General features: G+C 45.2%; 6 protein-coding genes across 6 annotated transcripts in view; 3 read left to right on the top strand and 3 right to left on the bottom strand.

Annotated features, from left to right (window-relative positions):
• Positions 1-1,892: 1,892 nt before the first annotated feature.
• On the bottom strand, positions 1,893-10,923 carry ZC2HC1C (zinc finger C2HC-type containing 1C). Its single transcript, XM_052647133.1, has 3 exons — positions 10,837-10,923; positions 8,697-10,044; positions 1,893-2,361 (listed from the first exon to the last, which is right to left on the bottom strand). The coding sequence occupies exons 2-3, from the start codon at positions 10,023-10,025 to the stop codon at positions 2,098-2,100; spliced, it is 1,593 nt and encodes a 530-aa protein (XP_052503093.1). The 5' UTR covers positions 10,026-10,044; positions 10,837-10,923; the 3' UTR covers positions 1,893-2,097.
• Positions 10,924-11,161: 238 nt separating this feature from the next.
• On the top strand, positions 11,162-21,668 carry ACYP1 (acylphosphatase 1). Its single transcript, XM_052647110.1, has 3 exons — positions 11,162-11,370; positions 16,496-16,593; positions 21,323-21,668. The coding sequence occupies exons 1-3, from the start codon at positions 11,205-11,207 to the stop codon at positions 21,536-21,538; spliced, it is 480 nt and encodes a 159-aa protein (XP_052503070.1). The 5' UTR covers positions 11,162-11,204; the 3' UTR covers positions 21,539-21,668.
• A 7,169-nt stretch (positions 21,669-28,837) lies between these two features.
• Positions 28,838-54,691, top strand: MLH3 (mutL homolog 3). The gene is made up of 12 exons (XM_052647388.1): positions 28,838-28,877; positions 28,981-29,067; positions 37,500-37,585; positions 38,322-38,426; positions 39,831-39,903; positions 43,989-44,060; positions 45,432-45,543; positions 46,531-46,690; positions 50,769-50,792; positions 50,895-50,973; positions 53,121-53,272; positions 54,292-54,691. The coding sequence occupies exons 1-12, from the start codon at positions 28,838-28,840 to the stop codon at positions 54,487-54,489; spliced, it is 1,188 nt and encodes a 395-aa protein (XP_052503348.1). The 3' UTR covers positions 54,490-54,691.
• Positions 54,692-63,897: 9,206 nt separating this feature from the next.
• EIF2B2 (eukaryotic translation initiation factor 2B subunit beta) lies at positions 63,898-70,390 on the bottom strand. Its single transcript, XM_052646718.1, has 8 exons — positions 70,176-70,390; positions 69,951-70,071; positions 69,642-69,790; positions 68,565-68,728; positions 67,852-67,947; positions 66,803-66,940; positions 65,720-65,786; positions 63,898-64,445 (listed from the first exon to the last, which is right to left on the bottom strand). The coding sequence occupies exons 1-8, from the start codon at positions 70,336-70,338 to the stop codon at positions 64,288-64,290; spliced, it is 1,056 nt and encodes a 351-aa protein (XP_052502678.1). The 5' UTR covers positions 70,339-70,390; the 3' UTR covers positions 63,898-64,287.
• Positions 70,391-91,151: 20,761 nt separating this feature from the next.
• On the bottom strand, positions 91,152-92,435 carry LOC128054482 (bifunctional phosphoribosylaminoimidazole carboxylase/phosphoribosylaminoimidazole succinocarboxamide synthetase). The gene has a single exon (XM_052647109.1). It carries the CDS (start codon positions 92,427-92,429, stop codon positions 91,152-91,154), a length of 1,278 nt encoding a protein of 425 aa, XP_052503069.1. The 5' UTR covers positions 92,430-92,435.
• Positions 92,436-115,182: 22,747 nt separating this feature from the next.
• The window catches only part of PGF (placental growth factor), a 13,033-nt gene continuing 6,319 nt past the window's right edge, over positions 115,183-121,896 (top strand). The window contains exons 1-3 of the mRNA XM_052646936.1: positions 115,183-115,559; positions 116,784-116,826; positions 121,123-121,319. Of these exons, the coding sequence (XP_052502896.1) occupies positions 115,494-115,559; positions 116,784-116,826; positions 121,123-121,319 (306 nt within the window). The 5' untranslated portion in view covers positions 115,183-115,493. The remainder of the gene's footprint in view (positions 115,560-116,783; positions 116,827-121,122; positions 121,320-121,896) is intronic.

Below are 121,896 nucleotides of genomic sequence, written 5' to 3'. Positions count from 1 at the left end.
TAGGGCATTGACTATTGTTTATTTCTCTAGCAGCATAAGAAAGCACTCCCCACACACACATTTGTTCTCCCTGGAGGCCCCTGGCTTGTGACCTTATAACATCATCCAGGGGTTCTGACCAGACAGACAAGGCAAATAAGTGAAGCATGCCAGGCGGGTGGTGTTCTCTGTGCTCCACCCCGTCTGGAAGGAGCAACTGGTTCCGAACCCCACTCAGTGCTGAGTAGAGCTGCAGGCCCAGGGTTTCCAGAACTTCCAGTTTTTCAAAAGATGCTCCATATCACCATTTTTAAAGGTCAGATTATACTTTTAATGCTATGTCAGTCAAAACATACCTGTGAAGCAAAGCAGTCCACAGGCTACCCCTTCGTGACCTTGGCTACCACTCATTCTCATCATCTATTGCTTTCACTATCAAGTGTGAAACTTAAAAGTGGGTACCTCGTTAAACTTGCTGGGGAACTGTATATATTGGGTTACATATCTGATGTTTCTCTGTGAGGTTTCTTTAAATGACCAACCAGAGGTGCCATTATGTTATACCTCTTTTTCTTTGTAACAGGAAAAGCATAAAGCAATATATGCTGTTTTTTAAAATATATATGATTTTGTTTTCAGCCTAGTGTCCAGCAGCTTCACAGCTAAAGCCTTAAAGACGGGCATGACAAATTGGTCTGATCTGTTGGCCCAGCCACTCGGTAGAAGCTGCAGAGGAAATGGAGCAAGAGTGAGTGGCCATCTGTAGTTAGTAAATATGGTTCTGTGGTCTGCACAGTCCCCTTTGCCCGGGTCAGCTTCGTTGACTTTTCTCCAGTATCTTAAACTAACAATTTGAGTAATGCTCTCAGGACAGTAATCTTAACTAGTATTTCAGATCTGTTGTGCTCACCTGATTCTACCTGAACTGATTATTTCCCCCATCAGACACTGTCGTATCACTTCTCCTGTTTGACAAGTCTGAAAGTGAAGTCGCTCAGTCGTGTCCAACTCTTTGCGACCCCATGGACTGTAGTCTACCAGGCTCCTCCATCCATGGGATTTTCCAGGCAAGAATACTGGAGTGGGGTGCCATTTCTTTCTCCATTGACAAGTCTAGGACTCACTCATTTTATGATTTAATTTTAAATTCCCCAAACCTATTTTTTCAGTGCCTAATTATGAAAGTTACTTGCAGTAGGCACGATTCTGCTGAGAAAATTTTAGATCTGCCATTTTTTCCTTCAAAGTTTACTTTCCAGAAGAGAAGTTTACTGTGATATAATCAGTACAGACATGTGACACTGAAATGTCCCAGCTTGCTTGGAGGGTACATTTTGCTGCGTCATTTTAAAAGTCATCAAACCAAACTGATTTGAAAGCAGAGTGCTAGCAACAGCTGAAATTAAAGTTGCTTCCTTCCTTTTTTTTTTTTGACATATGAAATCCATTAGAAAAGAACAACTACAGAGACATAGTGTGCTTTCTCCCACCCCTACCCTGTAAAGTAGATAAAGATGAGGTTCCCTTTATGACACAGTACCACATGGGGAGGGTTTAGGACATACTGGCGCCCCAACCTTACATGCTTGGATTGACTTTCTGCCAGGATCATGTACCAGGGAGGTCATTTGCCTTACAGCAGAAGTGTATTTTTTATAAGAGAGACCATGCATGATCCTGTGACACCAGTGAGCCAACTTCTTACAAGAACGAGAAGAGTTAACCAGAACCACAGACATACGTGCAGAGGCAGCGGCAAGAAGGCACAACAAATGCAGGCCCTTAACTAGCACAAACCATAATCAGGCTTGCGAGAAGAGAGCTTTAATGCAGCCTGCTCACTGCTCTTAAGCTTCTTCACCCATCAGTTCTCAGAGCAATTACATCAGGCACATCCGCCAGAGGTGGTGATTTAGTGGGAAGCTGAGGCATCCTTTTGCATCTTGCTGCTTAGCAATGGGTCTTTCTTTCTTCACTGATCTCAGCTCTGCAGGCAGATCTGGGATATGTAAAAGTGTTAGTTCTTTCTGCTCTGCATCAAATGACTCTGTTCCTACTTACTGCTCAAGAGAAGCAGAAGCCTTCTGGACCATCAGGGAGGTTTCCACTGTTGTCTGCTCAACTGTAGTGCTTTCTTGGAGGCGGAGGACGGTTCTTGATGGTCTTACACTTGGGGATGTGCCGCTCTGCCACCTTGGGAGCAAAGTGGCGGCTACAGTGAGGGCATTGAATATAGTCTGGATTTTCTACAGGCAGGATGGGAGGCAGGTCTGAGGGGTTTCCACCTTTGGCAATCACCTGCTGGAACTCTCGAGCCTGACGGAGAGTACGGATGAAGGATTCATGCTTCTGTCTCCAGTTGCTCTTCCGAGGAGGTTCAGCCTGTAAGTTGAAGAAAGACTGATCATTTAACTTGGTGTCTAGGTCATCCCCTTCCTGAGTCTCCGTTAGAATGACAGTAAGGAAGTTAAAAGGGTGTTAATACACAAGGTCAAAGAGAACAGGAAAGGAGCAACAATGATAACTGACTTGCCAGAGTGGAGACACTTAAACCTAAGGGCCTGCAAAGGCGGATATCACTGAGAGGCAAGCCGGTTTTCCCTGAGAGGCTTAATGCTTGGAAATACAGGTAGTGGAAAGGGGAGGCACAGGGCTGGGAACAGGTCGGCTCGGATGGCTCCTCTCCACCTTGCATGTCCGAGTGCCCAGTACTTCCAACACCCTCTCTGGAGAAACTGAACCAGACAGGTTTCAGACTCAGGATATCCAGGCATAATGGAGAACAGGGTTAATCTAGGAGCTGAAATGGGATGAAGGGCAAGTTGTACATGATATATTGTGTCCCCCACCATCCTCCAGAGTACCAGGCACACTGGCACCCTCCTAGGAGACAAGAGTTCTCTGGATGCATCAGGCAGTTGAGAGAAGTTGAAATGATGACTCTGAGCAACCCCACTTAAAAGGCTCACTGTTTGATAACCCTAATACGAAAGCCCTCAGTCAACAAGCCCCACTTAAGCTTAAACATGAATGGACAGACAAGGATCACTATATATTTAAGTAAAGCTCTGACTTTAAACTTTCCTGACTTCAGACTACACTACAAAGCTACAGTCATCAAGCCAGTATGGTACTGGCAGAAAAACAGAAATTTAGATCAATGGGACAAGATAGAAAGCCCAGATATAAACCCATGCACCTATGGGCACCTTATTTTTGACAAAGGATGCAAGAATATACAATGGAGAAAAGACAGTCTTGTCAGTAAGTGGTGCTGGGAAAACAAGACAGCTACATGTAACAGAATGAAATTAGAATACTTCCTACCACCATACACAAAGATAAACTCAAAACGAATTAAAGATCTAAACGTAGCAGAAACTAAAACTCAGAGAAAAAATAAGCAGAATACAGTGACATAAATCACAGCAAGATCCTCTATGACCCACCTAGAGTAATGGAAATAAACAAAGGAGATCTAGTTAAACTTAAAAGCTTTTGCACAGCAAAGGAAGCTATAAACAAGATGAAAAGATAATCCCTCAGAATGGAAAAAAATAGTTATAAATGAAGCAACTGACAAAGGATTAATCTCCAAAATATACAAGCAGCTCAGGCAGCTTAATATTAGAAAAATAAACAACTCAATCAAAAATGGGTAGAAGACCTAAACAGACATTTCTCCAAAGATATAACAAATGGCTAATAAACACATGAAAATTTGCTCAACATTGCTTCTTTTTAGACAAATGCAAATCAAAACTACAATATATCACTTCACACTGGTCAGAATGCTCTATCTCTGTTCTGTGTTCAGTCATATCCAACTCTGCAACCCCATTAACTGTAGCCTGCCAGGCTCCTCTGTCCATGGGATTTTCCAGGAAAGAATACTGAAGTGGATTGCCATTTCCTCCTCCAGGGGATCTTTCCCACCCACAGACTGAATGCATGTCTCCTGCATTGGCAGGCATATTCTTTACCACTGAGCTACCTGGAAAGCCAGAATGGCCATCATCAAAAAAATCTACAAACAATAAATGCTACAGGAGGTTTGCAGAAAAGGGAATCCTCTTATACTGTTGGTGGGAATGTAAATTGATATAGCCACTATGGAGCAGTATGGAGATTTCTTTAAAAACTAGGAATAAAATTACCATATGACCCAATAATCCCACTACTGGGCATATACCCTGAGAAAACCACAATTCTAAAAGACATGTATCCTAGTGTTCATTGCAGCACTATTTACAATGGCCAGGACATCTAGGCCAAGAAGCAACCTAGATGTCCATCAACAGATGAATGGATAAAGAAATTGTGGTACATACATACAATGGAATATTTCTCTGCCATAAAAAGGAACAAATTTTGACTCAGTTATAGTGAGGTAGATGAACCCAGAGCCTGTTATACAGAATGAAGTAACTCAGAAAAACAAATATTGCGTATTAACACATATATATGGAATCTAGAAAAATAGTACTGATGAACCTATCTGTAGGACAGCAGCAGAGACACAGACACAGTGAACAGACTTGTGGGCACAGCAGGGGTAGGAGAGGGTGGGACAAATGAGAGCGCAGCACTGACCCATCTGTAGACAGAGAGCCAGTGGGAGCTGCTGTAGGGTGCCGTGAGCTCAGCCAGGCGCTCCCTGACAACCTGGCACGGGTGGGGTGAGCCGGGGGGTGCAGGCACGGTGCAAGAGGCAGGCCATGGCTGACTCACGCCTGTGTGTGGCAGGAACCACAACACTGCAAAGCAGTTATCCTCCAAGTAAAGTTTATTTAAAAATCATAATATCAACAAGTATTAGAAGAGATTTTGTCTATGAAATGAGAATATATATATATTATGAAAAAGTAATGAGAAAACCAGAAGTAACTATTATAAATTAATGCTGTGGTAGCTAAAAAACAGAACTGTTGTAAATAATGTCAGAAAAATTACTCAGAATGGGAAAAAAGAATTAAGATGGAAAGCAGAAAACATCAGAAAATTAGAAAGCCAATCCAGAAAATCCAACACCAACCAATAGGAGTTCCAAAAAACAGGACAAGGTGGAAATTATTAAACAAATAAGACACTAAAGATTCCTAGAAATAAAGGTCCCTACCCTTGAGATTGAAATGGCCTATGCACTACCCAACACAATCACTGTAGAATTTCAGATTAAAGAGAGAATCCTATAAGCTTTAATAAACAGAAAAAATATATAGATTTCATATAATGGAGAAGGAAACAAAACAGCACCAGATTTCTCAACAGTAACACTAGATGCTGAAAGCTAGTGGGAAACTATCATAAAAGTTCTAACAAAATAATTTTCCATCTAGAATTCTCTATCTGGCCAATTCATCAGTCAAAAATAAGACTGTAAGATAGATATTTTCATTCATCCCATGACAAAAAAACATGCCCCCATTCACCTTTTTTAATAAGCTTCTCCAAAGCAAGGAGTCAAGCAAGAAAAAGGAAGACTCAAGATGCTAGGAACAGAAGAGAAGCAAAGAAAAGGTCCCAGACAACAGGTCTGCACCAGGCCTCGAGGAGAGCCAGTCTGAACTGGAGCAGGAAGAAAACAATGGGAGGAAGGTTTCAGAATAAAAAAGTCAAACGGATAGACTATGAGTAGTGTTTTGGCAGTTACAAAAACATTAACAGGTGTCTGACCTGGGAGGATCATTTAGGGAGGGAAAAACATTTGAGATCGGTATGTAGGAAACCAAGCAAATTAAAACATGAGTCAATTATTAACTCTGGGTACATGTGGGCAGGGGCAGATTCTGTTCCCTGAGCAGTGAACAAAATTTATGTGATTATTATCACATAAATAGCTGACTACTGGTTTAACCCAAAATTGGGATTTCACGACAATGGAAGGACAGAAGTGGGAGGAGAGGGGATATGAACCCACAGTGTCCATAAGTGGAGGTGAACAGATCTTGTCCCAAACTGATAAATCAAGAAAATAAGTATATTATTTAGAAATATACATACCAGAAGAGTCATCTATCAGAACTGCCTGTGGGGGATAGCTGAAAGGCAAGAGAGGGATGAGGCAGAAGACTCTTGATCTGCACTACAGGTCACTTAGTAATACATGATTTTTTAAATTTATTCAACCATCTGATGAAAATAATATTAAAAACAAGGGGAAAAAAGGCAAGTAGCTATTGGTGATGAATATAGGAAGTGATGTTATCAAAGGGAAAGGAAGGATCCATCAAGTGAGTCTTACTGAAAGAGACAAGGTAAGAGAATCAGTGTTAGAGATGGTATAAGTTCCTCAACCATATGATACTTACACTTTAACTCTTCATTGTATTGAAGTTCATTCAATTAACACTTATGAATCACAAAGCACAAAGATGTAGCCTCTTACACTCAAATGCACAATGTACAGTAGAGACCAGAAGTATGAGTCTATCGGAAATTATGTGAATATTAAAGGAGAGAAGAAAAATCACCCATTCTTCTGAGTACACAGAAGGAATGACAGACACAAACCATTCAGCTTGCAAAGGCACAAAGCTTTGGAGTAAGACTCAGGACAGTCCGAGGAGGGGAGTGCATCTCAATCCAGATACTTTCTGCCTTCCTATCCTCAACGCAACATGTTTCCTCAAACAAGTTTCCACAAAGCCAGGGCATCTGATCTCAGAAATCCAGTTGTTTTGCTTCATTGCTATGGTATTTGGGAATTTAAGAAATACAAGATTCTTTTTGGCTCTGGCCAGAAATGAACCACTGTAGTGGGACAGAGAACTCCCCGGTGGATTATTGGGTTGACCAGAAAGAAAACAAGAAAGAACAGGAACCTGTGATCATATCATTATCTGCAAGAGCAAAATGTTGACTTCTCATTGGCAACAGGATTTCAGGGAGATCATTGATAAACATAGAAACCACTTTCTTGTAGTCATTTCCCATACTAAAAGAAATAACTCTAACAGCAAAAAAACATCTCTTAACAGCCATCACATAAATGTGAGTTTTTAAAGGCCCCACAAATACACACATAAACTATAAAGTGCTAATGGACAAGAAATGCTAGCACAGCAGTGGGGAGGGTTGGAAGGAAATGAAAATAAAATAATGCTTTCATAGTTTAGAGACAGGGCTTTGAGATCATGTGGTCTAGGCTTTCCCACATTTTGGTTATTTGCATACCACTTTCACCTTATCCTCCTTACTATTTTTCTTTAAAGTCAATATTCCTAGAAATCAAGGGCTTATTATGGTTTACTTTCCTAATACACATTAAAATTACTAAAATAAAAAGTGTTTGTCAGCATGCCATACTTTGAGAAACACTTATTTACAATCCCGGTGGTATAACCTTGACAAGGTATAACCAGACAATCTTCTCCCGATCTGACTGTCCACATGTGCTTATGAAGTTCTCCCAAACATATGGAAGTGTCTTGAAGTCACTTTTTACAACCTAGTTTTTCTGCAACTAGGAATGTTCTCCAAAAATAAAGTCCTCTATCCCAGAAAAAAAATCACTCCTAGGCATATATCTGAAGAAAACCATAATTCAAAAAGATACACACGCCCCGATGTTCACAGCAGTACTACTTAGAATAGCCAGGACATGGAAGCAACCTAAATGTCCAGCAACAGAGGGGTGGATAAAGATGCGGTCCATATACACAATGGAATATTGCTCAGCCATAAAAAAAGAATAAAATAATGCCATCTGTAGCAATATGGATGGACCTAGAGACTGTCATACTGAACGAAGAGAAAGTCACATATCATATGATACCACTTATATGTGGAAAAAAAATTTTTTTAATGGTACAAATGTGCTTGTTTGCAGAACAGAAATAAGAGTCACAGATGTAGGGAACAAACTTGTGGTTGCCAAGGAGGAGTTGGGGGGGGGTATAAATTGGAAGATTGAGATTGAGATATACAGACTACTATGTATAAAACAGATAACTAATAAGGACCTGCTGTATAGCACAGGGAACTCAATACTCTGCAATGACCTATATGGGGAAAGAATCTAAAAAAGAGTTATATATGTATAGATATAGAGATATCTATACCTATATATGACTGATTCACTTTGCTGTACACCTGAAACTAATACAACATTGTAAATCAACTATACTCCAATAAAAATTATTAAAAAAATAAAGTCCTCCACCTTTAAGTTGTTTACACTCTAAATGGGGAGAAAAAGAATTCCAAACTTAATCGTGTGTTTCATCTATTTACTAAGAGTTCCAGGAGTGGTAACAAGTCCTAATTTGGGGTGATGGTAGAATATATTATAAAGAATGAGGAATTTTGTCAGGGTAGTGAAATGCTTCATATTTTTTTTTCATTCTCTTAAATTTTCTACAGTAAGTGTTTATTACTTATACAATCAAAATGACATATTTCTAAAGTCTAGATTTTGGAGTCATTCTGACCCAGATTTATATGCTGCCATTTAAAGCTGTTTGTGATCTTAAGCAGCTTAACCTGAGACTTGATTATTGAACTGATAAGATAATGAAATCTTCACAGGGCTGTAGTGAGGAACATATGAAAACCTCCCATCACTGTGACTGGCACACAGTAGTAATCAATAAATCAAATGTGAATTTGTTCTCCCTGTAAGACACATGAAATCTTTCTAAAGAAAACGGATGAGGACATAACAGGCTCTTAAAAGTGATCCCCACTCAATGGCAAATCCATAAGGCCCTTGTTACCTTGACTGAAGCTGGACCCTTCCAGTTCAAGTACTGCTCTAGTTCTGTGCCCTTGGCCCGGGCCCTGGAGGAGTCAAACACTTTCCTCTTGGAACCCTGCATCCTGCGGCAGATGCTGGAGTGTCTCTCCAGCCTGAGCAAGAGAAACTTTCGGCCGCAGTGGCTGCACTCGCCCAGTTCTGGCTCTTCAGTGGAACAGCTGGAGCCTGAGGAGTCTGGTGCCCTGGATGAACTAGAATTGCGTGTGTATCTCTGCAAAGCGCTGAGCGGTGCTTCTGTAGCTTGAGAAAACTTCTCCTTCAATGGCCTTGAGACTCGGTCTCGGATTTTATTATTGCTTGCCACCAGTCTTTCCCTTTTGAGCTTCTGAATTCTATAATTAGAGAACTGGAATGGACTAGAATTCTCTCGAGATTGTCCCCAAGTTTCATCTTCTCCTGTGTCTCTGTTGAAGACCTCCTCAGACCTGAGTGCTGGAGAGAAGATAGGTTTGTATGTGGTGATGCTATTATCTTTAACTCTCCTCTGGGAGAGCACCATTCTCTGAAGCTCTCTTTTTTCATTTTCCTCAGCCTGTTCTTTTCCCTTCTGGATCCTTCTGAGTTCCTCCTCCGTCTTCTTCAGCTTTTCCCTCAGAAGAGTCTCTTTTCTGCGGATTTCCTCCCCTAAGCTCTCCCCTGCAGCTTCTAGTCTTTGGATTTGCATCCACTCCGTCCTGTTGGCATTTGCCATGACCCTTTCCTCCTGAGTGGCAGCAACTGGACCAACCATCGATGAATTCACCCAGTTCCCCGAACCAAAGCTACTGTACGAATACTTTCTTGGCTCAGGGATTCTTGGAGAGGCGTTCCGGTCTCCATCAGTGCCAGCCTCACCTGTACTATGGGACTTCCGATGAAACACAGGTTTCAGAGGGTATGCTCGGTCAACCCCCACTCGCTTCTTTGTCAAGGGGATGAATTCTTGGTCATTTGTTTTGGGATACCGGGACTGAGGGTCTGATGTGTAAAACAAACCCTTGGCTTGGCCCTGGGGATTGCTCCTTGAATCGTGCTGGCTCATTCCAGCACAGTGGGGATATGAACAGCTCTGGGCTTTTGTGCAGGTGTTCCACTTGGGGTGAGTGTAGAGATTATCCAGCATCAGTTCTTGGTTACTCAAAAGCTTCTGCTGGAAATTGTTCCTTGGGTGCCCTGTAGAGGACCGCTGGGAAGAGTCACCTTTTCCATAGGGGTCTTGCTTAGCTGAATGGAGCTCTGGAGCATCCCTTTTATTATGTGGGAGCATAACGCCCATAGGCAGAGGCAACACCAACTGGAGACCAGCCATTCAGAGCCTGGACTGAAGCCTAGGGGAGATTTAAACCAGACACATGTGAGGAGTTTGTCTGAGGTTTACCTCCACTGTTAAAGTATAACTGTTTCTACATCTGCCTACCCACAATTCCCCTTAGACTTTTTAGGGACGCTGGTGCTGGGTCCACCAGAGCTTTCATTCAATAAGCATTTGGTGAATGCTTACTGTGTTCTGTGGGTGCTTATTAGGTTCTGAGGATAGAAAAAGGAGTGTGATACAGGTGTTCCTGCCACCTACCTTTCCTTTATATCACTACCAGCCTCTGCCATACACAGTGACGCTTCCTCATACACAATAATACACTCCACAGCAGATGGAAAGAGCTATTGGATTGAAAGTCAGTTTTTAGGCCTGTGACACAGGACAAGCAGCTTCCCCTCGCTGGGAATTCGCCCAGAGTTACAGGACTGGAATTTAGGGGCCGTTGGACTGTGAGTCCAGCCCCATCATTTTATAGGCGAGAAAACTGCAGCCCATTGGTAAGTGACCGGCACAAAAACTCTCGGGGCTTCCCTCCTGCTGGAACCGTGCTTGATCCTAAAGAGCACAGAGTCGGCTCAAGGCATACAGCAGGTGGCTGGCTGCCAAACCCTCACGCAAGGACCACACGATCCGGCCACCGCGGGTTTAGATCGGAACGCGGAAGTTGCGTTCTGTCCTGGACGGACACCCGGGACGTCCCCGACTTGTGACTCCGCTTCGGAGGCAAGGCCTCGGCTCTTCAGTCCTTCGGGCCTTGGGAGATCGATGCGCTGACCCCATGCCTTCCCGCCCTTCCGCGTACCTGAGGCTCTTTTGGAGGCGGCTCCCGCTTAGGGGAAGCCGCAGGACTCAGGCTTCCTCACCACACGCCCTCCAGCAGCCGCCGGCCGCGCAGGCGCTCTCAGAGGGCAGCTGTTATTTCCGTTGCCTGGAGACGGGGGCACGTGCGCGCGCCCACCCCCGCCCCGCCGCGAATTCCGCGGGGCGTGCGCAAGCGCAGTCCGCGCACCCGGGGCCGCTGGGGCTGCGGGCGCGGTCCAGCAGGGTCACTAGACTCGGTGTCCCGCCAACTCTGCAGCTCAGTCCAGCCCTGCCCTTGGGGAACGTGGGTAGGGGGTGGGAGAGGCTCTTCTGGGGCTCCATCAAAGAGCTTGTACTTTTCTCAGAGCGATGCTCTCCGATCCTGGGGTGTGCCCTTCTCTGGCAGAAAAAGGAGCGCCTAGATGCGCCCTCAGGTCATTCTGCCGCAAGATTCCGGTGTCTGCCCTCCTCTTAGCGGGAGTGGGCATGCTGATCGCCTTTCTCGGCACGCTCGGCTGCTTGGTACCGGCCCCAGGTACGACTGTCGACTCTGTCCATGCTTTTCCTCGCACATAGTTTGGAGCTTGCGTCAGATTTTAGCAACTCCGCTAGCTTTTGCTACGCAGTCTCTTCCCGGGGAGGTTTTTGTAGCCAATCTCATTATTTTGATATAATATTTTCCTTTCATGTGGTAACTTTGGCCCTGTCTTCTTAGGGCCCAAGAATGACTCAGACAAGTGTAATGATAATGAAGTTAACCACTAGATCCAAAATACTCAGTATAACCTGGTTTCAACCCTAAAGATATCCCATAACTTGTTAACATCAGAAGAGAGTTTATTTGTCTTCATACTTCAGTTCATTTGTGCAAGCTGTTTGAAACAGGCAGCTTACTCTTTTTCCCTTGTAACTACTTAAAAAGATTCATGCCCATGGAAAATAATATAGACAGCAGTGGTCGGTATTACTACTTCAACATGTCATATTGCAGCTTTTACATGTTATAAAGAAATTCCTTGGCGGTGCTCCAAAGCAGTGTTTTGATGCCCTGTTTTCCCTTCTACTTGTCTCTCAACTGCCCTCTCTGTGTATGCATTTCCAGAGGTTTGTCACTCTTTTCAAGGTCCCAATTATCTCAGCATGGGGCTTGCCTGTCATCAACTCCCAAAGCTCCCCTCTAGCCTAGCAGAATTTCCCAGGGTGCCTCCTTCCATCTTGACTCCTTTCCATCTTGTTTCTGAGGAAAAAAAAATCTTTGTCTTTCCTTGAGTTCTCTTGACTTAGTCCCTTTCAGTACCTTCCAGGAATTGACTCACCATACCCATCCATCTTGCTAACTTCAAGTTGTATCCATCCACACACTCTGGTTTTAAAATATGCTTAGCTTTTCTTTACAAAAAAAAAAAACTTCCTTTCCCTTGACCTCACCTCTCACCTTAGGGTCCCAGTCCTTTCTCCTCTTCTCCGCAAGATTTCTTAATAGAAAGCTTTACATTAGCTGCCCTCACTTCTTTGACTCTCCCTCATTGTCCAGTCCATTGTGGTCTGGTTTCCCCGTCTCTGCTTTGAACTGGCCGGTCTACCAGTGACCTTCCAATGACCCTAAAGACAAAAGCTGCTATTTCTTCAACCTACTCTTTGACATTATTGATTTTTTCTCTCTGTTGGAACTCTCTTCTCACTTCTCTGCTTCTCTGTGCCTTCTTGGTTTCTTTTTTCATGTCCTTGTTCCATCTTCTTTCATATTCTTGCATTTATGTCTTTTCCTCACTTGCCTCCCAAATGTAGTTGTTCTCCAAAGCCTGCTTATTTCTCATATAAATGCAGTTTCAGACATTCTCTTCCTTAATGATTTCAACCAAATGCTGGAATTTCAGTTCTCACCTATGTTTCAGTGGCATCTAGCTTAGTTCTCCCCCTTAGTAACAGACTCAAGTTTCCAAATGCCCACGTAGCACATGCACATGAATGTTCCTCAGGTATCTCAAAGTCAATAAGACAGAAAACACAGTTGTGATTACCTCCCTATTTCCCAAGCCACTTCTCCAGTGTTCCCTCTCATGCTGAAACCTCAGTCTTCTTCCACTCCCCCCTATTTGTCACCCCTTCTAACGGGTCAGCAGGCTCTGTTGAATTTATTCTGCAGTGTCTCATATATGTCCCTTCCTTTTCATTTCTCCTACGCTAGGTGAGTTTCTTCTTCACTTCTCACTGGGACGGCACCACTCTCCTAACTGCTATACATCTGCTTCTTTTGGCTGTTCTGAGTCTTCATTGTGGTGTGTAGGAGCTTCTCTAGTTATTATGTGTGTTTTAGTTTCCTGACTGGGGATTGAATGTGCATTGAAAGGTTAACCAGTGGACCCCTGGGAAAGTCCCTATCCTAAATCCTAAATACATCTGAACCTGTCATTCTCCTACCCAATGGCTTCTTCTTTACCTACAGGATAAAGCTGAAACATGCCTTGCCTCCCCAGAGTCAATCCTAGCTGTGTTTTAGGGCTACCTGGAAGGCAGTTTTTCTGGAGGTTAAGGCCTGGGTATCAATCTTGTGTAAACTTTCCCCCAAAGTCCTAATGTACAGCCAGGGTTGATATATAGCCAGTAGTATATCAGTAGTATATACTCAGTAATATACACTCAGGGTCCAGCCACATCTGACTACTCATACTCTCTTACCTCAGTGGCCTTCCTCCAACTCCATGTGCTGGAAAGTAGTAGAACATAGCATTCAGTACAGAGTAGGCTCTGTACTCAGACTGCTTGGAACTAAATCCCAGCTCCATCACTTACTCTTTGTGATTGTGTAACCTTGGGTAATATGCCATTTCCTCCAAGAACGCTTTCCCAGTCTTGCCAGCCAGAAGGAATCGCTCTGCTCCTTTGTGCTCTCATAATATTTTTTTGTCACAGGGCTGGCTCGTGATGAACTCTCAATGGATGTTCATGGAACTGAATTTGCATGTTGTGTATTGCATTGTCATCATTTGCATGCATATTTGTCCCTTATGTGAAATAAAAAAGCTCTTTAAGGACAAAGATTATATACCATCCATCTTTGTATATCCTACAGTGTGTATACATGTAGGTACTAAATAGCTTGATGCTACAGAGAAACTAGGTTTCTTTAAAATAAATTTTAAAGAAATAACATCAGCCAGTTACTCTGTTCAGCATTATTTTCAAATATTGCCTAGCATGACAATTCAATCCAGTTTCCAACCTCACTGCCACCCCCATACCAGCACTGAGGTCATATGACTCTCCAGGATCTGGACCCTCTCTTTGTAGTGGGGAACTAATGGAATAATGAATCTCCATGGCCTGCAAATCCATCTCACCTTGCCAAGTGTGCCAACCTGGGATACATATGGAGTCTTAAATGGAGGGATGTAAGGTACACAGCACTCCAAACGGCAACAGTAAGCACCACAGTTTACCTTCATTCACATTCTTTACATATATATATAATTTTTGTTTGTTTGTTTGTTTTTGACTGCGCTAGGTCTTCATTGCTGTGCTCAGGCTTTCTCTAGTTGTGGCAAGTGAGGGCTACTGTCTGTTGCAGTGCAAGGGCTTCTCATTGAAGTGGCCTCCCTTGTCACAGAGCACAGGCTCTAGGCACTTGACCTTCAGCAGTTACAGCACGTAGGCTCAGTAGTTGTGGCTCTCAGGCTCTAGAGCATGGACTCAGTAGTTGTGGCACATGGAGTTGGTTGCTCTGAGGCACGTGAGATCTTCCTGGACCAGGGATCAAACCCAAGTCCCCTGTGCTGGCAAGCACAGTCTTATCCACTGTCCCACCAAGGAAGCCCCATATGCATTCTTAATCATAGGATATCTGGATATAAATGCCTGCAAGGTGACCTTTGGGCTTCCCTTGTGGCTCAGACAGTAAAAAGTCTGCCTCCAATGCAGGAGTCCTGGGTTCGACCCTGGGTGGGGAAGATCCCCTGGAGAAGGAAATGACAACCTACTCCAGTATTCTTGCCTGGAGAATTCCATGGGCAGAGGATCCTGGTGGGCTACAGTCCATGGGGTCACAAACAGTCAGACATGACTGAGTGACTGATACACATGAGATGACCCTACTTTTAACAATCAACACCCACAGCTCCCCTAGACAGTTCCCTTCTCCCTAAAGAAATTCATGCAACTTGGTCACTTGGCTTGCTGCTGCTGCTAAGTCGTGTCAGTCATGTCCGACTCTGTGCAACCCCATAGACAGCAGCCCTGGGACTCTCCAGGCGAGAACACTGGAGTGGGTTGCCAGTTCCTTCTCCAGTGCATGAAAGTGAAAAGTGAAAGTGAAGTCACTCAGTCCTGTCTGACTCTTAGCGACCCCATGGACTGTAGCCCACCAGGCTCCTCCGTCCATGGGATTCTCCAGGCAAGGGTACTGGAGTGGGTTGCCATTGCCTTCTCTGGGTCACTTGGCTTAGGTTGACTGATTCAGTTGTGATTCTGGAGCCCTGGGTTATTTTGTTTGTGTTTGTGATTGGTTGCTTTAGATAAGCATTGTTTAGAGTTTTCTTAGTAAGGTAGACTTACTTAGTAAGGTAGACTCTGGTGGGCAGCTTCCAGAATCACAGTGGGAGAAATAACCTTGTGTGTGACCTCCTATACTCTTGTCGCTGCTGCTACCAATTCCAAACTTAGGCATGACCCAGAATTGGAGGAGAACTGAGGAAAAGGGCAGAAAAAATTTATGATTTTTCTGTTTTGTTCATGATGTTTAGTGTTTGCCGTCTGTCTCTGTCTCCAGAATTTAAGCTCCTCCAATCCAGGGATCCTTTCTTTTCCTTAACGCGTGTCAAGGACCTAGAACTGTGCCTGGCACAGAGGCTCTCAGTAATTATTTACAGAATGATTGGATTTATCTCAAGTGTTTCTTCGTCTTCGTCCTTCTCCCCAGGAGAAACTTAAAAAAAAAAAAAGTGAGGTGCGCTTAGTGACCAAGGTAGGATGAGAACTCGGTCTGTAGACTCGTGGCCGAGACCCTGGACAGATCCTCCCCAAGCCCCAGGCTCGGGCGCTCCTAGACACGCGCCTCCCGAAATCCCACCCTCTAGGCGGGCTCTGGGCCGAGCGTACCGTGCGTGATTGGCCGGTGCTGGTGATGGACAGGAGAGGCGGCGAAGGAGGAGCTGCCTTCTAAGCTTCCGGGCGCGGCGGTTACGCGGCTGAGGGGTGACTGTTGGCCTGGTGGTCTGCCGGGTAGTCCCTAACGCTTGAGAGGACGACAAGGAGGTTGAGCCTGGGACAGGGACCCGGGGCGTGCCTGTGAGTTCGATTAGGCATAAAATTTACTAGGAGGAGGTACTGGCGGCGTGGAAGGCAGGTCTGTGGGAAGAGGGAAGGATGGAGAGGGAGCGGGACCGGGGATGGGTGTAGGGAGGTAATTGGATAAGCAGGTAGTTGCCCCAAAAGAGGCCTCTGTGGGCAATCGCGACCCGAAGCTCCCTTGCAGATGTCTTCCTGTTACTTCAGACACCCGCCCTTACACGTATCCGAAGTACCGGCACCTTAAGGTCAGGGAGAGGTCGCAGTGGTTAAGGATGTAGGGGTTATGGGTGTAATGACCCTTTCTGCCTAATGATTGGGGGCCCTGGAATAGGATAATGAGTCCTTTACTTTTCTGCTCTCCTGGTCTCTGACAGGTTTGAGCATGAGCATGGCAGAAGGGGATACCCTGATATCAGTGGATTATGAAATTTTTGGAAAGGTGCAAGGAGTGTTTTTCCGCAAGTACACTCAGGTATGTGGCCCTACCTACGTTATCAGCATGGAAACAAGAGACATATTCCCGAAAAATATGCTTTGGAGAAGCTGGCTCTTTGGTAGCTGAATGGCAAAGAGGTGGTTTGTGGAAGAATAGGTATGAAAATGTTTTGCAATGGGTAAACCACAACGCAAATGGAAGCTTTTCTCTGTGTGTGTGTGCATGCTCAGTCGTGTCCGACTCTGCAGCTCCATGGACTATATAGCCCGTCAGGCTCTTCCGTCCATGGGATTTTCCCAGCCAGAATACTAGAGTGGGTTGGCATTTCCTCCTCCAGGGGATCTTCTCCACCCAGGTCTCTTGCATTGGCAGGTGGATTCTTTTACCACTGAGTCACCTGGGAATGCCTACTGGAAGCTTTGTCTGCTGTTATTATTGGTCTAACAGTGGTATTGAGTACCAACACACATATGGATGAGCTTCTCTTTTACAAAGAGAAAGGGCTTTCCCAGTTCTCCCTATTGGGGCATCATCAAAACAAATCACAATTCTTACAGGAAAGTTAACACTGATCAAAGAGATGACATTTAAATAACTATGTAATTTATGTAACTACTTCATTTGTAGCTGTTGCATTTTCTTCAGACCTTTTATCCTCTTGAACCCTCTCCCATTCCCCTACTTAATTCCTTAATTCTGCTCATTTTAGGTTTTAAAGAACAAGTACCTTTTCCAGGGGAGGCCTTCCCAGGTGGTTCAGTGGTAAAGAATCTCCTGCCAATGCAAGAGACGTGGGTTCTATCTATCTCTAGGTCAGAAAGATCCCTTGGGGATCCCTTGGAGAAGGAAATGGCAACCCACTCCAATATTCTTGTCAGGGAAATGCCATGGACAGAGGAGCCTGGAGGGCTACAGTCCAAGGTGTCACAAAGAGTCAGACACGACTTGGGGACTAAGCAACAACACTTTTTCCAGGTGAAGCTTTTCTAATGAAAATACTTTATTCATTCTGGGGTAAGTAATAGTAACACTGAACATGGAGCCTGGTATTACTATGACATATCAGTAATTGAGGGGATGAACAGACTATTGACAGCCTCTGCCTTCACTTCACTCAGTTCAGTTCAGTTCAGTTCCGTTCAGTCACTCAGTCATGTCTGACTCTTTGCCACCCCATGAATCACAGCATGCCAGGCCTCCCTGTCCATCACCAACTCCCGGAGTTCACTCAGATTCCCGTTCATCGAGTCAATGATGCCATCCAGTCATCTCATCCTCTGTTGTCAACTTCTCCTCCTGCCCCCAATCCCTCCCAGCATCAGAGTCTTTTCCAATGAGTCAATTCTTCACATGAGATGGCCAAAGTATTGGCGTTTCAGCTTTAGCATCAGTCCTTCCAAAGAACACCCAGGACTGATCTCGTTTAGAATGGACTGGTTGGATCTCCGTGCAGTCCAAGGGACTCTCAAGAGTCTTCTCCAACACCACAGTTCAAAAGCATCAATTCTTCAGCGCTCAGCTTTCTTCACAGTCCAACTCTCTCATCCATATATGACCACTGGAAAAACCATAGCCTTGACTAGATGGACCTTTGTTGGCAAAGTAATGTCTCTGCTTTTGAATATGCTATCTAGATTGGTCATAACTTTCCTTCCAAGGAGTAAGCGTCTTTTTTTAAATTTCATGGCTGCAATCACCATCTGCAGTGATTTTGGAGCCCCCAAAAATAAAGTCTGACACTGTTTCCAATGTTTCCCCATCTATTTCCCATGAAGTGATGGGACCAGATGCCATGATGTTTGTTTTCTGAATGTTGAGCTTTAAGCCAACTTTCTCACTCTCCTCTTTCACTTTCATCAATGTTCTCTAATGACAAAGATGAAATCTTAGTTTGCCTTCTGTCTTCTATAGGGGAATATCAGGCTATTGCCTTCCCAGTGTATCTCCAACCCCAAAGATAATGAGTTAAGACTGCAGAACTTGCCAAAGCCGCTTTAAAGTTCAAACCTGAATCTTTAAAATGTGAATGTTAACTGCCACTACCTCTTTTTCCAATGATTTGCAAATCAGTTCCCCCTGTTCCCTGCTCATATATGAAGTGCCTGTTGGAAGAAAAGAATTACTGAAAGTCATAGCAAGAGCTATGTTCCAGATAGCTTTGCCTCCAGTTATGTAGGGTAGGCTTCCGTGATAGCTCAGTTGGTAAAGAATCCACCTGCAATGCAGGAAACTCCGGTTTGATTCTTGGGTTGGGAAGATCCCCTGGAAAAGAGATAGGCTACCCAGTTGAGCATTTTTGGGCTTCCCTTGTGTCTCAGCTGGTAAAGAATTCACCTGCAATGCAGGAGACCTGGGTTCGATCCCTGGGTTAGGAAGATCCCCTAGAGAAGGGAAAGGCTACCCACTCCAGTATTCTGGCCTGGAGAATTCTCCAGTCCTGGAGAATTCCATGGACTATATAGTCCATGGAGTCACAAAGAGTCAGACGCAACTGAGCAACTTTCACTTTCATGTAGGGCAAGTTCCTGTGGCTTAATAAATGGATTAAAAATTAATGAAGATTAATTAAAGTTGTTGAGGGAAAAGGAGCAGATGGCAGGAGAGCCCATCGTTATAGCACCTCCGAACCCTCAGTGTAAAAAGAGATAAAAGAATACAGAAAAACAATTTTTAAATATTTATTTGGCTGTGGTGGGTCTTTTAGTTGTGGCTAACAGGATCTTCGTTGAGTCCTGCAGATCTTTTGTTGTTGAGCAACGACTCCCTAGTTGGGGTTTGGGAGGTCATGTGTCTTAGTCGCTCTGGGGCATGTAGGAAATTAGTTCCCCTACCAAGGATCAAACCCGCATTGCAAGGCAGATTCTTAACCACTGTACCACCAGAGAAGTTTCTTTATCTCCGTTTTATTTATTAACTCCTGCTGTAATCTTTATTATTTCCCTTTTTTGCTTGATTTGAGTTCAGTTTGCTCCTCTCTTTCTAGTTTCTTAATGTGGAAGGTCTAGGTTATTGGTTTGAGGATAACCTTTTTTTAGATTGAGACTAGAATTGGTGATTATAATCCTTAAAATGTTTCCAGATGACTGTTCAAGAGGAAATATGGTTATGAGGGAGAATCAGCTTTTTGGAATTTTCTTAGGAGAGAACACTACTTGCTTGTTTAGATATATAGTCAAAGCTGAACATGACTCAGCAATATTGTGTTACCATTTAAAAATAACAGAATCCAGTGCCCAGATAAAACCCATAGGAAATCCCCATTCTCAACACCTGTCAAAGTTAGGAGTGTTTTGTTTACTCTCAGGAGTTCAGATAAATCACTCTGCAGTTAAAAATGTATTGAACTATTATAACCTCCTGCTCAAAGCCTCAACACAATCATTCTTATAGCAAGTTACCATATAAGGTAACTACGAACTAGACACGGCCCACTCCCCTGGGTTAATATGAAGTAGGAGAGGGTGCAGTTGTTGCACAAAGTCAGTGGGATATGGAGTCTTATTCAAATCCATTTTCTGTATTCTTTTTTAATGCTTCAGTCTGCAACCCTTAATCATGCTGTAGATATCTCTTATTTTTCTTCATTCCTTAATTTCCTCCCTATCCTTTAAACTGTTATTTGACCAAAGTCTCTTTTGTTCATTATGCAAACATGTCTTTGCTTTGAACATAACTGATTTGATGAATACTTCAGTTCCTCATCAAACATACTTTTGCTCTGCATAACATTTTCTTTGGCCAACTCCAGCAATTTCCCATATTTACTAGATCACTAGTCCAGCATTTGGACATGCAGTCATGTTAACTCCCATTTTCTTTTGTAATCCAACTCCTTCTATTTAGATAGAATGTAACAAGCAATAACTTTTATAAATCCTTAGTTGGAAATTTTACAAAAATAAAATTGCCCCTGAAACATTACTGCTTTCCCCCAATTTTCAGTTATTTCACAGTTAATGCTTTATAGGAAAGAACAATAAAACGTCTCAGAAAAGAGCGGTTACAATGATTAGATGTTTTTCCTAAGCTTATTCAGCATTAAAGGCCTTGTGATTATTTAGACAGAAGAAAGTCAAGTGAAAACAATAGTTAACGTGGTCTTATGAAATGTAGGTGTTTAGAGGCTGATCACCAGCAACTTTTTCCTTCTGTCAGAGGATGAGAGAAAGTGGGCTTTGAATGCAAGGTAAAGACCTTGGATTAGACAGTTTCTCTACAGTGAAAACAATGGAATGATTTGCCCAGGAAATTGTGAAATATTCCCTAATGATCTTTAAAGATATAATGGACACTTAATCATCTGGGTTTGTTTAGGTATGGTCTTGGCTAAAGAGAAACAGAAGGATCAGATAACTTTATGCTTTTTTCTATTTAATATATTCATTAGATTCTTGATTAGGAGAAGGAAAATGAACAAGATATAGTCCAGTATCCTAACAACAATCAGCCTTAGAGAATCATTTTGAAAACATCTGATTTGGTCTTAAATCTTTAGTACTTAATCAAATTGACTAAAACAGTGAAAATTTCTGGTGCCTGGGTTTTATAGGGTAGAAGAAAGAAATGGAGTCAAGTGGTCAACACTTCATGTTAAGATCAGCAGTGAGATTCTCCTTGCTGTAGTTCTGTTTTGACTGTGCTGGACAATATCAAATTAGTTTCAGTGGCTTGCTTGTAGGCCAAGGTTCTGGCAAGAGATTGTCGTCTCGCTTTGTTTTGTTCAGTCTCACTGGATTTCTCTTTCTTGTCTTTTTCTTTCCCTTAGGCTGAGGGTAAAAAGCTTGGATTAGTAGGCTGGGTCCAGAACACTGACCAGGGCACAGTGCAAGGACGATTGCAAGGGCCTACCTCCAAAGTACGTCATATGCAGGAATGGCTTGAGACAAAAGGAAGTCCCAAGTCACACATCGACAGGGCAAGCTTCCACAACGAGAAGGTCATCGTAAAGCTGGACTACGCAGACTTCCAAATTGTGAAATAATGGTCTGCATTTAAATTTTCCAAGATACTTAGCGGTTTTGTTTTTTATTGTTAATAGAGATAGAACTATTCTGTGTTCAGTATTAGAATTTGTCAATAAGTTATTTTAGCATCGTTACTTGATAGTTACTGTGTATTATATGTGTGATGAAAGAATTACAACTATATGCAATTCTAATCAATAAAAACAGAACTTTCTGTGTAAGATAACTTATTTTCTTTTTGATGAACTTCATTTTGGGCAAAATAAGAGGCATTTACTCTGTGAACATCTTTGGGAAGAGAATTTGGAGGTAACTTAAGGAAGTCTGAAAGAAAAAGCAGTTACTTTTCATCATTTCTTTTTAATAGTTTCCATGAAATTTTCTTCAGGAAATTGTACCTAATAAGAACAAAAATCCTGGGACTCCCCTGGTGTCCAGTGGCTAAGACTGTGAGCTCTCAATGCTGGGGCCCTGGGTTTGATCCCTGGTTGGGGAACTAGATCCCACATGCCACAACTAAGACTAAGACAACTTGTGCAGCCAAATAAATAAATAAATATTTTTTAAAGAGAACAAAAATCCTAAAGTTCCATTTGTTAACTGTTCAAATGATATCTGGGTTTCCCTGTTGGCTCGATAGTAAAGAACCCACCTACCAATGCAGGAAACCCTAGGTTGGGAAGATCCCCTGGAGGGGGAAAAGGCAACACACTCCAGTATTCTTGCCTGGAGAATCTCAAGGACAGAGGAGCCTGGTGGGTTATTACAGTTCATGGAGTTGCAAAGAGACATGACTGAGCACAGCACATACACAAATGATATCTTGGACTAATTATTTTACGTGTTCTGGAGTTTCTACTGTCATTTCTGTCCTCCAGGTAAGGAATTCACATAAACTGATGCTATGTGTTAAATTATGTTACCCCCTCACCCCTGTCAAATTCACATGTTGAAGTCCTCTCAGTACCTCAGTATGCGACTACATTTGAGAGAGGGACTTTATAAAGGTAATTAAGGTTAAATGGGGTCATTAGGGTTGGCCCTAATCCAATACACCCTAGTGTCCCTATAAGAAGAGGAAATTTAGACACAGGTGTGTGTGTGCACAGAGGAAAGAACTTGTGAAGATAGAGGAAGAAGATAGCAATTTACCAGTCAAGGAAAGAGGCCTTATCATCATTCATCATTTCAACACTTTGACTTTCAGATTTCTAGCCTCCAGAACTGGGACAAGATACATTTCTATTGTTTAAGCTGTCTAGTCTGGTATTTTGTTATGGCAGCTTTAGCAAACTAATTCAGTTCAGTTCAGTTCAGTCGCTCAGTCGTGTCTGACTCTTTGCGAACCCATGAATCAGCATGCCAGGCCTCCCTGTCCATCACCAACTCCCGGAGTTTACGTCCATCGAGTCAGTGATGCCATCAAGCCATCTCATCCTCTGTCGTCCCCTTCTTCTCCTGCCCCCAGTCCTCCCAGCATCAGAGTCTTTTCCAATGAGTCAACTCTTCACATGAGGTGGCCAAAGTTACTGGAGTTTCATCTTCAGCATCATTCCTTCCAAAGAAATCCCAGAAATCTTCAGAATGGACTGGTTGGATCTCCTTGCAGTCCAAGGGACTCTCAAGAGTCTTCTCCAACACCACAGTTCAAAAGCATCAATTCTTCGGCGCTCAGCTTTCTTCACAGTCCAACTCTCTCATCCATACATGACCACTGGAAAAACCATAGCCTTGACTAGATGGACCTTTGTTGGCAAAGTAATGTCTCTGCTTTTGAATATGCTATCTAGATTGGTCATAACTTTCCTTCCAAGGAGTAAGCGTCCTTTAATTTCATGGCTGCAGTCACCACCTGCAGTGATTTTGGAGCCCCCCAAAATAAAGCCTGATACCTGTTTCCAACGTTTCCCCATCTATTTCCCATGAAGTGATGGAACCAGATGCCATGATCTTCGTTTTCTGAATGTTGAGCTTTAAGCCAACTTTCTCACTCTCCTCTTTCACTTTCATCAAGAGGCTTTTTAGTTCCTCTTTACTTTCTGCCATAAGGATGGTGTCATCTGCATATCTGAGGTTATTGATATTTCTCCCAGCAGTCTTGATTCCAGCTTGTGCTTCTTCCACAGCGTTTCTCATGATGTACTCTGCATATAAGTTAAATAAGCAGGGTGACAATATACAGCCTTGACGTACTCCTTTTCCTATTTGGAACCAGTCTGTTGTTCCATGTCCAGTTCTAACTGTTGCTTCCTGACCTGCATATAGGTTTCTCAAGAGGCAGGTCAGGTGGTCTGGTATGCCCATCTCTTTCAGAATTTTCCACAGTTTATTGTGATCCACACAGTCAAAGGCTTTGGCATAGTCAATCAAGCAGAAATAGATGTTTTTCTGGAACTCTCTTGCTTTTTCCATGATCCAGCAGATGTCGGCAATTTGATCTCTGGTTCCTCTGCCTTTTCTAAAACCAGCTTGAACATCTGGAAGTTCATGGTTCACGTATTGCTGAAGCCTGGCTTGGAGAATTTTGAACATTACTAGTGTGTGGGATGAGTGCAATTGTGCGGTAGTTTGAGCATTATTTGGCATTGCCTTTCTTTGGGATTGGAATGAACTATTTCAAGCAGTAAGCATTTTCCTTCATCAGACTTAGATTATCTATCTCCTGATTTGGTTTTGTCAGCCATTAAAAAAGTATATATCAAATGCCTACTGGGTTTGACACGTTGGTCATAAATTCCAATCTTTAAAAATACAAGGTTTTGGACTTCCTTGGTGAGCCAGAGGTTGGAAGTCCACTTGCTAGTGCAGGGGACACAGGTTTGATCCCTGCTCCAGGAAGATCTCACCTCTCACAGCCCAACCACTGAGCCCTCACTCTAGAGCCTGTGCTCCACACCAAGAGAAGCCACCACAATAAGAAGCCTGTGCACCTCAAACTAGAGAGTACCCCCAACTCACTGCAACTAGAGAAAGCCAGCACAGCAAAAAATAAATACAAATTTTTTTAAATAAAAATACCCAATGAAAACAAGGCTAAGAAACAACTGAAGGTTGGTCATCAATTTCCAAAACACTTAATCACACAGTAATGCTGTGTAAATGACCAGTAATGCTGAAGAAACTGCAGTTGAACGGTTCTGTGAAGACCTACAAGACCTTTTAGAACTAACACCCCAAAAAGATGTCCTTTTCATTATAGGGGACTGGAATGCAAAAGTAGGAAGTCAAGAAACACCTGGAGTAACAGGCAAGTTTGGCCTTGGAAAACGGAATGAAGCAGGGCAAAGGCCAATAGAGTTTTGCCAAGAGAACGCACTGGTCATAGCAAACACCCTCCCAACAACATAAAAGAAGACTCTACACATGGACATCACCAGATGGCCAACAGCAAAATCAGATTGATTATATTGTTTGCAGCCAAAGATGGAGAAGCTCTATACAGTCAGCAAAAACAAGACAAGGAGCTGACAGTGGCTCAGATCATGAACTCCTTAATGTCAAATTCAGACTTGAATTGAAGAAAGTGGGGAAAACTACTAGACCATTCAGTTCAGTTCAGTTCAGTTCAGTCGCTCAGTCGTGTCTGACTCTTTGCAACCCCATGAATCACAGCATGCCAGGCCTTCCTGTCCATCACCAACTCCCAGAGTTCACTCAAACTCAGGTCCGTCAAGTCAGTGATGCCATCCGGCCATCTCATCCTCTGTTGTCCCCTTCTCCTTCTGCCCCCAATCCCTCCCAGCATCAGAGTCTTTCCAATGAGTCAATTCTTCACATGAGGTGGACAAAGTATTGGAATTTCAGCTTTAGCATCAGTCCTTCCAAAGAACATCCAGGACTGATCTCCTTCAGAATGGACTGGTTGGATCTCCTTGCAGTCCAAGGGACTCTCAGAAGTCTTCTCCACAGAAGTTCAAAAGCATCAATTTGAACTTCTTCACCACAGTTCAAAAGCATCAATTCTTCGGTGCTCACCTTTCTTCACAGTCCGACTCTCACATCCATACATGACCTCTGGAAAAACCATAACCTTGACTAGATGGACCTTTGTTGGCAAAGTATTATCTCTGCTTTTGAATATGCTATCTAGGTTGGTCCATTCAGGTATGACCTAAATCAAATCCCTTACAATTATACAGCGGAAGGGACAAATAGATTTAAGGGACTAGATCTGATAGACAGAGTGCCTGAAGAACTATTTACGGAGGTTCGTGATACTGTACAGGAGACAGCGATCAAGACCATCCCCAAGAAAAAGAAACGCAAAAAAGCAAAATGGCTGTCTGAGGAGGCCTTACAAATAGCTGTGAAAAGAAGAGAAGCAAAAAGCAAAGGAGAAAAGGAAAGATATATTCATTTGAATGCAGAGTTTCAAAGAATAGCAAGGAGAGATAAGAAAGCCTTCCTGAGCGATCAGTGCAAAGAAATAGAGGAAAACAAAAGAATGGGAAAGACTAGAGATCTCTTCAAGAAAATTGCAGATACCAAGGGAACTTTTCATGCAAAGATGGGCTCAATAAAGGACAGAAATGTTATGGACCTAGCAGAAGCAGAAGATATTAAGAAGAGGTGGCAAGAATACACAGAACTATACAAAAAAATCTTCACGACCCAGATAATCACTATGGTGTGATCACTCACCTAAAGCCAGACATCCAGGAATATGAAGTCAAGTGGGCCTTAGGAAGCATCACTACAAACAAAGCCAGTGGAGATGATGGAATTCCAGTTGAGCTATTTCAACTCCTAAAAGATGATGCTGTGAAAGTGCTGCACTCAATATGCCAGCAAATTTGGAAAACTCAGCAGTGGCCACAGGACCAGAAAAGGTCAGTTTTCATTCCAATCCCAAAGAAAGGCAATGCCAAAGAATGCTCAAACTACAATACAATTGTACTCATCTCACACGCTAGTAAAGTAATGCTCAAAATTCTCCAAGCCAGGCTTCAGCAATACATGAATAGTGAACTTCCAGATGTTTAAGCTGGTTTTAGAAAAGGCAGAGGAACCAGAGATCAAATTGCCAACATCTGCTGGATCATAGAAAAAGCAAGAGAGTTCCAGAAAAACATCTATTTCTGCTTTACTGATTATGTCAAAGCCTTTGACTGTGTGGGTCACAATAAACTGTGGAAAATTCTGAAAGAGATGAGAATACCAGACCACCTGACCTGCCTCTTGAGAAACCTATGTGCAGGTCAGGAATCAACAGTTAGAACTGGACCTGGAACAACAGACTAGTTCCAAATAGGAAAAGGAGTACGTCAAGGCTGTATATTGTCCCCCCTGCTTATTTAAGCAGGAAAGGCTTTCTTAAAGAGGAAGGCTTTCTTATTTCTCCTTGCTATTCTTTGAAGCTCTGTGTTCCAATGAGTTTATCTTTCCTTTTCTCCATGATGTATATGCAGAGTACATCATGAGAAACGCTGGGCTGGAGGAAGCACAAACTGGAATCAAGATTGCTGGGAGAAATATCAATAACCTCAGATATGCAGGTGACACCACCCTTATCACAGAAAGTGAAGAACTAAAGAGCCTCTTGATGAAAGTGAAAGAGAAGAGTGAAAAAGTTGGCTTAAAGCTCAACATTCAGAAAACGAAGGTCATGAAATCCGGTCCCATCACTTCTTGGCAAATTGATGGGGAAACAGTGGAAACAGTGTCAGACTTTATTTTTTGGGGCTCCAAAGTCACTGCAGATGGTACTGCAGCCATGAAATTAAAAGATGCTTACTCCTTGGAAGAAAAGTTATGACCAACCTAGATAGTATATTCAAAAGCAGAGACATTACTTTGCCGACTAAAGTCCGTCTAGTCAAGGCTATGGTTTTTCCAGTAGTCATGTATGGATGTGAGAGTTGGACTGTGAAAGAAGCTGAGCGCCGAAGAATTGATGCGTTTGAACTGTGGTGTTGGAGAAGACTCTTGAGAGTCCCTTGGACTGCAAGGAGATCCAACCAGTCCATTCTGAAGGAGATCAGCCCTGGGATTTCTTTGGAAGGAATGATGCTAAAGCTGAAACTCCAGTAATTTTGGCCACCTCATGTGAAGAGTTGACTCACTGGAAAATTCTCTGATGCTGGGAGGGATTGGGGGCAGGAGGAGAAGGGGACGACAGAGGATGAGATGGCTGGATGGCATCACTGACTTGATGAACGGGAATCTGAGTGAACTCCGGGAGTTGGTGATGGACAGGGAGGCCTGGTGTGCTGCGATTCATGGGGTCGTACAGAGTCGGACACGACTGAGCGACTGAAGTGAACTGACAGCATATTCAAAAGCAGAGACATTGCCAGCAAAGATCCATCTAGTCAAGGCTGTGGTTTTTCCAGTAGTCATATATGGATGTGAGAGTTGGACTATAAAGAAAGCTGAACACCGAAGAACTGATGCTTTTGAACTATGGTGTTGCAGAAGACTCTTGAGAGTCCCTTGGATTGCAAGGAGATCCAACCAGTCCATCTTAAAGGAGATCAGCCTTGGGTGTTCATTGGAAGGACTGATGTTGAAGCTGAAACTCCAATACTTTGGCCCCCTGATGCGAAGAGCTGACTCATTCGAAAAGACCCTGATGCTGGGAAAGATTGAGTGCAGGAGGAGAAGGGGATGACAGAGGATGAATGGCATCACTGACTCAATGGACATGAATTTGGGTAGATTCCGGGAGTTGGTGATGGACAGGGAGGCCTGGCGTGCTGTGGTTCATGGGGTTGCAAAGAGTTGGACACGACTGAACTGAACTAATGTCACAATGCCCTTAGAGGTCCACTCTCATTCCATTAGAAAAATACCAAAAAAAAGTCAGTGAAGAGAGTCTTCTTGTTTTCACCTATAAATTAAGAATAGAGCTATATAGATTCTTCATCTTTTCCAGCTTTGAAATAACTATAATTTTTAAGATGGAAAGCTCTCGATTAATATTTGAGTGCCTAACATAAGCCAGGCACTATTCTTGCCATGGGGATACAGCAGCAAATAAAAATAGATAAATATCCACATTCTAGTGAGCAGACAGATGATAAGCAAATAAAATACCGTGGTTAGTCATGCCTCTTTGCAACCCCATGGACTGCAGCCCCTCAGGCTCCTCTGTCTATGGGATTTTCCAGGCAAGGATACTGGAGTAGGTTGCCATGTCCTCCTCCAGGGGCTCTTCCCTACCCAGGGATCAAACCTTCATCTCCTGAATTGGCAAGTGAATTGTTTACTACTGCAGCACCTAGGAAGCCTCTGTTGAATTAAATGGTAGTACGCACACAACAGAAATGAGAAAAGGGAAAAACGAGTAAAAATTGCTAGAAACAGCTTTTCAAGCCATGATAAAACGGGATAAAGACTGGAAACTTCGGGGTACCAGTAAGAAGAGACCTGGGGACACAGGTTTCCAAGCCGGCGACAGCTGGCGCGCATGCGCATCGGGGTGTCACGGACTGACTGCGTCCTCCGCGCGGCGCCTCAGAAGCGCATGCTCGCGGGCTCGCGCGTGCACAAGCCTCACGTGTACGAGCCTCACCAGCCAACGAGCGCGTGCCCAGCGGCCGAGGCGGTTGGTATCAGGGGGTTGGGGAGGTACGATTCCAGGTAACTTGGGGTGAAAGCACGAGACCAGAGGACGATTCTGGGAGCTCGTCTACCACTCGAAGCGCCCTGGCGACCGCTGCGGGCCAGCCTTACGGACCCGCCGCGCGAGGGGCCTAGGACGTCTTCCGGCCTACCTTCGGCCGGGCGCCCGAACCTGCGCGGGCCGGGCCGGGGTTTCCGGTTGCCAGCTGGGAGGGCGCGGGGGTGGAGCTTGACTCTTACGGCCGCGGCGGGTGGGGTGGGGTGCTTGGCGGACACGACCCTGCTCTTCCTGCAAGCTTTCTCAGCTCTGAACCCGGATCAAATCGTCCCACTTGTCACAGGATCCCCGAAAGCCCCGTAATCAGGAAATCGGAAATCGTTGAGTTTTGGGTACCAGTAGGAATAGATACCAAACCTTGACCTCTCATTTTTTGCCGGCTGCAAAGTACATTATCTTAGAAACCATCAGATCTGCAATTACAGCTCTGATTTTCCCCAAGTTTGATAAACAAGCCTTACCACTCGTGAGACGGTCCAGCCCATGCTACTCTCAGCTATGAAAGGAGGGGACCTTTCATTGAACTGTCATTTTTAGCTGCAAGAAAAAGTCTCGTTTAAAGATCCCCTTGCCATCATTATTATTGCTAAGGTAGTTTGGAGCCATCTGTAAAGACCAAAAGAGTATTATTACAAAATAATAAGTCATAAGTAGTAATAGGTAAGGGCCTTCTGAAAACTTAGTAATACATGTACAAGATTTAAAAATCAAATGATAAAGGCTTAAAAGGGAAAGGAATTTTCCTGCCGTACCCTTCCCCATTATTAGTCTCTTTCCCCTGAGATAACTATATTTAACCAATGGTAATTATTATAATAATTATCGCTCTTTGATATAATTTGATTTCATTTCCTCCTCTTCCTTCACCCTAATTAGTACAGTGTCTTAACACTTCATTGTAATTTTTTTCTAAAAGTCATGGTTATAGTGCAATGGATAAATGTTATGAAACTAGCTTGGACATTTTTTTCATGAATGATTTCTAGCTAATGTTTCTTAGCGGAAATTAGGCATCTGTTTTTGGTGAAGTGACTGGCAGTTTGAACACTTTAGGGGTCAACTTCAAGTGTGATGATGATTTCACTTAGGGCATTTGGGATTTAGGAGCAGTAAAAATTATGAAATTATGAATGCTGTTTTGGATATTAAATCTGCTGTGCCAAATCTGAGCTGTTTGATCTTCCTAGAGATCAGAAGTATAATTTTTGTTTTGTTAATAAGAGATTTCATTTATCTCAAATATTTCTTTATAATGCTTGAGAGAAATGGTTGATGCTGTGTAACTCTGAAGCTTTAATTGTGTGTGTGTGTGTGTTTTGTTTTCCTCCCATAGGCAATTATTTCCAGTCAGAAAAGGGAACCACTGCCTGGCATTCTCACCAGCTTTCTACCTGCCATGATCAAATGCTTGTCAGCTGAAGTACAAGCTAAATTGCGTTCTGGTTTGGCTGTATGCTCCTTAGGCCAATGTGTTGAGGAGCTTGCCCTCAACAGTATTGATGCTGAAGCAAAATGTGTGGCTGTCAGGGTGAACATGGAAACCTTCCAAGTTCAAGTGATAGACAATGGATTTGGGATGGGGAGTGATGATGTAGACAAGGTGGGAAATCGTTATTTCACCAGTAAATGCAGCTCCGTACAAGACTTGGAGAACCCAAGGTTTTATGGTTTCCGGGGGGAGGCGTTGGCCAGTATAGCAGATATGGCCAGTGCTGTGGAAATTTCATCCAAGAAAAACAAGTCAATGAAAACATTTGTGAAACTGTTTCAGAATGGGAGAGCCCTGAAAGCTTGTGAAGCTGCCTTAACTCGACCAAGTACCGGGACAACAGTCACTGTATATAATCTGTTTTATCAATTACCTGTTAGGAGGAAATGCATGGATCCTAGACTGGAGTTTGAGAAGGTTAGGCAGAGGATAGAAGCTCTGTCACTCATGCACCCTTCCATTTCTTTCTCTTTGAGAAATGATGTTTCTGGTTCCATGGTTCTTCAACTCCCTAAAACCAAAGACATATGTTCCCGATTTTGTCAAATTTATGGACTGGGTAAGTCCCAAAAGTTAAGAGAAATAAATTTTAAATATAAGGAGTTTGAGCTTACTGGCTTTATCAGCTCTGAAGCTCATTATAATAAGAATATGCAGTTTTTGTTTGTGAACAAGAGGTTAGTTTTAAGGACAAAGTTGCATAAACTCATTGACTTTTTATTAAGGAAAGAAAGTATTATATGCAAACCAAAGAGTGGTTCTGCCAGTAGGCAAATGAATTCAAGTCCTCGGCCTAGGTCTAACCCGGAACTCCATGGGATCTATGTAATCAATGTGCAGTGCCAGTTCTGTGAGTATGACGTGTGCCTGGAGCCAGCAAAAACCCTGATTGAGTTTCAGAACTGGGATACTCTTTTGGTTTGCGTTCAGGAAGGAGTAAAAATGTTTTTAAAGAAAGAAAAATTATTTGTGGAATTATCAAGTGAAGACATTAAGGAATTTAGTGAAGATAATGATTTTAGTTTATTTAGTGCCAGTCTTCAGAAGCAAGTGTCCTCTGATGAGAAGTGTGGCCAGGTCAGTTTCCAAGAAGCATGTAATAATATTTTGGATTCCTATGAGATGTTCAATTTGCAGTCAAAAGCTGTGAAAAGAAAAGCTCCTGTAGAAAACATAAGCACACAAAATTCTAGGGATTCGGAAGCTATCAGAAAAAAGACAAATGATTCATTTTTGTACACTTACAAATCCGATGGGCCAGCCCATTGTAAAATGGCAGAGTCATCTTTGCAAAATGAAGACAGTGCTTGCTCACAGTCAAGGAACTTAGAACAAGAGACAGCTGGAGCATCAGAATCAGGAGAAAATAAGAAACATAAAAAATCTTGCTTGGAACGTAACTCTTCAGAAAATCCATGTGGAACCAGTTCAGAAATGTGTGGAAGCCCTTTTCAGACATTATATCACTTTGAGGGGAGTGGAAAAGATCTAGAAATACAAAAAGTAAGTACTACTGTTAATAGCATGGCTGCCAACATCTTGGGAAATAACAGAATTCAGAATCAACCAGAGAGATATAAAGATGCTACTGAAATGAAATGCCAGCCTCTGTCTTTTGAGACAGCATTATCAGGAGAACCTAGTGCTCAGAGAGAGGAAGAGAAAAGAAAAAAACCTAGTACTTGTGGAAGAATAAATGTTTTTCGTTATGGACAAGTTAAATTATGTTCCACTGGCTTCATAACTCATGTGGTACAGAGTGAGCAAACTAAATCAACTGAAACAGAACATTTATTTAAAAGTTACGCTCCACCTGGTCCTGTGAGTGCCAAAGAAACATTTAGAAATAGAACACACCATTCAGTTGAGATTCTAAACAGCAAAGATTTAACCAGCACTTTAAGTAAAGAATTTGCTCAACTGCCCAACAAAAGTCTGTGCAGCACAGATCGAAGTTATGAGCTAGAGAACAAACATACAGCAGCTTATAAAAATTTTGCTATTTTTCAGGAAAGTAGTAAAAAATCACACACAGATGGCTTATTACTCGACACATCCTCTTTCTCTTGGGGTAGACATGTTTCAGATGGTAGTAAGAAAACAGACAAGTTGATTGGTCCTGCCAAACCCATACCTCATAAGAAGCTAAGCTTAAGTTCACATCTAGGATCTTTAGAGAAGTTTAAGAGGCAATATGGGAAGGTTAAAAATCCTCTGAATACTGAAGTGGAGGAAAATAATACCTTAGAAATCACTACCAATCTCAGTCCTCAAGTTGAAGCTGACATTCCATGGAAAGACAAAAACCACTTAGACAACTCTGACATCTGTGAAATCACTACTATGAAATGTAATGATTCCAATAGTAGTTGTCAACCAGTAAATCACATGTTTTCTTCAGAAAAGTTTCCATTCTCCAAGGAAGATCATTGTTTGGAACAACAGATGCTTTGCTTAACAGAAAGCACTGTAATTCTACAGGAGTTACCTCATTTTAACAGTAAATTTTTGGATGTTGAGAAGTCACCTGAATCACTAGCCTCTAAATTATCCAGATTGAAGGATTCCGAAAGAGAGACTCAAAGGATGGATGTAAGTCATTTTGATGAATTGCCACAATTAGATTCCAGTAGGAAAGATGGTGACTTGTCCAGTGGGTTAACCCTAGATTCTTGTAAGTTATTTAAAAATGAGCATAAAAAAACAGAAAGTGACAACATCCCAATGTCAGACTCTGTCACACAAAGTAATCTCTTCAGTAAAGACAGTGAAACATATTCTAACAACAATACCACTGAGAAGATACCAGGAAATCCTTTGGTACTGCCCTGTGACCATGCTACAGTTATCAGTAAGGATTCAGATGTTCTTATAGCTTCAAAACAACAGATTGGAAGTCCTTTCTCTATGAGTAGAATGTTAATTAGTCGCGTGGAAGATTCCACAGCTGACCAAAATGGAACTTGTTTTCAGAGTGAGGAATCCATAGCCATAGCAAGAACTTGTTCTGAAAATGAAGGGTCCAACATATGTTCTTTGGATTGGCAGCAGCATTTTGATGTAACTCTGGGAAGAATGGTTTACATCAACAAACTAACAGGACTTAGCACATTCACTGCTCCTACTGAGGATGTTCGGGCTGCTTGTACTAAAGACCTGACAACTATGGCTGTGGATGTGCTACTGGAGAATGGTAAGTATATGGCATTCACTGGCATGAATGCTTTTGAAGGTGGAAATAATGGCTGAGGAGTAAGATATTATTCAAAGAGATTTTATCAGCAGATAGAACATTTTGAAGTTTAATTATGTGTTTTATTACATATGAAAACTCTAGGTTCAATATTATTTAAACATAAAATTACAATGAAAGAATGATATAGAATGGAAGTGCAAGTATATTTATCTATGGGTGTATGTGTGTACAAGAGGATGAGACAGTGTTTAATGAAAATGGTGCTATTGATAGTTGAGAAGAGCTACAGTGTTTCCCTGGGGACTTCCCTCGTAGCTCAGCTGGTAAAGAATCTGCCTGCAATGCAGGAGACCCCAGTTCGATTCCTGGGTTCGGAAGATCCTCTGGAGAAGGGATAGGCTACCCACTCGGTATTCCTGGGCTTCCCTTGTGGCTCAGCTGGTAAAGAATCTGCCCGCAATGCAGGAGACCTGGGTTTGATCCCTGGGTTGGGAAGATCTCCTGGAGAAGGGAAATGTTACCCGCTCCAATATTCTGGCCAGAGAATTCCATGCACAGTCCATGGGGTCTCAAAGAGTTGGACACGACTGAGTGACTTTCACTTCACAGTGTTTCCCTTCCCACTTTGCCCTCTCTCCCAAACACGCAACTCTAAGAAGTTTGTCTTTAAAAGCACCTGCAATGCCAGTGTGGTATTTTTCTGGAAGTTGTTCTCTGCACCTCTCCCAGGTAAAGGACTAGAATGATTCTTGTAGTCATCCTAGATTTCCCAGTAAAATCTATGGCTCAGTACAGTCGTATATTTATAAACTTTAAAAAAAAAAAAAAAAGGACCATAAATTTTTTGGAATGTAGGTTGTGTGTATTTTTATAATCATACTTTTCAAATGTACTTTATTATAATGTATATGCTAATAATCTTGGTCTGTATAAGTGGCCGTTATTCAGAAAAACAATAATGTGGCTTTTAGATCAGACCACAAGGCCACATCAGAGCCTAGGCTAGGACTCTGAGTTCCCAGGTCTCAGTCAACATTAAAAGTGACATTGTTTTGGCAGCATGTTGAGAGCCAGATGTTGGGAGATGGTAAAACTGATTTCCATCTGGCAGTAATCTTGGTTTTGCATCAGAAGGGCAAACATTAAATGTTCATCTGTATTAAGTCTTGAATGTTGCAAAAGAATGTAAATTGTATGAAGGTAGTTCCAAATTAACTTATCATTTCTCCCTAGGATAAATATCTCTAGCAGGAGGCTCTGATTCATTTAAGGTTAAAGAAGACTTTTATTTTTCAGTGGTTTCCAGTTTTTTTCCCTTGTGAAAAAAAGTAATCATTGTAGTAACTTTCGAAGTATTAAATAGAGAAAAACCCTTTTCTTAATACTGCTCCTGAGACTATCACGTGGCTCTTAAAGACTCGTGTTTTTCAGCGTATGTAGTTTTGTGTCCTGATTTATACTGAATGCTAATCAAAGGTAAATCTAAGGCCCTGGCACCTCATCTTTCTGAAATACAGTTGCTTCTGATATGGTGACAAAAAATAACTGGATATTATTAAACTGAGATGGTTGTTTCTAAAACAAAAGGGGGGAATCTTGGCTGGCCATACTGAACATGAACATCTGTTCCTGTTAAATAAATCTACATGTCTAAAATGCTTCAACCTACTTAATTTCTGGATTAGCATGTCATGTAGTGAACCTTTGAGAGTCATGTTAAGTCAGAGATTCATAATGAAAAACTAAGTATTTGGGATCTAGGAGCTAATTCGAAGAAAAATGGCTTCTAAGCACCCTCCATACAGAGGTGGGGTGAGGGTTGGCTGCTGCTGCTGCTGCTGCTGCTAAGTCGCTTCAGTCATGTCCGACTCTGTGCGACCCTATAGATGGCAGCCCACCAGGCTCCCCCGTCCCTGGGATTCTCCAGGCAAGAACACTGGAGTGGGTTGCCGTTTCCTTCTCCAATGCATGAGAGTGAAAAGCGAAAGTGAAGTTGCTCAGTCTACCATTCTGTGAATGGCTGGTGTGTAGCAGGACATTTAGGACATGGTTGAGCCTCATGTAAAAGGTTACATGAGATGAACTGTTAAGAGGTAGATTTAACTGCACAGAAGAAAGGCTCTACAAAGGTAATTTTAAGGAGTGGTTGTCAGGTCTCCAGCCCTGGTAGTTATTTTTCTTTAAAATGTCTTCAACTCTGTCCTTTCTATTGACAATGACACAACTTTATTTCACCTCACACTTTTATTATTCTTAGTTAATCTCTCTCCATTTTTTTGTCCAACAGATTTGTCTTTTTGAAATAATAGTTTCATCATGTTTTACTCCTGTTTGAAACTATCAAATTCGACATTGTCTCTAAAACTCAAATCTGATCATTCTCAGAGAGGAGGGCAGAATTTGGGTGACATCTTACTGGACATTGGAATTTAAACTGAAAACTTTTCATTCATTCATCTCTTTATTTATTCACTCATTTGTGATCCACACCATGCTTGGAGCTGCTGCATTGCATATTGACTGGCTTTGCTTTCAGTGGTCCACAGACTATTAGGGAGGACAACCATCCAAACATATTACTAGGATGAGGTAAATGTTATAATAGACACATACGTATTGTGAAAAAGAGTATGTCCATTGGGGATCTTTTCTAGGTCTTCATTCTGTCTGGTATAGATGGGTAATAGAACTAAGCACTAGGGCAGATTCCTAAATTAGCAGAATAATTTCATTTAAAAAACTGCTGACTCAATCTAGTGTTTACTAGTCTGCCTTATGTCTTAATTCATTTTGTACAGAAAGAGATTTTATGAAACTATTATTTTAATAGTGTATATTTTGAGTTCAAATGTCTAGTTTTTTTCTTTTTTATATTTAGGATCTCAGTACAGGTGTCATCCCTTTAGAAGCGACCTTGTTCTTCCTTTCCTTCCTAGAGCTTGGGAAGAGAGGACTGTGATGAGACAGAATAACAGAGGTAGGGGCATTAGCAGAGATTGCCAGAACACCTAGTACATACTGTGCCACCCAGCTCAAGGAAAACAAAGCAGGGCTGTGTTGTTGAGCTTGATCAGTGCCAGCTGTGCCTTCCTGGAACCAGGAATTCCCTGTGGTCCTGTTTCACAGCAGAACTAAGTTAATTCAGTGCATGCATTTAGATCAGAAATTACTTTTCCAGACGAGGTCAGTGCTGGTTGATTAGGCACAGTCTGTGGTGTCTTGTGATTGAGAAAAATGTTTCTTATTTTTAAAGATTGGCGTTGACTCCATATTGCAGTAGTTTTATATAAGCAAAATTCTTATCTTCAAAAAAAACCCCTGCATTTATCATTTTACTTTTCGTTGTCTCTGAAAATAGATAAGGTATATTTTTACATAAAAAAGTGGGGCTACTAATTTGAACCAGTTTCTTGTGGACTTATATTCTGAAATATCTCTTGAAAATAGTTTATAGAAAAAGCTATAATGCCAGAAGAACAGTTGTCAACCCTAGTGTAAGAAATAACAGATAAAAACAATTTAGAGATACAGCCAACACTTCACATGTGCAGAATATGGGAACACGGTGTCTGATCTTTGGTCTTGAGGCCGCACCGCACCAAGCGTGAGACACCACGCACCCTCTTCCCTGAGGCTCTTGATGCCAACTTTACTTGTCCCCTTTTGCTCTAGCTATTGGGGACGATGCCTTTGGTCCTGAATCGCTTCAGTCTTTGTTCTCAGAATGGGACAATCCAATATTTGCCCGTTATCCAGAGGTAGGTCTGCAGCATTTATTCTTTGCATGTTATTTTAAAATTTGAATTTCATTTAAATTGGGGGTGGGCATGAATGACTATATTGATTTGTAATTATGAAGGGAAAGTGAGCATGTTTCCAAATAATGTATTTGGAAATTAATATTTAATGTAGAGAGGAAGAATCAGAATTCATAGCAGTTTGGAAGCTTGGTCACTTTGGATGATACTTTAGACCTGTGTCATCAGTGTGTGAATAGTGAATGTGTTTACCGCTCTCAGAAACCCTGACTTGCAGCTTTGGCCAAGTATTTAGGGTGATGGTAATAAAAACTGTTGTCATTAGACAAAGCAGTGACTCTTCTGCTCTGGACCTGAATCTTCTGAGCATGCATCCTCCTCAGTGGGTGATCACACAGGCGCTCTGTGTGTTGCAATGAGGGTGGAGAGTGGATGAGCATTTGTTACTAATTCATCGGTTAAGATGTCTTTAAGGACATGCTTATGAAGCACAGGCAAATTGTTATTCTGAAAGAATTGGGTTTTTGTCAGTAATTTTGTATATAAACAAAAATTATTATTCAAGAGTAAAAATTCATAGAGCCCTTTGAATTTTTATAAGTTCCCTGAATTCAACCCACCTCTAATAGGTTCTGTGAAAATGAATGTTATTAAAGCACTTTGAGATCTTTGGTAAAACAGTTCTGCAGACATAAAAGATTACAACGTAAATGACATTTGTTCTGGGTTTTTCTAGGTTGCTGTTGACGTAAGCAGCGGCCAAGCTGAGAGCCTAGCAGTTAAAATTCACAACATCTTGTATCCTTATCGTTTCACCAAAGAAATGATTCATTCAATGCAGGTAAAATGTTGCCTTTGAAATCTCATTTATATATTATATATATATATATATATATATATATATAGCCTAAGCTAGGCTAACTCATGTGAAATTGGATTTACTTAATGCTATAGACCACCCTGATCAAGGCACATGTGTTCTTTTTAATCTTACTGAAACTTTTATCATCAGAAGAAAAAGCAAAGGACTAATTATAATTGCTGTTGTTCAGTTGCTAAGTCATGTTCGACTCTGCAACCCCATGGACTACAGCATGCCAGGCTTCCCTGTCCTTTACTGTGTCATAGAGTTTGCCGAAACTCATGTCCCTTGAGTCGGTGATCCCATCAATTACAAAAAAAAAAGTATTCTTAGTGGGGTGAGCAAGTTCGGAGTGATGAATTATGGATTCAGGCACACAGTTTCAAGGATTATATATTGATTTTCTATACTGACAATAATTTATAAGTCAACTAAGTAATGTGGTTGACATATATTTGGGCTTTCTGGTGGCTCAGACAGTAAACAATCTGCCTGCAATGCAGGAGACCTGGGTTTCATCCCTGGGTTTGGAGGATTCTCTGGAGAAGGGAATAGCAACCCACTCCAATATTCATGCCTGGAGAATTCCATGGACAGAGGAGCCTGGTGGGCTACAATCCATAGGTTGCAAAGTTGGACATAACTGAGCAACTAACACTTACTTAAGTAATGTAGAGACATTGTCCTTAAATGTGCAATGATGCCCCTTTTTAAATGGCCCTCTATTGTATGAGGCTACAAATGACATGGCTTAGGAGATCCCAGATTGAGAAGTTAACACAAGGGACCCTTCTTCTAGTTTGCCCTCTCTCTACACCACTCAGGCTGTCCTCATCTTCTTATTTTCAGTATGGAAACGAATTAGAAGCTGAGACCAATCTAGGTAGAGGGGAGCTACCAAGGTCTGCAGCCACTAGTGGCTGTTAACTTACTGCCTTAATGTACCAGCTCCTACAAAAATGGTTTCCACTTTTTGTATACATTTTTTGCATACATTTTGCAAATTTTTTTCAGCTCTATTTGTTAGCAGTCTCTGGTCATATTAATAATTCTCTGGTCACATTACCTGTTATTAAGAGTCCTTCTGTTGGGAACATTTCAAGTCTACTCTGAAGTTTTATTAACACAACCCTATGAGTTGCTTCAGTCTGTCCCCTTGTAGTCTTTCCTTTTGTCTTCTAGTTGCTCTACATGTCTATTCTTTATCCTTCCTAATGATGAACCTTGAACTCCTGCAGGTTCATCCGCACCTCTCCTTAGTCTTAGATATGAATGTTATAATGCAAACAACTTTAAATTAAGTGCGATTTTGTCTCTCTCTATGTAGATAAGCCATTGTTAACTTATATTTAGTACTGTTCCACTTACTTGAATGTATGGCAGGTTCTCCAGCAAGTGGATAACAAGTTTATTGCCTGTTTAATGAGCACTAAGACTGAAGAGAATGGTGAGGCAGGTAAGAATGGGGTTAGTCTTAGTGACCAGCTGGTCTTCTGACAGTCTCCTTTTAGGGTTATTTTTTATACATGATACAGTTTCAGTGATTTGGCCAGATTAGGGAAAACCAATCTAAATTATGAAAATATATCATGAAACAATAGTTTTAAAGTACATGTAGTTTTATGTACATACACATAGACGTGTGTATATATATATATACATGTTAAATTATTAAGAATGGTTACCTTGGGAGTGAGAATAGAAATGGGCAAAGGGGAAATTTCATCTTTTACTCTTTAAAATATTTTATATTCTCTAAATTTTTAATAATGTTTTAATACAATTGCTTTATAATAATCGAAAGTTTATATGATGAACTCTGTTAGGTTTATGAAGAGTTAACATATAATCTCTTGGTGACCTGCTTTAATAAAACAATAATTTGTAAATAAAAACATTAACTCATTCAACAGATATTGATTGAGTACCTACTGCATGTGAGGGACTCTGCTAGAGGTACAATGGTGGGACACAATCTACATGCAAGAGGAACAGATAGTTACACACACATTAACATTTTAACTCTAGTGTTATGGAGGAGAGAAACAAGATGCTGTGAGAACCTGTATTAGGAGATTTGATTTAGTGAGGAGGTCAGAGAAGGTTCTGTTGGTAAAGAGAGATCTGAAGTATAAGTTAACTAGGGAAAGAAGTGGGGGAGAAGTATTCTGGGCAGAGGGAATAACATGCAATTCGTGCTTCCCTCTCCTTCAGTGAGAGGAGGCAGGGCAAGCCCTTCCTTGTGTGAGAGCAAGGAGAGGGGCTAGATACGTAGGTCACAGCCAGATCTTAAAGGCCATTTACAGGTGTTGTCTCCATCCCAGTTCCAATAGGAAACAGTTGAAGGCTTTTTGCTTTATTTTTTATTGTTTGTTTCCACAGTGGCGTGTGTCACATCACATTCGCTTTTTTTTCCCCAGCTGTGCTGGGTTTTCATTGCCGTGAACAGACTTTTCTTGTTGGGACTCGCAGGGTTAGTTGCCCCATGGCATGTGGGATCTTATTCCCCGACCAGGGATCGAACCCCTGTCCCCTGTATTGGCAGGTGGATTCTTAACCACTGGGCCACCAGGGAAGTCCCCACATTTGCATTTTGAAAACATTGCTCTGGCTATAGTGTGGAGTGTGGAGCAGGTGTGGAGGCGGAGACCTGGTAGCTGCAGAGAGAGTGTTAGGAGGACGTTGCAGTATCTAAGAAATGATGAGGAGGTAGCCTGGAGAGAAAGATATTTAGGAGATGAGTCAGTAGACTCGGTGATGGATTGGACATAGGGAAGGGATATCAAAGAAGACTCCTGGTTTTCTGACCTCTGTAGCTGGATGACGCTACAGGACCAGGCTGAAGAAGAAGCAGGCAAGGAGGGTGAAAATCGTGAGTTTGGTCTGAAATACCTTTGGAATGTTCAAGAATGTATCAGGAATGTGGTTGGATAGTACACCTCTAGCAGAGACTCCAAAATCTGTGACATGGAAGAGAGACTAGGGAGGGTGAAAGCTTTTTTTTTTTTTTTTTTAAACTGGGAGCGCTTTGAGCTATTTACAAGGAATGCTAGATCCTGTCAGGTTCTGGAAAAGGCCTGAGTGCCTGAGAGTCCTGAGCACCCCTGCAGGAGTTAGCATCTGATAGGTAGGCCTGCAGGAGAGAGCTTCTGAAGTTTGAAAGTGGTTCATTCTCTTTGCTTTTCAAAATGTTCTCTTTTGTTACAGTATAAATTTATTTGATAAATATCATCATAGATCATAGGGGTAAAGTAACCAAAAATTATAATTATCATAAATGTAGAATTAGTAAATGTCAAAATCTAGTAGTCTATTTCTAGAAAGTAAATAGATTTTTTTTTCTAAATATTTGATTACCTGAAATTCTTTGTTGTTTAATACCAAAATCTTTACAGTGGCACCTGAGATGGGTATAGCCACCAAATCTCCAGATATTTAAATGTCTCTTGCAATTGCAGGTTGTTACTATGTTGATTGACTTCCATCAAGGAGTATGTATTAGATTTAAAAAAATTTTTTAAGTCAAAATGAGTTTTTATTGCTCATGAATACCAAAAGCAACCTATTCCTATAATTGTCTTAATTTTATTTTAATATTTTCACTAATCTTTGTAATGGACATAGAATTGTTTTAAATTATAGTGAAATTAATGCCATATAATGGCATTTTTATTGCATGTTTTTGCCTATAATTATGATACTCTAAAGAATAAGGGTTCACTCATTTATTCTGTAAATATTTATTGAGTACCTGTGATGTGCTTGGTGCTGTTGTACATGCTGGGAATATAACACAAAAATCCTGTCCTTATGAAGCTTCTATTCTGTTTAAATATCAAAACCATAGCTCTGACACGAGTAAATTACTTTTCGTATATTCTGCTTCATTCAAGGAGTGGAAAATGTCATGAACATTTGGTAGACTGGAAGTCTTCCCTCCAGAGTAAGGTGCAGGATTGATTTCTTAGAGTTCTTGACTTTTGGTAATTTACACTGGTTGTAGTTTTGAGTTTGAGGTTACTCCCTCATAATTTATTATTTATTCCATTGTTTTGCCCAATACAGGATGTTCAGTATTCATCACAACCAGCGGCAATTCCTCCTATCCTCAAAGGAGCTTAAAATTCAGCATTTGGGGGCCTGTTATGTGGTGGAAAATGCTGTCAGAAAAATTACATAATCTTTTTTTTTTTAAGTCTGAAGCTCTTATGCCATGAATTTCATGGTGTCATAGAAACAGTTTTTTTTATCTTATTAGTAGAAACAGGAAAACAGACATCATCTCGTTTGATCAAATTCAAGAGGAGAACTCTTATTTCAGTATAATCAGGAACAATAAGTGTCAGCCCTTTGGCTAAAAGTAATAAAATTACAAGGTAAAATGATGTACTAATGTCATCGAGATCAGTCCTCCTGTCAGTGAGAAAAGGATTTCCCTGTAGGTTTGGCTTTGGGGTCAGGACAATCTGTTTCCTCTGTTGCACTTGAGAGTGTAAAGCCTAGCTACTTAAAAATCAAGGTCAGTAAATGACATCACATGGGAGTTTGCTAGATTTGCCCAATCTCATGTCCCATTCCTAACCTACTGAATCAGAATCTGTCTCTTAGTAAGATCCCCAGGTGACTTGTCTACTCTTCAAAGTTTGTGAAGCCTGAGTCTAAAGCAAGGCACACTGTGACCTGGGGGCCAGATCCAGACCGTGGTTTCTGTAACATCCAGGGTGATAAGAATGGTTTTTTGTTTTTTTTTTAATTTACATGTAGTTAATTTATGGTGTTAACATTAGTTTCAGGGGTACTACATTTTTAACTAGTTGAAAAAAAGCACAGGAAGAGTTATATTTTTTAACACATTAAAATTATATGAAATGCTATGGCCGATTCATGTTGATGTATGGCAGAGGCCATCACAATATTGTAAAGTAATTATCCTCCAATTAAAATAAATAAATTTTAAAAAATTCTATGAGGTTAATATTTCAGTGTCTATAACATTTATTGCATCACAGCTACAACATTCACAGATCGTCTATGGCCACGTTGGTTCAGAATGAATATTTGAATAGTTGTGTCAGAAACCACGTGTCCCAAAAGCCTAAAATATTTACTGTCTAGCCTTTCACAGAAGAGAAATTGCTGACCTCTGATCTAAAGTGTAGTAGAATTACACTCTTCATAGGTTCTGGAGTAGCTTGCAAATCAAGGTCAGCTGATTAAAAAATATGTAGTTTAATGATCCTTCATTGTATCAAATTTGAATTAAAAGAGCAAAGTCAGTGTTTAAACATTAAATTCACACATATTTTAGAAATGAAATACTAAAGAACCAAAGAGTTTCTCATCAGAGATACATTTGTTTTAGTTTTTCCCATAATACTTGTTAGGAAATAAAAGCAGCAGTTGTTACTACATAGTTTGTATGCTTCTCTTATGCTCACGTTGTTAAATAGTTTGGATTAACCTTTCCTCCCTCAACACAACATGATTATTTTAATCCTGACCTGAGAATTTGAAACCCAGTGGTGCTTGCTGGTCTTCTAGGTGGAAACCTGCTAGTCTTGGTGGACCAGCACGCTGCCCACGAGCGCGTCCGACTGGAGCAGCTGATCATTGGTAAGGATCTGCTGAGGCCCAGGAAAGATTCGAGACTCCCCAGCAGAATTAATGGACCTGAAAGAGTTTGCCTAATGGTGACTGTGGTGAAAAAGACGAATTGTACGTTTAAAAAAAAAAGAAAAAAAAAGCTATAAAAAAATGAAGCTGAAGCCTGTTGGAGTGGCTTTTACAATTGAGAATGTAGTAGTTCACTTTACTAAATCAAACCTGTGGATCTTACTTACATGGTCAAAGGCATATTTGCCATATACTTAACCATCAGCCCTAAAAATTAGGCTACTTTATTACGGCATTCAACACAAAGATATGCCCCTCCACATGCCAATGTGATTGTGGTTTATCTTCACAGTTCATTACGCAGAGACCAGCAGCAGCTCAGAAGGCCCAATATATTTTGTTTCTATTTTAAAATTTAATTTGTTTTTGAATAGGTAGTATAATTGAACAGGTTCCAGTCTGAAAGGTACACAAAGGGAATAAAATAAGGTTTCTTTTCTACCCTTGTCCTTCATCGCACCTAGTTTCTCTCCCCAGAGGCAACCTGCATCACTAATTTGTTACGTATTCTTCCAAAGTCAATATGTGCTTTTTAATTTTTGCTACCCATTTTTCTCATCATGAGGCTTTGTGTCCCCAGGATGATGTAAAATACCCAGGAAATTGTTACTCCTGTGGTCAAGTAATAAAAAAACCAAATGGGTGAAGACTCGGGAGGTATTTCATGGACTAGAATGGCAATGATGTCACTTTTCACTTTTCCTTAGAAAATGAAGACGTAAGAGCTGGGAAAGATACAGTAAAAGCAGTGTTAGAAAAACTCACTTGCTATAGGCCCTGGACCATTTGAGAATAGTAGTAATTCTCAGCAGGGTCTGGGCAGTCCTTCTGGAGGAAGGGAGGCGCCTTGAGCCTTGGGTTGTGTGTGCTGTGCTGCGCTTAGTCGCTCAGTCGTGTCCAACTCTTTTCAACCCTATGGACTGTAGCTTGCCAGGCTCCTTTAACCATGAGATTCTCCAGGCAAGAATACTAGAGTGGGTTGCCATGCCCTCCTCCAGGGGATCTTCCCCAATATTAGTCAACCTCTGTTATTGAAACCACATTTGTTGACTGCCTACCGGATCACTTGCATTGTTCATCTGAATGTAAGATTTAAGTCTTATATTTCTTATTTAAGAAAATACTGCTAAAATGAGTAGACAAACTAGATATTTACTAGTTTGACTTTAATAATGGAAATTCAGAGCCTAAAACCGATCACTGAACATGCTGCTAAGCACTATAATAATCCCATGACTGTATCTTCATTTTTATCTGAATCTGGAAGACTTCAACTTCTTGCTCTTAACCTATTCATCTTTCTCCCAATAGATTCCTATGAGAAACAACAGCCACAAGGCTTTGGTCGAAAAAAATTACTGTCTTCCATCGTAAGTCCTCCACTAGAGATAACAGTGACAGAGGAACAAAGGAGACTCTTACGGTTAGTACCACCATGAGGATGTGATGTAGCTAAGGTGCACCCTCACAATAATCCTGTGAGGTATAGACGTGACTATTGTTCCTTTTCTCAGATGAGGTTTACATGACTTGTTCAAGGTCATAGCAAATATTAAGTGATGGAGCAGGCACTCAGAGGCAGGTTGTCTGACTCCAAATGCTGTTCTTTCCACTATATCACAGCTGTTGAGTAAAGGATACAGTTTCCCTGATAATTCTTTCCAGAAGTTGGCTTAGAGTACTCTTACCATTCCTTGGAACAGCCAGTATTTATGTTGTGCTGTTTCTCAAAGTGAAGTTACTGCAGTAATTGCTTCTATTCTGCTTTGCCTTGGTGCATTCTAGATTCTTAGTTTTCATCACCACAATCGTACTGGGAAGAAAGTGAAACCCCAGGCCCCAAGGAAGGGGCAAATCATATAATGAGTCATAAGGTAGGGTGTTTTCCTACTTTGGGGCGGCATAGATTATTGGAAATGAAAAAGAGAGGATTGTCTCTAAATTTATTTAATATGGGGAATATGAGACTGCCAATAAATTTTTTTCTCTGGGGCATAATTTATATTAGAGGCAGATCCATTTGTTTACATCCCGTTAATCAGAACTTCTCAGTTCCTGGGGCTGTTAATTACCTCCCTGCTTTAGTGCTGATTCAAAACATTCTCAGCCCTTTTATTTGTGCCAAACTTCTTTAAGTGCCAGCAAGGAGTAGTTAGCAATCCCTCAGCAGAGAATAAAAATTCAGGAATAAGACACAGAAGCAAATTGATTCAGTGGAAAAGAGGGGAAAAAATAAAGGTTACTATAATTCAAAAAGGAAATTTGATAATAAAATCCCAAACAACCACACATGTGAGGAAAGCAGTGCAAGTTTTAAAGCTCATGGCAGCTTTTGAGAAACTATCAAGTATTTGGAGCCAGTACTGAAATGTGAATGAAGCGGCTGTTTTACACTTGAGGTTCTCTTTAGGTGTTGCCACAAAAATCTGGAAGATCTGGGCCTTGGAATTGTATTTCCAGACACCAGTGATTCACTGGTCCTCATAGGAAAAGTACCACTCTGTTTTGTAGAAAGAGAAGCCAATGAACTTCGAAGAGGAAGATCTCCTGTGACCAAGGGCATTGTGGAGGTAAGACACAGCTGCAGATGCTGAGAAAACTGCTGCTTGCTAATAACCTCCTCCTTTGTTTAGAAATTCTCTATATTCATCTTTTATTCAACAAGCATTTATGAAATACCTGCTGTCTGCCAGGTTCCAGAGATTCAAAGATGAATTAGCTCAAGGTGAGGAAGGGTATTTAAATTATACTGCAGTGAAATTTGGCCAGCAGAGGCATGTTCAAAAGTGTTATGGCAATACAGAATATTTACTGTGCCCAGGAGAGTGGAGGTCAAGGAAACTGTCAAAAGAAAAGCCTTTTTTTATTTGTTTTAGGAAAAGTCTTGTAGAACAGTGGGAGCCTGCCAAGTATAGAAGAGTGGAGGTCATTCTAGACAGATATCAGAGACTTGAAGCAGATCCTGTGTTTAAGGAGCTACCAATACACATGGTTTGTATTAAGATATGCACAGGATAGTGGTGGGCCTAGATGAGCCTAGATAGGTGGTCAAGGCCAACTTATCAAGGAATTTAGCATATTCAGCTAAATAGTTTGCATTTTATCCTGTAGGTAGCCAGTGAAGAAGAGTAAAGTATACTTTAGCATTGCACTTTAAATACTTAATTTTTTTTAAAACAATCATGATTTATTTTGTATTTGTTGTCTTTTCTTTCTTGTTTTCTATTAAAGTTTCCTTTATTTCTCGTTTTCCCCTCTCCTGGTTTAGAAGGGGAATTTTAACTTGCATACGTAACTCAGTTTAACAGTAATTTGTTCTTCTGTTCTCTTCCTAAGCTGTACATAAAATCACCACCTTTTATCTTCCAGCCCCCTTCTCCCACCTGTCCTTTTTTCATGGTGTCCTTTTTTTATTCATTGTGATTTCTTTTTTTTTTTTTATACTGTCACCCTGCTTATTTATTTTTATTTTTATTTTTTTTCAAGTGTTACTTTCTTTTTTTTTTCTTTTTCTTTCATTGTGATTTCTTAATTGCTTCTTTAGCTCTTTCAGTTTGGAACACAAGCAAATCCACATCAACTCAGTCTATCATTTTTTCCAGATACCCGAATTACTGTAGTAACATCTGAAAACAAAAGGTAGAAGATAGATTTGGTGGATGAACTGTGGGATAGGTGGATATAGGAGAGATTTGAGGTGGAGAGCAGCTGAGGGGTTAGTGCCCTGGTGCCCGTAAGACAGGATGAAGCTTGGACTTCAGCCAGTAGCAATGGGAATGGGAAAGAGAGACATATATGGAACATAATCTGGAAGGCAGCATCGAGAGGACCTGGTGATTAAGAGAATGTAAAAGAGAAAGAGGAGAAAAGATAGGTAATGATTCTGAGGGTTCTCACTTGGTTGACTGGAGGAATGGTGCTTTTGACAGAAAGAGGAAATGGAGGAGGAGAGTACCCTTGGCTGAGAAGTTAGACCATGAGCCTTCAGATGAAGATGTGCAGTGGATAGACAGGCCAGATCCAGCACTTGGGAAATAATTCGGGCTGCAGGATCTGTTTGGGAGTTTACAGGTTAGAGTGATATGGCCCTTGAACAGCATGGGTTTGAACTGTGCAGGTCCACAGATACACAAATTCTTTTAGAAAAATACACCCTACCCTACTGCAGGATCTGCGGTTGGTTGAGTTCCCAGATGTGGAGGTGCGTCTATGGAGGGCTGACTGTAAGGTGATACAAGGATTTTTTCCCGTGAAGGGAGCTGGTGCTCCTAACTCCTGCATTGTTCAACTCCTGTGATGCTCAACTGTTTATATTTTGATACTATCAAAAGCTGGAAAAGCATCTAAAGGACACGAGATTGTTCCAGGAGAATATGAAGTAGAAAAAGAGAGCAAAGTGCGGGGCCTGTGGAACACCAGCATTCAGGGTGTATACGTTTTGGCAGCAGTCTGGAATGCTAGTGCTAAAAAGAAGAGCCCGTAAAGGATGACTGAAAATATTTGGTGAGAGAAGGAGGAGGAAAACCAGGGAAAAGTAATATTGCCACCCACTGCCAAGAGAAGTTTTCAGCAAGAAGGGAATGGTCAACGGTGGCCAGAGAGTAAGGCCTGAGGGTTGGATTTGGCTTCGGGGGACACTGCCTGCCTTGAGGAACCCGTTCTTAAGGGTGGGCAGGAGTGAGCGGAGGGGGAGCTATGGAGGCCGCTCTGCTGAGGACTCTGGCTACGCACAGAAGAGATGGGGCAACAGCAGAAGGTGAGGGGTGTCCGGAAGTACGGGGCAGGACGCCCGTGGAGGAAAGATTTTTGTTTCTTGTTGGACAGGAGAGACTTGAGCAGGTGTGTCAGCTAAGCGTGAGAAGACATTTGAGAGGCCAGCTGATGGGCCAGCTGTGGGATCACCTTGACTTGAGCCTTCCCAGAATCGCCCTTTGATCAGACCACCTCTGCCCGGCTTTCGGCAGGGGCCCCTTTCTCCCTCCACAGCTTATTTTCTCCAAGGCTTCTCTTCCAAACTGTCTTAAATCCAAGAGATAGGATCTGCTCGAATCTTTTATTGTAATTCAATCCTTAAGTATTTAACGAGAAAATTATAATAAAAACTTTCCCTAAAGTGACTTCAAAGACGACTGGTAAGAAGTTTACCTCAAACTGAAACAGGGCTTATGGTTTCAGCAAATCTTGATTATGTTAAGTCAGGCTGATCAGGAGAGATTTTGTTGATTCTGAAAGAAGCTGGAAAAGTTCTGGCATCTTGAAGAAGAGGTAGTTACTTGGATCCTAGCAGTTGAAAGATCAAACTAAAACATCTTTCTATAATGTTCTACCCTCCAGCTTAATGAATGTGCCTTTTAAATATTATTCAAATTATCTAGCATTAATTGAATATGAAATATGAAATAAATATGAATAAATATGAAATAAACAGAGAGTAAGATCCATTTCCCCTTCCCCAGGCTTACAGACTAATATTTTACAACTCCCAGATAGATAAGCAAAAGAGAGAATAGCAAAGAAGTTAGGATTTGATCTGTAACCACACTAAATTTTGTTAGTGGGTCAGGTATAATGAGACATCCATTTAGGTTTGTTTGGGAAAATGCATGGCTTTTAAAAAATACATAATATCTACCCTCCTAGTTCTTGGTAACTGCTCATTTATAAGTATGGTGTCCTAGTGTCTAAATGAGAGATGCAAGAGAATTTTCTGAGTCTGGTTTAAAAAGAATCTATCATGTTATAATCTTGGGAAGCTAATTTTTTTTTTCGCTGTACCACTTGGCTTGTGGGGTCCTATTTCCCCAACCAGGGATTGAACCCAGGCCCCAGCAGTGAAAGCACTGAGTCCTAACCACTGGACCACCAGAGGATTCCCAGGAAGCTAATTTATACATTTCTAGGAGTAAAGAAATCCTATGTTTTCTTATAAAGAAATTATTAAATGTGCCATATCGCAAAACAGTTTTTAACCTTCAGAGGTTAAACAAATTAGTAACATGAAATAGTGTCTGCTTTAAATTTCTTTAGTCCTTCCATAAACATAAACATCTGCAGGGATATTCTTACTGCAAAGGCTACCCTAGGGGCAGAGATATGCAAAGGAGAAGAAATTTCCCAGCAAAATGCCTCAAAGAGTAAGCTTTTTGACCTGTAGGGACTTATTGCACACAAAAAAAATGCCTGTGAGAACTAACTACTTGTGTTTCTGATATCGAAGCACGTGTTACACTGAGTGCGCAGTTGTGTGGGTGACTGTTGTGTATTCTGTTTATGTGCCATATTAAACGTGTTCTAGCCAAGGTAATAAATGCAAACAGACAACCTCATAGTGAGAAAGCTCCCTGATATTGAGTCAAGTCATTAGGCTGCCAGTTACATATCCTCATGAGTTGATGAGCTATCTCTGGAGAAAGCTTCAGTGGCTAAATATGTTCTCTACTCAGTAAGAGTTCTTTCAGTTGTCTTGGTATTTCATGTTCAAAGTGCCTTACAACAAATACATTATTTGTATCTAAGTGCTGTATTGCCGGAGCTCTTTTCTTCAAGAGACATATTTTTAAAGAAGGAAATTGGGATATTTTGTAAACTATCAAAGGGCAGTTATAACATAGCAACAGATTCATGTCTGTTATCCTTTTCTCTTTGTAGGAGTTTATTCGAGAACAAGTGGAGGTAAGCTTTACTCTTATTTTGGGGTTCTACACAGAGGCACCGCACACAGAAGGCTCCACTGTTACACTGGCTTTCCCATTAATAGATGTGTTTATGCATTAGCTACTCCAGACCACAGGAGGCATCCAAGGGACTTTACCACTGACCATCCAGAAGGTGTTGGCATCCCAAGCCTGCCACGGTAAGACTCTCAGCACGCCAGCTGTTGAGTGCCTTTGCATGCTCAGCACTGGCAGGGTTCAACAGTTATGAAAGAAGTAGAAGGCACGATTATCTTCTGCCTCTTGAAAGGTACAACTTAGATCAAGAAACAATACATTTAAAATGAACCCTAGAAAATTATTTTTAAAAAGCAAAATTTGTTGTTGTTGTTGATTAGTCACTAAATCATGTCCAACTCTTTGTGACCCTGTGGACTATAGCCCGCCAGGCTCCTCTGTCCATGGGATTTCCCAGGCAAGAATACCAGAGTGGGTTTCCATTTCCTTCTCCAGGGGATCTTCCTGACTGAGGGGTTAAACCTACATCTCCTGCATTGACAGGCAGATTCTTTACTACTGAGCCACCAGGGAAGCCCACAGAGCAAAATACCAACATATATAGTGGACCATAATGCAGGCTGACTTATATGAGTAGAGGAGTAACTGGCTCCTAGAGGAGATGCATTTTGAGTCAAGTTTTGAATGAGCTGAAGGACATGGATTCAGAGGAAGGGAAGGTTTATTACAGGGGAGAAAATAGCCTGTGCAGAGATCATCCAAAGGCAGAAACAAATCGGTTATATGAGGAGCAGCAAAGAATACCAGGAAATTAGGCTGGTGAGAAAGCATAGAATCCTAGAAGGTCACAACAAAACCATTAGACCTTATACAGAAGGCAAGAATCATTGAGGGTTCTTGAGTAGGGTAATATAATAAAATAGAGAAAATGGTGTTGGAGGAACTTACTTTAGGGATCATGAATCCCCTGCAACTCTCATTTGACCTCAGTGGGGTCTCCACTCCAGACACCGTCTCCCTCCATTTGATCTCCCCCCAGCACCCCATCAACCTTCCCCTCTCTTCACTTCCTATCTTTTCTGGCCTTATAACCTCAGTCCCTCATTAGTTTGTCTCCTGCAAACACCATAGATCCCTTCCCCGCTTTATCCTATCTTTACTCCTCATATCTACTCCATCCCCAATTTGATCATCTCTACCTGCAAAGTGTATCTTCAGTGTGTCTAATGCGATCTGCTTCCACTGCCGCCTCCCCTCCCAGGACTCAAGGATTCTTCCCCTGTGGAGTCCTCTGACTCAGTCTTCCCATATCTATCCTGGTTTCCCTTCAAGCCATTCTTCCCACAACACCCAGAGGAGTCTCCTTGAAACATAGCTCTGAGAGTGTCATTCTTCTTAAAAAGGCATGACAGTAATCCCCACTGCTCTAAGGATGCCCGTCTTCCTCTCTGCTGCAGCCTGCAGGGGTCTTCAGCACTTCTCACGTTTCTCTCCACCTTGCCCTTCACACTCCAGCTGGCTTCCTTGGTCTTGGTCTTGTGTGCTAAATTCTGCACTGGCCTTTTTCCTCTGTCTGAAATGCCCTTCTGCTCATTCTTCAGTTAGCCGTCTTTTTCTTAACCCAAGGTCTCAGATTAAATATCATTTCGCCACAAAAGACCGGGTTTGGTCTTCCTGTTATATATTCTTTGATTTTCTATATTTTATAGTACTTAGTAATTTTAATTATTGTATAACTGTTTAATGTTTGTCTCACCTGTTAGAGAGTAAGCTTTGTGGCGGTGGTGATCATCCATCTCATTCATTGCCTGGCATAGCTCCAGCACAGAGTAGATACTTAATATTTGTTGACTGAGTAAATTACTGTAGGCATAAAGGCAGTTTCTGACAGTATTAGAGTTTAGAGTAAGAAGATTATGACAGAAACAAAAAAATCAGCAAATAAAATGAACATTGTAGGGAAACAGCTATCTTGGTGACAGACTGGCTCTGGATGGAAGATGACCTTGATTTCACACACTTAAGAAGTAGGCAAAAATATTGCTCTTGCCTCTCTGAGAAAACTCTGAAGGCAAAGTCCTAACAAGTTAAGGAATGCCTGTTGCAGGGATTAGAAAGACAATTGACTCCATAAGGAAAGCTGAGAGACAAGTCAGTCCTGAAGCCTTAGTTTCATCCATGGACGTAAAGGCCAATTTCAAGCAGAATTAAAGTCACATGAAAGAAGCCTAGGAACCATGTGTCTCTCCCCAGATATTTGCCTCTAACCCAGAGCCAGCATGGGTTTTACACCGTACACACCATACCCTGGCTTCTGTCTTTTGTTTAGGGGCCATTAAGTTTAATGATGGCCTGAGCTTCGAGGAGAGCTGTCGCCTTATTGAAGCGCTATCCTGGTGCCAGCTGCCGTTCCAGTGTGCTCATGGCAGGCCCTCCATGCTGCCATTAGCTAACATCGACCACTTGGAGCAGGAAAAACAGGTACAGAAATGACTTAACAGGAGACTAGCTCCTGTGATCCAAATGTAATCTGTCTTAATCCTTTCCCCGACACAAGATTTTGAAAAATACTGGAAGTTTTTTTGGAAGTCTCACCATTTCATCTTCTAGCTCAAATTCAAAATGGAGTTTAGGCAGAACTATCTGATTATACATATGATGCCTTCATATTTTTTAAGCTTAACACATGTACAGACTGAAGCATCCGTTGCCTACCAGCTCTAGGTTTTCTGAGACAGAGAAGTTCTCTCTGGGACCACAGAAGGTTGGCCAAAACACAGCAAATTCATTGCTGGCAAATGTAGCCTGAAGAGCCAGTTGCTTAACAGTATTGGATTGGCCAAAAAGTTCATTTGGGTTTTTCCCATAACATCATACAGAAAACCCCGAATGAACTTTTTGGCCAATCCAATACTTGCTGGAAATGGTAGCCATCTCCAGGGATCTCTAGAGTAATGATTTGAGGATCAGGCAAGGAACCAAGCTTAGGAGATTTTCACATTATGCTTTGGCCCTGATTACTCAGCAGTCCAGAAACAATGATGTGGATAATTCAATAAAGGCAGCAAGTGGTTTAAATTAAAGAACATTTCTATCCTTGTTATAATCTTAAATGAAACAGAACACGAGAGCATAATAGGAATGTCCGCTTTCCAAAATCTTTTATTTTGCTTACCTTTCCTGCTGAGGGCTGTAAAGTCTGTTCTTGCATGAAGTTTTCAGGTACTAATGTTTCCTGATTCATCTAGTCCACTTTACTCCATTCAGAACTTTTTGTTTCATATGACAGTGGAAGAATGAAAGAAGTTGTGTCCCCATTCCCAAAGACATGTGCCTCCAGACTTCGTTTTCAGTCCCGCTTATCCTAAGGAAATCTAAAATCTTTTCTGAATCCAGAAACTAGAAATCCAAACTAATGTGCGTAGCCATAATTAGGAAATACTTGTAAGCTCCTTGGCTTTCCATACTGGTGATTGGAGTTATTCTTTTTCTTCCCACAGACTAAACCCAATCTTGCTAAACTTCGCAGAATGGCTCAGGCCTGGCATCTCTTTGGAAAAGGAGAAGGATGTGATGTAGGGCAAGGCCTGCAGGCATCCATGCCTCCTTGTGAGCTGCAAGAGAGAGCAGAATTACTGTCTGTAAGGAACCAAAGGGATGCTGACTGTAGGCCTTTGAGCAGAGAGCATGAGCAATAGACACCAATCGGGTCTTGACTGAATGGGCCTGGGGCCCTGATCAGCATCTCCATCTTCCCTGAGCAGGTGATCCCTCCAGTTGAGGAGCCAGATGGATTTCAAGCCTAAAGACAGGCCATTCATTGGCATCCATGGACACAGGAGGTTGCCTTCTAATGTCTACATTTTGTAATTTATAAAGGGGATAAAATTTAATGATTAATTGTCTGATTGTCTGGTTGGTTTGTTTGCAGAATTTGGGGGTAGTGGGATGGGGGTTTTGGTTTTGTTTTGCCACTTCTTCGAGCCTCATAATTTGCACTCATGTGATCACCTGATGCCGAACTCCCTCCCCCTCTGGCCTCCTCCACTGCCCGCTGCTGCTGCCTCACATTCTGCATCTCGGCCTTAAAAGAGTTTCTCCAAGCTTGTTAAAAATGTGCCTGGCAGTCTTCCACCAGGCCTGTAGTTAGATTATTTTAAGGATAAAAGCAATTGATAAAGAGAAGCAAGGACAAGGATGGAATAGAGAAACTGTAAAGCCCTGCTCCTGGTTTCTTGTTTGTTTTATTGCCTCCTTAAAACCTTTCAGGCAGGCACAAGCCCACCGTGGCTGGAGCTGCGCCTCAGGCAGACACAGGCCCTCAGCTCTGCAGCCTGCCTCTGCCTGCGAGGGAGCTGTCAGCTCCCTCTGTCACATGCTTGTTGATCACATGAAAATTCTAGAAACAGGTCCCCTGACATCTAAAAATGTTGGAACTGTATTGGTGAGGGCTGTGGCCTGTGGTGATGTAATAAAATCACAGATTCAAGTGGATGAAAAGGGGAAGATCATGAGTGCCAGGTTTAAGACTTGGCTGTGGTTCTGCAGTTGCCTCCAGCTGGTTAGCCACCCAGTAGGTAAAAGGGAAAACGGTAGAGGAAGCCTTAACCAGCAAATACATGGACACAGCCAAGGAACTCTGCCTTCCTGGTGTGGCTGCACTGTTCCCTGCTGGCTGAAGCTGCAGTCCAGGCTGCCCTGGCTGATGATGCAGGGAAACAAGACCCCAAGAAGGCAGGGACAGAAAAGAAAGGAGCCCTTGGCGAAGAAGCCTCGGCCAGGTTGCATCAGCAGTTTGCTCCCCTTCCCCGACAGTAAAAGAGCTACGAGATTCACAAAACATTTGCTTTTCATGGTGTGGCTCCAATGCCAGCAAAATGCACGGTTTACTTATTCTGAATCCTATGATTTCTTTCAGCCCACGTTTGTCACCTTGACCCAGTTCATGAATATTCTGAATTGTCTGTACAATCTCAAAACTGAAATCAATAACGAAGTTTCAGACTTCTCTGGTGGTCCAGTGCTTAAGAATCTGCCTGCCAGTGCAGGGGACACGGGTTCAATCCTTGGTCTGGGAAGATTCCATGCGCCAAGGGGCAACCAAGTCCGAGTACAACAACTACTGAGCTCACACGCCTACAGTCTGTTCTCTGCAACAAGAGAAGCCACTGCCATGAGAAGGCGGCACCCTGCAGCTAGAGAGTAGCCCCCATCGCCATAACTGGAGAAAGCCCACGCACAGCAACGAAGGCCAAGCACAGCAAAAATGTTAATTAGTTTAAAAAACTTTAAAAATAACAATAATAAATGAAGTCTCAAGTTTTGGTAGTGCACAAAATGCAAAAATAACCTAATTTCACCTGAATCTGTTTTGAGGAAGATTACCAATAGAAGTCTTTGATAGAAGACATAGGTATGATTATTTGATAGAACTAACTATTGTTCATAAAGCTTGTTAATAAGTAAAACAATATAAGACAAAATCATAAATAAACAACCCCCCCCTCAGAGACTGATATTATTCATATCCCAGACCAGTAAAACGGTTAAAGTACTGTGAGCTTGTTTTAGAAAAGGTTAATGTGAAAGCAATTTTCATATCAAAAATGCAGCATTAATTCTTTCAACCTAACCAGATACATTCTCTACACTTTTTCAGGAGACAAGTGTTATTTTGGTCCCTTTCAAATTGCATCTTGGTTTTATTGTGGTACACCTATCTAATGGCCCCATAATTTCATTTGGGACCAGGACTGATGTTTCTGCAAATGCTTGTTATGACACTCTTAATCCATACTGGCCCCACCTTTTTAGATGACTTGATTTCTGGTTAATAAGACTCAAGAGATTAAAGTACTATAAAAGGAGAAAGAAAGAAAAAAGCAAAAACAAAGCTAGTAATATGTCTGGGATGGGATGTGTTTTGAATGGGATGCCATATGATGAGAAAGATGTTGCAATGAGAATTTCTACTTTTGTATTTCCTGGCAGCCTGCTTACACTGGCCTCTGTAGCAAATGGAATGATTTTCTTCTTCTTTTAATACAGGAAACAAATTTGTCCTCATGGAAGGAAAATTCATTTGCCAGCAGCCCTGCAGTGAATCTTATGGGAGCAATGAAGTAGCACATTCACAGAAGGTTCAGGGAAAGCCATCAGTGGTTTCCAAGGGGATCCTTGTAGAATTATGTAATTGGACCCCGGAAGAATAGGCACCACTGTCTAAAAATGGCCTTTATTCCTCTAAATACGTATAAATGATTTCATAGGCTGGGAGGTATGACCTTAGAAAAGAGAGTGTTTTCAGGGCCTCAGCCTCCAGGAGGAGTGGGGTGCTGTGGCCTCTGGACCTCTGCCTCTGCTCCCCAGAACTTCATGGAGGTCCACTGTCCTGGGTGTTTTAAAAATCTTTTTAGGTCAGACCAATCTGTAGGATTAAAAAAGAGTCTTACTATGCCTCTTACTTTAGGATGGTGGGGTGCGATTTCACAAGGTTTTGCTAAAAATCCCAAACTCTGTTCTTGAGCAGGAGACTAGAAAAAGTTCTCCAGAAATCCTGTAACCAGTTATCCCGGCCAGCCTGACTCTAGCAATGTAAGAGGTAATTATTCTTTCTCAAAAAATTTCTTTATTAATCTACCCATCTTTATCTTTACACAGCAGAAATGATTTATAACAAAGAGTCAAAATGCTGATTACATAGCTACATCAATCTAGTATCTTTAGTTTCACATAGCAGCAATCATAACAAAAGGGTAAAAACACTGATTATGTAGTCACTATATACATGTTATCCTTACTGTTTTTATCTCATCACATTCAGGTAATAAGAAAGAAAATGAATTTGTTATTTCCAAAATTTACCGAAAACAGCCAAGGTTTTATAATTCCACCGAAGTTTCAGAATTCAATTAAACACACATATAATACAAAGTGTTCTCTATCTTAATAATTTATACACGCAGTAGAATGCATCAGCATAAAAGCAACCAATTAGGAAAAAATATCCTTACTTTTATTGCCTGTTAGCAATCTGTTAAGTTTTTTAAATCAGGTGCCATAAGAGCAGACCTACATTTAATTTTCAAACAGCACGGTAATCTTTATTTCCTATATGGTGTTTTAAGGTTTACAAATTATATTTGTGTAACTTACTTGAATTCTTGGCAACGCATGAAATAAGGTGGTAATTATTCTCCCCACTCTACAAAGTGGGAAACTAAGGCTGAAAAATATTGTCTACTATCACACAGCTAATAAGTGAAGCAGAGCATGGTATCCATGTTTTCTGGCTCCAAGAACAATGCTGGCTACCATTTCCTGAGGGCTCACTATATACCAAATGCTTTGTATATGTGATCTCTAATCCTTACAAAGTCCCCTGCTGCTGCTGCTGCTGCTAAGTCACTTCAGTCATGTCCGACTCTGTGCGACCCCATAGACAGCAGCCCACCAGGCTCCACTGTCCCTGGGATTCTCCAGGCAAGAACACTGGAGTGGTTTGCCATTTCCTTCTCCAATGCGTGAAAGTGAAAAGTGAAAGTGAAGTTGCTCAGTCCTGTCCGACTCTTAGCGACCCCATGGACTGCAACCTACCAGGCTCCTCCATCCATGGGGTTTTCCAACAAGAGTACTGGAGTGAGGTGCCATCGCCTTCTCCAACAAAGTCCCCTTAGGAAGCTAATATCTCTCTCTTGCAGTGAGACTTCTTAACCTCAGAGATGTTAACAGGTTTGCTGAGCGTGAGAATTCCAGCCCAGGTCTGTTGGACTTCACACTGCACCCTCCTTCCCATTATTACCCGACACTGCCCAACATATTTTTAATTTATTAGGGATTTATCAGATTGTAAACCTGGGGTGGTTCAACTTTGTTCGATTCTGGTTGGTGGAGGAGGCTTCGTTAACTTCAGAGTAAAACTTGAGAGATGAGAAGTGCAACAAAACCATTCTTGAGAGCTCCTTTGTCAGTAACACTCATCAGAAGTGCATTGGGAAATAAAGACGCTTAGATTCACTCAGGGAGAGAGACAAGGAAATTAATGTGTGTGCCATGTGCTCAGTTGGGAATGGCTCTCTGCGACCCCACGGACTGTAGCCTGCCAGGTTCCTCTGTCCATGGAATTTTCCATGCAAGAATACTGGAGTGAGTTGCATTTTTTCTCCTCCAGGGGATCTTCCTGACCCAGAGATCAAACCGCACATCTCCTGTGTCTCTTGCCTTGGGAGGTGGATTCTTTACACAATGAGCTATCAAAGAAGCCCGAAATTAATGATAGATTATGGTAACTTCCTCTAGGTGTAGGGATTACCATGAGTTACAGCTGCGTCTTTATTATTGAAACAAAAGGTGATAATTCTACTGTCAGAATTAAGATGGCAATAGAAACTAGTAAAGAAAGCTGAGTGCTGAAGAATTGATGCTTTTGAACTGTGGTGTTGGAGAAGACTCTTGAGAGTCCCTTGGACTGCAAGGGGATCAGTCCTGGGTGTTCATTGGAAGGACTGATGTTGAAGCTGAAACTCCAATACTTTGGCCACTTCATGCGAAGAGTTGACTCATTGGAAAAGACCCTGATGATGGGAAAGATTGAGGGCAGGAGGAGAAGGGGACGACAGGGAATGAGATGGCTGGATGGTATCACCAAGTCAAATGGATAAGAGTTTGAGCAAGCTCCAGGAACTGGTGATGGACAGGGAAGGGCTGCAGTCCATGCGGTCTCAAAGAGCCAGACATGACTGAGCAACTGAACTGAACCGAGAAGCTAGAATCAGAAAAGCTCAAGGCAGGAATTCCCCGGGCTGTCCAGTGGTTAGGACTCTCTCACATGCTCTCATTGGGTTTTATCCTTGGCCTGGAAACTAAAATCCCAAGAAGCCATGTGGCCAAAAATAAATGAATTTTTCTAAGAAAGAAATTTGGCAAAGCTTAGAGCGTAGGCTAGAAGGAAAAGGAGAGGCTGGGGAGGGGGTTAGGGCAAAGCCCAGAACCCAGGTGGGGAGGTGGAACTCCCTGAGTAGCTGAAAATGAAGAGGATCTAGCAATCAGCCATCAGAGCAAGGCAAAAGGTCAGACGCAAATCAACAGCTGGGATCTGAGCCTAACAGACAGTACAAATAACAAGGCAGCCCAAACAGGTCAGAGCAGGAAGAGGCTCAAGGCCAAGTTCTGGAGATGTGTCGGGGGCTGAGGAAGCCATGCCAAGTGAGAACAGATGCAGCCCATCATTTCCTAGACAGCACTGACAACCAGGTTCAGCGGAAGCCTCACGTGGGGGCCAGCACCAGCATACCTGGAGGGAGGCAAGAACACTTTCTGGCACAAAGAACAGGCTCACCTTACCTGTTTTCCACTGAGGCACACCCCTTTTCCTCAAAACCCTTTACACAAGCAGGCTAACAATGAGAACTGACTGCTGTTTGCCACTCTATATCATGCCTGTTTTCACTCCTCAGCTAAAGTTGTTCAACACTGAGATGGCAAAATGTGGGCTCAGAAGAGAGGAAAAGAAGGAAGCCTGGGAAACCAAAAATTTGGATAATCTGCACCAAATAGACCCTTCCTCCTTTCTATCCCTCCATTTATTCATTTGTTTATCATTCAGTAACCTCTAGTGTGTCCCTTCTAAACGTATTGCTGCAGAAATTGTGGAGGCGATAAAGAAAAAAAGTTATCCTATGGTTTAGGACTTTTCAAGCCCTTGAATCACTTTCATCCCATGCCCGTTTGTCACAGAACACTCAGTTTTATCAAGAAACATCTGATAAAGTTCAGGCAAACTGATCAAAGCCTGTGGAAATCTGAGTATCGAGCCAGCAAGCTAGCGTGACTCAAGTAGCGGTGTGAAGAAGCTGGATTTGGCCAGATTTTCCCTGTACAACTTGCCTGACTAAACAGTGCTCATATTTACTTTAAGAGCAGAGTATCCAAATGTGATTTTTTATTTCTTTTTAAAAGGTAGTCTGGAGTTAGTCTATCATTAGTTTATCACTGCTCTTAGTTTATCATTACTTAATCATGCTACCACCTCTCTTTTAATAGTAGTTAACTGCAGAATTTTACATATAAATTATGCATCTTGTCCAGTTTTTAAGTAGCTTCCTTCTTCTCTAGGCAGGTCTTAATTCTAAATGAAAATAACATGCCTGCAAAAACACTACTGAAAGGCCCCTTCTCGTCATGACAGTACTTAAAACATCAGGAGATCATCATTTCAAGTGCAGTTAGGCTTGAAAGGCAGCCCCACGTGTTGTGAAGGTTGAAAGCTTAGACCATAGCTCTTTATTAATAATAATTGCTTAGCCATTGTACAACATCCTGGAACAACTGTTTGGTGAATGAAAGGGTAATTCAGAGCAAAGTAGACCAGATAAGAAAAACACTTCCAAACACATTTCAAAATAGCTCCTTTGTGTCAGCTGGGTGCATGTCTGCAGAGTGGAGTTTTTGCAAGGACAGGTGGATAGTATGGAGCCTTTACAATAACGACATCCCCATCTGGTACTGTCTTTATGGCAAAGCATGCTGCTGTACCGAGGTCTACATACGTGGTATCACAGAGTCAGGGAGCTCAGAGGTGGAGCTGTGAGCTGGGCAGCCTTCATGAACCCAAAGTCTGCTGCAACAGCTCACTTTGAGAAATGGCTTTCAAGCACATCTGTGAAACTTACGATCTTACTAGTACCGGCATTTCTTTTGAGGTATCACTTTACACTTCAGTTTTTCTTGGTAGAGTATTTTTCAGAGACTTCTCTTAGGAGGCTATATTAGGAATTTCTGTTCCTTATTTGAGTTCCAGGAACTTGTGCCTTTCCTGCCCGCTGTCCAAATTAGAAGATACAAACCGTGGGAAAAAGTGTCTTTACAAACTCTATGGAGTGATCTAACTCGGTTTATTTAGCATATTCAGGAAGACTTTCATGTCCATGGAATCCCTGATTAATTCTAAGCTACCACTGTTTTTAAAGGAGCTTCTTCTGAGTTCTGCTGCAGAGGCAGGGGTGGGAAGCAAGTTCAAACAAAGGCTGACAGGTAGTAAGCTGACATGAACACCTCGGTGTCCCCCTGCTTAGATCAGGTTCTCCCTTTCCAATATTTACTCTTCCTCAAGCAGGAAAAGGGAGAGAGATAAATAGAAAAGCGAGGTATATAAATAGCATAGTGGGATTTACTTAATTGAAGTTCTAAAGTCTAAAGAATCCACATCTGTGCAGCTTTGTTGCAGGCACTGTAAGAGCTGGCCACAGAGACAGCAAGCCTCTACCCTGGTAACCTTCGTCCATCTCAGGGATGCCTGGGAAGGATGCTGGTGCTAATCTTAGACCCAGAGACTAAGATGCACAAAGGACAAGTATCATAACACACTTCCAGCAACAGATTTAAATTCCTTCTGCTCTTCCTCCAGAGCAGTCGTATCCAGGCGAGCTGCTGTTAGGATGGGCGCCTTTAAAGACTGCTCAAAATGGGTAGCTACAAGCCTCTTTACCGAGAAAGCATGTGGTCTTAGATGTTTTAAGAAATAATTGACAACAAAGACCTGCATGAGCCAGGCTCTTCTGGGTCAGAGAGCTTTCAGGTCAGTCCTTTAGACTGACTCTCATCAGTCTTGTCTTTTCCCTCTCTCAGGGAAGACAAGAGTCCGAAGGCAAAGATCTGCCCACATCAAGCAGGATCAGAGTAGAGGCCTTTCCCTCATTGTCTACCTTCTGGCCAGTGTTTACCAAAACACAAATATCAAATCATCTGGTAAAATCCCTTGAGATGCTTGTTAAACATGCAGATTCCTAGAACTTCCACCTTCTGCCTCATAGACACTGCTGCCAGAGGTTGACTTTGTGACAAGCATCCCAGGTGAGGGGTTCCCTTGCACACTCGGGGGACCTTGGCCCTGAGAAGTTTGCTTTGCACCATGCTTCCCAAACATGGCATCCAGATCATCTGACCTGAAGAGGTTTTTTGAAAACATAAATCACTAAAGTAGCACACATGAAGAATAGAAACAATATCCTAAATAAATATCCTAATAAAATCTGCTTGCCACTGTTTGGTGTTAATTCTTCCAAGATTTTTATCCTGTGCATCCACATAATTTGTTTTAAGGAGCTAAGGGTCATTTCATGCAGATTGCTCTGCAGCTTGGTTTTTTTCCCCAGCTTGTTTTTGGTTAATAGAATATAAAATAGACTTGCTTATAAATCTATCCCATGCATTAACACAAGGGTCACAACTCAGATGCCCATAAGGATTCAGCAGACAATATAAATGAGTTTTGTGAACCTGGCTTGGAATTGCAGAAAATGGGGTTTCCTATTTACTAGAATTAGAAGCTATCCACCTATAGTCAAATTGTTGCCATTTGGGAGTGCAGGCCCAGAGTTCACCAACTCTTCAGGAGACGGAAGAAATCTGAATTCATTTAATGTGTAACATCCAGATTTTAAAATACTGGTAACTAATTCAAATTAAATACCAGATCAATCAATCAAAATGTCTTTAATCCAGACACTGATCTCAAGTCACTTTTTGAAACCTCTACTGCAATGTATATATCATCAAGTATATCACATTTATAAACCTTTCTTGTTTTTAACTAACAGAATCCAAAATGCTATATTGCTGGACCCATAGGCTGTGACATAACAGCTGCTACAACGGACATTCTTGCCTATGTCTTTCTGTGCTTGCAAAAATAAATCTAGAAGGTTGAAATTGCCCTGGAAAAGGTTGTACCAATTTGCAATTCTATTAATAGTACGAGGGGGTCCTTTTCCGGGACGCTCAAAGAATATTCCCAGGACACTCTAAGCCAACCCAGAGATCAGACGCAGTAGGTCTGAGATGGGAGGCTGAGATTGTATATTTTCTTAAGCTCCCAGATGATTCTGATGATCAGTGATTTTGGAACCACTGTCCTGGATTATTAACGAGTTGTTTGGGACCATTTCCAGTGAGTTATAAAGGAAATCATAAATACTTTCATCTGAATTTCTGTTTTAGGCTGTTACCTCTAATTACTGTCCTCTGTGAAAACAGCAAAGGGTTCTGCTGCTGCTGTTTCAGGCAGTTCAGTCGGAGCAGAACAATAAATAAACCAACTCAGGAACCTTCAAGCAGCTTTTATTGGCACGGCCTTGGAAAAGGTGTGGCAGTCATTTCTGAGCAAAAACCTGTAGCCCAGCAAGTCTTTGGTGTCGTGTTTAAAACACCACCGAACGGCAAAGTTTAAGTTCCTGAAACAGATGCTCCAAGTCACTAAAAGGCTCCAAAATCAAGAGATCAAGCCCAGCTGGCTCTGTAAGATCCAAGAGGCAAAGAACAGTCCTGGAGATGCATCCCAGTTATGGGATGACCAAAATGGCAGGAAACAGTATCAGGTTTTCCAAGGCTGACTCTTGTTCACTCCCCCATTACAAGGAAGATGCACTTCAGTCGTGGCACAGAAATCTCCTCTCTGTTCTGTGTTTGCCTAAGCAGCTTCTGCTTAGGATGAGTGGTGGTTATAGGACGTGATCGTCAGGATGGTAGAGTTCACTCATCAGGCGGTAGATGTAGGACGGTGCATTCCCACCAATGTTGGAGATAAACAGAGTAATGAGCTCTGGAGGGACGTAGTCAAACACGGGGCAATGGACACTGACCTTCTCCAAGATGTCCCCTGAAAGGCAATCACATGAGCTAAAGACAAAACCGAGGCTCCTGTTCTAATAAGTATCTCATGGATTCTAGGCTCAATAACACAGGGATACTTGCCACCCCAAGAAAGGGAAGCTGTAGCAAAATACAAACCAGAAGAAAAGATGTCAGATCATGATCTGCCCTGTGTTTACGACTCTCCAATACTTTCCCATAGAAAGGCAGAAAAAGTTTCAAATTTGGGATTGCAGCCGTCAAGATTTGGGCCCTCCCCACCGCACCACACTACAGTCTGTATTGCTCTCCCTCTTGCTCATTACTCTCCAGCCACATGGCCATCTTTTTCCACCCGGCTAAGCATGTACCTAACTCAGGTCTTTTGCACCAACATCTGGAAAACTCTTTCCTTCACTTTCACGTGGCAGGCTCTGTTCCTTCAGGAATCAGCTGAAATGCCATCTCATTAAGTCCCTTCCCCAGTCTAAGGTAGTCCCCTAGTCACTTTCCATCATATCATCCGTATTTTCTTCCTAAAACATTCCATGCCCTGACATATTCTTGTCTGTCTTTTGCAACATGACGTAAACTCTGGGGGAGCAGGGCCCATCTGTGTTAATCACTGTTATATCTCTAGTGCCTGAAATAGTGCTGGATACACAGTGGGTACTCAAGAGTCATAAATCTTTCTTGAAAAAATGAATGTTTGAATAAATGGTGAAGTTATTAAATTTCCAAGAAGAATAAGCACTCCAAGTACTATGTTTTGCTCCCAGAGGATGTTAAAGACCATGCAAACTGTTGATGAGGCAGCAAGCTCACTGAGCAAAGTTGCTGCCTTCAGAAGAAGATAGAGAAAAGGTCCCCAACACACAAAAGTGTCCAGGATACAGGTGAGTTTTATAAGTGACATTTCAGAGCCTGCTTCCTTCGGCAGTCACATCACCAAAATGACTCCCTGCAGCAACCAAAATCAAGTACACTTTCTGATTGGGCTGTTGCCTGTATCTCAGACAACTTGCAAAGCCAATCCCAGTCAATGCTGGGTGATCCAACCCTCCATGGCCCCCATAACTCAGCTAAAATATATTAGTTTCAGAAGAAAATGAACATGGATTAGGTCAGGTCCACAAACACTCTAAGTTGCTAAAAAGAACAGTCCCCACAAGATGTATGACTAATGAAACACAGCCCAACAACATTCAATCCCATTGACCACCAAAAGACCAAAACAAACATATACAAAAATCCAAAACACACCAACTGCGTGTGCCATACACATTCAAGCAACTTCTGTACCTTCTGTAAAAGGCAGGACTTCTTCAGGAGCCACGAACTTGTGAAATGAATCTTCTTCATTGGGGAACTGGACAAGGAAAAATTAGGAAGAAAAAAAGAGAGATCTGACATTTTGACTTTCAGGTATACACCCAAGAGAAATAAAAAGACATCCAGACATCTGATTACAAAGGCTTATTGCAGCATTATTTACAAAAGCCAGAAGGTAGAAATAACCCAGATGCTCATCAACAGATGAATGGATGATTAAATTGTGGTATATCCATACAACAGAACATTATTCAGTCACAAAAAAGGAACAAAGTACGTGCTATAACTCAGATGAACTCCCCAAATATTTAGAAATCAGAAATATTTTGTCCATAATATATGACTCCTTTTATGTGAAATATCAAAATTAGGCAAATCCATAGAGACTCAAAGCAGACTAGCAATCACTAGGAGATGGGGAGAAGAAAGAAGGGAGTGATCACTTAATGGGTAGAGTGTTTTTCAGAGATGATGAAAAAATTCCGAAACTAAAGAGTGGTAGTTGCACAATGCTGTGAATGTACTAAGTGCCACTTAACTGTACCTTTTAAAATGGTTACTTGTGTGTTATGTGAATTTCAGTCCAATTTTTTAATAAGTAGACACCTATAGATAGGTTATTATTTTCAAAGCACGTAGTTTCTATCACTGGTAAAATGACTCTTTACTTAGTAACTGCTTGTGTTCAGGCTACAGAATACAGTCCCTGGAACTATGACAAATAAAAACCAATTCTATGTTTCTAGTTTCAACTTGCTTGGCATTTTCAGAAATGGTCAGGGTGACGGGGGAGTGGTGGCAATGTAGACAAAGGGCCTTCCCCAACTACATATTATCCTGACCTTACAATGTTGACCTCCTGAAGCTGAAAGGTTGTAACTATCAATGGCTCTTCCTGGATCAAGACTACTGTGGCCTCTTCCAGTCTCCACTGGGTCTAATCCATTGAGTAAATGCAGATAAAGAGAAGTCCCAGAGAGAGAAGGCTGAAGGTTAAAGAGCTCAAACCTATACTCTGACTTCCTTCTGTTGGCTAGAGACAGACAGACATACCTGTGGGGAAAGCTTGAACATAGGAGCACAGACGATGAGTGGGGTAGAATGGTGTTTTGCTGCCAGCGCTAGAGTATGAGTTCCTGCCACAGCTCGCAGGGCACCGTTGGCCAGGATGGTCTTAGTGCCAATGATCACCTTTGGGACAGGAAGAAAGAAGCGAGCCATCCTGAGAACAGAGCCTTCAACAGGCCATTGGACATGAGTGCCTGAATGCTTAGCCCTAGTCTTGGCGTCCTGCAGGGGGTGGGCGTGGGGGTCACACACCAGTAGAGGGAAAGGGATTCTAGGTTCAGACCACAAGTTCTAGCATAAAAGTGGATTCCCAAAGGAAAAATGAACACAGTACAGGACAGAAAACTGCAGTGTTTACTGCTCTTAGCCCTGTCTTCCGTGGAACTCTATCTGCCACACCTCCTGAGAAATGCGAAGCCTTTCTTCTACCATCCACCACTACCAAGCTCTCTGAGCAGAAGTGGGCAGCTCTCTATCAGATCCCTAACATGCTGACAAGATTAGCTTAGTCCCATTTCATTCCTTTCAGTCCTTTAACCAAAATGAGGTGCCTCCAAGGGAGGACAGAGAAGGAAATGACAACCCACTCCAGTACTCTTGCCTGGAGAATCCCATGGACGGAGGAGCCTGGCAGGCTGCAGTCCAGGGGGTCGCTAAGAGTCGGACAGGACTGAGCAACTTCACTTTCACTTTTCACTTTCATGCACTGGAGAAGGAAATGACAACCCATTCCAGTTATTCTTGCCTGGAGAACCCCAGGGACAAGGGAGCCTGGTGGGCTGCTGTCTATGGGGTCACACAGAGTCAGACACGACTGAAGCAACTTAGCAGCAGCAGCACCCACGGGAGGAATAAAGAGGGGGGATCAATATTAATAGAATAAGAGATTTAAAAGGTCCATGTACGTGTTTTCAAAAGGTACTAGAAACTCTCCTCTCCTCTTATAGATATTGGGGCCAGGGAGGGGGGCAGATATTAATATTTTAATGTATAATCTTCATAAATTTGACATAATATAACCCAAATATACCCACCTTGTTGACTCTTGACATAACAGCAAAAATGGCAGCATCAGTCATGACCGTTGTCTCAATATCTGCTTTGGACAAATTGACTGCCATCTCATGACCCTGCATTTGGAGAGAAAGGCTGATGCTGAGAGGAAGAGTGGGGTAGAGAGAAAGAGCTTTCAAACATCACTGGATCTGGGGAACTGGGTGACACTGGCCGTATCCAACGTGCAACTTCCAACAGGCAACTAACTCATCTGGTAGGCGTTCTCTGGGAAGCGGCAGGAAGCCCAGGGGAAGCTAATTAATGTTCATTACTCCCCAGCACTGCTGGGACAGACACAGAACTGGAAATACAACTTGCTTGTGTAACTGGGCAGAGCACACAGGACAGCTCCTGGCTCATTATTTTACAACATCCTTGCATCCTTACATATTTACTTTCTGGAGACCTATTATTTACCTGAAGACTGAGTGGGGTCAGACCAAGCATCGGTCATCCCCAAGGTCATTTACCCTATTCTGATTTCTGAAAGAACTAATATTTATCTTTTCTTGGGCCACATAGTTCACTCAACTTCCTTAAGTGAATATTTTAAGAATGTTCACAGGATCAACAACGTGAAATTCTCTTAAATGTTTTACGCTATCTCCTCAATGTTTAAAATGCATCAATTCAAAGATGGCATTATTCTCTCATTTTAAAATTTTCTTAGCAGCTCTAGCAGTCCCCATACCTGACAGAAAGGTGCACACTCTGCAACGATGACATGGAATTTCCTCTTTCTGGCAGCCTCTTTAAGGAATGCCTCCACCGTGCGGGAGAAGCCGATGGTCATGATGACCTCATTGGAGTGGATGTGCTCCAGAGCCTGGGCTGCGATGTTCTCCGTTGTCCCTTCTGCAAGAAGCCAGTTTTGCATGGAAAATATGACATAGTCATGCTACAATACAGACTTGTGAGAGAACAGAAAGGGATGTGTGCCGTTTTGTACAATGCCCACCTAGCAGAGCCTGGTAACACATGGTCAATGGACTAAATGTGAAATGTCCTATTTCCTTAAAAGCCTCCTTCCTCCAGGGTTTTCTATCTCCCAAGCTCTCAGCCTACCCTCTTACCCTACTCATCAACTTACTCCCCTCACCCCTACCCCGCCCAAAACTAGTTCTTTACAACTGACTTTCAAGACAGTGAATTTAGGCAAGAAATGCCCCATCTGGGAAATTTGAAAGTGCTGAGAGTAGGGCAAACAGAGTTTCCCTCTGAAAGAATTCCTCCTCCAAAAGGTGGCCACAACGCCTCCACCTGACAAGGAGGACACAGAAGAAAAATAGGGGAGGAATTTGGAAGAAGCAGCTCAGTGCACAGACAGACCCAGTTTCTTCCTTTCCCGGGAACACTGATGGCAATAAATATCTGGCCTCCTAGGTCACAAAGATAGGGGGGATAGAAGTGGCTTGTGTATATGCATATGGGTATGTATGTGTGTGTGTCTGTAAAATTTCAAGAAGTTTAGTGAAAAAGGGTTTATCAACTGTGGTTTTCAGAGGTTCATCTTAAAAATAAAAGCTCTTCCCAAACAGTCTCTGCCACAGTGGATTTGCAGTAGATAAGGGGTCAGTCTGTAAGGAAATGTAGAAAGGGTTATCTTAGTGTTGCCACCTATTCCAATCATTCTTAATCCGGATGAGGGCAAACCTCTGAGAACCAGAAGACTGGTTATCGTCCATCTCTGCTTATGAACAACTTCTAAGGTCTTCTGTTCCCTCATCTGCCTGCAACTTGTCCTGTCCACCTAAGGATCAGGACTCACCCAGTTCCACCAGCAGCTCATTAATTGCCTCAATGATGTTGGACTGGAGTTGAGCATAATGGGAACGGAAATCCTCGCTCAGGCCCCCGGATGTCAAGAGTTTGTGCAGAGACTCCTGCTGATCGCTCTCGTCGCTGCGTCCATGGAGTCTACGAAGGCAACAAGACCCAAAGGAGTTGGGGGAAGAGATGTGGTCGTTTAAGTAACGACAGCTGCTCAGCTCCAACAAAGGCTCCAAGCAGGGAGAGAGAGGGGCCCGTGCAAAACGCTTCACTGGGCCCAAGCCCCGGTCCAGGACGTGGGCCTGACCTGCCATACTCCTCCCGGATGATCCTGAGCACTCTCCGCACCATGTTGCCCACGGTGGTCTCTGAGGGTTGCGCGGCCGTCATCCTCCGGCCTTCTCTGCGGATCAGTTCCATCAGCTCCCCTACCGCCCAAAGAGAAAAGGTGAGCGCGAGAAGGGCGCAGCGTGGGGCCTGGGCGACTTTCCGCCCGGGGATCGGGATCAGAAAGGGGCGAGGCCTGCCTCACCTGCATTGCTCCAGCGGTGGTCCGTGATGATGCGGCGAAGCAGCCCCAGAGTCTCCCGGGCCATGTCCTCGGAGCTGCGCTGCCCGCCGCCCCGCTTCAGCGCCTCCACGAAACTCTCGATCCTCTCGGACAGCTCCGAGCCCTTGGCAGCTGCCCCTGGCATCGCGAAAGAAGCCGCCTTGCCGGCGGAATCCACACCTGGCAGACTTCCCAGCTTACACTTCCGGGGCAGGAGAGGTCGGCTTCCGCTCTGCTAGAAAAAAAACTCTCGCTTGGGAGAAGACTGGGCCACGCCCCTCGCTGCTAACTCCCGCCTCCGCCCCTCCCCCCCACCTGACAGAGCCAATCAGACTCTTGGAACTCGATGTGTTGGGTTTACCGCCAAGCTTCCGCGCCTCAGAGGTTGGAAGGCTGGAAGTGTCTTTTCTTGGCTTCTCGGTCGCAGAAGACCTGACGGTTGACGTCACAAGAGGATGGCTAGTCCTGTTGCTGTGGAAACAGCCAGTCTGAAAGGCCCCCACCACTTCCCGAGGCTACGCTGGAGAAGTTGCAGCCCTACTTCCCCGTCCCTCAGCTCCGGTGACCATCAGAGTGCTACCCCTAGGGCAGACGCCCCATTATAATGCTGTTACATTGCATGATACTGTTTCGTTTGCGCCTCTCTCTCTCTAGCAGACCGAGCTCCCTGATGCCAAGGACCATTTTTTTTTTCTGTTTAGAATAAGAGGACCTATCTCATAAAGATGCATTAGATGAGACAATTCATACAGTGTCTACACCTAGTAAACTCTAAACGGTCGTATTGTTTTACTCCCCAGCCTCTAGTCCGTACAGATGGAAGGACATCATCTTTGCTCGCATATTAACTGCCACTTTGAATCTCCTTATTGGTGGATATTCGGTCTCCTCATCTCTGAGGAGATGTGCTAGACGTTGAAAAGTGAAGTGAAGCCGCTCAGTCATGTCCGACTCTTTGGGACCCCATGGACTGTAGCCTACCAAGCTCCTCTGTCCATGGGATTTTCCCGGCAATAGTACTGGAGTGGATTGCCATTTCCTTCTCCAGCGGATCTTCCCGACCTAGGGAGCGAACCCGGGTCTCCAGAGACCAATTGCCTTACAGAAAAATATATCAGTACCCAAATCAGACAAAGATAATATGAAAAAAATAAATAAATAAATAAGAGACCAGTGTCCCTCATGAATGCAGATGCAAAGAGCTGCAACAAATTATTAGCAAACCAAATTCATCAGTATATAAAAGATTCATGTAAGAACTTCCCTGGTGGCCCAGTGCTTAGGAATCCACCTCCCAATGAATGCAGAGGACACAGGTTCAATCCCTGGTCCAGGAGGATCCCACATACTGCAGAGCAACTAAGTGGTGTGCCGCAACTACCAATGCCTGCGCCCTCTAGGGCAGGAGAACCACAACTACTGAGCCCCTGTGCTGCAACTACTGAGGCCCATGTGCCGGAACCAGCGCATCACAAGTAACCCCTGCTGACCACGACTAGAGAAAGCCTGCATGAAGCAATGAAGACCCAGCGCAGTCAAAAGTAAATAAGAAGATTAATGTATAATTACCAAGTATAATTTAAATCTGGAAGGTAAAGCTGTTTCAATATTTGAAAATCAATTTGAGAAACTATGTTAATATTCTAAAAAGTAAAACCACATGACCATATCAACTGATGCAAGAAGCATTTGACAAAAATCAACAGACATTGAATTAAAAACAAAAAACCAAAAAACCTTAAAAAACTAGGAATAAAGAGGAACATCTTCAGCATGACAAGGGCCATCTACAAAATCCTGTACCCAACATCATACTTTATGGTCAAAGAAAATTTCTCTCTAAGATCAGAAACAAGGCAAGAATGTCCACTTTTACCATTCAAATTTAAACTCAAAGATCTAGCCAGTGCAATAAGGCAAGAAAAAGAAATTTTAAAAGCATACAGATTGGAAAGCAAGAAAACTAACAGAAGACATCATTGTCTTCATAGAAAATCCCAGAGAATCAACAAGAAGAAAAAACCTCCTAGAACTAATTTAGCAAAGATGCAAGGTCAACACACAAAAATCAATCATATTTCTATATACTGTTAATGAATAATCAGTAACCAAAATTGAAAGCATAATAACTCCCCAAAGCCATAAAGTATTTATCAATTTTACCATGTTAAGTTTAAAATGTCTGAAAAGTTGTGTCAATTTACAGGCTTGCTAGCACTTATCATGTTCTGGCCAACTTTGGATATTGTCATTATTTTTCCAGATATAAAGACATTAAAAATAAGATATGTACTGTTTTATACATACAAAAGAATATATATGTGTATGAAATGACAATAAATGAACACCTGTGAGCCCATCTGTCAACTTGAAAACTAAAAATCTCAAATTCGTAGACACAGAAAGTAGAATGGTGGTTGTCAGAGGCTGGAGGGAAAAGTTATTTATTATTTAATGTATAGGATTTCTATTTTACAAGATGAAAGGAATTCTAGAAATGGATGATGGATGGGCATTTATATTGTATAACAGTGTAAGTGCATTTAATGCCACTGAACTGCACACTTAAGGGTTAAAAAGGTAAATTTTATGTGTATTTTACCACAATTTTAAAAACAAATAAATAAGTGAAATTTTAAGAAGACACCTAAAATACTGTCATATCATCACACAAGTGTGTGTGCTCTTCTCCTAATCCATGTCCTTGCCTTCTACCACATTCAAGGATAACCACAAAATTTTGATCGATATTCCTTTGCTTCATAAAAAAAAAAGTTTTATATATTTACAACCCCTAAATAACAAAGCACTTAATTTTGCTTATTTGGAATTTTTTATAAATTGCATTATAATGTAATCTTCTACAAATTGCTTTTTTTTAAACTCGGTATGACATTCCTAAAATTTCCCTCCATGTTGCTACATGTGTCTGTAGTTCTCTTTGCACTGCTGCATAATGTTCCGTCATGTGACTGTACCACATTTTATGTATTCATTTTCCTTCAACAGATATTTGGGTTGTTGCCAATCTTTCTGGAGGGTGAGAGAATGTAAACTATAAATATTCTTGTGTATATCTTGGCATACCTACAAGTGGAACAGCTAGGTCATAGGCTATGTGAATATTCAACTTTACAAATAGCGCTAGTATTCCAAAGTGATTACATCAATGCATGCTCCCTCCAGAAGTGCTTAAAGAGTTCTAGCTGATCTACTCCTTACCAACACTTGGTATTATCAATGGTTGAGGGAGGTGGGTGGAATCAGATAGGTAGATATAAAAGGATATATCATTGGCATCTTAATTTGTTTTTCTGATTACTAATGAGGTTGTTGTTTGCTTCTTTTTTCATATGTTTCTTGGCCATGTCCTTTTTCTCCTTTGTGAAATATCTGTCTTTTACCTACTTTCTTTAGGCTAAGGAAAAAAAAAAAACTTTTTCTAATATATTTGTAGGAGTTCCTTATATATTCTGAATACTAGTTTTTTTCCCCTTAATTTATGGCTTGTCTGTTTACTCCCTTGAGATGTCTTTGAACAAAGTTCTTGATTTTAATATGATTGAATGTATCAATCTTGTCTTTTATAGTTAATGCTTTTTGTGGTTTATTTAGGAAACCCCTCCCTAATCTAAAAGCATAAAGATAATCACCTGAATCTTCTTCTGAGTAATTTTACAAATTGCCTTTACACATAATTTTGAATTACTTTCTATATAGGATGAGAAATGAGATGTAATTTTATTTTCTTTTTCCATTCTTTCTTCAGTGATTTTCAGTACTATCTTTGTAATTTGTGAAGTTTCTATATTGTGAGAGTCTGTTTTGGGGCCCTCTGTTTGTTCCTATTGCTAAATTTGCCTATCCTTGAATCAATATTACACTATCTTAATTACTACTGTCTTTTTTTTTTAAGTCTTGATATCTGATAAGAAAAATTCTCTTACCATATTCCTTTCTTTAAGAGTGTCTTTAGTTTGGGGCCTTTGCTCTTTCATGTACATTTTAGAAATAAAGCATCTATTTCTCAAAAAAACTCCCACTCTATTGAGATTTTGTTTGGCATTGCTTTAAATCTCTAAACCAATTTGAGGACAATTGACATCTTTAAGATACCAAGTCCTACTATCCATGAACATGGTATATATCTGCATTTACTTAGGTCTTCTTTAATGTTGTCCAGTGAGATTTTATAATTTTCTTCATTTAGGTCTTGCACATCATGTATATAAAATTTATTCTTAGCCATTTTATATATTTGTCTGTATTGTAGGTGATTATCATTCTTTTTCATCATTGCCAAATTAATAGAGAAATACAGAAACTACTTTTAATTTGTACCCTTTTGCTCATTAATCATGAAGAGCCTTTTTTCATATTTATTTACCGTTTGCTTTTCTTCTCATATGAAGTACTGGTGCATGTGGTTTGTCCATTTTTCTAATGTGATGTATAGCAGACATTCTGGTTGTTCATTCAATATCCATTTTTCTCTGCTTTCTTATTAGAAAGAACTGATTTTGGTTTCTATCCACAGGGAAGGTGGTTTTGGCTTATGAGTAAATCTTGATTGATCTAAACCAGTCATAGTCATTCCACTCTCCTTTTTTTTAATTAAACAAATTGGTATAGAGTAACTTATTCTCTAGCCAGTGGAATGCAAGGGATATCTATTTGGCACTTCCTGGAAAGATTTCCCTGTTCTAAAGAAAGAAACAGACAAGACTACTTAGTCTATTTCTGGACTTCTTGGGTGAGATTCCTGGAGTTAATGCAGCTATGTTGTGACCCTGAGGTCTGAAGACTGAGAATAATGTTAACATTGGTAAGGATTCCAGAACAGAAAAGCAGGAAGAACCTGGACTCTTGATAATATCAACACTTAATGGCTAATTTACATATATTAGCTCTTTATCCTTAAACCTATGAGATAGATACTATTAATATAGCCATTTTCAAAATAGGAAGCTAAGGAATAAATAGGATAAGTAACTTGCTCAGTGTCCCACAGTCAGCAAATGGAGGGGCCAGGATATAAACCCAACAACCTAGCTTCAGAGCCTTTACCATTAGTCTATGTTTTGTGGTGGCTATTGTGTGAAATCAACCAAATCAGAAGTTGCCCTATCTTTGGAGTTATTATATGAAGTCTAAATTTCTCTATTGTTTATATAATTTTAATTGGAATTTTATATCATTTGCAGCCCAAAGCATCTTGATTTGGGGTATTTCTTTTTTCTAGTTGACTTATAAGATCTATTTAGATATTAAGAATGCTGACTGTTTGACTGTAATTTGTGTTGAAATACAACTGCCTAATTCTTATATACTGGTGTGGGATTGTAAGTTGAAACCTTTAGTAAGACAATTTGAAAAAAAGGAAGAAAGCAAAATACTTTATAATGTTCATCCATACCCTTTATTTTTATTTATTTTATTTTTTGGCTGCACTGCACAGCATGCAGGCTCTTAGTTCCCCAACCAGGGATCAAACCCACACCCCTCTGCTATGGAAGCTTGGAGTCTTAAGCACTGGACTGCCAGGGATGTCCCTTCATTCATACCCTTTAAACCACTATATCTATGTCTAAAAATTTATCCTAAGGAAATAATCAGAAATAGGCACAAAGATTTTTCCACAATATTTTTCATTTTATTATTTATAATACAAAAATAAGAATATTCGTAAAATTCAGGAATTCCTAGAATTTAGATTGGATATTATAGTATAGCTATAAAATAGAATTGGAGAAGGCAATGGCACCCCACTCCAGTACTCTTGCCTGGAAAATCCCATGGACAGAGGAACCTGGTGGGCTGCAGTCCATGGGGTTGCTAAGAGTCGGACACGACTGAAGTGACTTAGCAGCCGCAGCGGCATACAATGGAATAGCATGTTTTAGAAGCATGTTTCCATTCCATGTTTAGAATGGGATAGCATGTTTTAGAACTAAACAAGAAAACTAAACGAGTAATGACGTTGTTGTTTATTTGCTATGTTGTGTCCGACTCTTTTGTGACTCCTCTGGACCATAGCCCATCAGGCTCCTCTCTTCTTGGGATTTCCCTGGCAAGAATACTGGAAGTAAAAGTCGCTCATCTGTGTGACCCCACGGACTACACAGTCAATCGAATTCTCCAGGCCAGAATACTGAAGTGGGTACCTGTTCCCTTCTCCAGGGGATCATCCCAACTTAGGGATTGAATCTAGGTCTCCCAAATTGCAGGCAAATTTTTTACTGACTGGAGTGGGTTGATATTTCCTTCTCTAGGAGCTCTTTTGATCCAGGGATTGAACCCATGTCTCCTGCACTGCAGGCAGTCTTTACCACTGAGCCACCTGGGAAGTCTTATTTATTTAAATAGAAAGTGTTTGACGATAAGGAAAATTGTTGACAGCATATTGTTAAGTTTAAAAGAGTAGATTGCATACAGTGAGTCTGCAAAATGGTTTGGCAATTCCTTTCAGAACTGAAGATGGACTTATAATCCAACCCAGCAATTATACTCTTGCTCATTTATCCCAGAGAAGTGAGCACTTCTGTCCAAATAGGAAGTTGTGCATGAATGTCCGTAGCAGCTTTATTCATGATAACCCCAAACTGAAAACTTACCCAAATGTTCTCCAGTTGATTAATGTTTAAACAGACTGTGGTATTACACATCCATACCATTGAATACAGTTCAGCAGTAAAAAGGAACAAACTATCGGCGTATGCAGCAACTTAGATGAATCTCAAGACAATTACAATGAGTGAAAAAAGCCAGTCCTAAAAGTATACATACTATTTAATTCCATTTGCTTAACATTCATGAAATTATGGAGATAAAGAATGGGTGCATGGTTGCCAGGAATTAGGAATGAGTGGGGGATGGAATGGGTGTGGCTCTAAAGGAGTGATTTACAAAGGAGAGAAGAATTGAGTTTCTTTATCCTGGGTTCCCTTACCCTACTGCTCTCTACCCGGGTGCCCTCTCCCAATAAAATCTCTTGCTTTGTCAGCACAAGTTTCTCCTCAGACAATTCATTTCCGAGTGTTAGACAAGGGCCCAGTTTCGGGCCCTGGAAGGGGTCTGCCTTCCTGCAACAAATGGCGACTCTGGTGGGGATTCTTCTTCGCTGAGACTGACATCCCGACCACTTGGGGTACTCAGGAGCCAGCTTGCCTGCCAATGGACCAGACCCAGCGGCCGCAACTGGGACCCTTTTGTCCCTGGTCTCCTCCTGACGCAGACAACTGGCCAGAGTGCCCCGACCAGTAAGGAACAAGAGACTTTATTGACCTCTCTCCCCTTCCCTCTCTCCTTCCTCTCCTTGACCCTTCCTATCCTTCCCTGTTTTTCTAGTTCCCCGGTCCAAGACGTAGGAATCTGGTGGAAGGGCCCTCAGCCTGAGCTGAGGATTGGAGACTGATTACCTCCTCTTGACAGAGAACTCGAATTCTCGAATTCTGGTCTGGTCTGATTTGTGGTAGGGCCGAGTTCCAGTCCTCCCTTCTCTGGAGGCCCAGGGAAAAGTCCCATAACGCCTGGGCATCTGTAGGTGGCAGGAGATGTCTGTAAGGCCACCCCTTTCGCCCCCCTCTCCCGCCTCCTCCCCCTTCTTCTTTCAACCTGGCTTCCTTTCCTTCCTTGAAATCTTTGATGTTAGTACTTGGATCTGAAGTTCTGTGTCTCTATAGGAGGTTTTCTGAGAAAACCTTTCTTGTATTTAAGGGCTTCCCTGGTGGTGCAGAGGTTAAAGCGTCTGCCTGCAATATGAGAGAACTGGGTTTGATCCCTGGGTCGGGAAGATCCCCTGGAGAAGGAAATGGCAACCAACTCCAGTATTCTTCCCTGGAGAATCCCATGGACGGAGGAGATTGGTGGGCTACAGTCCACGGGTCGCAGTCAGACGCGACTTCACTTTCACTTTCACTTTTCATTCTGGTGATGTAAGGCTACGCATGAGTCCATGTATAACTAATGAAATCTAAATAAGCTCTATGAACTGTACTAATGTCAATATATTGCTTTTGATATTGGCCCACCATTGTATAAGATGTTACCTTAGGGGGAGGCCAAGGAAGACTGCATGGGCCTTGGTGTACATTGCTTTCAACCTCCTGTGAATCTACAATTATTTCAAAATAAATAAACAAAAACTTAATAAACCAGGACCTACAAAATAAAAACATCTATCATTATTTAAAAGAAATTCATAAAGCATTACATTATTCTAATTGTTTAAATGACTCAGTGCTAAAATAGACTGTAAAAAAGACTTTATTTAAGAGCTGCAATTTCTCAAAAAAACAGGATAAAAAATAGTATATTTGATAGGAGCTCAATTTCATTTAAATATATATGTTATTTATATAAATTTTATATAAAAATATGCACATATGTACTTCACACAAATATATGTACCATTGAGCTATATCTACATATCTACACATACCTATATCTATTAGATTGGTGCAAAGATAATTATGGTTTCAGACTCTGAATTTTATTTATTTATTTTAAATTTTAAATCATTATAACTAGGCTCAAACACATCTTTATTAACTGAAATAGGAACCATTGAAATCAATGAGAAATACATTTGCTTATTTCTGTTGCATAAAATCTGTGCTTCAGAATTTGACAAACTCTTGGAAAGCATTTTCTGCCTCCTGCTGGCTGTGGAAGCATTTTTCCTGCAAAAAATTGTTGAGATGCTTGAAGAAGTGGTAGTTGGTTGGCCAGAGGTCAGGTAAATGTGGCAGATGAGGCAAAATTGTAGACCAGTTCATTCAACTTTTGAAGCATTGGTTGTGCAACGTGCAGTTGGGCGTTGTCATGGAGAAGAATTTGGCCCTTTCTGTAGACCAATATTGGCTGAGGGCATTGCAGTTTTCTGTGCGTCTTAATGGTTTGTTGAACACACTTCTCAGATGTAATGGTTTCGCTGGGATTCAGAAAGCTGTAGTGCATCAGATGGGCAACAGACCACCAAACAGTGGCGATGATGTTTTTTTGGTGTAAGTTTGGCTTTGGGAAGTGCTTCGGAGCTTCTCAGTCCAACTGCTGAGCCAGTTGTCGCCGATTGTTGTATACAATCCATTTTTCATTGCAAATCACAATTTGATAGAGAAATGGTTTGTTGTTGCATAGAATGAGAGAAGACAACACCTCAAAACGACCATTTTTAAAACTTCTGGTCAGCTCATGAGGCACCCAATTTACTGAGCTTTTTCAACTTTCCAATTTGCTTCAAATATGGAACAACCATAGATGGTTGATAGGCAGCTTCTCGTTAGTTACAAGAGGATCACCTTCAATAACAGCTCTCAGTTGTCGTCAACTTCCGATGGCCAGTCAGCTGCTACACTCCTCATCTTCAAAGCTCTTGTCTCCTTTGCAAAAATTCTTGAACCACCACTGCACTGTATGTTCATTAGCAGTTTCTGGGCCAAATGCATTGTTGATATCGCGAGTTGTCTCTATTGCTTTACGATCCATTTTGAACTCAAATAAGAAAATCACTCAAATTTGCTTTTTGTCTAACATCATTTCCATAGTTTAAAATACTGGAGTGGATTGCCATTTCTTTCTCCAAGGGATCTTCCCAACCCAGAAATTGAACCCAGGTCTTCGGCACTGCAGGAAGATTCTTTACCAACTGAGCCATGCTGCTGCTGCTGCTAAGTCACTTCAGTCGTGTCCGACTCTGTACGACCCCATAGACGGCTGCCCACCAGGCTCCCACCATCCCTGGGATTCTCCAGGCAAGAATACTGGAGTGGAGTGCCACTGCCTTCTCCAACTGAGCTATTAAGGAAGCCCAAATATAAAATAAACAGCAAGTAATTCCTCAGCAAAAAAACATAAAGTGAGAAATGTGCATTAAAATGACCTATTACATAACTGCATTTGTTTAGAATGTATTCCAATATCAAATGGCAAATTTCAGCAACAAAAAACTGCAATTACTTTTGTACCAATGTAATGTTTTTGTGTATGCAGATGTGTGTGTGTTTGTATGTGTGTATAAATGACATATACCAAGATGTTAACAGTGGTTATCTCTGGGTGTTATGGTAACAGGTTTATCAGTTCAGTCACTCAGTCATAACCAACTCTTTGCAACCCCATGAACCGCAGCACACCAGGCCTCCCTGTCCATCACCAACTCCCAGAGTCCACCCAAGCCCATGTCCATTGAGTTGGTGATGCCATCCAACCATCTCATCCTCTGTCGTCCCCTTCTCCTCCTGCCCCCAATCCCTCCCAGCATCAGAGTCTTTTCCAATGAGTTCTTAGCAACAGGTAGCCAAAGTATTGAAGTTTCAGCTTCAGCATCACTCCTTCCAATGAACACCCAGGACTGATCTCCTTTAGGATGGACTGGTTGGATCTCCTTGCAATCCAGGGGACTCTCAAGAGTCTTCTCCAACACCACAGTTTAAAAGCATCAATTCTTTGGTGTTCAGCTTTCTTTATAGTCCAACTCTCACATCCATACATGACCACAGGAAAAACCATAGCCTTGACTAGACGGACCTTTGTTGGCAAAGTAACGTCTCTGCTTTTGAATATGCTATCTAGGTTGGTCATAACTTTTCTTCCAAGGAGCAAGCGTCTTTTAATTTCATGGGTGCAGTCACCATCTGCAGTGATTTTGGAGCCCAGAAAAATAAAGTCAGCCACTGTTTCCACTGTTTTCCCATTTATCTGCCACGAAGGGATGGGACCGGATGCCATGACCTTAGTTTTCTGAATGTTGAGCTTTAGGCCAACTTTTTCACTCTCCTCTTTCACTTTCATCAAGAGGCTCTTTAGTTCTTCACTTTCTGCCATAAGGGTGGTGTCATCTGCATATCTGAGGTTATTGATATTTCTCCCGACAATCTTGATTCCAGCTTGTGCTTCTCCCAGTCCAGCATTTCTCATGATGTACTCTGCATAGAAGTTAAATAAGCAGGGTGACAATATATACTCTTGACGTACTCCTTTTCCAATTTGGAACCAGTCTGTTGTTCCATGTCCAGTTCTAACTATTGCTTCCTGACCTGCATACAGGTTTCTCAAGAGGCAGGTCAGGTCGTCTGATATTCCCATCTCTTGAACATTTTCCACAGTTTGTTGTGATCCACACAGTCAAAGGCTTTGGCATAGTCATTCAAGCTGTAATAGATGTTTTACTGGAACTCTCTTGCTTTTTCCATGATCCAGCGGATGTCGGCAATTTGATCTCTGGTTCCTCTGACTTTTCTAAGACCAGCTTGAACATCTGGAAGTTCATGGTTCACATATTGCTGAAGCCTGGCTTGGAGAATTTTGAGCATTACTTTACTAGCTTGTGAGATGAGTGCAATTGTGTAGTTCAAGCATTCTTCGGCATTGCCTTTCTTTGGGATTAGAATGAAAACTGACCTTTTCCAGTCCTATGGCCACTGCTGAGTTTTCCAAATTTGCTGACATATTGAGTGCAGCACCAGAGGCCCCTTAATTGCCTCAGTAATAGCTCTTCTGTAGTAATATTCTGGGCAATTAGCTACTCAGAAAAAAAGACTACATTTCCCAGTTTGCCCAGCAAGTAGATGTGCCCAAGTGACTACATTCTTACCACTGGGACAGTGTGAATGCCTTGTGTTGCTATTTCTGAGAATCTTCCCTAGGAGTAGCTGTCATGGGTCCTTGACCTCTTTATCACCTTCTCCTTCTTGCTGCCTTTGCTCTGCTTGCTTAGATTATGAGGTGGCAGGCCTCAGTGCAGGGATGACAGGGTAGTGAGCTGGAAGGAGCCTAGGCATGGCAAAGCCTCTGGAGAGCAGAAGTCCCATGCAATCCCGGACTTTTGGACTTCATGTAGCTTTGAGCAAAATAGACTTCAGTCCTGTTTAAGCCATTGTTAGCTTGGGGTTCCTATCAGTTGTAGTCACACCCAATCCTAACAAATACAAGAGTAGTTTTTTAAAAATTTATTTTTGTATTGAAGGATAATTGCTTTACAGACTTTTGTTGTTTTCTGTCAAACCTCAACATGAATCAGCCATAGGTATACATATATCCCCTCCGTTTTGAACCTCCCTCCCATCTCCTTCCCAATCCCACCTCTCTAGGTTGATACAGAGCCCCTGTTTGAGTTTCCTGAGTCATACAGCAAATTCCCTATTTTTTAAAATAGCTATCTAGTTTACCTATGGTAATGTAAGTTTCCATGTTACTCTTTCCATTTTATATATGTTCTGTTCTGTATTTTCAAAAATTCCTATAATACACACAACCCATTTATAAACAGAGAAAGTTATTTGTAAGAAAGAAAAGTTATTTGTTAAGGAAAAAAAAAACTCATCAGGCCCATTCTCTCAACCAGGAGTGTGATTATGTTGACCAAATCTTCCAGATTTTTCCAAAGGATCCCGATTTCAAACATTCTGGCTAATTGCCTGCAGAATTATCAAATCACTATTTTCAAACTTAATTTGGAGAATAAGGTGCTGTGATGTGCTCAGTTGTGTCCAACCCTTTTGTGACGCCAACAGAGGTCTGTTCACCAGGCTCCTCTGTCCATGGGATTCTCCAGGCAAGAATACTGGAGTGGGTTGCCATTTCCTCCTCCAAGGGATCTTCCTACCAGGGGTCAAACCCATATCTTCTGAGTCTCCTGCATTTCAGGTGGAATCCTTATACCTGAGTCACCAGGGAAGCCCCAGAAAATAACGTGATTATGATGACAATTCTCAACTGGCGGGGAGGGGGAGGCGGGGGCGGGGGGGCGTGGGGTGCTGACCAAAATATTTGTGTCTTTCTCCTAGTGTTCTAAAGAATCTCTTTTAGGCCATCGGATCACTTCCTTTTCCTGAAGGGCTTTGACTCAGCACTTGGGCATGTGAATGCGCTCCTGTTTTTATCCTCCTCTGATTGTTTTGGTGGATAAGTCATGTCTCTGCGCACCCTGAGAACAAGTGCTATTGTAGTGGACACCTGTTGTTTTTATCTCCCCTGCACCTCCTTTCCTTTGGGAATTGCCCCTCCTCATCCCATGCCATTCAGGTGGAACTGTCAATCCCAAGGCCTCCTTGTACCCAGTGTGGCTCCTCACCACAGGGACGGCACACCACCCAGGTCTGGTCAGTCACCCACTTCCATGCTGACTGGTTGTGTAAAGCCTTTCAGTTCTTGGCTGTGATTCGCCACACAGACCCCAGAAGAGAGCAGGTTTCTATCTTTCTTGTCTGCTATGGGGAAAATGGCTCAAGTCTATCAGTGGTCAGCTGTCCTGCCTCGTAGAGAAAGATTGTCTGCAGGAGAAACAAAAGCAAGCAGAACCAAGTCCTAGAGCGAGAGGAGCAAGAGGGGAAACAGAAAATAAGCTGATGATTTGAAGCAAGCTGATGTAGGCCCTTAGATCTAGCCAGGCCTAAAGGCAGAGTCACCCTTGTGCTTCACAACAAACTCCTCTTTGGTTTAACTTTTTGGGTTGCTAGAGCCTTGACTAGGTTTCTCTTTTGTCTTCCAACCCTATTGTCAGCTAACATAGGAGTTTATTATTATTTGATTGATCCTGTTTGACTAGAAGCTAATCTTAGTCTAAACGTGAATGTACATTTTTTGGAAACTGGCTCTGTTCTTGAGATTCCCTGGAATTTAAACATGATTCATTCCTAGGAATTTGGAGGGAAAGTCTAATGACAACACAGTAGTAGTCCCAGGGCATGCAATTAGAAACACACACAGACACACACACACACACACACACACACAGTTATTGTTATTAGGACTGGATATTAACAGTTGCTCTTCATAGAGCAACATATTCAATATGCAACAAACATTTATTCAGTGTGTAAATAAGTAAAAACACCATGTTGCATATTGGCAAACAGCCCCCGTAGCAGGGGAGATTCTAATAATAAACAACATCACCCCTCACACTTAGAGGATCTTGCCTTTAAGTCAAAGATATTCATAGGCCTGTCTCTTTTGGTCTCGAAAGAGCCCTGTGAAGTGGGCTGGCTCTCGTCAAGAGATCAGTCATTCCACAGCTGATAGGTCCATTCTAAGTGAGACTTGATCCAAGCACATAGGTAGATGAAAACAGTCTGTGGTTCTGGGAGAAAATATGTGGAAACCAGGGCCCACCATTTTCCTCTTAGCTATGGTAGCAGTATATGGAATGTTAAACTGTTCATATGCTTGGATTTGAATGTCATGTAAATCTCAGTTTAGATCTTAGGTCTGCCTCTCTGAAACTAGGTGATGTTATCTGTCAGGGGAGATGATAACGGCAGTGACATTAGATAAAAGTAGTGATTTTAAAGATTAGTGTAACTGAGTGCTAAGGTGCTTCAGTCATGTCTGACTCTGTGACCCTATGGACTGTAGCCTGCCAGGATCCTTTATCCATGGGATTCTCCAAGCAAGAATACTGGAGTGGGTTGCCATGTCCTCCTCCAGGGGTTCTTCCCAACCCAGGGATCAAACCTGTGTCTCTTATGTCTCCTGCATTGGCAGGCGGGTTCTTTACCACTAGCACCACCTGGGAAGCCCTACTGTAGCTACCTGTGAGTATTTCAGAACAGCTACAGACACTGCATGATGGTGTAGCCCAGTCAGGAAGCCTGGGTCCTGGGTCCCAGCACTTCTTACCATTTTTGGTGCATCTGTGACACTCAGCCACTAACCTGCAGGCAGAGGCTACTGGTGGATCACAGGGGCCCAAGGCCACCCTCTTTCATCTGGCTCCCTCCTTCTTTCCCTGGAATAGTTTCTATCTGCTGGTTTGATGGTTTGATGCCTACGGCCAGGAACATCCTTAACAACGCACGGTCGTCATCTAACTCTAGAGGGCAATGTGATTGACTGGTTCCTGACCAGAGTGGAGAAATGAAAGGTGAGGGAGCTTCTCAAGCATGCTGGCCACATTGTGCAGAACCTGGTGGGTGGGGAGAACTGAACTGAGTCCTGAGATCAGAAAGTTCTTTCTAATCACAGCTTAGTTTCCTTCTTTGGGCTTGGGTAATAAAAATCAGTATCCTCCACTATTAAGCACCACACCTACCTTGTGCCAGAGACTATTATTATAATTACATCAAAACCATCCAAGACTCTACAGGATAAATGTTAATGTCTTCATTTCACAGTGGAAGGAGCTGAGGCTCAGAGAGCTTAAATGCAATGCCCAGGCATGTAGCCAGTGGGGCAGAGGTTAAGTTCTAACCCAGGTTTGTCTTCCCCAGAGATTTCCACAGTGCCTCCTAATTCCACATCTGTACCCTGCATGCTGGAGTGGAGAAATGGTCTTTAAGGGTCAGGGGGCCAGGCTCCCATCAGTCTCTGAGGTCTTCAGAATCTTGTGGATATAAAGTTCTCTGTCCCTACCCTGTCACATGTTTAAGGAGCTGAAGGATGAGACTGGAGCCGATGTTGAGAGAGCTGAGTGGCAGGCCTCTGAAAGCTGCGCTCTGGCCTTACTGGGATGCCCTGCACACACCTGAGGGCACTGGGGTTGGTTAGGGGAATCTCCCTGCCAGCCCCTATCCCCTGAAGGGAAGACTGCATGGAAACTTCCCAGGGCTCACAAGCCCTAGCCTGGAGTGGATGGATCCGTGAAGCCCAGTGGCCAGTTACACCCCGTGGGAAAGCCTTGGCCCTGGCCTGCCTGGGAGCCACGGTGGTGCCGCCTCCTGCCCACGGCTTGGCTCAGCGGGTTCCCAAGTGGCTTGACTTCCTGCCCCCCCATCCACCACCACACTCCCCCACCACCATCCCCAGGGAGCCAGGGAGGCCACTGGCAGAGTTGGCTCTCAGTCCCGCAGGACTCCCAAAGCCTGTTCTTCCTACACCTTGGAGCCAGATTTCCCCCCAGGGAAGCAGGAGAGGAGACCCTCCAATCCCCCTAGGTCTCTTTGGGGCTTGCAGGCCCCATCCCCACTCCTTCTGCTGCACGCTGAGGCCCCAACTTCTGGGCTGCAATAACAGGGCTTTGGGTATGGGCTGTTGTTTTTGCAGCTGGGCCGGGGCGGAGCAGCAGGGGGAAGGCTTCGCGGGTACCAAACATCTGAGAAAGCCCCGAGCCCACATTCCCACTAGGGCTGTGACAGCGCTTCAGACTAGCAACTGTACTGTTCCTACAAGAGAGGCCCCTGGGCAAGGTTCGGAGTGTGGAGGGAAGGCAGAGAAAGAGGCCAGCCAAAGGGGAGTGAGAGCGTAGGGGAGACCCCGGGGCCTTCTCTGAGCCAGCCCTTCCCCAGCAGGCTGTGTTTCTCCCCTCATTTCCAACTGCAGCTGGACGGAGCCTCTCCCGCCAGCCCCACCCCTGCGCACATCTGGGAGATGCTGGAGCAAGCTTCCTTAAAACAAACAACAAACAAACAAACAGAAATACCTCATTTTCTAGGGCAAAATGTCAGAAACTAAAAAGAAGACAGATCACCCCATAATCCCTTTACTCAAAAATATTTATTAAGGGCATTTTGAAGTATTTCCCCTATGACCTCCTTTTTTTTTTTTTTTTAATAGAGGTAAAATAAAATAAAATTTACCATTTCCACCGTTTTAAAAAATAGAGTCGTTTAAAAATGTATATTTATATTCTTTTGCAACCGCCGTCATCGGCACTTTTTATCTTCTCGCATTGAATCTCTGCATGATTAAATAATAACTGTCCACTCCCTCAAGCCCCTAGCAACCACCTCTGTCTCAAAGAATTTGACTACTTTAGGTACCTCATATAAATCATACCGTAATTGCCCTTGTCTGCCTGGCTTATTTCCCTTAGCATAATGGCTCTAAGGTTCATTCATGTTGGAGTATTTGTCAGAATTCCTTTCTTTTTGAGCTGATAATAATGTTCTATGTATTCTTTCATGTTTTGTTTCTCTATTCATAACCGATTTTCCACATAATTAAGATAGTACTTTGTCAGTAGATATGCTGATTTTTTTTTTCACTCAAATGTTGCCATGTCTTAAAAATGTTTCCCTAGACTCAGCTTTTAGTGCTCATTCTTTAGTCCCTTACGTAGACGATATAGCGTAATATGCTTCACCAGTCTCCTCCCATTGGATACTGAGATATCTTCTTTGTATGTTTGCTACTATAAATGACATTGAGAAGAACATCTTTGAAGACATTTTTTCCCGGCCTTCCTAGAGCTCTGCCTGACTTCTGACATTTCAGATTATTTCCCAAGATAGAGTACCAGAAGTGGAATTGCTCATAAAGATGATAAACACTCCTCAGTCTTCTGATAACAATCACCCCAAACTTGCCAGAGGAATCCTGCCTACTGCTCCTCCCTCGAGCAGTATAGGAAATCCAGAGCCTTTTCCTTCCTTCGTCTCATATTTTCCACATTGCTGAGCACTCATGTGTCTGGCCCCAAGGAGCCAACAATGCTCGTGCTTCGACTTCTCTTTGCTGGAGAAAGGTCGAGGCCTCCATTAGCAGGGGCCTCCGTGGTGGCCTGGCGATAAAGAATTGGCCTGCCAACGCAGGAGATGCAGGTTCAATCCCTGGGTCAGAAAGACCCCCTGGAGAAGGAAATTGGCAACCCACTCCAGTAATCTTGCCTGAGAAATCCCATGGACAGAGGAACCTGGTGGGCTACAGTCCATGTGGTCGCAAAGACAGTGACTAAACACCAACAAGGCCCAATGACTCCTCTCACAAACCCTAGGCCACGGGCACCTCTACTGTCTCCATTTTACTGACAAGGCAACTGAGTTCCATGACCATCTGCTTCCTCGTTCAAGGCACACAGCTGGTGTGTCATAGAGCTGGGATTCGTGCTCAGATGTCTCTAGCTCTGGACCCTGTGTTCCTTTTTCCTGCTTCTTCTCACAGGGGCACCCCCAAGGAAGAGAGGGAAGGGACGTGGACCCGTGATGGTCTATGTGTTGAGATCTGGCTCTGCCCTCTCTGCCCAACCTGGCCAAATTCGAGACCAGAGACCCCTGGCCATTGGGAATGGGGAGTGCGCTATGCCCCCAAGGGGACCTGGGTGGGGCAGGGATGGGGGCAACCAGATAGAGTGGCTGGGGACCACACTGCACACAAAGAGTCTGCTGTGTTGCAGCCTCTGCTCTTTGGGAAAATGAGCATCATGAAGTCTTCTTGTTTTGGACAATCTGGTATCCCAGAGACCTCAAACCAAAGAAGACATGGACTGAGGACCCAGAGCAAGCAATACTGAAGACTGCAGGTGAAACCGGCCCTTCTGGGGTTGCCCAAGGGAGCGCTCGCAGGTTCTCAACTGGAATGCGGGTGCTAATGACCAGAACAGACTCCTTGCCTGAGGCTCCTTCAGGTCCAGTCAAAGGACTAAGCCTGGAGCTAAGGGAATTACTCCACAGACAGATGGAAGCCACTGGAAGCTCAGAGATCCGATGCACATTCCCTGGGCTCCATTGCTCAACCTGGGGAACACGCCCTGAGATGAGCAGGATAGGGGCCAGCCAGGCCTCAGGTGGTCTACAAAGCAACCTGCAAAGCAAGGGAAGACAGCTCAGTGAGAACCCCGGCAGGGAAGAGTGATCTTTTTTTCCAGAGCAGGACTCCCTGCGGGGCGCAGAACAGAAGTCAGTACGCGCTAGAGTCCTGGACAAGCCTGCTTGACTCAGTTTGGGTCAAGAGGGCAGCCCACGGGCCTGGCCTCGCCAGCCAAAGCCAACACAGGAAATGCCAAGCGGACCTCAACAGCCGGGTACCTCATTTGCACTGGCTAGCAGGGAGCACCCGCCTCCCCAGCACCGCTGGGACTTAGCCATGGCATTAGCACTCAGGAGATGCACAGTCCCAGGCCTGCCCTGGTAGGCCCTCTATCCCAGGGCCTGGAGGAGCCAGGCAAACACACAGGAGGCTAGCAGGCAGTGAGAGGAGTCAGGCGTTAACCTGGATGACAGCCATCGGATTGCTGTTGTTTCACACTCTTACTCCTTGGAGGGGAGCTGTGAGGGGTCATCCCCTCCGACACACCCTGGGAAGGAGACCGATGGGCAGACGGTTGTTACTCAGGCCACCGGGGTGATTAAGGCCACTGTAATTGGCCTCGCAGACAGGCAGGGGCCAGGCCTGTCTGCCGGCAGACCCCCAGGGTGTACGGGGCAGGGGAGGGGACCAAGGCCCAGGGAAGAGCACGTCCTATAGCTGCTTGTGCTGATCAGATTCGTTTGTGAACTGACATCCCATCCTCCTCAGAGATTTTCTTTTCGGGGCCCCAGTGAGGGCCAGAACTGTGGGAGTGGGTGGGTTTTGGGCAGGGAGGGGACATGAGTCTTTGGGGCTCTTTTTACCTGTGCACTAGCTGGGGCAGCCTCCAAGGCGAGACTCTGCATCCTAATTGTGGCCTCAGCTTGGCCAAAGACCACTCTGAGCCCTGCAGGGACTGCTCGGCCCACCCCAGGTGGAGGGGTCCGCTCATCTCTTGCTGGTTGGCCCCCTCATTCCTAATGCAGGTGCACCCTGTCCTCCCAGGCTCAGCACGGTGCCAGGCACAGAGTAGGTTTGCCAAGGATCTTGGCAAAGTGAGCACATTGGTGTCCTCTTGTGTCCACAAGTACCTTGTGGGAGAATGTCTGTGATCCTCTTTGAGGTCTAGGTGGTCCTCGTGGGCGCATTTTTCAGACAGCCTCAGTTATAGAGGGCTCTCGGGCCCCTAGCCCTGACCCTGCTTCTCCAGGCAGCATCCTGAACACCATCTCTGACGGGCAGATGTCCTACATTTCAGCCAAGTTCTTCCTTTCCACGTGAGAGTGTGTGTTTGTGTGTATGTGTGTGTGCGTGCACACAAGGCTGCACATCCGTGTGTATGGCTGGGGGAGACTACGTGTGCAGCCCTGGGTATTTTCTTTCCTGTCCAGCCTCTATGTTCCCTCCCTTGGAGGTCCCAGGCAGGAAGGAGAAAAGCGAGGTGTCTGGTGTGGAGGCTTCTGGGTCAAGGCCTTTTCAAAGCCTGTCTTATGTACACTTCAGTCTGAGGAACAGGTTAGGCTGGCCTCTCACAGGCCTGTTCCCTCAGCCCCCTCTCTGAGGGGTGTCCTAAGCCATCTGAGAGTAGGAGCCGGTCTTGGCTGCTCAGGGTCTTGGCTGGGATCCCTCTCCACTGGAGGAAATATCAGAGGCCAGGTACCTGGAGCCCTAGAGAGAGAACAGAGGCCCATTCGGTCAGCACCACAGTTTATTGTGATCCACACAGTCAAAGGCTTTGGCATAGTCAATAAAGCAGAAATAGATGTTTTTCTGGAACTCTCTTGCTTTTTCCATGTTCCAGCAGATGTTGGGAATGATCCCTGGTTCCTCTGCATTTTCTAAAACCAGCTTGAACATCTGGAAGTTCATGGTTCACATATTGCTGAAGCCTGGCTTGGAGGATTTTAAGCATTACTTTACTAGCATGTGAGATGAGTGCAATTGTGCAGTAGTTTGAGTATTCTTTGGCATTGCCTTTCTTTGAGATTGGAATGAAAACTGACCTTTTCCAGTCCTGTGGCCACTGCTGAGTTTTCCATATTTGCTGATATATCGAGTGCAGCACTTTCACAGCATCATCTTTCAGGATTTGAAACAGCTCAACTGGAATTCCATCACCTCCACTAGCTTTGTTCATAGTGATGCTTCCTAAGGCCCATTTAACTTCACATTCCAGAATTTCTGGCTCTATGTGAGTGATCACATCATCATGATTATCTTGGTCGTGAAGATCTTTTTTATACAGTTCTTCTGTGTGCCTCTTGAGAAACCTGTATGCAGGTCAGGAAGCAACAGTTAGAACTGGACATGGAACAACAGACTGGTTCCAAATAGGAAAAGGAGTATGTTAAGGCTGTATATTGTCACCCTGCTTATTTATTTATTTATTTATTATTCACTTACAAACTTTATTTTTCTCTCAATGACTTAAAATCTTTTCATCTTGATTTGGGGTGGGAGGCAGCTAAACTAGAAAATTATAGTTTTCCTCCTAAAAAAATGCAGTGATATTCTTTCTTATAAATTGGCCTCTCTGATTTTCTTGTCAGCCTGCTTCAAGGAAATCCATGTATTTAATACACTTGCTCGCAGTTGGGCCCAGATCAAATGGTTATTTAATCCAAATATCTGAGCAGCAAACTGAGCTGATCCTTCTGGAGAAAGGATGGTGGAACAGCCAAGACCACTGGGTAATCGAAGAGAAGACCACACATCCTGAGCTCCCCAGTCTGGAGTGAGAGGAGGACAGCTGATAAGTGGATATGCAGTGTTACCAGACAACACCGGCCCTAAACCATTGCTTCTGCCTGCCACTGCCACAAATACAGTAGGAATGCCATCCCCTTCATACTCAGCTTTAATCCTCAGAGTTTCATCTGGTCCTTTATGGGCAGAGGTGACCCTAAGTTCACATGGAATGCGAAAAGTTCCACAAGGCTTCTTAATTTTTTCACAGTGACAAAGATCAGAGGTTGAGCCCATCAATACTATAACCCTGCACTGACTTTCTGGTTTCAGAAGCAACTTTACTCTTTCTGCAACCCACTCAAAATTTTTCTTTACCATCTGTAGCCCTTCAGGAGTTACTTCCTTGAGATCACGATATGACTGTTTGTCTTTTTGCTGGCTTCGATCTCCTGATGGCCAGAGTCTCCAGAAATCATTATCAATAACATCAGCAAGAACGATTTCTCTGGTGGTTACATCAACACCAAATTCAATCTTCATATCAACTAGTGTACAGTTCTGGGGCAACCAGGATTTCTCCAGTATTTCAAAAATAGCCTGTGTAGCATGACTCATGATATCCACTTCAGTTTGTCCTATAACAAGTCCAGCAAAGCAAAAATTTGCAGCAATTAGCTGTTCCTCAGACCACTGTGGATCATTATTGGCATCATCCTTAAAAAACATCTCCACTTTAGGTGGGTAGAACTTACATCCTTCCTTAACACCAGGATTTCTTTTGAGAAAAGAACCAGTTGCTATTCTTCTACAAACCCATTCAATTGGAATCATTTCACACTTAGGTGCAATGAAAGCTGTCTCCCCACATTTTCTGGTGAAAGCAGTTTTGATACCTGCTTCCTGTAACAACTGAAAAATACAGCTGGTAATTTTATTTGAGATTGCAGCTTTTCCTTCAAGGTGATTCTTTCTGGCTGTGTTTCCTGCTGTAATCCGGTCCTTGGACTGCAGGAGGACTCTTCCTGGACTATCCAACAATTCATAGACTTCTTTTGTTTTACCCTCATAGAGTTTCTTACCAATCTTCAGTACTTTGACTGCCGCCATTGTCCGGAGTGGTCTCCCTGCTTATTTAACTTACATGCAGAGTACATCATGAGAAACGCTGGGCTGGGAGAAGCACAAGCTGGAATCAAGATTGTCAGGAGAAATATCAATAACTTCAGATATGCAGATGACACCACCCTTATGGCAGAAAGTGAAGAAGAACTAAAGAGTCTTTTGATGAAATTGAAAGAGGAGAGCGAAAAAGTTGGCTTAAAGCTCAACATTCAGAAAATGAAGATCATGGCATTCAGTCCCATCACTTCATGGCAGATAGATGGGGAAACAGTGGAAAGAGTGTCAGACTTTATTTTTGGGGGCTCCAAAATCACTGCAGATGGTGATTGCACCCATGAAATTAAAAGATGCTTACTCTTTGGAAGGAAAGTTATGACCAACCTAGATAGCATATTCAAAAGCAGAGACATTACTTTGCCAACAAAGGTCCGTCTAGTCAAGGCTATGGTTTTTCCTGTGGTCATGTATGGATGTGAGAGTTGGACTGTGAAGAAGGCTGAGCGCTGAAGACTTGATGATTTTGAACTGTGGTGTTGGAGAAGACTCTTGAGAATCCCTTGGACTGCAAGGAAATCCAACCAGTCCATCCTAAAGGAGATCAGTCCTGGGTGTTCATTGGAAGGACTGATGTTGAAGCTGAAACTCCAATACTTTGGCCACCTGATGTGAAGAGCTAACTCATTGGGAAAGACCCTAATGCTGGGAAAGATTGAGGGCAGGAGGAGAAGGAGACAACAGAGGATGAGATGGTTGGATGGCATCATCGACTCCATGGATGTGGGTTTGGGTGGACTCTGGGAGTTGATGATGGACAGGGAGGCCTGGTGTGCTGGGGTTCATTGGGTCACAAAGAGTTGGACATGACTGAGCGACTGAACTGAACTGAGGTCAGCACCAATGGGCAGGGGCAATGGCCAGCACCTACCAATGGCATTAGAGGAGAAATGCCCCTTCAAGCATAAGAACACATGTGCCCCAGCTACATTGGGGACTGAAATGCAATCCTTCCTTCCCTTGATAAAAATGTATTTATTTTTCATTGGAGGATAATTTCTTTACAAAATTGTGTTGGTTTCTGCCATACATCAACATGAATCAGCCATAGGTATACACATGTCTCCTCCCTCTTAAACCTCCCTCCCACCTCCCACCCCATCCCACTCCTCTGTTCAGTTCAGTTCAGTCGCTCAGTCATGTCCAACTCTTTGTGACCCCATGAATCACAGCATGCCAGGCCTCCCTGTCCATCACCATCTCCCGGAGTTCACTCAAACCCACGTCCGTCGAGTCAGTGATGCCATCCAGCCATCTCATCCTCGGTTGTCCCCTTCTCCTCCTGCCCCCAATCCCTCCCAGCATCAGAGTCTTTTCCAATGAGTCAACTCTTCTCATGAGGTGGCCAAAGTACTGGAGCTTCAGCTTTAGCATCATTCCTTCCAAAGAAATCCCAGGGCTGATCTCCTTCAGAATGGACTGGTTGGATCTCCTTGCAGTCCAAGGGACTCTCAAGAATCTCCTCCAACACCACAGTTCAAAAGCATCAATTCTTCGGTGCTCAGCACTCTTCACAGTTCAACTCTCACATCCATAAATGGCCACGGGAAAAACCATAGCCTTGACTAGACGGACCTTAGTCAGCCAAGTAATGTCTCTGCTTTTGAATATGCTATCTAGGTTGGTCATAATTTTCCTTCCAAGGAGTAAGCGTCTTTTAATTTCATGGTTGCAATCACCATCTGCAGTGATTTTGGAGCCCCCCAAAATAAAGTCTGACACTGTTTCCACTGTTTCCCCATCTATTTCCCATGAAGTGATAGGACCAGATGCCATGATCTTCGTTTTCTGAATGTTGAGCTTTAAGCCACTCTCCCCTTTCACTTTCATCAAGAGGCTTTTTAGTTTCTCTTCACTTTCTGCCATAAGGGTGGTGTCATCTGCATATTTGAGGTTATTGATATTTCTCCCGGCAATCTTGATTCCAGCTTGTGTTTCTCCCACTCCTCTAGGCAGCACTATTTACAATAGCTTGGACATGGAAGCAGCTTAGATGTCCATCCACAGATGGATGGATGAGGAAGTTGTGGTACATATACAGAATGGAATATTACTCAGCCATCAAAAAGAACACGTGTGAGTCAGTTCTAATGAGGTAGATGAACCTAGAGCCTTTTTTGTTTGTTCGTTTTTGGCTGTGCTGGGTCTTCATCGCTATGCGGGCTTTTCTTCAGTTGAGGAGAGCAGGGGCTACCCTCGAGTTGCAGCATGCAGGCTTTTCCTTGCAGTGGCTCCTCTTGTTGTAGAGCATGGGCTCCAGGACTCGTGGGCTTCAGTAGCTGCAAGTCCTGGGCTCTAGATCACAGGCTCAGTTGTTGTGGCACACGGCTTCTTTACTCTGCAGCATATGGGATTCTCCCGGATCGGGGATCAAACCTGTGTCTCTTACACCAGCAGGCAGATTCTTTACCACTGAGCCACCAGGGGAGCCCCCTACAGGGCTGTTGCCAGCTTGAAATGTTAAGGGACCTTTGTTCAATGAATGAATAAATGATGGATGAAGGCCCGCTGCCCATCTGGCTCAGTGTATGCTTCTCCCACCCCCACCCCCGCCCAGCTAACTCTGACTCCCTACTTATCCATCTTCTTCTCCTGAAGGGGTTAAAACAGCAGCACTTCCGAAGCAGAGTAAAGGGAGTCCAGAAGCCCCCCGGCGAGGCCTCAGCGGGATGTGTGGTGTGACGGGGAGGTGGCACCGCCCGGCAGGCTGCTAGGCCAGCCCTCTCTGCTCAGCTCAAGACCTGCTTCCAATTACCCATGAAATCTGAGCTGGAAGAGACCTATTAAAGCCCCATTTAGTTTGATCCCCTTGGGGGCCAGGGAGCTTTTCCGGCGACATCCCCCTCCTTATCCGACTGGGACTCCAAGCCCTTTGGATGTTATCTCCTCCTGGGTCAATATTGTGACAACTCCAGCTGTGACCCAGGCCACCCTGGAGTCAGAGCTGATCTGAGCCTGCTGCAGTGCAGGAGGGCCCCAAACCCAGCTCCTTTTCTACCTCAAGGCTTTCAGAAGTAGTGGGCAGTCACAGGAAGCTGCCTGCCTCTTGCCAGAACCCAGCCCAGCCTGCACCCTTCATTCCCGGCTGGTCTGCAAGTGGCCGGATGGCTCCTGGCCCACCTGGTCAATCCCAAGGGGAGTTCTTACTGGTAGGGACCATCTTTCATATATTCCCAGTAGTGCCTGATATAAAGTCCCATGTTTCATAACCCCCATTACTTAAGAAATAATAAATAATGATGATTAATGACCTCCTCCCCAAGTCCCTGAGCTCGCCTGGGTCAGACCTCCCAGGGATGTCACAGGAACTCCAGGAGGAGCCCAGGGCGTAGAGGATACCCACCCTCCATCCACACCCGCCCCCCGCCACCAAACTTCTCCGTGTCCTCTCCCACAGCCAGCAGGAGCAAGAGGAAGCCAACAGTAAACACAGGGCAGGGGCCCCACAGCCTCTCAGAAGAGGGGACCCAGCACGGAAGTGGTGGCCCAGGGCGCAGTCTCCTGTTCAGTCGGCTTTGGTTCCCTCGGGGCCACCCCGGTAGGGTGCCCTGTGCCCACCGAGGCCTGCCCTTTCCTCCTAAGGCACCCTGCCCTCCTGAGACACCCCTCCAAGTCTTGGCCTCTAAGTACTGTTCCTGTGGCTGGGAGGCACAGGGCTGCACTCCAGGGACCAGGCAGGACTTGGCTGGCCCTTTGGGGGTGGTCTGCTGGCAGATTCTGTGGCTTCTTTCCCAAATTCTGCAGCAGCAGAGAAGGAGCAAGGAAGCCACTTTGGGGGCAAGGCTGGGGCAACCCCTAGGAGGTGAGGGGAGGGCGGCAGGAAGTGGAGGATAAGAAAGTTTTTGGCAGGAGGGGTAGAGGGAGGTATCTTGGGGGCAGTGAACGAAGCCAGCCAGGCTGATCCTCTCCTCAGTCTCCCCCACTGGGCCCAATCAGGGCTGCAGAGGACTCCTGGCCAGTCTCCTGCCTCTGACCTCCTCCACCAGGTCGTGAATGGATGTGGATGCTGTCTGGGGATCTTCGCGGATGTGGATTTTATGGCCTTGGTCAATGAGGGACGCTCCTTCCTTCTGTCTAGCCTAAGCTTCGTTGCTGCGCTGTAAACTTGTAGCTCCTCATCCCCCCTAAAGTGGGTTCACACAAACGGACCCTCACTCAGCACTGACTTGTTGCATTGTTCCTCTGAAGTTCACTTCCCAGAGGAAAGAGGCCCACAGAGCCCTGGCATTCCCTGGGTACTCTGGCCCTGTCTCTGTCCCCCCACCTCCAGTAGCCAATATATGCAACCCAGGGAGGGTTCCTGTTGCATAGGAATAAGCACAGAGCCATTACCTCTCTCTTTGACGTATTTATGTATTTCTGTTCGGCTGTGCTGGGGCTTCACTGCTGTGCAGGCTACTCTCCGGTTGCAGCACGTGGGCTTCTTGTTACTGCGGTTTCTCTTGTTGGGGAGTACGGGCTCGAGGACACGCAGCCTCCAGTAGCGGTGGCGTGTGCACTCAGTAGGCGTAGTTCCCGGGCTCTGCAGCGCAGGCTCAATAGCTGTGGGGTGCGGGCTCAGTTACTCCGCGACACGTGGGATCCTTCTGGATCAGGGATCAAACCCGTGTCTCCTGCATTGGCAGGCGGATTCTTTACCACTGAACTACCGGGGAAGCCCGAGCCATTACCTTTTTGCTGGACCCTTCCTGAGCCCTCCTAGGCCTGGTCACTGGCTACGTGGGGCACAAGGGGTCCCGAGGGCTGGGGGCCGGGGGCCAGGGGCCTGGTCACCATGGGACCAGACCCCTGCCGCTCACAGATGATCGTCACCACAGCTGGACAACCGCACAGGAAAGATTCATTTATCTCTGTCAAAAGTCAGGATGCAGTGCGCAGCCCCTCCTCACACCCCTGGAGGTTGGGCATGGGTGGTGTGTGGAAAGCAGATTGTTTGGGCCTTGGCCTTGCCCAGTACCGTGGGCAGGGCAGAAGGAAGTACACCAGGATATGGACACCGGCATGCACAGATTCTCCAGCAGAATTCTCCAGCACACGCCTTCTCTACACACACCCCCAAAGCGCCTGCTCTGGTCTGCAAGCGCAGGATCACCCGCACAGGCTCACGTGCACACACGTGCACACACCCACTTTCACACAAGCAGAGGCACACTCATTTCCACACATTTCCAAACCCACACGTAGCTCCGTGTGCTCATGCTGCCTTATATCTTCCCACGAAGGTATAAATATTCATCTCCATACAATGATACGCTTCATATGGAATCACACGGAACATTAAGGGAAGGTTTTCAGCTGCTGCTTGATTTACAATATGGAATATACCGTGGAAGTTATTCCAAAGCCATTAACTCTAGACAGCATGGGAAGAGGAACCCTGGGTCCACAAGGGAAGTTTTCTCCCATGCCCTTTTGGGAGCCATCAGTCTCCCAGGGCACGAGGAGACCCCAGGCCTTGCAGAGTGGGTAGAATTTCAATAGGTAGGCGTGGTGACGTGTTCCAGGAAGAGGGTCTGGTCAGAGCAGGGGAGCAGAGAAGGAAGAGTTTCAGGCCAGGATTAAGGCAAGGCTTGGGGACGGCTTGATTGGAGTGGAGGGTTCTCTGGCACAGCCTAGGGGATAATGCAGCAGCTAGAAAGTGTAAGAGGTCTTTTGTGATGGAGAGCCATGGCAAATGTTTGAGCTGGAGAGTGTAAAGATAAGAATGGCTCCTTAGCAAACTTCGTTCACTCTATGCCTTGTGAGATGAGAGCCCAGAGCGGGGAAATGAGCGATTCTACCTGGAGCTAATGCGGGGAGAGGAAACAGCTTCACATCTGACATGAGCTTTCAAGGATGGACAGGAGTGGTCCAGATAAGGAAGGATGGGAAGAAGTCCTGAAGCTGGACCTGGCAGCTGGGGAATGCGGAGGAGGGCTGTGTTATTTTTCACATGCTGCTCATAGAGCCAAGCACAGGTTGTCTTGAGGAGCTGAACACAGCATCTAGTCCGGAGGCAGGAGTCCCAACAGCTATGACCAAGTTCACCAGGACACCCAAAATGAGGCCACTGAACAGTGCATGATGTTATCCTGGAGCAGGCTGACCTGACCTCGAGAGGAGAACTCTTCTGAATGAGTGAGAGCCCTAGGGTGAGGACACAGAAGGAGCCTTCAGGGCCAGTTGGCTGGCCTTCCTGAGGGACCACTCATGTCTCAAGGTCACCTGGATAGAGAACAGGTAGAGCTATGGGGACCACCTGGCTCTGATCCTTTGACACATCCCCTCCCTTGGAAACCTCACTAAAGCCATTCTTGCCAACCTCTGCCCCACTGTAACCCTGCCATCCTGCTGAGGGCTGTGGCCAAGAGGCCCAGGGCCCTAGGCTGCAAACCCACCAGAGCGGGAAACACCACATCCCAGCTGTCTGACCCAAATCCATCCAGAGGCCAGCCAGCTTGGCTGGCTGAAGTTCAGCTTAGCCCAGATCCAGAAGACACTGCTGGGAAGAGGCAAGGGCTGAAAGAAAGCTGCTGGGTCAAACCCCTTCTGAGCCCTACAGTGTAGGATTCCCCCTGGCACATCCATGGGCTTGTCCATTGCCAAGTATTTCTCCAGGCATTTCTGTGCAGTCTTAAGTGATACAGGTGGCCTTGACAGCTGGTGGTTGGACCCCAACCTGATTGCCAAAGGCCTGGAGGTCTGGCCTTGAGCCCCACTTAGGACAAAAGTGAATCTGGTTGAAAACCCGCAGTCCCATCTTGCAAATTTGGAGAAAGCTTGTCATCATGCAGAGACCCTCACTCTGAGATCAACTCCCTCCTTCCTCCTGGCCCTCCCTTCCCACCCCAGCCCTACCCGCAGCCAACAGCTTGCATCAGCAGCAACAGCTGTTGCAGCCCTTGGGACAGCCTGGGGCCACTACCGCCACTGCAAAAGATGAAAGGAGGCTGGGCGTTGTTGGGAGGGGGGAGCGGTCATGCCGGGCTGCTGCCTCCTCCCTAGTTCTGTGGAGTAGGCTCCGCTCATCCTCCAGACACCTGCCCCTGGGCCCCCAGCCCCCGAGCAGGCTCCTTGCTCCCTTCCCTCTGCTTTCTCCTCCATCCATGCAGCTCCCAGCCAGGAGATGCTTTTCTGCTGCCCGTGGCCTCTGGTGCTTTCTCCCGTCTACCACATTCCATGCATACTCCCTCTCAGCCCCTTTTGCAGAGAGAGGAGCCATAGGGTCCCAGAGTCAGAATCAAGCAGCAGGGTGGAGACAGGCAGAGGATACAGCCTCTGAGACAGTCCCCGAGGACATCTGGTCACAGAAGGAGATGCAGAAGTGGATGGCGAGACAGAGGCCCAGAGTCAGGTGACTCCCACCAAGCAGCCCCCATGAGTGTCGTTGTGGGTGCTCCTGTGGGGGGCAGAGCCAGTGCTGAGACAGTTTCATGAAGGGTGGGCCTGAGTGGGCCCGCCCCTCCCCACGTTCCCATTGCTACTTGCCCACCGGGTCTGGGGTTCTAGATGGATCACTCGGTGGGCTGGTGTTTGGGATGGCTGAGGATGCAAGCTTTGGAGTGAGACACTTAGACCTGCCCTTCCAAGGCTATGTGATGTGGACCAAGAGCCTTCATCTCTCCACGCCTTGGTGACTTTGGTGAAAATGGGTCTGCTGTTGTACCCATGATTCCTGTGGGGCGCAGATGAGTTAGTGTTGCAAAATACTCTGCAGAGTTCCTGGCACCGAACAACGTGATCTTGGGGTTAGGCGATTATTACCCTTGTTTTCTGAGCTTTGATTTCCTTGCTTGTCAGAAAGAAAGTGAAAGTGAAGTCACTCAGTCGTGTCCGACTCATTGCGGACCCCATGGACTGTAGTCTACCAGGCTCCTCCATCCATGGGATTTTCCAGGCAAGGATATTGGAGTGGGTTGTCATTTCCTTCTACCTATACACCTCCCAGTGGCTGTGGGGAGTGAGCAGGTAGACATCAACTCGTGGTCCCACTCTAAGCCTGAAGGCTGTGGGGCCAGGACCCACCCCTGTCCCAGCCCTGTGCCTGACTGGCCACTGAGGCCCCCAGGCAGGCTTCATGCCCAGCCAGGCAACAGGTGTCAGGGCCAGCCCGGTGCAGGTGCAGCTTTGTTGGGGGATGTAGTGGGGGTAGTCCCTCCCCACCCCACCGTTTCCTCCTCAGGCACGGCTTCCCCCAGCTGCTGGCTGGATGAGCTGTGCCCCGGAGGAAGGCTGGGTGGAGGGAGGCAGCCAACGTGCACGCGGCTGGGGCTGAGTAAGCGCCGTTTCCTGCTGCCACCGTCAGCAGCTTCAGCCCCACTGGCCAGTGGGCGGCTTACAATGCTTGCTGGGGCAGGCGCTCAGCCACGGGGCAGGGTCACTTCCCTGAATTGTCCCGGTCGCCGGCTACCCCAGCACACCTGGCAGGCCTGTCTTGGGGAGCCGTGGGGTGCCTAGCCAGGCCGGAGAATGTCATACCAAAGGACAGCCAACCCCCACAAGGCCAGAGGGTGGGGGGCTTGGTTGGGCATGGGGTCCACAAGAGAGCCAGGGAAGGGGTAGGGGCTGAGTTTGGCCCCAGCCCACTGTGCCCCCTGGCAGCAGCAGCAGGAGTGTCCGAATAGAACTCTACACCAAGACTGGACTCGGGCCAGCCTTCTGGCAGCATCTCCCACTATCTCAGTGGGCTTGGGGTATCACAAACACCCTAGCAGAGTACTCTGAGGCAACCAAGAGGGGTGGGATGGGCTAGCAGGTGAGAGGGCGGTTCGCGAGGGAGGTGACATATGCCTACACATGGCTGATTCATGTTGATGTATGCAGGAACCGGCACAACATGCTAAAGCAATTTTCCTCCAATTTAAAATAAGCAAATAAATAAAACCCAGCAGACAGTGAGAACAAATGCAAGTGGCTAAAGCTCACTTGGAGGGAGAATGTTCAACTCAACTCCCCAGTAACCAAGAAAACGTATGCAAAACAATCCCAAGTCTTTCCCAGACCTAATGGCAAAGATGTTAAAAAAGAATGATGATACTAAGGCCTGACGAGGCGTGGGCATCTCCTCATTCTGGACATGGTAGGGAGGAATGGAATGGCTTTACTCTAGGGAACTTGACAGTAAGCCTCAAAAGCCTTTGACCCAGAAATTCTACTTCTAAGCATGAAGGGACGCAAGCAATAAATATGTACATGAAAGTCACTCAGTCGTGTCCGACTCTTTGCGACCCCGTAGACTATACAGTCCATGGAATTCTCTAGGCCAGAATACTGGAGTGGGTAGCCTTTCCCTTCTCCAGGGGATCTACCCGACTCAGGAATTGAACCGGGGTATCCTGCATTGCAGGCGGATTCTTTACCAGCTGAGCTACCAGGAAAGCCCACGTGCTCATCGTAGCACTGTTAATAATGGAGAAAACATGAGATACAACCTGAATGTCCAATTATAGGTGGATTTGAAAAGAAAAATTTAATCACACAGTGATAAGTCTTCTCTGGAACTACAACCATGAAAAATGATGCCAGATAGCAGCATTCTCATATGTTAATGTGCACAAGAATATCCTTGGGATCTTGTTAAAATGAATATTTTGATTTAACAGGTCTGGGGGTGATACCTAAAATCCTGCATTTCCAGCAAGTTCCTAGGGGATGTCGATGCTGCTGGTCCCTGGACCACACACTTCAAGCAGCGAGACTATAGAATTTTTACTACTCACAGGAAAAGATATTATCAAAATATGATAAAATGAAGAAGAGCATGCTACAAGCAATATGATGCCGTTCTTATTTTTAAAAAGCTATGCATGCTTAGAAAGAAATCTAGACGAATATCAAAATATTAATAGAGGTTTTCTCTGAGTGATGAGGTTGGGTGGTTTTTATTTTACTCTTTATGTAAACTCATATTTTCTACAAAGGATATACAGTCGTCTCTTGGTAGCTACTGGGGAGTTGGTTCCAGGACCACCACCTGCTGATGCTTAGGTCCCTGATATAAATGGCACAGTACTTGCGTATACCCTGCGCATGCACATCCTCCCACATACTTAAATTCTGTAGTTTTAAAAATTTCGTTATTTATTTATTTGGGGCTGTGCTGGGTCTTCGTTGCTGCGTGCGGGTTTTCTGTAGTTTCTGAGGGGGGCGCCTACTCTCTAGTTGCGGTGCTCGGGCTTCTCGTTGCAAGGGCTTCTCTCGTTGCAGAGCAGGGCCTCTGGGACACTCAGGGTTTCAGGGTTTCAGTAATTGCGGCGCATAGGCTTAGTTGTCCAGCAGCATGTAGAATCTTCCCGGACCAGGGATCGAGCCCACGTTCCCTGCATCGGCAGGCGGATTCTTCACCACTGGACCACCAGGGAAATCCCTCTCATATACTTTAAATCATCTTTAGATTACTTATGATACCTAATACAATGTAAATGCTATGTAAATAGTTGTCAGTGTGCAGCAAATCCACGTTTGCTTTTTGGAAATTACTGGAATTTTTCTCCTGAATATTTTCAGTCCGTGGGTGATTGAATCCTTGGATTCGGAACCCTCGGATGCGGAGGGCTGACTGTATTTGTTTAATTAAAACAGAGTGTCTGTTTATACTGCCAGGCCACACCCTGAATGTAAGAGGTGAGTCTCAGAGGAAGGGAAAGCATTGCTGAGACCAGTTATGAAAGGTGTGTCCCTCGGTGCAAGAGCCCGCCCTGAACTGAGAAGGCCTGGCCAGGCCAGAGGCCTGGGAATGGGGTTTTTCGGACCTGGACCAGGAAGAGGATGCAAAGTGTCAGAGGAACCTTAGGTGGTATGCTTGCAGATGAGCTGTCCTCCGCGAGGCAGGTACAGGCCAGGAACCGAGGCCCCCATCCCAGGCCTTTGACACTAGAGGGCAGACATCTCAGCCTCCAGACAGTGACCCATCCCACTTCCCTCAGTTTTTCTACCTCCTTTGTCCTTCTTTCCCCTGAGTGCCCACTGGGACCCACAGGGTGGGGACAGTGGGCACCAAGAACAGAGAGATCCCCACCGGAAGGTGACTCCTATTTCAGGGCAGAGATCAGACTCCCAGGATGGCTCTTCCAGAAACTCTTCTTCGAGGACCAGCCTCCGTGGGTCTGGGTTTGCTGCAATTCAGGACAGGCTTCCCACACAAAGCGATGCTGTGTTCACCTACCTGAGGACAGGGTGACTAGAGAGGACCATCAGGCATTTGCAAAGTCCTTTGTGGGATAACCTGCTGGATGACCTTGTGTGGGCCTTTTGACCTCTACTTGAGCTTTCTCAGCCATAATAGAGAGGAAAATTACCCAGAGATCTTTTGGGCTGCATAAGGCTTTGAGTGTCATATGCTCGGGGAAAAAACAATAAACAAAAACAACTCTTTGCAAGTTGTAAAAACATGTACCAAAACTGAGAAGCTTGCCTATCCTTTTCACTCTTTTTCAGAGAGGATATGACTTAAGCCTTCCATATTGCCTGGTGGAGCTTGCCAATGAGGGTCTGCATCCCAGACATTATACCTATTCTGACTATGGAATTGGAATGTTCATTTTTCTATGCCACTGGTTCTCAAAGTACGGAAAGCATATGAGATGATTTGGGGTGTGTTTGAGATGATTTTAGCTAGCCCTGAATACGATTGAGTCATGAAGTGGGAAAATTATTCCCTTTCCAATCCTCTCTCCATGCTTCTAGTGAGTTCAAGAGAAAACCTCAGTTAGGAGTTAATATGTCTCTAACACCTAAACGTCCTGTCCAAAACAAAAAGAGAGCGGACCTCAGACTCAGAGTCTTCACTGGCAATATCCGGTTATAATTTATTTTTACAGTTATTTTACTATTTAAAGTAGTGATATAACATTTCCTTTAAAAATGTTTTATAAGTTTAAAAAAATCAATCTAAAACAAACAAACAACAGTGTAGGCGGTACTAGGATTTGGCCAGCTTCATGATCATGGCACGTGGTTATGAAGATACTGGTCCCTGGAGGGAGGCAGGCACCCTTTCAGGGAGTGATGCCTCAGGTTGACTCTTCTGAGGCTCCACCTGCCCACCCATCACTGCTTATACTGGCTCTGGTCTTAGGGGTGGCTTCTCACTTTTCCTCCTCTTACTGCCAGGTTTTGAACATGTCAAGGGCTGAGAGTGTTTAAGTCTCAGAATCTCCCCCAGAACAACCCAGTACAGGGCCTGGAACAGGATAAATGTCATTCACAAAGGGCTAAAAGACTTGAGGTCAGAGGTCAGGCTTCGTGGGGCATAAGATATTTGCTATATCCAAGTATCAACTGGGAGCTGGGAACCTGAGCATTGTCCTAACTCCTACACTCACATCTATGGCCCTGGACAAGCCCCTTCCACCCCCTCATCTGACTGCATCACAGTATGTTTTCAGCACACTGAGTGTGGTCAAATCAAATCCAGTGTCATTCAAACCCTTTTGCATATAGAAAACAAGAATTGAAGATGAGACTGGAGGAACAGAGGGTGGTAAAATGGGGTGAGAGGCAGAAGAGCTGGAAAGGGAGGATGCCGAGGACCCTTCACAACCTTATCTAGGGCTGGGAAGACCTGGAAACTGCCCTCTGTGACTTTGAGCACAGGCCTCCGCTGCTAGCGGAGCTCCCCAGGTTTGTCCAGCACAAAACCCCTGGTCTTTGGAGTCACGTGTCTAGTATCACATGACAAGTTCCAGCTTGGCTGCTCACTGGCTAGGTGACCTGAGGCAAATTACTTAACCTGTTGGTTCCTCACCATTCTCAGCACTAAGATGCAGTGATGCCAAGGCTCAGGGCTATTGTGAGGATGGAGGGAGATATCACATGTGTACATGCGATCTGACACACAGCAAGTGCTCAGTAAATGTGGGTTCTGGAGAACTCGTGAAGGTTCTTGGAAGAAAGATAGGGAAGTGATTCACACTATATGAAGTCATCTAGAGCACTTGATTCATAACTGGGGAGAATGGGACTCCCCAAAGCTGTCCTGTTCTAAAGCAAGAGCTGGAAAGTAGAGTGCAACTGTCAGATCCACCTCCACCCCCATCTCCCACCTCCACCCCACGCTACTAAGGCGGGAGCCAGTTCTGCCCTCTTAGAGTCTCTTGGGCTATAGATTCGAGGCCCCTGTTCTTCTCCAAGATGACGGGAGCTGGAGGAAGAGGAGGATCTTTGGAGAAGCAGCCAAGTGTTCTTTGACTCATAAGAGAGCCAGGGGCCAGGGGGCTGGCTGGAGGACCTCTGTCTGTCTGCTGAAAGCTCCGCTAGACTTTCTGTCTCCTCCACCCCTGGGAATCCAACCATAAGAGGAACTAATCTGGCTCCCCTCTGCACCCCTTGCCCCCAACACAGTTTCCTTCCTGTGCTTTCTGGAAGAAGATGAGAGCTGGGAAAAGAGGGATGCGGCTGGGGAGGCAGGTCCAGCTCAGCTGGGCCGCAACATCTGTATGTTTAACTGTGGCCTCCCCATTCCTGTTTCGAACTAAGAACTGAGAGGGGATGGGAGAGCACCAATTCTCCCCAGGAAGCAGTGATCTGATTCACTTTCCAGGATAAGCCATGGAAGAACGCAGCCTTTTTCCTATAAGACTCATGTAAAACTGTGGAACTCATGCTGTTACCTTTATATGGCAAAATGTGGAAGAGCACATTTGTTAACAGAAAACTCCGAGGTGATGACTTAAACAAGATGGAAGTTTATTTTCTCCTCACATAAAATAAGTTTGGACATTAATAGCCAGGGCTGGTATGAAGACTCTGCAAAGTTTTCAGGGATCCAGTTTCCTTTCAACTCATCTTCAAGGTCTAAGATGACTGCAAGAACTCCTGCCATCATATTTGAGTTCCAGGCAAAAGCTTGGAGAAGTAAAGCATGCTTCTTTTTTAAGGGGACTCTTCAAAGTCCAAATTCCAAATTTTCCCTTACACCCAGAACTCTTCAGAAGCCCTCAGGGGCAAGTATTGGCCAAAACTTGGTCATAAGGTCACTGCCAGCTCCAGAGACAGCTGGAAATGAGCTCTTCTATCTGGGTGACAATAGATCTTATCTCATCTCTTCACACAACCACTGTCCTGAGTCAAACCTCTCTCAGCTCTATCATAAGCACAGATCTGGCCTGCCTGCCTCCAGGCCAACCCTCCACCTCTGGCCATATCACTCTCTTATTCAAGAACTTGCAGTGGCTCCCTGGAGCCCTTGGAATTAACTGCAAACTCGCAGTATGGCCTTCAAATCTCTTCACAATCTGACTCCAGCCTTCCTTTCCAGCCTCTTCTTCAGGTATGGATGCACACTCTCCCAGGCCTGCACTCTGTCCAGCGCCACCAGATTCTTCTATGTCTTTCAAATAATCCATGCCTCACCAGGTTACTCCCTTTGACCAGAAAGCTCTTTCCCCCTTTCGATCCCTGATAAACTTCCATCATCCTGTGAGATGCTGCACTAGCATCGCCTTCTCCATGTGAAACCTTCCTTGCCTGCTCTGTGGACCTCCTGGCAAGTCTCTGGAACACTCTTCTATGTTAGCATGCCCTCCAGCGGACAGATGTCGAAGGTAAGAGCCGCTCACCTGCATGAAGTCCATGGATCTGCAGCAGAGACCCTGGACAGTTTTGTTTTGCATGGACTTGGTGTTATTTAAGACCAGAAGCTCCTCCAGCACCATCATGGCCTGGGTGTCCCCCACAGTGAGCCCAGGGCCCGGCACAGAGTAGGGCTGAATGAGTGAAGGACCCACAGAAGACACAGCTCCTTCTCTTCCCCACTGTAGCCCAGAGTCCAGCCTATTCACCGCCCTGGCCCCCTCCCTCTGAAGTGCAGAATGACAGCTTGACCAGGGACTAACACTCTAAAGGATGACATTAAAATGGAACAGATACGGGCCCTCACAGCAAACCTCACCCAGATCCACACCATTCCAATTATGAGATGTTTAGTCTATACTGTCTCCACTAACCTTTCGACCCATAACAGAGGCAGCGTCATTCCTGACGAGGACAGAAGCCCCTCACCGCCCCCTGGGCTCCCAACATCGGGGGAGCGCTGAGCCAAGACTCTAGGTCCTTTGTGCCCTGCCAACTCCGGGAGGCTGGACGGAGGACAGGCTGGCTGGCTCCCCAGACTCTGCAGCCTCTGGACATGGTGCTTCGAGGGTGAGGGGCTGGGATGGGTCTTCTGGTTGCTATTTTCTTCTACTTCTCCCCAAGTACCCCCATTCCTACCAGGTGCTAGGAAGTCCTTCTGTTGCTACCAGAAAGCAGGCATGACTCTTTTCCTTTGGGAGGAGTCCCTGCAGAAGACTTTTGTCACACTGCCACCCGGAAGACACAGCTGGGGCATTCAGCATCCTTCCCCTAGGAGCGTCAGGCCCTGGTTCTAGGGCCCATCTCCCTTCTAGCTTCTGGGTGGAGGCCTCCCCTGGGGGAAGGAATGGTCAGGGTTCCCAGGCCAGGGAGATTCAATATTGATTTGGATCTCTCACCCCTACATGAGCGCGCCGACACACACGGATACACACACACCAGCATCCTCCTTCCCTCTCGGTGTTCCCACAGCACTTTGCGCCTGGACTCTGGTTCTTCAGAGGCCAATTCACAATGATCTGTGATTGTCTATGACCCGAGAGCATCTCTGTCTCCTTAGGTGAACGGCACAGAGAAGGGGCCCAAGAATGGGGGTGCCTGGGGGTGCCCTCTCCTCTCCTGACACTCCCGTGCTATGGAGAAGGAGGTCTCTGAGGTTGACTCCACCCCCTTGGAGGTCAGAGGACTAGCCTGGAAGCCTTGCCTCCTCTGGGATGGCTTTCCTGCCATCCATGGTAACCATGGTGACCAAGGGATGTCTGCTTGACGCTTAGAGGGGGTAATCTGGCCCATGCCGTTCCCCTCTCCCCAGGAAACAATGATAACGGCTGAAGTTATTAAACACAAGGTACCATGCTATGTGATCGACTTCTACTTTCTCACTTAAACCCAGCTGCTAAAGACGGGATTAGAAAGCTGGAAAGACTTGCCCAAGGCCACACAGCTAGAAAGAGACAAGCTCTCAAGCCCTGCCAGACACTGCCTCCTCGAATGAGTCTCCTAGTGCTCGTCCATTCTTCTCCCTTCTGCAGCTTGCTGGGCACACAGGAGGTGCTACTCGAGGCGGGCAAGAGCGGCCCCCTGCCCTCTGCCCTCAGGCCTCCTTGGCGGAGTGGGGGAGGAGGAGGCCGACCTGCCACACCAGCCACCCAGCTGTTGTTGCCGGGGAAGGACGGCCCCGAGCTGTCACAGGCCCTCCAGTTCTCAGAGAGCTCTGTTCCACATCACAGCCGATTAGTTACAAATCGCTTCCTCTCCTCTTGTATCACTTACACCCCAGAGAGAAAGGGGAGATTGTTCCTTAGGAGGACGGTCTCCTGGCCCCTCTCACAAGGGCAGCTGGGACACACAATGGGAAGGAGAGGAGGGGCTGGGAGGAAAAGGGGGCGTCGTCACAGGACATGGGACATCGAACAGCTCAGCAGCTGGGAAGGGACCCACCATGTCCATCCCAGTAGGCAGCAGGCATGTGGGGGACCAAGGCTTAGCAAGGGCCCTGAGCTATGGGGGCAGGACGGGAAGGCAGTTATGGTGCAACTCAAGGGCCCAGTTTCAGGAGAATAGCTGGTCAAGGACCCCCACCCAGCCCTCCAGCCCCCTGCCCTGGGAGGACGGGCTCTGGTTGGGTAGCCGGAGCACAGCAGGTGCTGGCCTCTGGATTTCTAGAGAGCTTTGGTAACTCGGGGATCTGAACAAATGCCTTCCCTCAAAACAGCCTGCCAGTCCTCCTGCTCCTCTGGTTTTGATAAAGCCCAGGCTGGAACCTGGAAGAGCCTGGAAGGAAGGGCAGTGTCAGCGAGGCTGCTGGACACGAGGTGCTGGCTGAGGCCCCTGTGCCCCTGCTGCGCCTTGACTTTGCTGTTGCCACTAAGCGAGGTCCCAAGCACGCAGAGTACCCCTTTGTCATTCCACTTCGCACAGCTGAGACCAGCTGGCATTTTCACAAAGAACTTTACTAAATACTAAGGGAGAACAAAAGGGAAATAATTACAGAAAACACGAAAAACCCAGCCCCGGCTGCCAAGTTCCCAAAGTACAGGTTTCCGATCCTCTGGTGACAACACGTCACCCCAAAAGCCTGGGCTAAGGCCACGGGCACCTCGCCTGGCTGCCCTCATTCACAGTCTCGTGGCAGCTGCCATCTTGCTTTCCACTCCTGGGAAACACTCGGTCCCTCGTGGGTTCTACTCTTGTCTCTCTTCCAACTCGGACCTATCCTAGGCCTCCCACCAGGTTCTGGTCTCTGGCCCAAGGCATGAGCCGTGTCCCCTGGGGGCTGGCGGGGCTGTGGTGACCAACCCAGGGCAGGATTACATAGTAACGGGAGGTTGTTTTCCCACACCACCCGACCAGAGGGGCCCACCCAAGTTGTCTTGAGCATGGGGTCTAGGAGGATTACCTCTGAAGGCTGAAGGACTTTTGGATAAGCAATGAGCAGGCTTGGGACATTTTCCTTGTGGAAAGAGGAGAAAGTGTTCTGAGGATGGGCCCACCTCAACAAACATCAAGTAAGCCCCTACAGTGCGCCAGGCACTGCACGAGGTGCTGGGGGGCCCAAGGGTGAACAAGTGTCTGTTTCATAAGCTGAGGGAAGACAAACCAGCATCTGGGTAGTGGTGATGCTGAGGGCCAGGAGCCGTTATAGAAGGGAAATTCAAAGTGCAGAGGGAGCCTGGGTTAGGAGTGCTGGTGGCCAGGGAGGCCAATGGAGCCTGAATGAAGTTCGTGGAGAGAAGGAGAGAGACTCAAGGTTGAGCCTGGGGTGGGTCCACTGGCCCAGGAGGCTGGACGAGAAGGCAGAGAGGCCAGCCAACCATCTTCTTGCTGCTGACTTTGGCTTGCTGGTGGCACAGCACACGTCCATGCTATAAAGGGCAAAGGCCTTTGGCCCATGCTGCCTGCTGCCCCTTTCCCTGGCAGCCAGGAAGCAGGAGATTCTCGTCCTTGGATACTCTGCTTCCCTCTCATCTCTGGACACCATCTGGGGTTCAGGGACAAGGTCAGAGCCACCTGAGACACCACTCCAGAGGCTAATGACCAATGTCATCAAGGGAGAAGGAAGAAATCAGAGTTGGGAAATAGATCAGAGGGTCAAGGCTATGAAGAGGCCAGGCCGAAATGAGAAAATGAGTCAGGAAGCCAAAAGCCAAGAAATAGGGATGGGCTGGGGCAAGTGTTTCAGGCTCAGACCATGACTAATGCAAGGTGTGGGAAGCCTTGTGTCTTAGGGCAGTCTCAGGAGGCAGCCCGCATGCAGGACTAGAACCCACAGCTGCTCAAGGGGACTATTGTCATGGTGCAATCAACATTCCTATGGCCTAGACCCTTGTGTTTACCTGTATTTACCTGCAACAGGGCCAATTCCAGGACTGAGATGATGGTTTCTCCCTCCCACACATCAGCCTTCAGAGTTAGTCAAGCAGCCATTCCACTCGAGCAAAGGGAAGATCCAGAAAAGCTTTAGGACATCAGCCCTACCTTCAAAGTGTCTGCAATCTGCTTGCAGAGACCTCATGGCTCACTGGAAAGAGCCCTGGAGAAAGACCTAAGTTTTATCTCCATCTCTGTTTCTTCCCTGGTAGCTAAATGTTTTATGGGCCAATTACTTCAACTCCCAGCACTTCCATTTTCTCTGGCGGCTTAGATGGTAAAGAATCCGCCTCCAATGAAGGAGACCCGGGTTCAGTCCCTGGGATGGGAGGATCCCCCTGGAGAAGGGAATGGCTACCCACTCCAGTATTCTTGCCTGGAGAATCCCATGGACAGTAGAGCCTGGCCAGACACAGTCCATGGAGTCGCAGAGTCAGATATGACTGAGTGACTAGGCACACACACACACACACACACACACACACACACACACACACACGCAGGGTTGTGGTGAGAATTCAATGAGTTGAAGTGTGAAAAGCACCAAGTATGCTGCTTGACACATAATAGGCACTCAAAAAATACTCATTCTCTCCCTGAAACGAAGACAAATGATTGTCACACTCCGCAGCTAAATGTTGAGCTGTGTGCTACCCGTGGATCTGCTCAGCACCTGGATCTACTCAGAAGGCCGCAGGCACAGCTGGGGACTGGCCGCCTGGATGGTGATGGTGATGGTGATAGGTTGTGAGTGTTGTGTGTGTCTACGTCTGTGTGTGGGTGTGTGTATGCATGCATGTGTGTTAGTCACTCAGTCAGGTCTGACTCTTTGTGACCCCATGGACTGTAGCCTGTCAGGCTCCTCTGTCCATAGAATTCTCTAGGCAAGAATACTGGAGTGGGCTGCCATCCCTGCTGGCTCAGGTATGCACGTGTGCACAAGTGCAAATCCCTGCATACTTTGTGCCTCTGCAATTCAGAATCATGAGATTCTTCATTTTCTATCTCTCATCCAGGGTGGTGAGGACTCTACTCTGTAGTGTCTTTATATCTCCGATAAAAATAAAAAGTTGAATTAGAAATCATGCCTAACAGCTAACATTTCCTGTACTCCAGGTACGTTAGCAGCCCTCACCTATGAGGTAAGCAAGTTTTTATTCCAACTTGAGATGGAGGAAGTCTAAGCTCTGAGAAGTAAAGGAAGTGACTTGAAGTAATACAGCTGATAAGGACTGGAGTCACAGTCCCGGGGAGCAAAGCCCCTAGAGCACTTGCCCTGGACTGGATGTGAGCAACAGTAAACCTCTATCTGACCCATGGAGATTTTGAAGTCTGATTGGTTTCCGCTAGCCTACCCTAGCCAATTCATCTCACAGCACAAGATATAGAATGATACAGTCTTCAGTTTAGTGACAAACATCTGAGGTGCACTTGCAGGAATCACAGACACTGCCCAGACACTGGGCTCACCCCAGAGAGTAGAAAGGGAGCTGTGGCATTCTCAGCCATCTGAGTATAGTAGGGCTGAAGCAATGCATGTTGAATGAAAGAACAAATGAATAAAAACAAACACACACATATGCACACACAAATATATGTTCCCTTATACTCCTTGGAAGGGAAGTTATGACCAACCTAGACCGCATATTAAAAAGCAGAGACATTACTTTGCCAACAAAGGTCCATCTAGTCAAGGCTATGTTTTTTCCAGTGGTCATGTATGGATGTGAGAGTTGGACTGTGAAGAAAGCTGAGCACCAAAAAATTGATGCTTTTGAACTGTGGTGTTGGAGAAGACTCTTGAGAATCCCTTGGACTGCAAGGAGATCCAACCAGTCCATCCTAAAGGAGATCAGTCCTGGGTGTTCATTGGAAGGACTGATGCTGAAGCTGAAACTCCAATACTTTGGCCACCTCATGCGTAGAGTTGACTCATTGGAAAAGACTCTGATGCTGGGAGGGATTGGGGGCAGGAGGAGAAGGGGACAACAGAGGATGAGATGGCTGGATGGCATCACCAACTCGATGGACATGAGTTTGGGTAAACTCCAGGAGTTGGTGATAAACAGGGAGGCCTGGCGTGCTGCGATTCATGGGGTGGCAAAAAGTCAGACACGACTGAGCAACTGAACTGAATACATATGCAAAGGTGCATAAATGCTCAAAAAATTCCATTATAGACAAGCATATACAATGTGTGTGTTTGTCACTCAGTCGTGTCCAACTCTTTTGACCCCATGGACTGTAGCCCATCAGGCTCCTCTGTCCATGGAATTCTCCCCAGGGCAAGAATACTGAAGTGGGTTGCCATTTCCTTCTCCAAAGCATGTACAATACAAATATTTAAATACACCCACTCATGCACAAAACACACTCGTGCCCACAATCACAAATCCAAAAAAAGACACACATAAACACATGCATATGTGTAAACACAGATATTATGGGCAAACATATATGATCCAGATATGCCCAAACACTCATCTACTCACCCCTCATACACATGCATAGCAGCGATGCCCGGACATCCTCCACCAAGACCCTGGGCCCAGGAAGGAATCTGTCTGCTCCATGAGCCTCAGCATGTTGGAGCTCGTCAGAGAGTTCTTGCAGCCCCCACCTAGCTGGCTGGTGACTGGCCTCTGGCTCCTGGAGCGCTGGGCTTGGGGCTAGCCAAGCAAGAGGCAGCCCCACATGGGTGGGCGGGCAGACAGCGAACGCAGAGGTCACTGGGGTGAGGGCTGGGCCTGCTCTGGCCTCTCTTTTCCTGGCTGGAATGTGAGCTGTAGGGCCCGCCTCTCAGGCCTCCCCCCTCTCCCACAGCTGCCCACCAGCCCCAGGCCCAGGCCAACCCGTGACCCCAAGTCCTGCCAGGTTATTGAGTCCAGGAAGCTGTGCGCAGAGGGTGGTGGTGGTGGTGATGAACCCTGAAGACACACACAGATATGCAGAGAGATGCACAGTCACACACAGAAGCCGGCCCAGATATTCACAAAGACATGGGCAGGCATACAAATTCACAATCCCACTGAAAGGCACATTTAGACACACTTCCAAAGCCAGCAGAAAAACCACACACCACACACACAATCACACAGGCATACAGAGATACCAAGAGAACAGACCCTCACACAAGTGACATTTACACAGACACTCAGACTACGCAGTGACTGAGAGCACACGGGGGACCTTCACAGCCACACCTAAATGCCCACACACAGGCACAGGCACAGACACACACACAGACCCCTGCTGCACTGGAACACCTCCTCCTTCTCCTGGGACCTGGAGGAAATGCTGCACTCGGCCTCTCTCCAACCCACATGTGGCCAGTTTGCTGGCAAGGCCTGGGAAAACTGCTTCCCACAAGAGGAAATAGTGCTGAAGTCCTGGCCGGTGCCTGCTGTCTGAGTGCCTGGCTAGGAGGATGGTGCCTGGACTGAAGAGACAGCCACATGGCTTGGCTTAGTTACACACACACACACACACACACACACACACACACACACACACACTTTTCAAGAGTACATATGTGTGTCCAACACATACAGGCAGGGGCACTCTTGGAACCTCGGTTTCTCCATCTCTGTGCTCTGCTCTGTGCTTAGCCTCTCAGTCGTGTCAGACTCTGCTCTGTCCACGGAGCCTGGCCGACTGCAGTCCATGCGGCCGCGAAGAGTCGGACATGGCTTCCTCTATAGAATAGGGCTGATAATTCTTTCACCCTGGAGGATTATGGCGATGGTATAAGGTGGCACCATGAAGTGCCAGACCAAATCATTGCCTTCCTGGGGGGTCTGAAGCGGTATCTCTGCAGAGGCCGCTAACATCAGGAGCTTTGGGCACAGGCGGCGGGCTAACCTGGCTGCCCCGCACCCGAGGTGGCCAGAGCCGAACTGTGGTCCCCTCTCCGCGGCCCGCACTGGGTGCTGCCTGAATCCGATGGTGCCCCGTGCTTGGCGGCCGCAGCAAGCTCCGAGCGTCGCCGGGGAGGATGCGGGCACGGGTCCGGCTGGCCTTCTTTCAAGTCCGCGTCGGGATCGCCCCTTCCACGCACTGCGGGCCGTGGGAGCTGGGGCTCAGATCTACGCCGCCCGGCCGCCCTCTGGCCCCGCTGGGCTCGGCCTCTCCCTGGGACTCGGGTCTGGAGCCTCGTCGGCGGTGGGCGGGGCGGCCGTGCGGCCCCGCCCTGTCCGCGGCCCCTGAAACACCGCCGCCAACAAGCTTTAAGTCCCAGAAGGGAGCTGCTGTCTGAGCGAGAAGCGGCATCACTGGCCGGCTGCGAGGGAGAGAGAGAGGACCCGGGATCGCGCTGGGGCTCCTGACCCGCCCTCCCAGGGACTCGCCTGCCCCACGCCGCCCGGCCCCGCCGGACTCTGCATCAGCCTTACCTGCGGGGGCCTCCAGAATCTCCAGGACTTTCAGAGGATGCTCAGGCCGCCCACGGGGACCTCGGGGCAACAGTGAGGGGGGCATCCAGCTCCCATCCAACTCCGGTCCTGCGCCAGGGGCTTCCCCTGGAGATGAGCATGGTGGTTTTCTCTTGGAGTCCCCTGGCTTGGTACGTCTGAGAAGATGCCTACCGTGAGACTGTTCACTTGCTTCCTGCAGCTCCTGACGGGGCTGGCGTTGCCTGCGCCGGTAAGACTCCCACCCCCAGCCTGGGAATGGGGAGGGGCGGGGCTCTGAAATCCCAGACCCACAGCGGGCAGTGGCACCCTCAAGGATGTCCACACGCTTCCCAGGAGCCAGGCCTGACCGGTCCTCTGGGAGGAGACCTCAGGCTGGACTGTCCCAGACTCCAGCCCCCGGGGTCTGTCTTGGCGGGGGCAGGGAAGCCACAGAGAAGGGAGGGAGGTTTCCTGTCTGGCCCCTGGAGCCCCCAGTGGCTTTGCTAAAAGCATCTCTCTGCTAATCCCAGGCGGGTCCCTGGCCTTGTGGTCAGGGTCGAGGCCCTGTGACCAGGCAGGCGCCCCCAGGACCTCTGACCTGGCCTGGTGGAAGGGAAGCCAGCCCAAGAGGCCATTGGTGGGGAGGCTGGGCCCTGCCCCCGCCAAAGCTCCAGGCGAAGCCCAGGGCTCCTGGGTGGGCTGGGGCCGCGGGGGTGAGACAAGAGTCCCACTGTGGCCTCTTTCCCCCGGTGGGCAGCCGGAGGTCCTGAGTGCAGGGCCTGGGGAAGTGAGCAGAGCCCTTTTCCCAGGAGCTGGGTGAGTCTGGCTGCAAGCCAGCTGGGGCAGTGAGATCCTGACAAAGCCAATGAAGCTCCCTTCCCACCACAGTACCCCCACGGCCCTACCCCATTGCCCTGTGGGTCCCCGGCCCCGGCGCAGAAGTAGGTGGGCTGGGCAAGTTCCACAAGGGGGCAGGAGAGCCGTACCACCCGCCGCCCGCCCGCCTGCTGCAGGGCTGCTTAGAGGTGTAACTTTACCGGCGGCAGCAGCTCCTGGCGCCACCAGCTCCAGCGCCTCCACTCCTACCAGCTGATGGCCTCCCCCTAGGCTCTGGCACCCAGCCAAGGCAAGCTGCACAGGCCCTAGCCAGGCTGCCTGGGGGCTGGGTAGAAGGGAGACCCCCATAGTCTCACCAGATCTTTGGGACATAGCAGGCAAATGGGTCTCCAAAAACTTCTCTAGTCTCCCACTCTTTCCGAATGAGGAAACTGAGGCCGGAGAAAGTGGGACCCATCCAGGCTCCCTCGAGTTGTCAGTTGCACTGGAAAGAGCGAGCCGTGAGATGGGGCGGCATGTCTGAGCAGCAGGTGGGCAGGAGGGCAGAGGGGGCCTCTGTGCTCTTGCCAACACACAGGACCCCAGAGCACAGAGGCCCAAGGTCGTCCCCCTCACCTCTGCATCTTTCTGTCCACAGCAGTGGGCCTTGTCTCCTGGGAGCATTTCATCGGCGGTGGAAGGTAAGCTGGCTGGGTGGGGAGGGCATGGTGCAGGGAAAGGGTTGGCATGAAGAGTGGGTGCAGGCCGATCTTAAGTTGGAAGTGTCTGCAAGCTAGCTGAGGCCTTAGCTGACAGAGTTGGCAGGGCCTGAGAGATCCCCCTTCCATTGTGACCCAGAGGCCTAGAGAGGTCTCTTCCTAGGCCAGGGTCACCAGGCACCCAGAGAACAGGGCAGGAGCGTATATACCCAGTGTCCAAACAGTTGGCTCAGAGCCCTTTCCCAGCATGATACAAGGGGGCAGATGGGGTCTTGGAAGGCTGTGCAGCGATGAGTGCCAAGGGCCAGACTGAGGGTCCAGAAACAGGCTGCAGTGGGTCAGCAATCAAGAGGACCAGAGAGGGGCAAGAGTTCCCAGCAGCCAGGCTGGAGGAACTTCAAGGATCTGAGGAGACCTCTCCATTGATTACACACAGAGTGAGTCGTGCCCTCCCTGGCCCCTCCACTCCCCACCCTAGGTTGCATCAAGGGAGAATTTTCAAAGGGCAAGACATTTGCCAAAGAGACATACGTGCAGAAGGCAGGAGGCCCATGCCAGGCCCCCCGCCTTGCTCCTCCCTCCCTGCCTCTCCGAGACGTGCAGGCAGGCCACACACCACTTCCCACGGAAGAAAGGGAGCATGTAGGGACGTGCGCACGCACACGCGTGGTAGCCTCTGCGTGCTGGGAACACCCTCCCTCTACCGCCTGGTAGCCAGCTTCTCCTGGACTTGGTCATGCTCTGCCAGCTTAAGTCCCAGGCCCCTTGGGCACTGAGAAGGTGGGGGCAGTAGCAGCCACTGATCTCATTGATACCCTCTCCCTAGCTCTGCTGTCCCTTCTGGGACTGGCACAACATTAGGCTTTCTGGGATTTGGAGAAGGACCCATCACCTAGCTCCACCCCATGGCCCTTTTGATCCTTTTAGTGTATTTTGGACAAAGAAATCTGAGCCTCAGTTTCATCATCTGTAAAATGGGAGTGTTAGACCAAATGATATCTAAAGGTTCTTTTTCCCAGGTGACAGGATTCTCTGACTCCATAGAGGTGTCCCAATAGTATATATATCCCAGGGACCTGGGTGAGGAGGCTTGGAAGTGTCAGCCCCTTAGGGCAGTTCCCCTGTCATCATCATCATTGATTAGGGAGCCTGTATTGTGACCAGGGAAAGAAATTTGGACCCCAGTTATCAAAACCCTGAAAATGACATTCCCTCGTAATACCAGACAAGAGACAGCACGCTCTGTATTCTGCAGCCACAGACGTTGATTTTTTTTTTACTGTTACTATTCATGGTGATAGTATCGGCCACTTACTGTAACTCCATGCTAACCACAAGCTGTGAACTAGGAAAGCACTCATATTCTCTGTGTTTTGTAGATGAAGGCTCTGGGGCTCAGAGAGGCCCTTGGGGTTGCCTAAAGGCTCAGACACCCCTCAGGATATGTGGCAGAGCTGGAGTTTATGACACCAAGCCTCCCCATGGCTCACAGCTAAGCAGACATGAACAGGGTGTCTCTCGAGGCAGGCTGGCTGTGTGCTTTGCTGGTGACCGCAGAGGGGATACCTGCTGGGTTCGGGCTGGTGGCCTGTGGCTCTGCCCAGTCCTGTCCCCCCACCCCAACCTAGTGGCCTCCCCAGGAGCTTGCTCTCAGGATGAAACACTTCCCATCCAGGGATCTCCTCTGTCCTGGGTGGTAAGCAGCTGGAGCCAGACTGGAAGCTTGCCCAGGGGCTGGCAAGGGACCCCACTCATGGCCCTGGGGGTAGCCAGGCGCCTGGCTGGGCCACAGGCAACACCCCCCCACACCGTTCCTCTCTCGGACCCTGGCCTCTAAGCAGGTCGGGGGCCAAAGGAAGTGCTCTCAGGAGCAGGTGAGCAGAGCTCTTTGCTGAGGGGCTCAGCCCACATCTGGGAGCAGTCATCGCACTCTCTCAGCCGGCCCCTCACCCAGCACCCTCTGTTTCTCCCACACCCCAAGACAGCAGCCCCATGGATGAGCGGCCCTCTTCCTTGATGACCACCAGGTAAACCAGGCCCAGCCCACCGCCTTCACTGCCCTCTCCCAACGCTGTCTGGGCCGTGTGGCCCAGGATGTGCCGGGCTTCAGGGCCCTGGAGCCTAGGTCCTGTTGACACAGTCCATGTGGTGGGTGTGGGGGGAATAGGAAGTCTCTTCTGCTTTCTCAGCCCTGCTGGGCTCTGCTTAGCCTGGCAGTGGCTCCACAGCCTGGCTGGGCTAGAGTCTGCTTGTGGGATGGTAGGGGGCTTCGGGGCCCCTCCTCTGCTTCTGTGCTCTTCCTGATGGCTGGTCCCGGGGCGGGACCCTGAATCTTCTATGGCACTTTGGCAGCTGGCTATTCTTCTGCTGTTATTTATGTTTTCCAAGGCAGAGATTAAACGTTGAGAGTTATGTAGTGCTCATGAAGGTTTTAGACTAAACACGCACTCATGGAGGTACATTAGGGTGCTGCTCCTCTGACCTCTCCCTGCAAAGGCCAGTTTCCTGGGGCTTGGAGCTGCCTGGCAGACATGGCCTTGTTTCCTGCTTGGGTCCAGGGAGAGTGGCCCAGAGGCCTGGAGAGGCAGGATCAGGGAGGCCTCTGGTCCCCTTCTCATCCCCGGACCCAGCCCTAGCACCCCTGCAACAGACAGGGCAGAATGGAGCCGCAGACACCCAGATAAGCATGGTTTATTGCTCTGTGCTGCCCCAGCCAGCTCCACGTGGACACACCGCCTCTTGGGTATTTTCCACCAGCTTGCAGTCTTTCCTGAGGGCCTCTGCTAGCGCTGAAGTTTATTTTTCCTCCGAGATTACCCTGAGACTCATGTCCTTGCAGGCTCAGTAGAATGGACTTCAGCCCTTTCTGCCTCCTAGGAAGGGCTGTGGAAGGAACTGAGGGGCTGCTGGGAGCAGCCATTGCACCAGGGCAGAGGCTGCAGGGACCCCAGGTGGTCCAGCTCCCCTGTCCTCTCCTGCCAGAGGAGAACGACTATCCAGTGCAGGGCAGGGTGACCCAGGATTGGCGATGTGTCTCCGCCTGCAGTCTCAAGGCTGGGCTGGGTCGTGTGTGCAGTGCACACAGAAACACAGAGCGCCTGTCAGAGCTGGGGGAGCCCTTAGCAACCATCTCTTCCCAGCCTTCTTTTTCCCCAGCTGGAGAAACTGATACACCCAGAAAGGTGCAGTGACCTCCCCAAGGTCACACAGCCAGAGCATGGCCGGGGCCAGGAGCCAGTCTCCTGGCTCTGGCTATTCACTTCCTGCGAGTCTGTGTTTGGGTCCAGGCCCCAGCCCCTCCTCGAAAGGAGCAGCATCTTTTGAGAGACTCCAGATCAGGCCCCCAAAGATCCAGTCACAACCACCAGGACATCGTGGGGGTCGGGGATGTCCCTGATAATTTTTAGTGAACCATCATCTACTCAATCAGTAATTACCTAGCCTGTGTTTACTGGGTGTTTGGGTGCCTGTCTACAAGGAGCCTCAACTTGCTTGTAAAAATGATAAAAGCCACCAGTGACGGAGAGAAAGCAAGCTCTTGGGGCTGAGTTATGCTCAAAAGAGGAACATCTGTTCATATCAGACAAGTTGGAGAAGGCTTCAGAGAGGAGGCAGGGAGGCAGGGCCAGAGGCGTGGGTGGTGGGCTTTACTTGGTTAGAAATGAGAAGGGGGCAAGGAGCATGGACCGAAAGAGGGAATCTGAGTGATGCGGCCCTGGGCCCATGCAAGGGTGGTCCAACCGAAAATGGAGAGCGGGGATGGGGCACGTCGTTGGCTGCAGTCTGGGCCACCAGGCGGAGGAGCTGGCCCAGATATTAGAGGAAAGAAGGACTAAGGGGAAGGTTCACCCTCCCTGCGGGACTCTGCAAGCCAGTCTTACGGAACTTGCAGAGCTAACTGTATTCTGCCAATTACCCAAGACCAAGGGAGGACCAGGTCAGGCCCTGAGAAAGATCCAGAGGCCTGGGGAGACTACCAGAACACTCTCCTCCAAGCTCCAAGGCCCCCGAGGCCTATGCCAGCACCTGAGCTGAAAACAGAGCCGAGAATCACAAGCCCCTAAGAAGTTCTGTTCCCCTGGGATTTCCATCTAGCAGATGAGCCGGGGCAGGCAGCGGGGAGGCCCAACTGTCGTCCCAGAGAATTGACATCAGGAGTTCAGAGCAGGGGGAGAGCTCACGTAGGCTGGGGGCTTCCTGGAGGAGCGGGTATGGGCTGCACCTGGGAGGGCCTGCCATGCCTGGGGACCTGAGCCGGCTGTCTGTGCCTCCTTGCAGTGGTGCCCTTCGAGCAAGTGTGGAGCCGCAGCTACTGCCGGCCGGTGGAGAGGCTGGTGGACATCGTGTCTGAGTACCCCAGCGAGGTGGAGCACATGTTCAGCCCATCCTGCGTCTCCCTGATGCGCTGCACCGGCTGCTGCAGCGATGAGACGATGCACTGCATGCCCCTGGAGACAGCCAACGTCACCATGCAGGTAGGGTGACACCCCGGCTCGGGCCCCAGCCTGCCCCGCCATCCACAGCCACTCAGAGGGCCACGGAGCCTGCCCCCCAAGAGAGGGGGGCTGGGAGAGGGCAGGCCAGGGCCACAGGACCCGAACTGACACCCAGGTGTTCCTACCCACAGCACTCCTCCTTCTTGAGTCCCCACCCCGTCTTTGAGCCCCCCTTTCTTCCTCGCTTAGCAGCTTTCTCAGGCTCTGGCTTAGCCCTACCCCAGGACACAAGGTATCTGATTGAGGTTGGGAAAGAAATCTGTTCAGATTCAAGACATCCCTTTTTATACCAGGAGTGTTTGGTGCCCTGAGCTTTGCTTCCACACTCATACTCACAATGTTGGGGTTTTTTTCTGAGCACTTGAAACTTCAGAAATTTCCAAGCACTATGCTTCAGAAATGTTACCTCAACTTTCAATCCTTGGAGCCAAGTGATATTCCCATTTCACAGAGGGAAGCTGAGCTTCAGAGATGATATGTCACCTACTTAGCAAGTGGAAAAGCCAAGATTTGAACATAGGTCTTGCTGCCTTCAGAGCACGGGCCACCTTCCCAC

This window comes from Budorcas taxicolor, chromosome 10 (assembly GCF_023091745.1).
Source record: "Budorcas taxicolor isolate Tak-1 chromosome 10, Takin1.1, whole genome shotgun sequence".
Classification (NCBI taxonomy): domain Eukaryota; kingdom Metazoa; phylum Chordata; class Mammalia; order Artiodactyla; family Bovidae; genus Budorcas; species Budorcas taxicolor.
This window is presented reverse-complemented; position numbering and strand designations above follow the sequence as displayed.

Coding starts and splice junctions, on each gene's coding strand:
- EIF2B2 (XM_052646718.1), bottom strand. CDS start 70,338: ATGCCAGGGGCAGCTGCCAAGGGCTCGGAGCTGTCCGAGAGGATCGAG. Junction 70,072..70,175: donor CCACCGCTGGAGCAATGCAG/GTGAGGCAGGCC, acceptor TTTGGGCGGTAG/GGGAGCTGATGGAACTGATC. Junction 68,729..69,641: donor TGAGCTGCTGGTGGAACTGG/GTGAGTCCTGAT, acceptor GGCTTCTTGCAG/AAGGGACAACGGAGAACATC.
- ZC2HC1C (XM_052647133.1), bottom strand. CDS start 10,025: ATGGCTGGTCTCCAGTTGGTGTTGCCTCTGCCTATGGGCGTTATGCTC. Junction 2,362..8,696: donor AGGGTCCAGCTTCAGTCAAG/GTAACAAGGGCC, acceptor TTCAACTTACAG/GCTGAACCTCCTCGGAAGAG.
- ACYP1 (XM_052647110.1), top strand. CDS start 11,205: ATGCTCTCCGATCCTGGGGTGTGCCCTTCTCTGGCAGAAAAAGGAGCG. Junction 11,371..16,495: donor CTGCTTGGTACCGGCCCCAG/GTACGACTGTCG, acceptor GGTCTCTGACAG/GTTTGAGCATGAGCATGGCA. Junction 16,594..21,322: donor TTTTCCGCAAGTACACTCAG/GTATGTGGCCCT, acceptor TCTTTCCCTTAG/GCTGAGGGTAAAAAGCTTGG.
- MLH3 (XM_052647388.1), top strand. CDS start 28,838: ATGATAAAACGGGATAAAGACTGGAAACTTCGGGGTACCA. Junction 38,427..39,830: donor AAATGATTCATTCAATGCAG/GTAAAATGTTGC, acceptor AATGTATGGCAG/GTTCTCCAGCAAGTGGATAA. Junction 50,793..50,894: donor TTATTCGAGAACAAGTGGAG/GTAAGCTTTACT, acceptor TTTATGCATTAG/CTACTCCAGACCACAGGAGG.
- LOC128054482 (XM_052647109.1), bottom strand. CDS start 92,429: ATGGCGGCAGTCAAAGTACTGAAGATTGGTAAGAAACTCTATGAGGGT.